The 135,084-nt window shown below is 35.4% G+C and overlaps 4 protein-coding genes across 4 annotated transcripts; all 4 read left to right on the top strand.

Annotated features, from left to right (window-relative positions):
• The first annotated feature begins 13,929 nt into the window (after nucleotides 1–13,929).
• Nucleotides 13,930–61,465, top strand: LOC113111416 (dedicator of cytokinesis protein 1-like). The gene is made up of 23 exons (XM_026276083.1): nucleotides 13,930–14,075; nucleotides 15,297–15,397; nucleotides 18,214–18,272; nucleotides 19,610–19,758; nucleotides 22,085–22,170; nucleotides 23,434–23,590; nucleotides 24,203–24,243; nucleotides 25,243–25,333; nucleotides 29,788–29,907; nucleotides 33,674–33,763; nucleotides 34,698–34,802; nucleotides 37,917–38,058; nucleotides 38,173–38,254; nucleotides 40,449–40,533; nucleotides 40,962–41,048; nucleotides 42,129–42,305; nucleotides 42,954–43,037; nucleotides 49,978–50,115; nucleotides 52,385–52,530; nucleotides 55,376–55,574; nucleotides 57,585–57,750; nucleotides 59,256–59,407; nucleotides 60,621–61,465. The coding sequence occupies exons 1-23, from the start codon at nucleotides 13,947–13,949 to the stop codon at nucleotides 60,714–60,716; spliced, it is 2,682 nt and encodes an 893-aa protein (XP_026131868.1). The 5' UTR covers nucleotides 13,930–13,946; the 3' UTR covers nucleotides 60,717–61,465.
• A 12,463-nt stretch (nucleotides 61,466–73,928) lies between these two features.
• On the top strand, nucleotides 73,929–90,114 carry LOC113112140 (uncharacterized). The gene is made up of 16 exons (XM_026277595.1): nucleotides 73,929–73,986; nucleotides 74,163–74,231; nucleotides 80,074–80,442; nucleotides 80,724–80,857; nucleotides 80,962–81,240; nucleotides 81,488–81,583; nucleotides 81,682–81,838; nucleotides 81,958–82,040; nucleotides 82,133–82,147; nucleotides 86,689–86,977; nucleotides 88,239–88,366; nucleotides 88,479–88,757; nucleotides 89,373–89,468; nucleotides 89,583–89,739; nucleotides 89,859–89,941; nucleotides 90,034–90,114. The coding sequence occupies exons 1-16, from the start codon at nucleotides 73,929–73,931 to the stop codon at nucleotides 90,112–90,114; spliced, it is 2,373 nt and encodes a 790-aa protein (XP_026133380.1).
• Nucleotides 90,115–110,932: 20,818 nt separating this feature from the next.
• Nucleotides 110,933–115,151, top strand: LOC113112139 (uncharacterized). The gene is made up of 14 exons (XM_026277594.1): nucleotides 110,933–111,125; nucleotides 111,228–111,322; nucleotides 111,409–111,469; nucleotides 111,923–111,985; nucleotides 112,099–112,143; nucleotides 112,547–112,582; nucleotides 112,696–112,740; nucleotides 113,105–113,131; nucleotides 113,259–113,392; nucleotides 113,469–113,765; nucleotides 113,853–113,948; nucleotides 114,027–114,168; nucleotides 114,256–114,338; nucleotides 114,580–115,151. The coding sequence occupies exons 1-14, from the start codon at nucleotides 110,933–110,935 to the stop codon at nucleotides 114,652–114,654; spliced, it is 1,392 nt and encodes a 463-aa protein (XP_026133379.1). The 3' UTR covers nucleotides 114,655–115,151.
• Nucleotides 115,152–120,349: 5,198 nt separating this feature from the next.
• LOC113111394 (forkhead box protein I2-B-like) lies at nucleotides 120,350–121,963 on the top strand. The gene is made up of 2 exons (XM_026276055.1): nucleotides 120,350–121,023; nucleotides 121,130–121,963. The coding sequence occupies exons 1-2, from the start codon at nucleotides 120,393–120,395 to the stop codon at nucleotides 121,642–121,644; spliced, it is 1,146 nt and encodes a 381-aa protein (XP_026131840.1). The 5' UTR covers nucleotides 120,350–120,392; the 3' UTR covers nucleotides 121,645–121,963.
• Nucleotides 121,964–135,084: the final 13,121 nt, after the last annotated feature.

Here is a 135,084-nt window from a genome sequence, read left to right as displayed (position 1 = left end):
ATCGGAGCACCTCTAACAGAAATATATATATACACACACACACACACACACACCACAGATATATATATATATATAAAGCATGCAGTGCACACAGTGGTAGTTGCTCTAAAATGAGAAGTGTTTATTAATGAGCTAAAAAGCATAAGAGGAGTATTTCTTTGACCTTGTGATCCTGATAATCAAGTTTCTCTCAGTCCCATTAATGTTTACAGGCACATCACTGAAACTGCAATGACCTCAGTGTCATTGTTTTGCTCTTTCTCTCTCTCTGTGCCCTGAACGAGCAGTGAAAACCCTGCACAAATCCCAACAGACAATGTAGAGATTATTTCATTTTCACACCCAATTACAACAGAGTCAGATGAACAGGCCAAAGCTGATGCATTTCTGAGTGCATTGATGCATGAAATCGATCTTGTGTAGCTAGAAGCGTCTGCATTCAATACACAGCATGTGTTTACAGCGCTCTCTCTCATGCTTGAGTAAGTGTTGCTTTTATTTTGTTGTGTCGTTTATCTTCTGTGTGGTCAGGTGTTATTCACTTGTAGTGATTGAGGTGCAATGTTTGAGATACCATCTTATTATGAGACGGAGAGCTCGGGGAGTGTGAAGTGCTTCTCCATCAGCCGGGGCCAAACACCTCCAAACCAAGCTCACACCTTTGACATCTCCAGCTGTGGATCACATTAACCCTTCAGGTCTCTCAGATTGTCTCCAGGCTCACTTAACCTAACATTGGCGTATCAAAAAGGCCCTCTAATCTCAGCGGTCGGTGTTTTATTTTCAAAGCTCTGATGGTTATCAGCCACAATCTTTGTTCCTCCTCTGTGTGATTCTTAATCTTTCCTGAAACACCTCCATCAGCTCTTTTTGCGGAACTACCCACTTTTGGGTGTTTTCGCACATCCAGAATTAGGTGCGGTTTTAGCACTGGACTGCCTTTTTTGAGAATCAGATTAGTGTAACGTACTGTAAAAATGTCTTGCGTCCTCCATCCTCCTGTTGTTAACATTGTTGAAGACATGGCTGTCGACCGGCTTATTATGTCACTTACTAGTCCACATTGTCTTTGTGAATGCTATCCAGTTATTGGGTTTTGTTTGCGAGTTTCTGTGCATTTGCTAAGGTGCTTTAAGAGTGTTGCTATGCAGTTAACAGGGTTTTGAGTGTTTTTACAGTTGCTATAGAGTTTCTAGAGTGTTGCTAGGGTGTGTAGTTTTAAAAATATGCTTCAGGCCTCAAGCCTTATGTTGTGTTCTTCTGCACTTTTCCAATCTGTTCACTTGTAGGGGTCTCAAAATGTTAACATCGCACACATGCTAGCGTCAAACTCTGTTGAAGTCAGTTGCTGTATGTCTCTTCTGAGTCTGTAAGCATGCTCCCTATGTAGGTATTTGACATCAGGGCAGCTCAGTATGTTGAAGTGCAGTCTGTGAATCTGTGGACAGTAGTGTGTGTAGACTGTAGTATGCCAGCGATAGTAAACCAACAGCTGGACAGATCAGTTCCTCTCACAGCAGTGCTCAGTCTCTCTCTGCAATGCAGCATCTGAGCTACAACATCACTTACAGTATGCTCTTTTCTCTCAACCAATGGATTGCTGATCTACTTTGCAGTGCTATAAGAGATCACTAGACATATGCATGAATAAGCTACATTTATACAGAAATATTCTCAGCAGGTGTGTGTTTTTTTTTTTTTTTTTTTTAAGTAAAGGCTAAATGAAGAATGAAGAAATGACATTTTCTTCAGCTTTAGATGCCTAGTAATGACTGGAATGGTTGTAATTAATTGCATTTATGAACGCATGGAGTCACATGGAACTGATTAGTTTAATTGATCAATTTAGAATTTATTGAGCTCTGATAATTATGTAGGGTATATATGAATGAGCATGTTAAAATTATTCAGCCTGTAATCCTATAATGCACTCGTGAATTGAAAAAGCAGATAATTCATTAATTTTATTTGCCCTTATTCTCATTTTTTTAGTTCTGGGAAAACGGTTCCAAATAGCTGCAGTTCACTCCAAACACACAATTATGTGCTTGAGTACTTTTCTAATTTTCCCAACCAGAAGAGAACACCATAATTTTTAATTAACATGGATATAATATCAAATGTCATATGCATTAAAGAGCAATATATGAAATTAATTTTAAAAGCTTTTCTCTCTAGTTTAACAACTCGAACTGTGTTAGAACCCCCCCCCCTCCAATAATGCACCCATAATGACTGAATACAAGCACTTGAGAGTAATACATTTCATATTATCCTGAAGCTCAAATGCAACAGTAAACATTAGCTCTGTTTTTTTCTGTGTTCTCTACATTTTCAATCTAGATAGTTTTCAAAGTCTTTTCTGCTGCATTTATTTAATCAAAAATACTTCAGTGTCACATGATCCTTCAGAAATCATTCTAATACACTGATTTGCTGCTCAATATTCTTATTAGAATATTGCTTTGTTTGCTTAGCCGCATGCAAATATTTTTTTACGGTGTCATGTGTTGGGTTTGTTGGGTTTGACTCCACGTATGTGCAGATTTAGCTGGAACTCCTGGGTAAATTAAAAGGTGCTGCATATTTAATTATGAGCTGTACTTCAATTTTCAGGATAATTACATGGCGACGTTGTCTTGATGACAAGTTGGGATGTGTGATGCAGTCTCCGTGCTCATTCCTTTGAGCCCAATTACCCATAATTCTCCAGAGACATTGTGTAAGGTCTCAGTCAGAGAAGTTCAGCACAGTATCAAACACATGCAGTCATGTTTGCAGAAAAAAAAGCTATAATTACGCATTTTAAGCAGATTATATTTTTGACCCTAAGAACCACCTATAGTTCAAGCCAGGGTTGCCAGATCTCTGGTTTTCCCTCCAGCTAGCATCATTTGTAGTGCATTTCCTATCCAATAATCACAAAGCTCTTCTTACTTCTGATAAGAAAAAAAAAATAAGAAAAAAAATACCAGTGTTTATTTTTTTGCTTTTATTATTTTTATAATTATGTGTATTTTGGATACACAATTAATTGTATTTAATTTAATTTCCCTTTCATTCATATTATAGTAAACTATTGTAGTTTCTGGCTGTGATTCTTGCCTGTAGGAAGAAAATACATTATTTGACATATATTCAATATGTATTTTACTAGTATTAGTAAAATCTGTGTCCCATTCACTGAAAAAGGCACTATATAACAAAATAAAGAGACCAAACTCTACCATTTAAATGCTGTAATTTTGCATAATTTACAATGCATATAATAATACATAATATTAGTATTACATTTTAATAGATACATATAAATATTGTCAAAAATCACACACTATTTGCTTATTATCCAGTGCATTGGTTGTTTACTGATCTGAATGAAAATTTAGTTAATAGTAAATGTAATGCTTTGCAGTGTCTGGTGGTGTTTAGTTTTACTCACTTTCACCGCTAGTCACATTTTGCCCTTCTGTTCTGCTGTATTTGCTCAGCTGCTTTCAGATACATCCAGTGATGCTATCAAAGTTCAAGTTTGTAGCGTTTTTATGAGTGTTGGACCTCTATCTGGGCTTGGTGACCTCAGAAATGCATATGATGGCTCTGTCGTTCAGGTAAAGGTCGAGTTATTTCCATCTGCGCCGTGCCGTCTCTGTTGTCATTTAGTGCTTTATTTTATGTGGTATTTGAGAGTGAGAGGGAGCACGTCGGGTCTCGGGCCTTGAAACCAGACTTTGGGAATTCATTTAGAGAGCTTTTTCAGCTGAGTCACTAAAGGTTAAAGAAGGAAGTCAAGCTTAAAGAAAGCTGGAAATACTCTGTGCTGCTGTGTGATTCTCAGCGGTCAGTTTAATTATAGCAGCTGGTTTGATATGAAGAGCTGGCACTATATCAGATGAGTGTGGGATGCTGATTATTTCATGTTTGCTCTTACTTATTTAACGCTTCTCTGAAGTAGTGCAGATTCCAGTTTAATTATTTCCCAGGGCTGCATTTCTAGATGGCATTTGACTTTCTGCGCGTGACTTTCTCTGATTTTTTTATTTATTATTATACATTTTTTTATTTTTTTGGATTTACATCAAAGTTGAGTTTTCTCTATTTTGAGCTTAAAGAAATAGACCCTTGAAAATGAAAATGAAATTCAGTCACTATATACTATACTACATGCAAGTATCCCAAAAGCTCAATTGCAGTGGTATTATTTGATGCATAGTGGATGTTTGACTTTGCTTTATCTTTAAACATAAAAATGAGCCGGAGTCTATTTCTGCTAGCATGCTAATGAATGCTGATGGCTATCGGGACTGCTTTCTGAACTCAATTAGCTGTGTGATAAACTCTCATTAGCATTAAAGCTAGATGAGCGTGCAGATCATCCGGCACGAGTGTGAAGATTTCCAGATAGCGTCATGCTACGCATAAATGAAGGCTGAGAAATGCATAATTTTAGTCGTTAATCAGACAGAACGAGCTTATTCGTATGATGATGATAAATTCGTCATGATTGACTTAGAATACTGTGGTGTGATGAGGTTTCCAAAAGCTTAAATTGAGCAGAAGTTCAGAATGATCTGTTAGCGCTATTTAGGATCCAATCGCACAGGCAGCTCGGATTATTGGCATTCTTCCATCGCTCAAATCTGAAAGTCTTTGTGTGCTGTTTTCACTTCAGGACTGAGAACGAGAGAAAATGGCTCCCTATGTAGTGTGCAAGGTGCTGTGGATTAGTGTGGATGTGTGCGGGGAACAGCGCTGTGCTCTGGCTCTATAATGGGTTTACTGTAATCACTTTAGGACGGGTTTTATCCCATGTGTCGTTCTGACCCATCCATCCCACACACCCACTCCACCGCTGACACCACACCACACGCTCAATTAACACTGATTAGGGACCATTTAGCAAGTGTTTTTTTTTATTTTTACACTTTTTTTTGAAGCTTTAGAGAGCTGGCTAGAAACCAGCAGTGTAGGACCTAGTGCGACACTGTATTAAACTTATCCGTCTTCACTAGTAAATATTATTTATTAATGATGCAGTTGCATAGTACATAGTGTAGTGTTAGTGTTACAGTAAACACTGTATTTGTCTGTAATATTCCTTCTGGAGAACGTCTTTCCTCAGCAGCGAGCGAATGGTCTAAAAGCCCAGAGAAGCCGGTGCTCTGTTTCCTGCAGGCCATCAGGTAGACCTGGTGTGTCTCTGAGCACAGTCTTCAGCATCAGCAGCTCTTCAGTGGATCATCGTGACACGTGTGCACTGCAGCAGAAAATTGCCTGAGATGAGGAGAGTGAAAACCGGGAATTTAAGAAACTGAGAATTTGCTCTCCCGAGAGGGATGAGGAGCAGCAGGTGAAACGCTGATGTTAAACGTAAAGAAACACTCCCCGTTCTGTCTGAATCCACCATTTCCAGTTAGTGATGTTTGCTAATGCTTTTAATTTAATTTAATTTAATTTAATTTAATTTAATTTAATTTAATTTAATTTAATTTAATTTAATTTAATTTAATTTAATTTGCAATTTATTTATTTATTATTTTTATTAGGGTTTATTTTGTTTTGGTTTATCTGGATATTTATTTTATTTTTTTATTTTATATTGTTTTCTTTAGAAATATGAATATTTTATTTTCTGTTTATTTATTTTTTTTAAGTTATTTATTTATTTAACTTAAGCATGTAACTTAGTGTATGCTTATTCAGCATTCATTTTTTTATTATTTTTTATTTATTTATAAATGGATGCATATTTATTTATTTAATTACCCAGACAAAGGATTATTTTTTTAATGTAATTACATTTTTAGTACTTTTTTACAGGCAAAATCTGTAATGCGTTTAAAAAGCATGGAATCCCTGAAGTCATAACACCTTAACAAAACCATTTTTTTTTTTTATATATGGCCAAGCAACACTCGCGCTTCCTTCTAGAATATGCAAAAATCTAGTTTAGCATCATTATTACTCACTACCACATATTTGAGTCGGTTCCATTTTGGCGGCCGTGATGTTTTGTCTGTTGTGTTTTCCCTGCGGATGTTTGAATGCCGTTAACATTAGTAATCAGTTTGCATATTCATAGCTGTGCTGCGAGCTTCTTTACGCGGCTCTTCTGACGGAAAGCTTGACTCAGGGATGTTGTAAACCTGATGTAAATCCGAGCAGAAATGTGAAGCAGTGATGTAGAGAGTCTCTGTGGGAAGACGGCGGTGACTCTCTGTCCTTTGTGTCGTCTGCAAATGCAGCATCAGCGCAGGCCAAATCTCTGTAAGTGGCAATCAAGCTGCTCGCTAAAAGCCTCCCAACGCTCTTAATTATTAATATTCATTTCCTGTTCAGACAGGACTACCTCATCTTCTCCGTCTCTCTCGTTCTCTCATCAGTTCTGTTCAATGACACACCGTTTGCAGGAGACAGGAGTAGACACAGCTACTTCTTTCTTTCTTTCTTTTTTTTATTTTTCTTTATTTATTTTTTTATTTTTAATTCACTGGGAATGTGTGAAAATGGAATTGGTCAAAAAGTGTATTTATGTTTTTTTTTTAATGCTTTTATTTGTGCTTAATTTATTTGTTTATGGTTTTATTTATTTGCTTATTTATTTTTCATTCATATCTATTTATTTATAAATGTATTTATTCAGTCATTTAAAAATGTGTGTATTTATGTATGTATCTCTATCCTGAATTCACAAAAGATTGGAAAAGTCTGGAAAATACAGAAATGTTGAACAAACAGCATTTGTTTATTTATTTATTTTCTGATCACAAAAGTCTGGAAACATGACTTTTTCTTTGTATTTATTGATTCATTCATGTATATTTTTATCATTAATTTTATTTATTTATTCATTTATTTCTCTTTATCTCTATTCACAAAAGGGAACCATTTCTGTGGAACAAACAAAAGTGAAAAATGAATGCTTTGATTTATGCATTTATTTTTGTATTGATTAATTCATTTATACATCTGTTGATTCCTTCATTCATACTTTCTTTTAAATGTAGCCTTGATTCACAAAAGACTTAAAGTGTGAAAACTGGAAAGTTTATTGATATATTTAATAGTTTCTTTGTGTGTTCGTTTATTTTCACCCTATTTCTCCTCAGTCGAATGACCTTTGGCTTGTTCGGTGAGTTTGTAAAGCTTTATTCTCTGTAGAGTTGTTTAGGAGTGATTTGTGCTACACAAATACATTTAGATGGAATTGAATTAATAATGTATGAATCTGTACTGCACAAAGCAGCAGTTTTGGAGCAACTGCTTTGACTGTTCAGGATTTATTCATTTATTTTGTCTGCCAACTGCAACTATTTAACTGTTTCTCAAGTGCACATTGCCTATATAATTTACATTTCATAGTCATTGTCCATATTCACTTGTGAAGCAGGGCAAGTTTTGATTGTTCAGAAGGAAGTGTAGAGCTTTGTAAAGTTAATCAGATCCCTCTTATTGAACGGACGGTGTTTCGGCTGCTGCGTGTGCACTGATTTCCAGTTTGGACTGAAGCTGTGAGAAATCATGTGCATAAATATGCAGCGCTGATTAATTCACAAGATGAGGGCCGTATCCTAGAAGAGAACTGAGATTGCACTTCATGATCGCACATACGGAGGCCTGCGGGGGCCAAGAATAATTCCTTTTCTATCTTTATGCAAACTTATTTTATGTACCAATTTTTTTTTCAGTTGCAGAAGGCAGAGAAATGTCTGTACTGTATTATAATAATTTATTAGACAGATAATGGTATAATATCTATTTTTTTATTATTATATATTTAATCATTTTATTTGTTTGTTAGTTTAAAACATCGTATGGACATATATCTTTGATGGTCTATTTTTCATAAAGTTTGAAAGGTTTATTTTTATAATAATAATAATAATAATACATATGTATAATATATAAACAGTGCTGAATAGATTACTGACGAAGCACTTTGTTACCGATTTGTTACAAATTTCATTATAGAAATTGTAGCATTTTATATAATGAATAGTTTTTGATTACTTTGATTACTTTTGACATAACTCAGTATAATATGAATTATATTATTATATACAATTATTTATAATTATGTAACCTATAAAACAACTTTAGTCATATTATAAACATTTTAAAACATGTTTATATGTGTAATATAATTTAGACATACTGTAATAATCTGCATACTGGTACTTGATATTTGGAAGCTGATTACATTATTCAAATTGCATGGAATCAGTTACTTCCCAGCACTATAAGTGTATTATATTTATTATATTTATATAAACCATTCACAGACACAGACACACACACACACACACACACACACACACACACACACATATATATATATATATATATATATATATATATATATATATATATATATATACATACATTTATATATACATATATATACAAAAATATAATGTTTTTGAAAGAAGTTTCTTCGGCTCATCAAGCCTGCATTTATTTGATCAAAAATACAGAAAAAAACAGTAATATTGTGAAATTCTATTACAATTTAAAATAATTGTTTTTAAATGTATTATACTTTTAAATTATAATTTATTTCTGTGATGCAAAGCTGAATTTTTAGGATCATTATCACATGATCCTTTAGAAATCATTCTAATATGATGATTCATTATCAAAGTTGGAAACAGTTCTGATGCTTAATATTTTTTCAGAACATCTGATACTTGTAGGATACTTTTATAAAAAAAAAAAAAAAGAAGCTATGTTTTTTAAATATAAATGTTTTGTAATAACAATATACACTACTGGTCAGTCATTTGGGGTCAGTAATTCTTTCTTCTTTTTAAATAAAATCAATACTTTTATTCAGCAAGGATGTGTTAAATTGATAAAAAGTGATAATAAAGAAAATATATTATTATAATTTTTTATTTTATTTGAAATAAATGCAGTTCTTTTTATCCTTTTATTGATCAAATATATTAGACAGCAGAACTGTTTCCAACACTCATGATAAATCAGAATATTAGGATGATTTCTAAATGATCATGTGATCGACTGATGTTACATGTGACACTGAAGTCTGGAGGAATGATGCTGAAAATTCAGCTTTGCCTCACAGGAATAAATTATTATTTTTAAAGTATATAAAAAAATAGAAAACTATTATTTTAAGTTGTAATAATATTTCACAATATTACTGTTTTTTCTGTATTTTTGATCAAATAAATGCAGGCTTGATGAGCAGAAGAAACTGCTTTCAAAAACATTAAAAATAGTCATGTTTCCAAACTTTTGGTCTGTACTGTATATATAAATGCAGTGTCTTATATATATGATGTCTATGTCTAGAATTATTCATACATGTATCTGTGTTTATATGTTTGAAAGTTCAGTTTGCTGTTAATGTTGCTGTATCATGAGCTCAGTTTGCTAGCACTCTCTTCTAGAAAGAGCTTGTAAATGGATGTTTTTGCAATCCTCTAATGCAGCAGAATTGCTTTTGAGTTTCATGGATCAGCAGACCAGTCCGAGTCATTAGATCTGACTGCAACACAAACACACGCATCTGTCACTGAATCTCCATCAGCAGCGGTGAAATCTGGTGGCGTGTCTGGTGTTTGCCCTGTCGTGCTCCAGCGTGCAGGCTGATTGGTTTTAATTGTGAGGGGATGTCAGGCTCTTGGTGAAAATGAAGCTTGTCTTGCTCCGTTTGCATCCCAGACAGCTTTGTGGAGATCAGAGCCCGGCGTCTGTTTGGCTCACACGTCTGCGTCTGCATGCATTGATTTGCTCTCGTCAGTGACATTAAAGGGAAGAGTTCGAGGGATGTACTGAGGAATCATTAAAGTGGGATTTGTTTGACCTCGCAGCCTTATATTGAGCAGCTGCAGCTTTAGAGGAATCGTCTTTAACCGTCTTACACGGTTGTTGATCTTCTGATGCTCTGATGAACGGATAAACTGTGTTTCTGAGAGCAGGGCATCAGTCACAGAATGTGTTTTTCTCGGCTTGTTGTTCTGGTTTATTTATAGAGGCGAAAGGAATTGATGAAACAGATCAAGTTTGACTGAAATTGATTGGATGAGCCACGTTTGAAGCCATTTTTAAACCTCTCTTTAAATTCCCATGTGAATTTGATTTAAAAATAGCCTAACTTTGTCATTAAGAAAGTGTTTCTTAATCATGTACTATCATTTACAGACACCTGTGATGGAGGTGCCTGAATTTATTAGATTTTTTAAATTTATTTTTATTTTATGATTTTATTTTAGTTTCTTCATTTAGTTTGTTTTTGTTTTTGTTTTATTTTATTCTATTTGTTGTATTTTGTTTTATTGTGATGTTTTACGTTCTGTTTTGTTTTAGTTTGTTTTGTTTTGTCTTTTGTATATTTGTTATTTTCTTTAAGTTTTATGTTTGTTTGTTTGTTTGTTTTATTGAAAGTGTTCCTTCATCAATCACTGACATCTACAATATAATAAATTTTTTCCATTAATTTATCTGATCCTGTTTTATAATTTTTAGTTTTATTTAGTTTCAATTTATTTTGTCGGTTTATTTATTATTGTATTAATCTCTTTTACTTGATTGTTGTGATGGTTTGTTTATTTGTTTTTATTTATTATTGGATTTAATTTTGTTTTGTTTTAATTAAGTAATTTATATTTATTTTGTCATTTTAAGATATTATAATTTTTTTATTTTTTTTTTATTTTATTTTTTTATGTGTAATGTATGTTTGTTTGTTTGCTTGTTACTTGTTTTAAAATGTTTTCCACAAAATACTTCAGTGATATATTTTAATTAATTTATGTAGAACATTTTGCAGTCTATCATTAGGATGATTATTTCTGCATGCTCAAAAACCACCAGGTGTCTGCGAAGTAACCAAAATGGTAAAACATGCAAATGCATGAACTGCTTTAAATATATGTAAATTAGTCCTGTGAGTTAAAGGAATAGTTCAGCCAAGACTAAACCGGGTCATCATTTAGTGACCCTCATGACATTTCTCCAGGTGTTTTTTTTTTTTTTTTTCTCAGATGTGAATGGCACGTCCTCCACTCCTTCTCAGTTCTGTCCCTTTAGTTAGTTTTTTTTGTCCAAAGTGATTGTTCTAGTGAAGATATAGCAGAATTGTATTTTCATGAAAGCGAAACAGCAGCTTTAAAACATGACGTCTGGAGATTTTCGTGCAGTTTGTTTTGAAAGAAATCGATGCTTTTATTCAGCATGGATGCCTTGAATTCATCAAAAGTGACAATAAAGACAAAATATTTCTTTTTCAAACAAATGCTGTTCTTTTGGACTTTCTATTCATCACAGACAAAAATATCCACAGAACGTCTGTTTTCAACATTGACAGTAGCAGCATATCTTCATATCTTCATGATTTCTGAAGATCATGTGACACTGAAGACTGGAGTAATGATGCTGAAAATACAGCTTTGATCACAGGAATAAAATACATTTTACTATGTATTCACATTGAAAACAATTATTTTAAATTGTAATAATATTTCATAATTCTACAGTTTCTCCTTTATTTTTAATCAAGTAAATGCATCCTTGGTGAGAAGAAGAGTCTTCTTTAAAAACAAACCTTACCAACCCCAAACCTTTGAACTTTCAGCAGTTTCTGCATGTTTAACTGAGATGGGAATGATATTTAAAAAACGCACAGTTCATCTCAGGAAACTATAACCTATCTGCCTTCCAGAAGATGATGTTCACCAGTGATTTGTGTTATAATGTCAGACGCGGCAATCTATCATTTTTACACAAAATGTGTTTTTGACTGAAGAATAGAATATTCAATCAATAAAATGCAGTGTAGGTTATGAGATTCTGCTCCATTTTGGTTTTCTTTCCTGTTCTTTACAGATAGTTTGGTACTGCATGTTTGGAAGCTCTAAAACACTCATTTCCGATGCTAAAACTTATTTAAAATGTCACTTTATTTCAGTATTATGATATTTAAAATGTCACTTTATTTCAGTATCATGATCAGATGGCATGACTGGGTTCACACAAATGAAGCCGTTTTTAATGAAAGTCATTGTCCCTCACATTTCCACACAACAACACAGAAATGTATTTATATCACACTAGTGGTTTATGTTATTATACACAGAAATTATTCATAGAAAACTAATTGTGTATAAATAAAACATGCATTAATTGCACCAAAATTTGCACCAAATACTTAACTTAATGCTCAAGGCTGAATTTTATTGTTAAAAAAATACAGTAAAAACACTAGTATTGTGAAATACTATTACCGTTTTAAATAACTGGTTTCTATTTGAATATGTTGTTTTTTCAGGATTCTTTGATGAATAGAAAGTAAAAAATAAACTGAATTTATAAAAATAAAATGCATCTTTTGTAACATTATAAATGTCAGTTTTGCATAATTTCTAAATAAAAGTATTAATGTATACACACACACACACACACACACACACACACACACACACACATATATATATACCAGTTAACTACTTAAATAAAACACCTTTTGTTGTTCAATCCATCCCGCTTCATGCTGCTCAATCTCTCATTGAAATAATAAAAAGCAGTCGTACTCTTTGATAGCTGTGCACTGATGCATTTATCACAGTATCAACAATGGAGTATAATTTCCTTAGGCAACATATTGAAGCGACTGCTGCTTTCATCCACATCCTCATTTTCAGATTAAATCTTCGGTCCGCTGTGACTAAAGTCTGTAGCCTGTCATCAGTCTGTCTGTCCATCTGTTGATTCAGTAAAGCTCACTTGCATTATTAATGTCTGCAGTCACATTAAGCACTCATTTTTCAGCAGCTCATTATAAACAGATAGTATCTGTTGGCCCTGATGAGAAACTCTCCGTCTCTCCGTTACAATGCAGGAGTCAAACGTCTTTATCTTAGTCAATCAGAAATGTATTTGTCTTGTATCGCGCCGCCCCGCTCAAGATTAAAGGATGATTAATAAAGCTTCAGATGCGTTTACACAGCCAGAGCCTTTTAAGACAAGTTACCATTCAGTCGCTGATATCCAGTGGCGCTAATGAGATGTCAAACATCTGACGGACGCTCACACACGAGGGGTCAGACGTTAACATCAGCGCTCACACATTCATGGTGGAAATTAATAATAAGAAACTTGTCTGAACTACTTCAGCTGGTGACTTTTGACACTTGATATTGAAGCATCGGCTGTTGTTTCTCAAGTGTCCTCAAGTTGGACTGAGAACAGCTGAACATGAAATAAAAATGTAACTATTTAATTTCCTAATACATGCTCATTGTCATGTGGGTGTTCATTGAAACTGATTAATTAATGCATTTATTTATTTAACATGTAGCTTTTCATCATTTATATATATAACATGTAGCTTGTCTATTAGTGAAATTGTGTTCTTGGTTTTATGTAATATTTTAAAGGAGTGTCTTTATTTATTTTAATACGAAACAAGCCTTGTTTTTTTTTTTTTTTTTAAGTTAACATGTTTCGCTTGCTGTATTTCCAGCTTATGTGTCTTGAGACTCCTGCTCTCTGTTGGGAAATGATAGGAAAGGCCTACATTATATTCATTTACACGACTGCTACTCAAATGATGTCACGTTACAGATACGCAATGATCTGGTCGTCCCGGGTTTGATTTCTCTCCATTGTCTCTTTCTCCTTTTCTACAACGGTGACGCAGTTAGAGAAGTATATAAAGATTTCTTGTTCTCTCTCAGTTCATTAGAGACAGGCTTTATTGAACTAAGTGGATATAATGTTTTTTAGTCTCTGTGATATCCTCCTAATGTGGTCTCAGTGTGGCGGAGTTAAAGACCCGTGATTAAATTTATCATCTGTAGTTTATGTGCTCTCTCTCTATAGTTCTGTGTCAGGAATGACATTATTCTGTGTTTAACTGGCTGTGTTTATGGTTCATTGTTAAGAACAAATGCGCTCATTTAAATGTGAAAATAAGTGGATGAAGTATGGCTGTGCTAGTTCTCATTGAATTGATTTTTTTTGTCTCTGATTCCAGAGTCTTCCTGCGAGCCATCAATCAGTACGCCGCTGTACTCAGCAAGAAGTTCCTCGATCAAACCAACTTTGAGCTTCAGGTGAGACTTCAACTTCAGTAGAGCTTCTTTTAATATATATTGCTTGAAACAAACAAGGAGATGTTGGTCCCCATCCACTGCCAGTATGTGCTCAAGAAAAAATATCAGTGTGGAATGACATGAGGGCAAGTTTATGTAGTCCTGGTCATGTGCATTCATGTATGTACTGTTATGTATTTATATATTTATTCATTCATTCAAACCTGCTTGGCCTCTAAAACTACTTTCCTTTTCAGCTGAAATTACTTTGAACAGAAAATATGGATGTAATGTAAAACGTTTGTATTGTTTGCTTTATATAATACAGTATTTATTGAATTTATTTGTTTTATAAATGCATGTTATTCATTTATTTTCATTTTTTTTAATAATTTATTTATTTATTTATTTTTTTTTTTTACAATTATTTGATTTGTCATTTGGTTTTATTTATCATTTACAAAGATTTTATTTTGTTTCACATACTTTTAGATAATAATGTTAATTGGCTGTAATGTACATAATCTGTTAATATAAGGTTTTATATTGTAATACATTGTAAAACATTTATTAAATGTACTTATGTTATACAATTCAGTTTCTTAATATTAATAATATTCTAATAATTTACTTTTGTGTTTTGCAGTGCATATAACCTTTAATCTAAAGACGAAATCCAAATTCAAAGTTTGTTTTGTTTTCACTTTCATCTTGGATGAACAATAATGTTTTAAAAATATGTAATGTAAATAATGAGTGTTTACTTCCTCTGTGATGTTAGCATTGTCATTTAATTACATTATTTGTAGATGTGGGAGTTATGCCACCTAAACCGAGTCACGGTTTGTGTTCAATACTAGAATGAAAATACAGGTGAACTGTGTGTTTAATACTGTATCTGTATGATGCTTTAAGACTAGGTGTGCTACCAGAAAACAACAACAAGCAGCATCTAGTCTTATTTATGAAAAGTCTTTTGGCCGGATGAGTTAGAGGAAGTTCCAGCATGGATTATTATATTTCTCTTCAGAATAACTTCAGCTCTTCTCTGAGCTTTGTGCTCATGCTGGTTGTTGGTTGCTATTTGGTGGTTATTCTTATCCCTGCCTTTGTTTTTACCCTTTAAAATGTAAAAAAAAAAATTAATTATTATTTTGAAATAATTGTTGAGTGGCATCAGCTCTTCTGTGCTTTAAATAGCAGCATGCTACTTTAATATCTGATCTCTCCCTTTTCTCTCAGCTGTGGAATAACTACTTCCACCTCGCTGTGGCATACCTTACCCAGGAGTCTTTGCAGCTGGAGAACTTTTCGAGTGATAAACGGGCCAAGATCTTCCACAAGTAAGCTTTTGTATCACAGACACCTACCCACAATGCACTGCGGCATAATACGGATCATTCATTCAGCCTCAGGCCATTCATGATGTAAATGAGTTTTTTTTGTCATCAGATCAGATTTTGGATAAATGTAGTATACCATCATTTGCTCAGCAGCGGATCCTCTGCAGTGTATGGGTGCCGTCAGAATGAGAGTCTAAACAGCTGATAAAAACATGACGATAATCCACAAATAATCCACTCCAGTCCATCAGTTAACATCTTAAGAAACAAATCCAAACATGATGTTTTAAACCATTGTGTCTGGATAAAATACCAGTCCTCCATCCATAATCTCCATCCTGAATCAAGAGAGAAATCTGCACGGATCAAGCACTGTTTACAAGCCAAAACAGATTTAAACACACTTCTCAAAGCTACATTTCTCCAAATCTGTTCAGATGAAGAAACAAACTCATGTGCATCTTAAATGAACATTTTCGGCAAACAAATTTTTTGGGGTGAATTGTACCTTTAAGGAAGCACTAACACGAGAAGAGTCAGCAATTTAAAGTTGTAAGGAATAATTCATGCGTGTGAGTTTCATCTGGAGGGGCAGAGAAAGGTGAAGGAAGTGTGTTTTCATGAAAACCTGCATTGCTGTTCAAGAGTGAGAGAGCAGTGAAGAGCCTGTTATCTGCTCCAGGAGCTTCTGTCTGTCTGCTGTCGGTGTTCGCCCGTGGCATGAGCTCGCTCTCACTGTCTGTCAGGACTCTTCAGCCTTCTTCTCAGGAACATGAACACATGTTTCCTAAACCACCCAGTTTCTCAGGACATGCAGTGCTGGTGTCAGAAACAAAACCTCTTTCTTGAAGGCGTTCTTGAAGGTTTTGGTTGAATTCACAGGAATTGAATAACCAGTGATGTCAGCACCAGGCTTTCTGTTTCTCAGTAGAAAAATATGATAATTACATATACAGTATTTTTCAGATAGATTTGAATTGTGCAGTAGTAGATGGGATGATATCAGCAATCTTTTTCATTTATCTAATTATTGCATATTTAATATTGTTGAATTATTATTATTTGCTTATTTCCCCATCATCTAGCACAAACTTGAAGGGAAATTGAAATATTTAACCCTTAATGAGGGTTAATTTACACATTCTTGCCCCTTAATTGCGATTTGCTAAGAACGTAGTGATGGATTAGATTTATGTATTTATATTTAATAAAACAGCATCTGAATTTAAAGAATTACTTAATTCTGCCAGTAATTCTAATTGGGCGTAATAAGTAATAATTTATAAGTCATTTATCAATAATAGTCCATAACATGAAAATAAATCAACTAGATTTTAATGTCACATTCCTTAAAAAATAGTTCACTGAAAAATATGTTTTGTGGAATGGAAATGTCAAATCTGAATATTCTAATATTCTGCACTTCCTGAAAGGAAAAATGTTCTGTGGATGAGCAGGTGATGTTTTTGGGTGAACGGTTTAATTTTTAAAACCAAACATGCAGAGCTCAACACACTGTCAGCTGTAATGGAGTTTAATTTGTTTATTAACAAATTACACTTCATGTCCTGGAATTCTACAAGAAAAACCCCAAATAAAGCAGCACATGGCTGGCATTTTGAGTGCTTTCATCAGGAAAAAGTGCTGATGTCTTGAGGACACCTCGTCTCTGTTCCGTCTTTGTTCTCCGGTGCTGTTTGCCCCCCGTCGGGCCTCATCTTTCATCAGTACGTTCTCTCTGTGTTCTGCTGGAGGTGTCGTGCTGACCTGAGAGAGGCTGCTTCTGCTGTTGTTTTTCTCCTCATTCTGTCTCTCATCTGTCTCCCATCACAGGCCAAAGCTTTCACCCGCTCAGAAATACACTGATCTCTTACTGGAGAGCCTTTGAGCGGTGGCTTTATGAAACTCAGCAGCAGATGCTTGATGCTGCGGGTTTGCCAGACCATTCTCACACAGCACTTCTAGAATCCCTCGCACTCCTTCATCTGTCGCATCTCATTCAGCGAGCGTCCCGTGTGCTGACAGGTGTGAGTGTTAACAGACTCAGCTTCCTCTTCTGTACGAGTGCAAGGACACGCTGTCTGTCTGCCTCGCTCGCTCTGTCACCGCGGACACTGGAGACATAAATTATAAAGCAGTGCTTAGCAGGAAACAGACAGAGCCATGGAGAGAGACAGGGAGGTGAAGGAGGAGGTGAAGTAATTAAGAGAGCGGGTCAGTGGAGTCAGCATGTGAAGGGAAAGATCAGACAGAGAAAATGAAGTGTCCGAGAGGAGTGTGAGCAGAAACATGCACTGTCTGCATCTGAGATGCATGCTATTACCAGGGTAATTACAGGTTTATAAACATGTACTGTGTGCTTCACCTGAGCTCTAACACGTCTCGTCCTTGTCTTCATAAATTACCACTGGAAGAGAGCGTACTGACAAAGCAATCAATGGTGGCTCAGAATTCAGCCGAGGGCCACAGGCGTCCCAAAATGTCAGCGTGTGATGACAGCACTAATGAATGGATGCCAGGCCCGCGGAGGTAAAGCATAAGGGATCTGTCGTTTACTTCACACTTTCTTTGAACGAGAGCACCGCTTCTGAACGCGTCTGCGCTCTCATCTTCTGTCCACTTCCTAAACTGGTTTGACATTGATTCTGAACAGCTTCTGCTCCTCTTTCTGAATCTGATAGGGAAGTATCGTGAGGGATGTTAACAAACCGTAATCGTTTCCAATTCCAGGAGAATAAATTGAAATGTTCTGGCTGACTTTATGAAGACATCTTGCTAAAGCCTTTTTCTTATAGCTTTATATTTCTCTTTTACAGGTATCAAGACATGAGGCGACAGATTGGCTTCGAGATCCGAGACATGTGGTACAACCTGGGTGAGCCCACCTTTAAGGGAACATTATTGAATCACACAAAACAAGATTATGTCTGTCTGCAAGTTATTTATGCATAAGTGTTCATTCATTATTGCATTTCTTAAATACTTCACAATCTGCTTGTTTTTGTATAATGTTCTATAATATCTTATTTTTGTATAGTTTTTGCATATCGTTCATTATTCTCACATGATTTTCAGCTAAAAATCACGATTTCATGTGTTTAACAGAGCTGTTTTTTTAATATAGTACAAATTAAAGATGCAGCCAAAATAAAAGATTGTCTTTTTTAGACCATGTTTGACAGCTTTCAGCTCATCTATATATAGAAGTCAACTTTCTGTGCAATTAAATCACTGTTCAAGGTTTTTGAACATTTTTGAAATCTCTTCTGCTCACCAAGACATCATCTTGTCAAAAATACAGTAAAAACAGTAAAATTATAAAATAATATTACTAATTAAATCAACAGATTTCTAGGTGAATATATTGTTAAATATAATTGATTCCTGTGATCAAATCTGTATTTTCAGCATCATTCCTCCAGTCTTCAGTGTCACATGATCTTCAGAAATCATTCTAATATTCTGATTGGCTGCTTAAGAAGTATTTCTTCTCATATTTGTATTATATATTATATATTTTGAATAAAAGCATTAAGTTCTTTAAAAAATTATAATAGTAATAAATCAAAACACATGTAAAATATATAGCTTTCTATGAGATGCTTGGTGAAAGGCTCAACCCCCATGTGTCCCGAAAAATCAGGGCGTCTTTAAAAGGTTTCCCAGCTTCGACATACCATCTTCTGTATGGATTATTTTTGGAAGGCTTGCGTCTGGCACATTTGCATTGCTTCCAGTTTTAGCACTGATTCAGGCGGGTTATTTTCCACCGAGAAACACCTCACGGTTATTTAGAGGCATGCAAACAGAAAAGCTCTGAAAGAGAAGGTGCTAATTAGGGGCAGGACAGTTGAGGAAGTACCTCTGTTTAAGTATTTTCAGCTCCCACGTTCCTCTCTTAAGGAGCCTTTGGTTGTTCATTACCTGGCAGTGTTTGAGAGCGGGTTTAGTCACAGACACAGAGCTCAGATGAAAGCTTTGGAAATCGTGCCTCCGAAATAGAAGTTGTACACAGCTCACCAAAATACATAGACGTTGTTGTTAGACACACATAGGCGCTGCGAGGAAGAAGCTGGGAGTTGATATTCTTGTGCTGCTGTATCAGAAACAGATCCTGTGTGTACGAAATAAAACACACACCGAAAAGATCTTTAACACTTATAAACTGAAGGATTCAGGCATGCTAACTGGTTTCTTCTCAACATCCTGTAGGTCCACACAAAATCAAGTTTATCCCGGAGATGGTGGGTCCGATTCTGGAGATGACGCTGGTTCCTGAGATCGAGCTGCGTAAAGCCACCATTCCCATCTTCTTTGACATGATGCAGTGCGAGTTTCACTTCAGACGCTGCTTCCAGACGGTCAGTTCTCACAGACGGTGGGATTGCGGTGATAAATGCCGTTCAAAAGTTTGTTTTTTTTCAATTTTGTGCTAACAAAATCTGCATTTATTTGATCAAAAATACAGTAAAAACTGTAAAATATTATTCTAATTTAAAATGACTGGTTTCTATGTCAACATAAATGAAAATGCAATTTATTTCTTGTGATATAAAGCTGAATTTTTAGCATCATTACTCCAGTCTTCAGTGTCACATAATTCTTTAGAAATCATTTTGATTTTCTGTTTAAGAAACATTTCTTTTCATTATTATAGTTAAGCACAGTTTAGCTCGTTATTTTTTTGGTGTTTTTTTATTTTTATTTTTTATTTTTTTTGATGAATAGAAATATAACATTTGAAGTAGAAATCTTTTGGACCATTATGAATGGCTTTACTTTTATTTATTTGTTTTAAGTTTAATGCATCATTGCTGAGTAAAAGTATACATTTATTGAAAAAAAAGAGAAAAAAAATTACTGACCACAATAATTGATACAGGGTTTATTGGTAGTGCATTTAAAGTCATTTTTAGTGTCATTTCAGTAGAAAAGCTTGTCAAAAAAAAAAAAGATTTTATTAGCACAGCAAAAATAATATGCTACAGAACATATTAAATGTTCTTTTTAAATAATAGAAGCATATACAATTTTTAATCGCAGTGCTCTTCATAGAGCATGTGCAGATGCATGTTTTAATTCAAAAAACAGTTCATTTGCATTCTTCTAACATACTGTAGTTCAAGATCTGCTAGTTCTGTTGTTGCATACTATCTAGTGTTCAAATTAGGATGCAGCCCGCGTTCCACATCCCACAGAGATCTGCATCTACCTCAAAGTTCACTGCTGGAAGGTTATGGATTCCCTGCCTCCTCTGATATGCTTTGCTTTTATGATAATCTACATATGCGAGAGTGTCTTTGGACTGATGATGCTGCAGCTTCAGTTTGATCTGAAATCTCTCACAGGTTCAGCGAGTATTTGACGCCCTGCGTGTCCCATGGTACGCACTATTGATATGAGAGTGTATTGAACATTATTACAAGTGATGACACAGAATATCAGTCACATGTGTTTAGAGATTTTGATGTGGACTTGAGTCTGTATGTTCTGACTGGTTGAGCGGGAAAACTTTCAGACAGGCGTCCCGTGTGTATAAAACAGTCCATTTCTCTCTTGTGCTTTGGTTTTGTTCATTGCGTGTTGACCTATTCTTGTAGTTTGAGCAGATATTTGATAAACATCAGACATTTCATATTATGTGCAATGCAATGAAATTTAGTCTAGTCTAGAACCAATAAAAAGCTAACACTTTAGAATAGGGAACACTTATTCACTATTATCTATGACCTTTCCCTCAATAAATTCCTATTTTTCTGCTTTTTAATAGTTAGTAAGGTAGTTGTTGAGTTTAGGTATTGGGTGGGATTAGGGATGTACAATAAGGCATTAATATGTGCTTAATTAGTACTAATAAATGGCAAAAAAAGTATATAATAATAATAATATTTTTTTTCTTTTTTTGCACATTTACTATAGACATTTGCTTTTCATGTTTGTGTGTGTATCACAAATAAAATAAATTGTAATGCTAATTCCACTGTTTTGAGATTGTAACAAATACAATCCAGTCTTAACGTGGAAGTGAAGCACTATTCATGATGTCTACAGTTTGTGGGGTACAGTATATAGCAGTTTTATTGTCCACCAGGCAACAATTGCATCAAACTTTATGAAGTTAGGGAATTTTAATTCGTAGGTCTGTGAGTTGTCTAACATATGAGGATGGTTTGAGAAATCATAATGTATGTTTGCGTTGTGTTTTTATCTATACTGTATAGTCATCTTGATTTATTCTATAACAGCAGGAAGAGCAGAATCTGAAAGAAAGTCCCTCAGACAGTCTATCTTTGTTTGTGTGTGAGTGTGTGTGTGTGTGTGTGTGTGCATGTGTGTGTCTCTTTATGTGTGTGTGTGTGTGTCTGTCTGTCTGTCTGTCTGTTTGTGTGTGTGTGTGTGTGTGCGTGTGCGTGCGTGCGTGCGTGCGTGCGTGCGTGTGTGTGTGTGCGTGCGTGTGTGTGCGTGTGCGTGTGTGTGCGTGTGTGTTTGTGTGTGTGTGATGAAGCGCAGTGATGGTAATGAGCAGATAAAGTTGCTGTGACTGATAACGGCTGATTGCTCTCTGACACAGCGCAAGAGAGCGAGAAAACACAGGAGGAGGAGAGAGAGGAGGGCTGGAAGGAACGACGCTAATGAAATGAAAAATTAGCCACACTCGTTATTTACGGCAGCTGTGTTTAATTGCAGTTTGAGAACGAGATCATCACCAAGCTGGATCACGAGGTGGAAGGCGGCCGAGGAGATGAACAGTACAAAATCCTCTTCCAGAAGATGTGAGTGAAGATCGCACACACACACACACACACACACACACTGATAGTGATATAATGGTAACACTGTAGAATAGGGAACACTTATTCACTATTAACTATGACTTTTCCCTAATAAATTCCTAATTTGCTGATTATTAATAGTTAGCAAGGTAGGTGTAAAGTTAAGGTATTAAGGCATTAATATGAGCTTAATTTGTAATAATAAATGGCTAATATTCTAGTAATATGCATTCTAATACGCATTTAGTTAAGAGACCCTAAAATAAAGTGTTACCGATATCATTTCTACATGATGCCACATGAGCAGAACAGGTTTGTGTTTTAACCCTCTGGAGTCGATTAACACGTATAAGCAAGTCATTTTCTCCTAATAACCCAGAAAAGAGCTTAAATTACACTTTCAGTTTTGATCGTACAGATAAGAGAAATGCATCAAGCGAATCTGTAAAGGGTCTACTCTGTAGAGCGCCAAAAAAACTAAACTACTGGTAACCCTAAGTAATTAGGATATTTATATATTAAATATTTATATTCAAGCTAATTTATGTAATTTTGATTTATATATAAGGTAAATATATATATATATATATATATATATATATATATATATATATATATATATATATACATACATACATACATACATACATACATACAAACTAATAAAAACAAGTTACAAAAACTTAGTTTTGAAAAGTGAAAACAGAAAATATAAAAATGGCATTTATATGCAAACCACAATAGTGTTAAAAAAAAAAAAAAAAAAAAAAAAATATATATATATATATATATATATATATATATATATATATATATATATATATATTATTATTATTATTATTATTATTATTATTATTATTATTATTATTATTATTATTTTTTATATATATATATATATATATATATATATATATATATATATATATATATATATATATATATATATAATGTTCTTACAACTTTTGGTCCTTAGAAAATTTGTTTAATTTCATTGAACGTAGATTTTTCAGTGAAATATAATATCTATGTATGTATCAATGGCACATGCACAACTGTAAATCAAAATCATAATGCCTAACTCATCACTGTATGATAATTAATGTTGACATTCATGAGAGTTTAGGGACATATAAATTGAGCATCAAAATTGCTTTCATTTTGACTCTACATACATTGCATATGCTTTTGCATGTCTACAGTTACAGCATGACATTTTGGTGTGTATTCCAATTTAATGTGTGTGTGTGTGTGTGTGTGTTACAGTCTGTTGGAGCACTGCAGGAAGCACAAGTATCTGGCTAAGTCAGGCGAAACCTTCGTTACTCTGGTGGTCCGCCTGTTGGAGAGACTTCTGGACTACAGGACCATCATGCACGACGAGAACAAGGAGAACCGCATGAGCTGCACAGTTAACGTGCTGGTGAGGAGAACACGTCATTTCTCAACGGAAATGAGTTTAACAATGCATCTTCACTCATATAAATGCATCTATTTCCTGACGGAGTGCGCTGTAACTGGAGTGTGTAGGCGTCCTGATGGCGTGGAGTAATTGCGTCGGCTCCTTTGTAACTTTATAATTGGCTTAAACTCAATGTACATGCCCACGAGCATTAATGTTACAGCTTTCTTCAAACGTAGCATCAATGAAGAACTTGAAGCTGACAGTACTACAAATAAAGAATGATCTCTCACTGAAACAATGCTATTAACTCCACATCCGGAAGCTTGGTTTGTGTGATGGACTGCACACTCACACATTTAATCAGTTTTACAAGTGAACGGAACTGTACTTAGACACAGATGCACATTAAATCTGAATGTGCCATTAGAGTCCTTGTGTTAAACATGACTCTCACATCGTCTCACTGGTCGGTGTAGAAATCAACAGAAGGACAGAAGACGTCACCGGGATGATGATGGATTCTTCTAGAGCCCATTATCTCTGAAACACAGATTTGTAGGTCTTTGTGAACTGAGGTCAGGATGTGTTTGTATGAATAAGTGACCTTGTATATGTCTGTTTCCCTTGCAGAATTTCTATAAGGAGATAGAGAGGGAAGAGATGTACATCAGGTGAGCGCCTTTGTGTGTGTGTGTGTGTGTGTGTGTGTGTGTGTGTGTGTGTGGAATAACATGGAAAAATGAGAGGGAAAAAACTAACCAATCAGAATTCCAGATGCAGGACAAGTCGTGCTTATGGAAGGGACGAAAGATAAAGACTATCGCGACTATTCAAAATATTTTTTTGAAATAAAACTATGCTTTTGTTTGGCAAGGACAAATACATTGAGCCAAAGTAACAGAAAAGATGTTTATAATATAAAAAATATATATATAGTAAGTCAGATATAGTAAGTGTTGCTCTTTAGCATTTTCTTCATTTATTTCAACTAAAATAAACAGAAAATATAAAAACAAACAAAAAAAGAGTATTGTTTTTTTTACTTAGAATCTCAAAGATACTGAAGTTACACTGGTGTATAGACATATGATGCATATATACATATATTTTAAATTTTGTATATTGTTATTTTAGTTTCATATTTTGTTTTATATATTTAGATAAAAATAAAACATTATTCTATTCAGCAAATGCATTTAGTGCATTGTTCCACTAAGTAACTAGGTGAATAGGTATTTCACATCATATTTACTATAGTGTGTATCTTACCGCCACTGAAACACTCATGCATTATTCTATGCTGTTTTTATTTATTTATTATAAGTAGTGTGATTAGTTTGTTGGATGTCACAATATACTGATCTAATTACTGCAGTAACAGTTAAGTATTTCCTGCATAGAATAAGTGCATAGTGTATCATTTGAGACACAGCTGATGTCTTGACAAATCAAGATAGAAATCCATAATGATCTGTTTTCTATTTGGAATCATTGTCTTGAAGAATCTTAAGAATAGAAAACAAAGGTTTCTCTATCATTCCTTGTGTATGGACTTGTACAATGTGTGAATGTCAAGTTGTGGGCTTTGTGAGTTTGTTGTTAAAGTTTTTTTATGTCAAAGTTTTGATGTCATTTTGTGTGCGTGCCTGCGTGTGTGTGTGTGTGTGTAGGTACCTGTATAAGCTGTGTGACCTGCATAAGGAGTGTGATAACTACACCGAGGCTGGATACACCTTACTGCTGCACGCTAAACTCCTCAAGGTAACTCCACACACGGTTTTCTGACTAGATATGCTCTTTACTAGGGCTGCCCTCGACTAAAGATTTGTCTGGTTGACTAGTAGTCACTTATTTGAAGTTTTAGTCGACTAAATACACGTTTATTAATAAATCATTTAAATCATATGAATGCACCTTTAAAGCTGCAGTCGGTAACTTTTGACACTCTAGCGGTTAATAAACAGAACTGCTTGTGTCTTGCGGAAGAACATTGTAGCCGGAACTACTTCTCTCTGTTTATGTCTATGAAGAATCACAAAGGTACTGGGTTACTCCGCCGCGGTACCCCCGAAGCAATCTAAAGTAGTCCGAATATAAACACTTATTATAGGTGCACCCTAGTGATTCAGGACAAGCCAAAAACACGGTTTGGAAAATGGATTCATGGTGTACTCGCTTATTATATACATTTTTCTACATTTTGAACACAAACAAAGTTACGGACCGCAGCTCTGATTGGTTGTTTCTTACCGGGAGCGGATGGCTTTCTGCAAATGGCAATAGGACACTGGGAGGAGCCAGAGGAGCTTGATTTTTTTTTACAGATTATCTGTCTCATATTCTACTGTCAGGACATAATGACAGGTTTAATAAATATGTAAAAAAATATTTTTTTTTACAAAAGTTCCCTACAGCACCTTTAATTGCCTACATTTTGCGCAAGTGCATGCATAAAACTTACGACCCACGGCACATCGGCAGAGGTAATGATTATGAATGTTTCAGGGAAAATGGTATAGAGGCTGCAGTAACATTTGAATAATTCATTGATAAACTAGTGCTTTTTTGTTTGCGCTTTAAGATATGAACTCGGCGACACTGACTCGTCATCTCCGCAGTAGTGGATGCACCTGTATGCAGGTTTCATGCAGATTGCATAATTTGAGAATATTCGTTTTCTGCTTGAATTTGTTTATTTGAAAGTAGATTTTTCACTCCCTGTATATATATATATATATATATATATATATATATATTTTTTTTTTATGTTGGTAAGGCAAATATAGCCTATACAAGGAGTTTGAAAGACAGAAAGGCAGAAAGCGCATCTTGTTTGCTTTCATTATTTTACAAAAGCGCAATGTTTTTAAGTGACGTGTGGCCTAGTATGGTGTTCCATACTTAAAATGTATGCTCTGCATTTAACCCATCCAAGTGCACACACACCCAGAGCAGTGGGCAGCCAATGCATCAGTTGGGGGTTCAATGCCTTGCTCAAGGGTCTCACCTCAGTCGTGGTATTGAGGGTGGAACAGAGCGCTGGTTATTCACTGAGACTCAAACATGCAAGCTTCGGTTAAAAGACGACTCTCTATCCATTACAGATTAGAAAGGTATGTTACTTTTATCTGTATGAATAAAAACGAGGAGTATTTTAAGAGCATGTGAGTGCATGGTGAACGAGCATTTGCCATTCTCATCTGACATTTAGAAAGTCACCTCAAGAGCAGATTTGAGAACAAAAATATCTTGTATAAAGACACTTAAACTTTGCCAAAGACATGATTGCAGGTCTTACATGGATTTAAGTATTACAATTAATTAGCATTTAGTATAAATCTGATCAAACTTAAAGTATTAAATTGAATACCCTAGCATTAAGACTTCTTTAATTCATCCAGAATTACTTAACGTACAGGGACCCTTTTTGGTTTTCGTATACTTAACTGACAGTCACATTTGCATACTGAATTGCGACTGGATTCATTTCTTCGCATTTATTTGCATAGTGATTTGTTGCTGATCTTTTTTTTTTATATATATATCTGTTTAAGAGAGAAGTTCCCCAAAAATGAAAATCTGCTGAAAATGTATTCACTCTCTGGTCATCCAAGATCTAGATGAGTTTGTTTCTTCATAAGTTTTGGAGGAATGTATAGCCTTACATCACTTGTTCATCGGTCGATCCTCTGCAGTGAATGGGTGCCGTCAGAATGAGGGTCCAAACAGCTGATAAAAACATCACGGTAATCCACACATCACTCCAGTCCGTCAGTTACCATCTCAAGAAGTAAAAAGCTGAAGAAACAAAACAACATTAAACCATTGCTTCCAGTTAAAATATGAATCCATAATCTATATTAACACATCCTCCAGTGATGATGTCCATCCCCTGTTTTCCTCTCACATCTAAATCCACCAACATATTTTTTGGACTATAAACATTCTCATTCTGACGGCACCCATTCACTGCAGAGGATCCTTTGGTGAGCAAAGCTACATTTCTCCAAATCTTTTCTGATGAGGAAACAAACTCTTGGATAGCGTAAGGTTGAGTAGATTTGAATCAAATGTTCATTTTTAGGTCAACTATTATTTTAAGAATACGCGCTGTCAAAGCTGCATTATATTGATTCTTATGCACAGCAAATAGAAAACAATAAACATCTCATGACAAACGCAGAGCTCTGATGCACCATTTAATTTTCAGATTTACCTGACCTAAAGCCTAATCTCACCTAAACCATTAGCATTATATTATGTGCTAGTCTGTCCTTCAGGAAATGCTAATTTGTTCTGGAGAATCTTGGGAGTTAGTCTTGATAAGTGACATTAACTGTTAGTTGAGCAAATGGATTAATATGTAGATTGGCTTGCTGTTTAATCACATCTGCGTTCGGGCTCAGCGTGTGTTCTGTAGTGAATCTCCAATTCGTTTAGGGCTTTACAGGAGTAATTCGATGAGGGAATCGGCTGTCACAGTGAGCGAGGGAACACCACGTTCTCTCGAACCCACGCAGCTTCTCTTCATAAATAACTGCCTTCGTTCTTTGTGCTCCTGCATACAAAAGCACACGCTTGTTCAGGGATAACACCAAAACATGAACCCTGTTGTCAGTCTTCAAACATGCATTCAGACAAATAATGAGTCTGTGTAGGTAAACTGCTTCGTGCTTTTACAAGCTAAGTTAATAAACTGTAAAATATGTGAAAAGGTTGATATGTTTGGCTTAATTAAGCATTACAAGGCTTGCGCTAATGACCGTAAGACTCCAAGGTGTTTATTAGAGAGAGAGAGAGAGCTGTTAAACATCATGGTGAAAGTGTTGACATTTAAAGATGATAAATGTAATAAAACAAGATTTTTACAATAGTTAATTAGTTTTATATAATAGAGCCACTAGTATTTTTGCACATTTTGTTTCGGAATTATAAGTTTGCAGGTTATGTATTATATATTTTATTTAAAAAGAATCAGCATGTATGTTCAAAGGTTCTGGGTCATTTTTATTTTTTATGGTTTTTTTTCATGTTCTTTGGAACCGTTTCAACAAAAATATTAAAAAGCACAACATTTCCAACATTGATAATACGCGGAAATGTTTCTTGAGCAGAAAAACGTTATTATATTTATATGTGCATATAGATGGCACCCGTAGAATGTTTTTTCCATTTCTCCTCCCAACGCTGATGCTCTTTCCTGCGGTGTTTGACCCCCGCTGTTGCACAAAGCTCCATGAAATGTCAATTAAGTTTACACTACAGTGAATCATTCCTGACAGAGCCTTTAGCACAATACAATATCTCAACGTGACAGCCAATAGCTGCAGCCCGCAGGGGAGTCAGCTGACCCACTCCAGCCAATCAGATCTCTTGTTTTCCTGTGTGTGCTCGTTTTATTCCACAGAGGCTTTGAACTGAGCGGTCAGCAAAAAACCAAGAGTCCTTAATCTGCACAGTTTCTCCCTGTAATCACTTGTTTACAGCATCAGGCAGCATCTGTAATGAATATTACAGTGTGGCCACATAAATCAGCGTTATCAGATGGGCTCTCCACGCCGGCACAGGAATACAGCCAAAACCTTTCAGATTCTCAGCACAGCAAAATTAATATCTCCAGCAGCTGCGATCTGAAAGCGACCACACTGTTCTGAGTGTGTGTGTTTGTGCACCTGTATATTGCAGATTTTCCTTTATTTTTCAGCTGGGTTGATCTAGTTTTTTTTTTTGGTTCACTTACAATGCTTCTAATAAAGTTTTTATTTCCACTAAAATAGTCAGTTTTGTCATGACCACTTTCTCTGTTGCTTTGAACATGGGCTTTTTATACTTCATTGCCTGAAACGTGTCGCTCAAATGCTTCCGATCAGACTGAAATCAGCAGGGATCTCATTTTGAAGTAATGATATCTTTATCACCTCACCTTGACTGGGCAATCCAGGTTTCTGAATGCAAAGCGGGGTCATTAATGTGGGCGGTTGTATTAACCAATGAACATATTGTAACTTCGATGGATGTTTTCGCTGCTTTGCATCTCGCTTGTGTGGGAAGTTACATTAGGTTTTCATAAAATGAACTTTATTGTTCTGTTTGTATTTTTTTCTGAGTCTAGATATTGATTCGATCTAATGGTGAACTCAGCGGGACTCTCGTGGGGTCACTGGTGGGTTAATGTGGTGTATTTGAAGAGTGTAATTGTGCTGTTGTTTTGTCAGTGGTCTGAAGAGGCCTGTGCCGCCCACCTGACGCAGAGAGACGGTTACCAGGCGAGCACTCAGTGTCAACTCAAAGACCAGCTGTACCAGGAGATCATCAATTACTTCGACAAGGGCAAGGTAAAGACCACTAACAAGAAGTTACTATCACAACCTCTGCTTTTCTCACATTGACCTGGGACTTACTAGAAGTAATGCATCTGTTCAAAACAGTGCTACTTGTTAGCTGTTTTACTGTATGTTTCACCTAACAGTGACCTTCTGAGCTGCAGTGATTAAAACTTATTCTACTTAATTGTCCCCTCGACACTGTGTTCCTTTGGGAAGTTTTTCATTTTGGAAAGTTAAAATGATCTGATGGTTCATTTCTATCAATTGATTAAAAACAAAAACAATTTAGAGGCTCATTTGAGTCATCACTCATTTATGTTCCCTGAAGTCCCTGTGTGTCATTGTGTCGAAGTTTTTTGTTGTTTTTTTTTGGTCAGTAAATAATAATCTAATTAAATGCAGTTCATCATTGCTGCTGATGCAGTCATATTAAATAGGATGTTTCTTATTATTGTTTTTAATTTATGTGCATATACATTTGATGCTGCCAACCTCCTAATTGTGATCATCACCATTTAATTATTTTTTAAATGTAGTATAGCATATTAAATAAGTGTGTGTGTGTGTGTGTGTGTGTGTGTGTGTGTGTGAGAATCACTTTTATGGTGGCAGCTTCAAATCATAATATATAAATATATATTTTGTTCAAATTTATATACAAAAACTATATAATTATTTTATATAAAAAGCAATGGCAAGGATGGCAGCATCAAATTTATTAAATATTCCAATGCAGAAGTTTCTTAAAAAAAAAAAAAAAAAAAAAAAAACTGTGAGAATCATTATTAACATGGCAGCATTACATTTAAATAATATATATTTTAAAAAAATTATACAAAATATTTGTGAATATTTATGTATGATTTACATATTTTTTAATATCTAATACAATATAAATACACAGAAAAATGTATATATAAACTTGCATTATGTAATATTTTGTATACATTTTAAAATTAGTGGGATCTTTATATTATTACTTATTGAAACAAAAATATATAATGCATTATGCATTGCATATTATTTTGTACATGTTGTAAAACCGCAGTAGATACCATCGAATTTTTTTACTTATTTAAGAATTAACATGACTAGGTGACCTATTATATACTGTCAGGTTTTCTGTGTCTCTGTGCATGTGATTGCATGTCAGAAATGGCCTGCATGTCTTAAAAGGTGTCCTGCAGCAGTCTGTGCATCAGGACAGGTGACACACAGAAGGGAGATTATTGGCTGGCTACATCTCTATTAGTCAGACAGGCTGGAGAGGGGAGCTGGGGGGATTCGAGGGTTACAGGGGCCAGGCGGAGATCTGCTCCCAGCGTAGAGGTCTCTCAGTGGGGGACTCTTATCAAATCTGCTGCCCTGGACTGGACCCCATTACTGGGCTCAGCGGCTCAAAATCTTGACTGAGTGTGTCAAATAGAAAGCACGCAAGAGAATTGAGCTGGAAAGTGTGTGCAGTCAGTCAGTCTTAGAAATCGAGCTGACGAGCAGCTCTGGGCCGTAGTTCTTCTGTTCGACACATTTTATGGGAATTATTCCAGCTTTTCAGAGAGTCTATTTTAAACATGGCTCAGACTGCTGGGACAGACCCACATGTCACAGCTGAACGTCTCCTGAGAGCCGAGACAGGAAGACACAGTCACATAAACTGCTCCTACTCTTTTTCTTCCCTGTTTTCCCTGTATTTTCTCTTAAAGCATTGAAATATTTCTGATAATCTTCGCCTCCAACAAAGCTTGTTTTGTAGCCTTGCTTACAGATTCAAAAATGCTACATCAAGATTGATTTAAAATAAAATAAATCCCATTAACAAAATGTTTTGGTTACTTAAAATATGAATGGCTTTTAATTTCAGCTAGCTGTTTAACTTGATGTAAATTAATAAATACTAATTAAATAAAAACATTAATTAAAACTGTGTGTGTGTGTGCGCGTGTGTGTATATGTATGTATATATCTGTATATATTCATTTTCAGGAAATTATTAATAATGCATGCAAATTACTACTACTCCTCTGGAAAATGCTTAAGATGCTGAAACTTCTCCTTCAGTGCCCTGGGTTGTAGTAAAAGACTGATTGTTTGCAAAACTAGGTTTTAAACTGTAAATGTAGGCTATGGCATCTCTTTTAATATTTAATGTTGTTCCCTGTATAGTATGACTGCAATTTAAATAATAATATCAGACTATTCCTGTGCACAGTCAGTGCCGTAATTGATGCACAAACATGACTTTGGTTGTGATGATTGTAATAACCAAACTTAGATGCTGTTGATTTTTGAAAGCATGGAATATTCTCAGTGCATAACTTAAAATGTAAGACTGTTTCTCACAAAAAATAAAAAGGGTATTGCTTCAGAAGACTTGGAATTCAAGCACATGAAGTCATGTGTGCTAGGTTTATAGTTTTATAGTCCCATTTGGTGTTTTTGAAAGCCTTTTTATGGAAAGAGATGCTTGAAAATATTCTCCTTTGGTTTTCCACAACAGTGTACGCTTTCATTCTGAGGTAAAATCTTTTAGTGCATTGCCGTCTCAACAGGAACATGTAATTGTAAAAGGAAAGTAATTGTAAAGTTGAACATGTGCTCTAATATTACAGTGCAAGTTTGGCTTTATGAACTGCACTTGTTTTATTCTTCCTCCAGTCTGAATAACTAATCCACATCATCTCCTGCAGACTGCAGATGCTATTACTGGCAGCTTTCTTAAAAATGATGCACCACAGATATTGATTTATAATCACAGTTTCTCCCTCTCTGTGCCACCAGGATGCTATCAAAGTTTCAATTATGAATCAGTTATATATCAGATCCTGGGCAGCAGAAGTGTAATGCTAGGTTTTATTTATACTTGACATTTGAAGTTATAAGTCTGATATGAGAGAATGTCAGAGCTGAGGAATATCCGTATTACTGTTTAGATCAGGTCATGGATATTGACTCATTTAAGGCCACCTGCTCCACCCAAAGAAATAATATGTATAGAATGTGTCTGTGTGTGTGTGTGTGTGTGTGTGTGTGTGTGTCTTAAATAGTCTTAAAAAGTCATGAAGTGATGGCATTAAATATTGCATGCACTGAAAAAAAAAAAAAAAAAAAGATACATTTTTTTTTTAATTTTTTTTTAATCTTAGAACAAATATATGTCAGGTATAAAAATGTACAGTAAAAGTTTTTTTTTTTTTCCTTCTCTAGTTAAGCTATTTATTTGTACATGGATTAAAAAGATATTGAGATCAGTTGGAAGTTGTATTTCCATGCATGTTGCTTATTCAACTCATTGTGTTCTCCTTAGACCTCTACATTAAGAAAACATAGATGTTTTGTATTGCTTTTAATTTCTGATCTTTAATGTCTTAAAGTCTTAAATTCACCTTCATGGAACTTGCACCATGCCTGATATAATAATGCACTTTTTTTTCTGTACAAAATGATGCATTTTACAGCCTTCGTTTTCAGCCTCCCATTGGACGTACATTACTGTGCGTGCTATTTTTCTGTTTGATTTTACGGAGGAACGGGTCAGAAAAATATTCTATGCCTGGTGATCCCAGAACATTCCTCTAATGATCTCTTAAATATTTGATATGATCGGGTGGTGCAGCTGGGTAATTTTTGCTTCCGCTTCAACATAAATCTGAGAAAGCACTTTTTGTTTGACAGTCAACTCAAAGCTCATTGTTCACAGATGGTTAGAAGGATATCACAGCAGCATGTTTTGACATAATGAGCTTCAAAGATGACGTGTGATGTGTGTTGTGTTCAGATGTGGGAGGAGGCCATTATTCTGGGGAAGGAGTTAGCCGAACAGTACGAGAACGAGATGTTTGACTTTGAGCAGCTGAGCGCGTTACTGGTACGTACAAGCTTTCTCTCTCAAGGTTTAACAATGAAACAAACAATTGATGAGTCGTTCAGACTGTTAAAGTGCACCAAAGTAGCTAAATTGGTCAAATATAAATGATCAGAGGGCTTTAATGAGTTTCTGCATTTTGTTCATTAGTGGGGTTTTGTCTGATTGGGAAACAAATGACAAATTGATCCATTCAGACACAAACAACGATTGTGGTCTGATTTCATTACAAATTAACTGTTGCCACATTTTGCAAGGTCCTGAACAAAAGTTTGTGAGTAACTTTATTGTAACCCTTCACATTTTGATCTCAACCATTTTTTATTACTTTTTTACTTTTTTTTTTATTTTATTATTTTAAACTATCTTATGTAGTTATGTAAAAACCGGTATGTGTATGTCATTTTATTGTTTTATGTATAAAATATTTTATATAAATGTTATATATATATATATATATATATATATATATATATATATATATATATATATATATATATATATATCTCTTAAAACAGGTACGAAATTAATTTATATTCTTATTCATTAGGTTATCATTTTTATTTAATGTAATATATATATATATATATATATATATATATATATATATATATATATATATATATATATATATATATATATATATATATATATATATATATTACATTAAATGTGTGTGTGTGTTTGTGTAATTTACTATGAAATAAAACATGATATTTTATGTTTGTATTTTTATCTTATTTTATTGTTTAACCTATTTATTATTATTTTTTTATTTTTATATAGTAATATAAGTAAATTGTCAAATTAATTGAGATAATTATATTAATTATGCAACCTAGCAAGGCCCATATCAGCAGCTGTTAAACAGGAATAGTGTTTGTGTTCATTAAAGAGTGTTTTTCGCTCATGATCTGATCGTCTCTGTGTCTCTCAGAGGAAGCAGGCTCAGTTTTATGAGAACATCGTGAAAGTGATCAGACCAAAGCCGGACTACTTCGCTGTGGGGTATTATGGACTGGGCTTCCCCTCGTTCATGCGGGTGAGAATTTCTCTTATAATCCTGAATCTTTCATATGTCACCGTCACCATAGATATATCTCTGCTTCTTTGTGTAAATGCATTCCTTTGTGAATTCGTTTTATATATTTCCAAAGGCCTGGAAATCAGTTACTGGTGTCTTTGTGTCAAACTCACTCCTGCAGGAACCTTCATTCAGACACAGACAAGTTCATGTTCCAGGGGTTGATTTGTATCAAAACTGACAGATATCATTTTCCTTTGGATATATGAAGGTCAATTTTTACCATACCTTTACCATTTTACTCTTCACATTTTTTTGTATTGATTCTTTCGCTCCTCTTTGTCAAAAATGTATAAATTCAATCTTACAATATACAATTTGATTTTTAATCTATCTTAACTTAAACTATGATAATGACTATTATCATGAAATATCAAAACATTATAAAATAAATAAAAACATCTCAATATTTATTAAATAATTAAGTTAATGTTTCTACTTCAAATGTAATATTTCTATTAATCAAAAAAAGTTATTTGTATTGTTATTATCATTATCATCATCACTAGCTTCTTCCCATATATTTCACTTCCACTTTGCTGCTCAAATCCATTGTTATTAAGTTGTCAAAAAATATATATAATAACAAAAAAATTATAAAACATTTTTTTTTAGTAAATATTATTTGATGAATTATTTATTTGTATTTAAGGAATTCAATTATATTATTCAGTTCAATTATTCAATTTTTGTTGTTATTTTTATTTTTAGCTTAGTTTATTACTAAATATATCTAAATTATTTTTTGTCACTGTAATAAATTTTTTATTTATTTATTAAATATTATTTATTAAATTTATACAATCATTTGTTTAAATTATTATAATTGGTATTATTTAGTGTTGGGCAACGATTAAATTTTTTAACCGTGATTAATCACATTATTGTCTGTGATTAATCGCAATTAATCGCATTATGAACAAAACCAAAAATGCATTCAAAAGTAGTGATTTGTGCACTTTTTTCATTTAAAAGTACTGCTATATGAACAAGTGTAATTATAACATTTGGTTTGCAAACTAATGTTTTTGTGTTTCTATTTTCTTTTATCACCAGATCGGTTTCAGTTCCACTTTGCAGCTCAAATCCCGTGTTTCTGTAGTTGATGACGTGACTTTTTAAATGTGCTCTTGACAGACTCATCTAAACTGTCTCATATGTGAAACCAAAACACGGTATTATACAGCAAATCAAATTCTTTCAAAGCTACATACAGTACAGATGATAAGACTTTGATACAGTATGAAGGTCAGAATGTTGACTCAAGTGCATGGTTTTATTCTCTGTATATTTCTATATATCCCCTGCCTGAATCTCTGTCATTCCTGATGAAACAGAATCATTCACCCTCCACATATCACAGTGTGTGTTTAAGCCTGTGGTTGTGGCTCTGAACCGCCTCAGATACATTTGTAATTCTGTTAATACTCTTCAGCCGCTTGCAGTCACACGTCTTGAAAACAGACATCCTGGGAACAAAAAAGAAATGGGCATCTAAAGGCCAGTCGCCTCCTACTAGTGTTGACATGTTGCTCCATGGACAAAAGCTTTTGCCTGTTAAAACACAAAACGTCTCACTATCTCCCCTCTCTCCTTAAAGTGCCACTTTTGTATGCGTGTGGAGTCGTGCTAACGCAGCCGGTTTGTTCCGCCGTGCTTGGAATCACCAGCGCTGTGAAAACACCCATCGAGAGCACAGTGCAATTTGTCACCTTATCGCTCAAAGCAGATTTGAAAATATACCAGCCCTGGGCATATTTCACCTCCGGTTCACATTTCACTAATTGAGCAGCTGAAATATGTTCGTGCATGCGGGGAGTGTGCACGTGTGTGTATCTCCATTTTCATATTGAATCCTATCATGCTGCTTTGTCCTATTTCAAAATATTAAATGCGATCATGCATTGTTCACACTTCAATTCCATGCATATCGGTAATTTAGTATCTCGTTCCGTCACTGTCATATTTCTCAGCGTGTGTGTGGGTGTTTGTGTGCACACAGCAGTCTGTGTGTAGTTGTTCTCACAGACGCTGTGAATGGAAACATATTGACTGTGTTGTAGGTGGGCGCAGATGATTGACGCTGTCTTTATGGGAATGTGCAATAATTGAGCATTTCCACACTGCCAAACACCTCGGAATTACAGCTGCTGTGGCTATCTTGAGATTCAACGTTCAAACTCAAAAAAAAAAAACTTTGGATTCATAGATGATGACTGAATGGTCTAGGTTTTAGGTTTTCAGCTGCACTTATGTATTTCTTCCTTTAATTACTTATTTCTTTTTTGCAGGTTTACTGTTTTAATAAAAACATTTATATTTATCATTATATTAATATACATGCATTTCATTGATATAAACGTGCAATTCTAAGAAAAAAGTGCAAGTTTCCATCTTGCAACCCTGAATTGTGAGTTTATATAAAAACTTAACTGGATTTTTTTTTTTTTTTTACTTTTCTTCTCAAAATCACAGTTTTGCATTTTTAACTTGCAAAAAAAAAAAAAAAAAAAAAAAAAAAGCTTTGAATTGCAAGCTAAAAACCCAGAATTACGAGATTTATATATTGTAATCCAAATTTTATTTATTTTATTTTTTTGGCCAAGAAAAAAACGAGTCTAAATACTAATCAATATCACTTTTTTTTTTTTTTTATAAAGTTAACTGATAAGAGTTCTGTTGGCTGTTTAATGCGTTTTAATAATATTCAAATGTTTTTTGATTATTGAGCTCTTGTTAGATATGCTTCACTGATGAAAACTTATTTAAATGTTTTTATTTTTGTCTTGTTTTTCCACGTAGATGCTGCTGTTTTAAATCATATCTGGATGTGTTAGTAGTCTTCTCTGGCCTTTGTGTATTTGATTATTGCTTTGTTATATTTCTGTGTGTTCATTCAATCTGATGTGTTAATTAAATTGTGCTTTTTTTAGAAAAAGTGATGCTTTGAAATTCATAAAATGCAAATATTATTCAACGTTTTTGGCGGTGAGCACAGAAAAGTTGTCAAAACAAATCAGAAAAGGAAAGGTTGATCTGGAGATGAGATTGTCTATTGCGTGTTTTTTTCAGAATAAGATGTTCATCTTTCGGGGGAAAGAGTATGAGCGGCGGGAGGACTTTGAGGCCAGACTCCTGACTCAGCTTCCCAACGCTGAGAAGATGAAGACCACGACGCCTCCCAGCGAGGACATCAGGAGCTCCTCTGGACAGTGTATCCTCCAGACGCACTCACAGCACATGCATAAAACTGTGTTTAGTTCAGTGTTTAGGCTACTTCAGATCTCCAGATTGTTTCTGTTATTGTTTCTTAGTTTGGTTCCACCAGACATTCAGTGTTTCACAGTGAAGCCCATCCTAGAACTGCCACCAAAGTTCCAGAACAAACCTGTGTCAGAGCAGATCGTCAGGTGAGACACTCATCGATCTATCTTTCTAATTATCCGTCTGTCGATCGTGTGTGTGTGTGTGTGTGTGTGTGTGTGATGGGTCCGTAAACCAGAGGGCAGATCTCAGGGGTTTGTGTGTTTCCAAGCGACTCACCCGACCGATTAAAATAGAAAAGTGCAGTGAGCAAACAGTGTTTGACCTTACTACACTCCTCTGTGCTTTAATAAATCACACACACACAAACACACCTGAAGAGGAAGCATAATTCAGTTTCAGGCTAAATTCTGTGCCACAGGGTAAACCGCACCATTATCACCGATCTTGATAAAGCATTAGAGGCGGCTTACCGCAGCCAATCAGAGCCACCAGTGAGCATAGAAAGCAATTAAAACTCACTATTTACCCACAATTCTGAGTAAATAAGCATCAGAGCCTAAGGTCACATGACAAGATGTGATTTCTATGAGCTTACTTGAGCGTGAACGTGTAAAGAAGCTTAAAGGGTGGCTAACTTCAGTGACTGAACGCTGGCCTGATCCTTCATGTCACAGTTGAGGTTTATTTGTGCGTCTCTCCTCTCATGCCCCGGGCTGCATCTTTCTCCCCTGCAGCTAATACATTTGTAAATATTGTAATTGGTTATCTGTGTCTTTTTCAATCCGATTTGAATCCGTTCAGAGCCCAGTCCAGAGGCACGACTCTAGGCATGTTAGTGTCATCATGCTAATTTAGGTGACAAACCTGACTGCAACTGGACTATTCAGATTTGGATTTTAGTGGATTTGTGAACTGAGAAGATCAACTGGTGTAAATGTTCACCTTAATCCCATCTCTTTCTTTTGTTTTTAATAGCAAACAGTTATTTTCTCGTTCAGGCATAATGCCATCTTCGCTCTAGTTCTGAATGGTTTTTTTTAGCATGTTCTTACCAAGAGACTAAATTGATTGATATGAAAAGCGGCCAAATAGAGTTTACGTTCCATATGTGACCCTGGAGCACAAAAACATATGTTGCACCGGTATATTTGTAGCAATTTCCCACAATACATTGTATGGGTGAAAATTATAGATTTTTATTTTATGCCAAAAATCATTAGGATATTAAGTAAAGTTCATGTTCCATGAAGATATTTAGTAAATTTCCTACCATAAATATATCAAAATTTAATTTCTGATTAGTAATAGTGTTAAGAACTTTGGATAAAAAAGTGCACGAACATTTGTATAACTTTAAAGGTGATTTTCTTAATATAATTTTTTTTGTTTATGTATTTATGTTTTGCACCATCAGATTCCAGATTTTTTTTTAATTGTTCTGTCTTAACAAACCATAAATCAATGTAAAGCTTATTTATTCTGCTTTCAGATGATGTATAAATCTCAATTTCAAAAAATGGACCCTTAGGACCCTATATGGTTTTGTGGTTCAAGGTCACATATAAGAGCGGGTTTATCTAAAATGCTTGACACCAAAAATTCTAGAAGGGCTGTGGAACATGCTTTTTTTTAGACCTCAGCAATTGGCAAAAATAAATTAATTGACTTTTCACTTTCACTGCTGGAAGGATTACTTATCTGTTTTGTTCAATTTGCACAAAACCAAACAGGCTACTCACAATTGGTGTCATGTTATCTATGTGTAGTTATCAGTCATACACACTCGTTCATCCCTCACTCAGCATCTTGTTCAGACTCTCATTTAGTGACAGGCGGATTTGTTCAGGAAGTTTGTCCACTCAATGATAGGCTCGTTCACAGCCAGCACTAAAAACCTGTGTAGTCAGCCTACAGTCAGTTTTTGAATGCCCAAAAATCTGCAAAGCTGTTAGATGCTTTACAAAGAGTAGACTTACAGACACAAACAAATTATGAAGACTTTGCATTGTCTCATTTTAAGTGTTTGGGTAAAATCTACATTTAAAAGAAAAAATCTAATTAGCCCAAAATATCAGTAAACTGTGAATTATCAAGATGCTGAAGAGTCATGGTAGTTAACTTCAATTCAAGAGAACTTGTCCAGTGTTTATATTTCCTCTTTTCAAAGAACATCTTTGATAAAGTGGGATTGTTGTTTCTTTTCTGCAGTTTCAGTGTTTTTAATCATCGTCCAGACAGCTTTTAGAAGCACATGCATCTCCTGCCTCTTGACCCAATGCAACCCTCTTAAAACCACTAAACGCTCTGAGAATGAATCATTCGCACTTTATGTTTCAGCTTTTACACCGTGAATGAAGTCCAAAAATTCCAGTATTCACGGCCGGTCCGGAAAGGAGAGAAAGATCCAGACAATGAGTTCGCTGTGAGTTTCCTTTTGCTTTTCAATGACTATAGCATTCCTCTTTTTGTTATTTCACTCAGTGCTTGTGTAAAGTGCTCTACAGCTCCTCATTTTTAGAAGTACTCAGAACTGTTTTTTAATGCCCGTTTGTAAAAACCTTTTAAGATGGCTTCACGTCGAGTTATTACAGTGGGATGTCAAACCTGAGAACACGGCACCATTATACTAAAATATAAAGTCTGTCCCACCTCCACGGCCTCCACTTACATCTGCTGTTGGTAAACATCCATTAAAAGCCAGTAAATGGAGGCTTAAATTGAAGAAAAAAAGCATGCAGGAATAAATTGTGGCCACTCTTTACTTGAAATGTGGCCCTTTGCTAAAAGCTTTAATTCTGCTAACTGTTCACTTAAAATGTTTTGCTAAATATCTTCCCATTCTTCCAAAAGAACATGTGGATTGAAAGGACAACTTACGTAACCGCCTATAAACTACCCGGCATCCTGCGCTGGTTTGAAGTCGTCTCTGCCTCAGCGGTGAGTATGACAGCTTTAGCATCCACAGTGGTTCATTATATTTCATATTCTCAATGTTTTGAAGGAAAACGAGCAGCCTTCACCTATTTCACTTGACCTCCAATGAGCTCTGATACAGCTGATTTGAGCCATCTCACCCTCGTCTGCAATATATACTGTATATTTAACCCGTCTTACTCGCACCATATTCTGATGACCCAGGGGCATTTATTGAAGGATGAAAAAGCTCCAAAATCTCAGCACTGTAGCACTAACTTGTCCATTAATAAAAATGGTCTGCCCAATTTTTTATGCAAGGACGAATTTGTAAGATGGACCTCAAAAAACATCTTTAACAATCTTTAACAGAATTGTTTGTACAAAATAGCTTGTCTTTTCATCCAAGATAAAATTTAATAAAATGTTTGTTTTTATTAGATTGTATTGTATACTGATTAATCTGTAATGATATGGCAGTACATAAAAAAGCCATTCTTTTGGACTGCATGAATATTAAGTGTGCACTATTTTTGACACCACAGGAGTTTAGTACTCAGTTGCATTTTAATGCATTTTCTACTTTCTACAGATATTTTTAAAGAGCTTGTCTCAATATAGAGTGATATGTTAGTCTTTTTGCGCTCCCTTTAGAGTGAACACAACTTACTGCAGGGTTCGCATGAAATACGTAATTATACAATTAAAATGTGGAGTTGTTACTGATTTTCTGATTCTGCTAAGTCACCTTGATGGTGATCATTGTTATCATGCGTCAGTGGCGTTGGTCTGCATTCCTAGTAAAATGTAGTTGTATACTTTAATTCTTAATATTTAAAACAAACCAAAACATTTATAAAACATTTACCTTTAAGACAAGTTAAAGGGCAGTGCAGTCAGATCAGTAATATGGTCTTGAATATGACACATAGTTTGACTTGAAAACCTGCTCTTGTTGTTTCGCTGCTCATTAGAGGAGTTTGTTTGTTGGATTGCAACTTTGGTTGTTTCGTAACAGTAACGTGTTAGACAGCTGCTTTGCATTGTAAATATTTCCTGCTTGTTTATTTTATTCATAAATTATCTTTTTGCTTCTTTATGCAGGAGGAAATCAGTCCACTGGAAAATGCTATGGAGACAATGCAGCTAACCAATGAGAAAATCAGCAACATGGTCCAGAGCCACTTAAACGACTCCAGCCTTCCCATCAACCCCCTCTCTATGCTCCTCAACGGCATCGTGGACCCAGCTGTCATGGGCGGCTTCACTAATTATGAAAAGGTATGAGATTATTCTGGTAATTATTGCCAAATTGTGTCACGGCATAAAGATTAAACACAGTGAACCAAGAGAAGTTGAAGGCATAAACAATTTTAGCCATTTTATATCATGAAAGTCTTCTCATCAAGGCTGCATTTATGCGATTAAATACAGCAAAATTGTGAAATATTTTTGCAACTCAAAACAACTGTTTTCTATGTGAATATATTTTGAAATGTAATTTATTCTTGTGATCAAAACTGAATTTTCAGCATCATTACTCCAGTCTTCACTATCACATGATTCTTCATAAATCATTTTAATGTATTGAGATGCTGCTCAAAAACGTGTTATCATCATCATCAATTCTGGAAATAGTTTTGCTGCTTCATATTTAGTGGAAACATTTCTTTCGGGATTCTGTAATTTACTGTTCGTCCATCATAACCAATGAAGACCTCAACATCATTTAACCAAAAAATTCAAAAGAACAACACAGAACAAAATAGAAAGCTTTTCTAACATTAGAAGTTAATGCATCATTGCTCAATAAAAGTATTTTTATTTATTTTCTTTTAAATGGTACAGCCCCCAAATCTTTGAATGATAGTGTATATTTAGAGGGTTGTAGGTGTTTATAACTTACATTTGTTGTTTTGTCATCTAAAGGCATTTTTCACTGAGAAATACACCCAGGAACATCCAAATGACCAGGAGAAGATTGAAAAACTAAAGGATCTGATTGCTTGGCAGGTAATGATATAATCAATGCGTGTCTTAACAGCAGTACTGGGTCATATGCTGAATATTCATGTGGTGTTTGCCATGATTTTGCAGGTTATATTACATTAATCAGTCCCTTTTTCAAACAATTGATTCAAAAATAAAACTCTGTGCATAATTTCTCTCATGCACAATGTGAGATCACAGTTTCTTCAGAAGATCTTAAAGCATCTGTCACGCAGTATAAATATCCAGCGTGAGGTTTTATGTAAAGGAAGGTCTCCCGGGTTGTAGATGTTGGTTGAAGCAGCACGTGTTTGGTGCTGTAAACTGACTTTATCATCAAATCTAAAGGCTTTTATCGCTCAGTCAAAAACTGATGATGGTTACAGGGCAGAGCAACACATCAGATGCTCCTGCTGTGTATGTGTGTGAGATAGAGATCTACTAAAGATAGAGATCTACTTAGCACTGATGAAGCTTAATTTATAGCTGTTAGTGGGAAATGTATCCCATGCCAAAGACGAATAAGTTTTTATCTCTCTGAAAAGAACATCTTCCCTCTCTGTTGCTGTACACAATAACACGTCGCTAGCTGATGGCTCTTTTTGATGTTTTTTTCTTTTTTCTTCTTGTGCTATGTTGTAAATTCTTTTTTTTTACTTGCTTGTAAATCTCTCAATATACTGTATTATCACATAATCTTAAAACCACCTTTATTTATAGCTCTTTTAACAATACAGATTCAAGAAGGCAGTTCATTATTGAATTGAGTGATGTCATCATCCAGCTCAGTGATTGGTTGTAGTTCTCATTGATCTGAGATTATGAACCTCACTTTTTAGCAATTAACTGAGATCTGTGAGGCCTACAATCAGCTTTTTTCAAAATAAATACAAAACGTGTGCTGAAACTGAAAGAAGTCAAGTTGAAAAAAAAAAAAAAATGAACCCAATATTTTGAAATATAATAAGAGATTTGCAACCAATGTTTTTGTAATTGGGTCATATTTGACCCGGACACTACAAGTGTAAAGTGTCGTTCACACAGGACACGTTTTTCCATTCCAGCATGATACTTTTCTGTAGTTTTTTGTGTAAATGGTAGATCACTAATCGCTAGATCGCTAATGACCATTGGCAGCATCAAGTAGCGACTGTTTTATTTGATATTATTATCGCAGCGCGTCTCAAAACCCTTGTGTTCAGTTTTGTGCTTAAAAAACAACAACCCTTCCTTAACCACCCCTAACAAGGTCCAAAATCCTAAAAACAACAATTATCCAAAAAAAAAATCATATGAATTGTATCATGTTTTGACCTTTTTGTGCGTGCTCCAAAAGGCTGGAAAAGCCTATAATGGCTATGAACATTTCTAGTAATCACATAAGGCAGTCATGGAAATTCATTGGTTAAAACATGTTGGAACAGATTTCACCAGAGCAGTTTTATGCGTCTCCTGTTTGACTTTGACTTGTTCTCTGTAGTGTGTGTGTGTGTGTGTGTGTGTGTGTGTGTGTGTGTGTGATGAATAGTCATGAGTCTGAGCAGCTGTCCGAGTGTTCAGCCTGTTTGTCTGATCCAGCCACACGTCGTATATAGTTACTCTCGGCACATAAACGCTTCTGTTGCGTAATGGTTATTGAAGGACTCGTTCTCTTCAGGGACGTGGACAGAAATGTAATGACAGAGAGAGGCTGGTGTGTCGATGTGTTTTCAGGCAAGGATAGAAGGCTGCTGATGAGCTTTTCCATCAGCAGAACAGATGTGAGGTTTTGATGTTACTCTTCATAATTTGTACAAAGGATGGAAAACAAGCCTGTCCAACTCTCTCCGCTACAGAAAAGCTGCTGTAGATTCAACACATCTGCTGGTGTGTGTTTGCTGGATAAACATGTCAGGAATGTGTGGAGATTCATGGTTGTATCATCTTGAGGCAACAAGTTAAGATGCTTTCGATTAGTTGTCATCTTCGAATTACAAATGGACCGTTTCACATTCAAAAAGATCAACCTGAAGCATTTGAAATATTGTATGAGGCCAGGCACATTGAGTTTGCCATGTCAAGCTAAATTAATAAAGATTAGGTAATATATTAGGAGCAGTTTGTTAAAGAAAATCTACTAATGACATTATTTTTGACAGCATTCTCAGCATTGCCACAAATTCTTCTGGATTTAGTCTTTCTCAAATATAGATAATTCCTGTTTTCGATATCTGTTTATAAAAAAAAATAACTGAAACTAAAATGAAAACCAAATAAAAAATCATTTTTGTTCCTTGAAATAAAACAAGCATTAACTGAAATGTATTTCAGCTGGTTGCAACATTTGTTAATTTAATTTAGTTTAACTTGATGTACTTAATTAAAACTGAAATAGAAAATAAATATGCATGCATAGCAAACTTCTTAAGATTGTAACTCAAATTATAATGAGAAAAAAAATATACAAATTAAAACTGATTGAAAATATGAATAATAAACTACCGTACTATTTCAGTGATACTAATTTAAATTTTTTAAATTTCATTCGGAGAAATCTGTTTAAAAGCAAAAAGCATTTTTAAAATTCTGTTTAGAAAAATGCTTGCGATGACAAAGTAAAAGTCATTTATTTACACATTAAAGAGAGAGCGTTTTGTAAAACAACCTGAATGTATTTCTGACGTGATAAAGGCTGTTTGATGCCATTTGTTGAATGTATCAGTCATCTTATTTTTGACTGGAGCTTTTTATTTTTCCTCAGGTTTTGATATCAGGTCAGGACATTAGCATGAGATGAGTTACAGCAGTTGTCATCCTGTCACAGAATGAAATACGTCTCATGCTTTGTCTTACCTCGGATGTGTTTTAAAGACGTGTTCCTCAGCAACGAAGACGAGCTCAGTCGCACACATCAATTGTGGAGAAATGCATGAAACGCGCATCAGAAAAGCTCCGTCTTTATTATGTAGACTAGACCATTTCCTCAAACATGCATGCGTTGTTGCCATCTCACCACATTATTTACACTTTAACTTCAATTGTTATAGATTTGACAGTGTTCAGCTCATTTATACGAGCAGATGATGAACATTAATGACTGCTATCGAAGCTCTGTCAGAAGGGCTCAAACAGCGGTGGAAAGGCAGGACAATCCCCCTGCAGATTTCAGCTTTTGATTAAGTTTGCTTTCCCTGTTTGGTCTCAGAGCGCAGCCGGGTCTCGGCTGATCTGTGTGAATGTGCTGCTCTCTCAGGTGCTTTTGTTGGCACCGCTTCATTCATGTTAGCCTTCATCTTTCACACTGAGAAAAGCACTTCACTCAGGAAAGAGCAGGAGCTTCAGCTGGTAATGTAGCATGAGGATCTGGGGAGTTTATTGTGTGTTAACGAGAAGAAATTCATCCAGCGCTGTGTTCATGGACTGTGAGAAAATAAAAATAATGCATGTCTCTCTGCCAGCTTGCATTTTCATAAATGACACAAAAACGTGACGGCACACTCACTTTCAGAGCCTCTATGTGATACTAGATTCGTTTTAGAGCAGATCACAAGAATTTCGACTTGTACATGAAATTGTACATTTTATTGTGACTTAAAATAAAAGTTATTATTGCCACATTTTTCAATTTAATTGAGTTTAACTTGCACAAAAATCAGAAATTAAAATAAATGAAAATTACAGAAAAAACTAAATTACTAAACGTAACTAAAATTAAAATAAAAACACAAAATATAAAAATAACTGATTCAAAAAAAAAAAAGTTAATTATTTAAAATAATAGTAGTATATTATTATTATTATTATTATTATTATTATTATTATTATTATTATTATTATTATTATTATTATTCAAATGATTGAAACTATAAAAATGTATCCATAATATTGAAATAACACTGCAAACATCATTGGAGTTGACTTCCATAGTGTGTACTGGGGTGTGAACCTAAACTGGTCTCACGGTTCAATTCGATTATGATTATCATGTCATCGATTCAGTTCAATCCGATATCTCGATGTACTGCGTCCTCATTTATCTGTTGTACTTCACATGTATAACCTACAGTGAGTCAATAAACACAAGCAGCCAGATATATGAACTGAACCTTTAATTTTACCTGCTCAAAGAAAACATGCTTCTTGAATGTGTCAAAGTATTTGGAGCATTTTTAATTTCTCGCTTGTGTCTCGCCTCCCTCCGCCGTTATATGCTGCCGTGACAAATGACATCAGAAAAGCATCAGTTGGACAACCCTAGTGTGAACACAACAATACATAGATATTTCTCAAAATATCTTATGCATACTTGAGAGTATGAAGAACAAAGAAAGTCATACCATTTTGAAGACACATAAGTTTGAGTAAATGATGCTTTAAAGTAAATTTTTGGATGACACTTAGCAATGCATTAGCAGAGAAGAGCCTCAGGTTTAGAATAAGATTCATGTACGTTTGTGGAGGACCAGTGTGTTGTTGAGTTGAGCTCCAATCCTAATCAAGCTCTGCAGGATTACTAGAAACTTCATCATACTCATGATCGTGGGTGTCTGCACCACATCTTCTATTATTAATAACAAGAAGATATTCAAACTGAAGGAAAGCATTGATTATCTCTGCGTTTGAGCACTGAATTCTTCATTCCGTGTCCACATGTGCTCATCAGTTATATTTTCAGTCAGAGTTCGCTGAGGAGACGGATGTGTAGTTGTGTTGTGTGATTTGGCAGCCTGCTTTTATAGCGGTTTTTATCATGTTATAAAGGCCTGGGTTTGCCTGGAGACACGAGCAGCGCTGCTCTATCCGTCTGTATCTCTGTCTCCTTCACAAATTCCCCGCGGTGCTAACAATCCTTATTAAAGCGGGAATCCTCTCACGACTGTTGAACTGAAGGAGGATCTGAACAAACTCTGCATCGCTTCTGTATTATATAGAATTCAGTGCTCGATTCGGGAAAAATTGTGCTACAGTACATTGCGTATTTAATAAGTGAGCTATAGAATTATTCAGCATAAATTATCCTTATGTACATTTGTTTAATCTGATCATGTTAATTAAACTCTTCACATGTATAGAGCAAGCACAAACATTATTAACATTCCAATATTAACAAATATTCATGCATTTCAAATTAAGCACTACAAAATATAAACTTGACAGATGATTAAATATATAAATATTTAAAAAATTTAATAATTCATATATTTAAACAAATAATTTATATGAGATTTAAATATTTAAACACATTTAAACAAATGTTTAAATTGTATCTTTAAAGAGGTTTTTATGATCTGATATTTTTATATATTTTTAGAGGTTGTTTGAAATTCTGAAGAGAAGCTTGATGTCTTTACTTTCATGGTTGAAGACTATTTTAACGTGCACATGAGAAAGTTCTCCTCTCCATTGCATTGCACTGCATTGCATCAGTTGTACATGAAGCTTGTTGGAGTTTATTTGGTTCAGAAATCTCTTTAGAGCGCTCTGATTTACTCTCATAATATCTGGAGACAGCAGCACCTCTCTTTGCAATTAGCTGAGCAGTTCAGATTCTGTGTATGTGTGTGTGTGTGTGAGTGTGTGTGTGTGTGTGACGCGCCTGCGCATTCAGCGCTACTATATCCTTCTGATGTATTATGCTTTATTCTGTACATTCAGATTAGCAGAAGTCTTTTTGAGTCATATTTGAGAGAGAACGCAGTGCTTTGTGAAATGAATGCTTGTGCACAAAGGTTTGTTTGAAATCCTGTGTAATATGATCCGTCTTTCACTGCAAATAAAGCCAGCGCCGGTGCTTTAGTGGCTGTTTGCCTGTTTTATGTGTCTTGTCAGACCAGAGGTTTTATGTAGAAGATAGAAAATTGAACCTCAGAGTGATATTTCAGGCCGAGGTGAATCACTGCGCCTGATTCACAGACAACCGAGAGGCTTGAGTAAATCAGTTCAGAAGATCTGCAGGTTACGTCTCACTCCGACAGTCCACAGTTGATTAGTGAGGCTGACTTTTGGGGAGAATGCTCAGTGATTTGATTTAATTTACAATATTTATTTATCTTAGTTAATGCAATGGTAATATCATTTATTTATATACAGTTTTTCTTTATGATGTCATTTTGCATGGGATTTTTCCTAAAATTTGTATTTATATGCATTTTAATCTTTTTATAATTATTTGTATTTTATTTTACTATATAGACCAGTGGTTTTCAACCTGTGGTCCGCGGCCCCCTAGTGGGTCGCGGTGGTATTGCAGGTGGGCCGCCAATTACTAATAAAATAAATAATATTGTAAATATATGTAAAAATGTCTAAGTCATAACATAATTTCATATATATATATATATATATATATATATATATATATATATAATTAAATAACAAAAAATAAATATTAAGCTGTTAGTATGTTTCCACTATTTGAGCTGGCTGATTGGTTAAGAATAAACCACCAATTTATCTTAGATATTTTTGCTGCATATGCTACAGAACAACAAATTCAAGCATGCATAAATGGATTTTGTTTGTATTTTGTTTAATTAGTTACCATTGGATTATCATAAACTAACAGAGAACAACAGCTGTTTACAATATTTATTTATCTAGGTTAATGTTAATGGTAGTTTATGAATATACAGTTGTTATTTTTAATAATTTTGGTTGTAATGTTTCCATTCATTTATTTTACTGTAGAGTATCTCTGTGACTAACTTGTAAAATGTATTTTTTATAATGAACACATAACATAATCATACTCTTTCTATACTGTTTTGTAACAAAAATGTGTGTTAATTTGTTAATACAGCGATATACATTTTTATTTGAATTTAATTTGAAAGAGCATTATGGTATTGGCTTTAGATAAACATTTGTTGAGTGTGTCTTTTATAATGATTCTTGTCAGTGTGAATATTTAATCATTTTGTCTTCAGTTTTATGTAAGATTGTGGTTTAATTGCTTAGCTTTTGTTTGTGTGTGCATCTCATTCAGATCCCGAACCTGGCAGAAGGAGTTCGCATCCACGGCGAGAAGGTGACGGAGGCTCTACGTCCGTTTCACGAGCGTCTGGAGGCGTGTTTCAAACAGCTGAAAGAGAAGGTGGAGAAGCAGTACGGCGTCAGAACACTAGTGAGTCCCAACAGACACTCACTTTCCAAATCATGCTGCATCACGCCTTCATTATTCACTCCGCCGTAACATCAGCCTTCACGCATTCATGGATGTTCTCATCACCGATCACATGCATGCATCACATGACCTCAGGATGGACTCTTCCCTCGCTATGAACTCTTACACACATTCTGTGTCTGATTTATGTGTTGCATGTATGTCTGCATCTGTCTGTGCTGGTTTCTTCCTCACTTCTTGCTCACTGGGCATTTTTTAATTTTAAATAAGCTGCTTTAGATTATGTATTGAGGAAAGCACTATAGAAATGTTGTACTGAATGAAGTCATGGCAGCTGTTAGATGATTATTAGGCATTGTACAATTGCAGTTTTAAACGCTGTTACTGCTTTAATAGAGCTGTAAGTCTGGCTATTTTTTCAAAGTGTTCGTCCTCTACGACATTAAAATATGCATGTAAAATATGTGCTTTTTTAAGCTATTTTGTTGTAAAACAGAACTTTGTTTCAAAATTAGTTCTGTAATCATTATTAGTTAATATGAAAAGATGACACCATTTTTGGAAAAAGCATACTGTAGGAAATCTATGGTTTCCATCATATATGTATAATTGCAATTTAACCCTAAATCGGAAAGTCCAAATTGTGAGATATCTCCTCACAGTTTGGACTTTCTGATTTAGAAAATGTCAGAATTGTGAGAGAAAAAAAGTAAAGTATTTCCCAGTTCAGACTTTGATCAAGACTTTTCTTGCTAGATTAAATTTTTTTTATTACATGGTGGAAACAGGCTTCCATAGAAATCTTTAATATGGTTATTTTCTTAAGAGAATACATATATTTTCATATGTAATGCACACACATTTTATATATTTATGTTTAATTTAAATTATTTTTTAATCAGTGCTATTATGTTGTTAATCAAATTATGATATAATAAGCCATATAAGCCTGGTAATTTTTTATAACACATGCCACCAACTTAATCAGATAGTTCATATATGCATATATATCAGATAGTTCATCGCTGCTGTTATTGACTCATTAGCTTTTTTTATTAGGTCTAACTTCACTGACAAAAGATACCAGTCAATGCTACATTTAATTTACTTTAAAAGCTTCATTATTATTGTTATTATTATTATAATATTACACGTTTACTTGAAATGAAAAATAGCATACGTTTCTTAATACAGCATTTTAATATATGATGGATGTCTCATTTTCTAAAACCTTTAGATTAAATTACTTTTGCAGTTGTGTAATGCCATCTTCACCTTCTTCCTTTTACAAAATATTATCCATATTCACATAGAAAATCATGTGTGTAGCAGAAATAAATAAGATTTATAATTGTATTAATGCTGCTGTTGAATTATAATTTATATATTAAATTAGTTTTTAATGATAATATGTCTTTGCTTTTTGGAAATCAGGTTTGATACACTAGACATAAAAAATGCAAGGCTTATTTTTTTTGCTGCATTTCATGTTGTTATACACACACACACACACACTTTTGTCCTTTAGTTTTACTGCATTTGGTGTGGGGAAAACCTTAACGTGCATAAATGAAAGTAGAAAAGTACAGTTAAAGTTTAGTGAGAGTGATTTTGTGTCTCTGTAACTGTGACAAAGACATTCCCAAACACACTGTACAGAATCATGCCTCTCCTCTGGTCCGAACAGACACGCTGAGATCACTGACGAGAGAGAGAGAGAGAGAGAGCTGCTGTAGCTGGCAGTTATTGATCGGCCCGCTCTGCCAAGGCTCTAGAATTAGCAGCAAAGCTTTCTATACAGTGTGTGAAAGACGGGATCTGTGCTACATATATCTGTTTCAAGGACAGGAGGAAGATAAGGAAGGTATGAGCAGTTCATAATCACATATATATGAGATTCAGACAGAGAGAGGCAAAGGCAGAAACACACTCACACCTGGCCTGTTTATATTGCTGTCTGTCGAGTCGGTGTGTGTGCTCTGAAGAGCCCAGGAGAGTTCACCCAAAAATATAAATTACTCGCCTTCATGTCGTTCCAAACCTGTAAGACCTTCGCTGATCTTCAGAACTCAAATTAAGATATTTTTGAGGAACTCCGAGAGCTCTCTGACCCTGCATAGAGGGCAAGGATCCTTCCACGATCGAGGTCCAGAAACGTAGCAAGGACATCGTTAAAATAATCTGAAGGTTTTACAGTTTTTGAACGTCATGAAGGTGAGTAATTAATGGCAGGTTTTCTGAAGAACTGATGAAATGTGGTGTGTTTCAGCCTTCTGCGTCGGACGAGCGGCGGGGCAGTCGACCGCGGTCAATGATTCGCTCCTTCACCATGCCTTCGTCTCAGAGACCGCTGTCTGTCGTGTCTGTGACCTCCATATCATCAGACAACTCTCCCTCCAGACCGGGATCAGACGGGTAAACACACACACACACACACTCCATCCAGACTACTGCTAGAGCAATGTATCTGCAGATATTACACTTTTAGTGCTTTCTTTCATTCTACTGTTTATACATATGTTTTAGAGTACATTAAACTGACAGTAAACACACTTATAACATTTCAAAAGTTTTGTCAATAAATGTTGTTTTTAGTTTTTCTATTCATCAAACATTCCGGAAAATGCACTTTCTACACAAATATAAAGCAGCACAACTGTTTCCCACACTGATAATCAGACATGTTTCTCTAGCAGTAAATCAGCATATTTTCATGATTTCTGAAGATCATGTGACACTGAAGACTGGAGGAATGATCCTGAAAATACAGGGGAGCATCACAGAAATAAATTACATTTTAAATGGGAAACAGTTATTTTATATTGTAATACTATTTCACAATATTACTGTATTTTGATCAAATAAATACAGCCTTTGTGAGCAGAAGAGATGTCTTTTAAAAACATAAAAAATCGTACTTGTCCCTAAACTTTTAGACAGTAGCAGTATTATAGATTTGTTTCAGCACTTGAAATAAAATAAATATTAACGGAAAGTTAAATAATAAAAAATGTAAAAAGTTTAGTGCAAAAAAAACTAAAAAACTAAAACGAAACATAAAACCTAATAAGAACTATAGATATATTTACAAAAACAAATTAAAAAATGCAAAATCAAAAAAAAAGCATAAACTTTAAATAAAATTAATAAAAACCAAGAACATTCAGAATATAAAAAAACTTACAGAATTTATACTAATACTTTGACTAAAATTAAAAAACGAAAACATAAAAAAATAAAAAATCTATTCAAAATACAAACCAAACCGAAAATAAAGGATACTAAAATAGCACTGCAAGCCTATAGTAGACATGCGTAAAACATAAAAAGAGTTTAAAATCTGGGTCAAAACCTTTAAACAACAAAATGTACCATGTTTAATCATTTAAATAATGATCAATCTCTCTCCAGATATCAGCATCAGCCATCGAAAAAGTCACATTAGTGGAGTGATTTATTTCTTCATTCAGCCGTTACAGGAGGACTAGCACCGAACACTTTTTTCAAATTCTGTTCTGTTATTTCTCTTAGCATGAGGTCGGTTCTCATTCACGCTTCACCTGTTGTTTCTCCAAGAAAATCATCTTAGCTGACTTTCAGAGGTTCTGTTGGTTCAGACTGAATCAGATGTGTGTGTGTGTAACATGCCCGTGGTCTGTCAGGAAGGTGGCAGACACACAGATGCCAGCCTTAAGGATTAATGAGTGCGTGTTTGAAGAGAGCGATTCTATCAAGAGCAGCGCTTCACAAGAGCTTTCATTTGATTAGTTAATCCATCTCATTAAAGCGCTTTGATTCGCTTGAGCCAGGCTTTTTCTGTGCTTCCCGCTGTACAGAAGCGTCTGCGAGTCTCATTATTGTCCAGGTCAGCAGATATGAATCAAACACAGTGTAATGCAGAGAATCTCTTTTACAGGAGCACGTTTGCATGGATGATGTACGGTTTCTATCCGGCTTCGCTGCGTTTTTAAGAAACTAGTTTGTTCTGAGCTTTGGACCTGAAATCCAATAGTGATGACACAGTTTTTCTGTGCAGAGGGGAGCTGTCTGGGTTCACTTACACTTGTGTTAACAAATACACTTTCTTTGGTATTAATTTACTTTATGAAACGGCAGATAAGGATGGAGCCGGTATGAGAGCGTTTCGAGTCAGTGCCGCTGCATCTTACACTCATCAGTCATGGGCTTTTGTGCTTTGCAAACTTGAACATTTAGTTTCCTATGGTTTATTAAAGACCGTTATTGCAGGTTTTGTTGATTTAAATGGTATTTGGGTATCATTAGCTCACTGGAATAATGTTTTCTCAAGAATATGAAATTGATGCGTCAGTTAGACTGGGTTAAATCATAAACTGTTATTAAATCAACAAAACCTCTCATAGGGTTACATTACAGCTGGATATCGTTGTATATTATATTCCAGTAATTATTACAAATTAAGAACCTTTAAAAACGTTTAATGGAAAAAAATATATATAAATGTTTTACGAAAAACATAATGAAACATGTTTCTGACCCTTTTTTGGATTTTAATAATTACACTTTTTAATGTATGTTTTTTATGTCCTTATTTTAATATGACTAATTTCAAATTATTATTTTTTTTTTATGTTTAATAGAAACAAAAAATATATAAATGTTAAATTAAAAATATATAAAATATATTTCAGACATTATATTAAAATTAGAATAATTTTAAACTTCCTCTTTTTATTTTGTCATTTTATAATCCTATTGCAAATGAAAAACTTTTATATATTTAGTATGTAAAAAAATTTATTTCTATTTTTTCTTAAACTGTTGAAAACTTATTGAAAACTGTTGATTATTTCAATCTTATATTTATTTTTATTTACAGTTTTTAATTAAGTTTTCACCTTTTATTTATTTATTTGGTGAGGCCTGTAAAAATGAATATGAGCAGCTCAGCTAACCAGGATGGCAGAAAAAGAAAAAAAGTCCCATGTCTGAGCCTTGATCTCTCAGAATAACGTTATAAATCTTTTTTTTTTTTTTCATTTTCAATTAGCTAATATGGTTGGTTGCCATGACCCTTACGACTGAACACCAGAAATGTGCTTTTGAGTTTACATTTGGAGCAAAATGTCAAATGAGTGCTAATATTTGCTCAAGACTTCGTAAGAGGCTTCTCTGTGATATTAAACAGCCCAGAAATCTTCTCCAATAAATCACAGCCGCCGCTCGATTATCTCCTTCCTCCACTCCTCCTCTGATTCCTCTTCTCTCTCTCATCTGATAGATTTGCCTTGGAGCCTCTCTTACCAAAGAAGCTGCACTGTAAGTCTCAGGATAAACTGGATCGAGACGAACCTGAGAAAGACAGGAAGGAGAAAAAGAAAGAGAAGAGGAACAGCAAACACCAGGAGCTGTTTGATAAGGAGCTGAAGACGGCTGAGATCCCGCTGCAGCCCAGCGAGGCGGTCATTCTGTCCGAGACCGTGAGTATCACAAATAAAGACTTACTGTGCACTTCAAGTCACGTCACTGAAAGTAAACCAAATCACAACCAGAAATAAATAGAAACCAATGACAGAAGGTTTGCTTTTGCAGCTGCATACAAATAAATGTTACATTTTAAATACATTTCATTTGTATTTTTTTCTCCAAAACTCCATTTAAGATGCAATTGTGTGTTTTGCTTTTGATCTGTGATATTCTTATTATTTTCACTACAGTAATGCAGTATTTTTTTTTTTTCTGAGGACAAAACACAAGTCCTTCATTTTTTCATGAAAAGGCTTTTTCTTTAAGAAAATATCCACAAATATATATATATATATTTCATGCAAAAACAATAAAAAAGTAATTAAAATGTAATAAAAAAATAAAATAAATAATGCATTGCCAATTAACTAAAATAAAGCAAGTGGAGGTGCTAAGGTTATTAAAACTAAAATAAAACATCAATAAATATTAAAAAAAGCAGAGAGTATTGATTATAAAATAATATTTACTATGTTTAAAACAAAAGCTAATTCAAAATATGAATTAATATTATAATAGTAATAGTAAATGTAATATAATAGTAAAATAATGCTAAAATGACACTGATTGCTGTGTGCTTGACAGGTTTGTGATAATCACTAGTTCATTTGGAGACAGTGTTAACCGAAAGACTTTCATTTGTTTGCTTTCCATTTCAAAGATTGGTTCCTGGAGCAGTTTTTTTCATCTTTTTGTTTCTGTTTTTGGGGCGGTGTGTGAAATGAGGCACGTTTCTCTTCAAGCTCGTTGAATATGAATACCAAATGCGCTCGAGCAGCTCTAGAACAAACAGCACGTAATGAGACTAAACTGACCCATTCAGAGCCTCTCTGACTTCAACCACTAATGTGACAACCTCACATTTCTGAATCAAGAAAAACTAGCGCACATAATTACTCAGCCCTGGACCTTCTGCATAGTTTGTCTTTCATAAATCATCATAATTACCTTTAACCTTTCTATGGGCCGCTGATCTCTGTGATTCACAGTCAGACGCTAAAGCTAGAGCTAACAATCTGATTTACTGCTCGATTAATCTGTCACGCTGATAGCAATCCCATCTTGGTCAGTTTTTACATCTTTAATGATCTCACTTTTTTATTGTTAATGTCCAAAGAATATAAATGTTTATATAAGTGTGTGTGTGTGTGTATGATTTTCTAATATTTGTATTTATTTTATTTTTCTACTGCAAATGAAAAAAACCATTAACAATACAACCTGTTTAATGAGAAAAAAAATAGAAATGTTTAGCAAAAAATATATATACAAAGTATATTTCTGACATAGTAAAAATTCAAATATCTAAACAATTTTTATCATTTATAGATTTTAATTCACTATGCTTTATTCGTTTTATTATTGCATATCAGTAATTGTTGTTGTTGTTATTTTTTAATCTGATGCCAAAATATCTTTCTGTTAAAAATATATATTTGTAAATATTTATCACAATTTATGTGATGATTCTGAGCACTTTACACTGCAGAAGTGTTCATAAAAGTTTCACATTTTTTAAAACATTTTAATGCACGATTCAGCATTTATTACAGTAGCCTAAATGTTACTTCACTCAAATGATGTGCAAATCTAAAATTAAAAGATTTTTTAAAAACATTTTGAATAACAGTTTTGTTTGGACTGGCGTTACCTTCTCTATGGATGTAAGTTTTGCATCATGCCCTATGTATGTAGATGTTGTATGTAAACTGTGTCAGCGAGGTCTGGGTGATACAGAGTGCCTTTGAAGTTTATTCAACTGATGGTCATTTACAATTGGAATAATTCATAAGCATGCTGAATTATGCATTAGATAAACCTGTATGCTCAAGGAAGTGGCTCCCCGTTACCATTATATCCATGCATTTTCATGGCCACATTTTTAACAGTCGTCCTGTTCAGTCTTGATTAATGGAAACCTTTTCCCGTGATAGTGTAAATCTGTCATGTTTTCCTCTCTCCAGATCAGTCCGTTGAGGCCCCAGAGGCCCAAGAGTCAGGTGATCAGCTTGCTGGGTGAGAAAAGGCTCTCGGTGTCTCCAGCAGCTCCTGCCAACCCGTCTGTGCCCGGCGTCCCACCTCCCATCATGCCCCGGGCCAAACTGCACTTCAGCTTACTGTCTGGATCCAGTATGTCATACTTCTGACAGATTCTCCTGCATTTTTATTTCAAAACATGATGAAATTTAGCCAGTTTTACTAAAGCAAACTAAGAGGAAGCACCACCCACCTACAGGAGAAGACTTTATAATAGTTACATCAATTTACAAAAAGGCTATTTTAACCAATTCTGGCATCATTTGAATGAATGAAGCTAAAGAAATTCAGCATGGAGATATCTAATCACACATCTGAACACCTGCGTGCCTAAAGCAATCTGCATATTTGAAATAATATTAAATAAAAGAAAACTGGCTTTGATCTGCTGAAATGCAGCAGAACTAGATTTGGCATCACATATTGTCCTCTGGTGTTGCTTTATCAACATAATTCATCATATTTTAGCTGTTGGAACAAATAGAGCTGTTGATAATTATCCAATTATCCTTCAGTCTGATTCATATGTTCGTTTAAAAGTTTGGGTCAAATATATATATATATATATATTTTTTTTTTTTTTTTTTTTTTTTTAAGTTCATCAACTAAATTAATTAAAAACAAAGTAAAAACAGGAATATTGTGAAATGTTTCAGTTTAAAAGAGATGTTTTCTATTTGTATACATTTTAAAATGTAGTTTATTCCTGTGATCCAATGCTGAATTTGTCCTTTGTGTATAGAAAAATCAAACAGTATTTATATATATATATATATATATATATATATATATATATAAGTATTAATTTCTTTAGAAAAACATCTTACCAACCCCAAAACTTTTGAACGGTAGAGCATGCATTAGTAGTAGTGTCATTTGCATATGAATATCAGTTTCTGCCTTTATCTGAGGGGTTAAAAGCATTCAAACCCTATACAGTGTTTTTCTTTCTATAAATAACCATTTTTTCTTAATTTCTCATTGAAATGAATAAGTTGTAGTAATTTCTTTCTCTGACTATATCAACTAATCTATAAAACATACTTTTGATTCTGCTCGATTTTTATCAGGACAGACTTTTACGGACTTTATCCAGAAAAATGTACAGTTTAAAGAATCTTTTTGGTAGAATTGTCCTCCATCTTTGTTTTGATGATCTTGTATTCATGATCATATGTTTTTGAATGTGGCAGTCCTGTAGCAGCCGGTGAATCTAAATACAAGCAAACGTTCTCCCTCCTTAAACCTTTAGAGAATGAGCCGTTTGCTGACGTCTTGTGCTCCGTCTCATGCTGTAGTGTGATGACACACAAGCGTAACGCTGAGACGTGAAACGCAGGACTCTGGGAGGCTGCAGAGGTGTTAAATAACTCCGATGAAAGCGTGTCTGATCTGGTCTTGTGAAGTGACGTGTAATGGATCCAGGCTCGAGTGCGAGGCGTTTTCTCTCCCATGGGTTCATCCCGCTGTCTGATTCGGAGTTTGCACCGCATGTCGTCATCTGTGCTAGGCCTCCTAAAACAACTGATTTACATTGAGTTCTAGGCACAGGTGAAAATGGCATGCATCATGTTGATCTCTATATTGTTTCAATGCAGATCTAGAGCTGAATGGGATGGGTTATGGAGATAAGGGTGAGACTCCGCCCCCACTTCCTGTCAAGAGCAGCATGGGCGACTATGGAAACTTGATGGACAACTCAGACCTGGCCAGTCCGACCACGCCCCCTCCTCCACTGCCACACCAGCGGGTAAAACGCTCCATCAGTGATCTTCATTTCCATTATTTTCACATGATCATTAGTGGTTACAAATCCATGAAGCCGTGTCTTCCTGTTGCTCAGCTCTGAGGATGCTCAGTGTAGGGATGTATTCAGTGATGTCAGTGTAGACACACCGAGCGCCGTGATTTACACACAGCAGAAGTGTGACTGTGCCCTTGAGTCTCGTTCTCTCTGCAGGATTTTACTTTAAATAATCTCAGACACTGTTTAATTAACCCATAACCTGAACTTCTCTGCAGCTGCTGGAAGTTACGGCACATTACAGTGTTAAAGGTAGAAACGGCTTGAAGTTCTTTGCTGTATGACGGCAGGATATAAAATATTATTTTATGATGCACTTAATCTTCAAAGGCTTGGGGTCGAAAGAAGCCTCTTATGCTCAAGTCTGCATTTACTTGATCAAAAATACTGTAAATTCTGGAATATTGTGAATATTAGTTCAGTTTTAAATAATTGAATATACTTTAAAATATAGTTTATTCCTTTGATGCAAAGTTGAATTTTCAGGAATAATTTAGAAATTATTTTATTAAGCTGATTTGGTGCACAAGTCATTTCTTTAGTATTTTTTTGTGGTGAACCATGAACAACATTTATACCACTATATATGTTTTTACTGTTGATCAATTCACTGCATCCTGGCTGAATTAAAATATTAATAAAAATAAATAAATAAATATCCTTAACCCAAACTTCTGAAAAGTGTTTTTTTTTTTTTTTTTTATTAGTAATAGATTTACTTTATTATTGATTCAATCACTATCACTTCATTATAATTACTCATAGTTACTTAAGCTTAGAGATTTGACTGATTATTTATTTTTAATTCATTTGTTCATTGTTGCTTTCATATTTCACAGAGACTTTATTTTGTTTTAGTTAATCTGTTAGTACTCCTTAAAGATAGAGATTAGACCAATATTTGTTTTACAAATACACCAAAAAAAATCTGATATCAAAAGGAACAAAATTTAAATATGATAAATATATTTTATTTATTTTAAATGTATTCATTCATTCTTTTGCGAAGAGACCAGATCATCAGAGACTTGGAGCAGAAAGGAAGTGCTTTAGTAATGTTGCGTGGACAAGCTGCACCATCTGATCTCTCCAGTGACTCGAGTTAATGCTTCACGCAAGTGTTTTAAAAACTCCATCTCTCTCTTCCTCATTTTTCCAGCACCTTCCGCCTCCGCTACCCATGAAGACCCCTCCTCCTCCTCCTCCGAAGACCACTCGCAAGCAGACCTCCATCGACTCGGGAATCGTCCAGTAAGCCAGCAGACACCATCGTCAGAACGGAGACATCCGCATCGGCCCTCTTCCAACGATTTCCCGTCAACATCCCTGACAGAATGACCTGATGAATCCCTCACCTCACTCCTCCGCTCAACGGCTGATGATCGTCCACATCCGGATCAGACCTCGGAGCATGCACCCCAGTGACAACACCAGCTCTATTCCACATCACTCCAGGCGTCAGACCACAGCAAATATAGACGCAGTGTAGCTGGAGTCAGGGAATTCTGGGTATTTTTGGCAGATGGTGCATGTCTAACTAAAACTCCACTTGAGATGAATCGAGGGTTTTCTCTCTTTAGGTTTTTTCTCGCTTTGTATGCACATTCTCATTGAGACGCGTGACCAATTCAAACCACAATCAAAGTTTCCTCTTTCTCTCATTTTTACATGATATTTTTATCCTCTATATACACATTTATGTACAGAGGTATTTGTATATATGATTTTATTTTATTGTTTTATTTTTTATATTTTTTATCCTTTTTTGTATTTGAAGTTTATAAAAATTGGCATTTTTTTTATCCAAAAAGGGCTTGGTTTTCCAATAAGAGGGAGTGTAAAGGTATTCTTACATATATATTTTTAATTGTATTTTTTATTTGTGTAGTTGTTTAAAGTCATTGTACCAATCCAACATATAAACCACATACAAGCATACTGATAACATTGACTGCTCTAAACCCACTACTGACTTCTGAATAAACTCAGTGTATTTGTAACGTGCCTCTTGTTTGGTGCTAATTAATCCAGTGCATCGTTGACATCTCGCAGATTTCAAGTTTGTTTTGTCAGGATAACGTCATCCTCCGTCCGCTGTGTTTGTGTGATGTTAACGCAGGTCAACCACTGCAAAACCAGTCTGGAAAGGGAGAAAGTGGAGTCTGAGGTGAGGTCATTAACTCATTGCTTGTTGAAAAGCTACGTCTTCCATTCAGCTTTTTAGTACAACGTGGAGCTGAATCCCAACGACAGTGATTGTGAAAACTGGCGGGCTTGTTTGCATCATAAAGCCTGCCAGCTTTCACTTTACTTAAAATTGTTTTGAAAATAGCAAAGCATTGACTCATGCATGCATTATCAACAGAGCATCTTCTGTGAGCTGAGGGAGGAGATATGCTGGAGAGCGTGTTAGTATGTTCAAGGTCACTTTCACAGCACATTCAGTCAGAATTACTGCTCTAGTCTCAGTGAACTGATTCATTGTGTAATACTGATGTTTGGCATGAAGTCATTGGTCTTAAACATGCAGTATTCACCATCTAAAAATGGCAGATTGTGCAAATCACACTGGATTGGGGTTTGGTGTTTAAGTGTCAAGTCATGCACAACATTTTGGATTCGGCAAAGAATGTGTTTTTGACTTTTCTTTAAAATACTGTTACATTTATTTTTAATGAATCACACCAAAATTAAAAGTTAATGGGATTTTCCCCGCTCTCAAGACATCCGAGATGTATATGAGTTTGATTCTTTGTCAGATTTGGAGAAATGTGGCATTATATCATTGGTTAACCAATGGATGCTCTGCAGTGAATGGGTGCCATCAGAATGAGAGTCAAACAGCTGATAAAAACATCACAATAATCCACAAGTAATAAACAGCACTCCAGTCCATCAGTTAATGTCCTGAGAAGCCCAAAATCTACTTTTGTAAGAGGTGTTTTAACGTCAAACCACTGCTTCCAGCTAAAATGCGGGTCCTCTATCTGTAATATTGGTTTCTCCAGTGAAGTCGTTTGGTCTCAATCAGAAATAAAATGTGCACAGATCAAGCACCTTTTATAAGTGAAAACAATCCCGAACACATCTTAACTAATATGTTGACACATATTAGAGGACTCTAGAGGATGAACTTTTTTTATGGATTATTATAGACTCATATTTTGGCCAAAAACATTCTTAATTATGGGTTTGATTTTTACAAACACTCAGCTTTTGGCTTCACAAGACATCAACTGATGGACTGGAGAGAAAGTGATGGATTCATTGGTGAGCAAGTGATGTAATGATGAATTCCCCCAAATCTGAAGAAGAAACTAACTTGGCATTTTCATTTTTGGGTAAACCATTCCCTTTCTTTAAAATTGTTGCAATCCAAATTGTTTGTGTGGTAAGTTGTGTTCACGTATTTGCAGGAACGACCCGTGTACGTTTATGTAAATGTGTGTTTGAGACTGCGCTGCTGGGTCACTGGGAACTGAAGAACGTGTGAAATCATAGAGAAATAGATAAACAGTCCCAGAAACGTCCCACGGCATCAGACACGTCATGACATTAATACCCGACTGAGGCAGTTTCCCACGGTACGCTATCAGCATCTAACCTGATTAATCCAGCTGAAGATCCCCTTTGAAAGGAAAGGTCATATTCAGGCACTTCATGATCAAATTCAGTCAGTCTCCAGGCTGAGTTTCAGTTAAGTAGCTTAGTTTTCTTCAAAATATCCTTTTTTTTAACTTAGTATCACTTTAGTCACACTGCTGTCAGAACTGAAATAGACACAGTTATATTTTACACTTCATTGAGCAGTGAGGCTGCATTCATTTAGCAGAATATGTTTCCATGAGACAAATGACTTTGTTGTTTATTAGAGGATGCTGCATGGGAAAATATTCTGCTGGACTGTCAGTAGTTTTTCCTTCATGTTAATTACAGAATTATTGAGGCCTAATACAACAGCGGCAGCAAATTCAATTCTATTTAAACCAGAAGCAGAAAATGACTTAACTCTGTAAATCCCAAATGAGTGAGAACTAGTGTGTTTTGCTCCTTGGATAGTCCAGTGAAACAAACTGCTTGTTTTTACGAGTTTTTAAGAAGTTAATAATAGAAATACAGAGTATAGTATCTAGAATTTTTTTTTTATTTAGTTCTGGATAAAAGGAAATTATAAACAAAGAATATGGTTTGTTTAATTGAATGAAACAATTGAATATACTATAATGTAACTTTCAATGTAATACTGCAATTTTATAATGTAAACAAATGTTGAGTTATTTTTATTATGGTTATTTAAAACTAAAAAAAGCTAACAGTTTTAAGCTTTCAGTTTATTACATGAAACAATAAATTGAAATATATATATATAAAAAAAAAACAAGGCAACATTTTTCATTCATTCTTAACTTGATGTAAAATAACTAAAACTGAAATAAAACTGCATGTTTAAGAATAAGATTATCAATAATAATGAAAAAAAAACAATTAATAAACAACTAGATTACTAAAACTTCAACTAAAAAGGGAAAATATAAATTATATAAAATTCAAAATATTAATAAAAACACAAATAGCATTTTTTTTACTTGAAATACAATAAAAGATAAACTTAAAATAAACTTAAAAACATTTTATTTCAGCAACATTTATCATTTTTATTTAGTTTAAATTAATGTACAAAAAACTTAAAGATGTATTATATATGTTTAAAAATAAATTACAAAAATGTCAAAAAATAAATAAATTACTAAACCTTAACTAAATGAAAAACAAAATCGAAAAAAAAACATACATTATAAATATGATACTAGTCATACTAAAATAACACCGGGCAGCTTTGATTTCAGTCAGTCAGAGCAATCCTGTTTTCTTGCTCCGATTACGGTGATTGTACAGTATTTGTTATTTTGTTTGTATTATTTTATTAGATGCTCTTTCAGAGGAATTAAACCTCTCTGCTCATATCATTTATAGACAACTCTTATGTAACTCTTTTTACATCCTCAGGCTCAAATGTTGAGCGAATCTTGTGCCTGACATCCATTTCTGTTCATCCTAAGCAATCTGTTGGGCCTCATCTTAAGTGTGTTCGGTATATGTGTCACATCACAGGTGATGAAACCGTCACCTTGCGAGAAAAGATGATTGCATTTGCTTAAGCAATTTACAAACGCAGCGGTGAAATAAAGATGGGGAACAAACCCAGTGTCATTTATGTGCTGAAATAACATCTCTGGTCAGGAAATCAATAACAGGCCGTAAGTCAGTGTGAAATGATGTCCTGTCACGGCAGATTGAGGATGCCAGCGCGTAATGTATTGCCTTCACTTTTGATCGACAAGAAACAATAATTGTAATGCAAAAGCAGAGCTTAGTCCAAAGCTGGACGCTAACGGTCTCAGACTATAGACGTCTTGTTACCAACAGATGCTTTGATTCTCCTTTATTGAAATTCTTTTGCTGTTTTCTGTGAATCACTTTGTGCCGTTCTGATTTTAATATAACTGATATATATTCATACAGGAGGGGCGAAGGCTAAATTGAATCCATATTTCACTGTGATTGTGTTTGTGGTCTATCACAGCCGGCTCTGATTGGAGGCGAACATCCTCCATTGAACCTCATCCGCAGCGTTCCCATAAACCACGTCTGTGTACAAATACAGACACACAAAACAGCCAAATTATGTAATTCTGGGGTGATTTTAGGTGGACTGGCCTGATTTTTTTGCCATCTGACTCAATAAATGACCCAAATTCACGCAAAAGTCTCGCAAAATCTGTACAACTCACTGTAATTATACATTGATTGATTGATTTATGCTTATGCACCCATTCACTGCAGAGGATCTAATGGTGAGCTAATGATATAATGCCACGTTTCTCTAAATCTGATGAAGAAGCGAACTCCTCTACATCTTGGATGGCTTGAGGGTGTGCTTACAGTTTTTGGTTGAACCGTTGCTGTAACTGAAGTGTAACTTCATACATGAGTGATTTATTGTGCTCTGTATTGGCAGCATTAACACTGGCATCAGTAAAGGTGACAACATGGGAAGAATCAATGGTTAAGATGCCTGCATTCACGTCCTAAAAGGCAGCTAGCTAGGTTTTAAAGCAGAGCAATAATTTCAGGTGTTTTTGCTTGACATAGAGGTTTATTTATAGTGTGATTCTGTTTTCAGGGTTATTTATGTTGTTTTTATTTTTGTGGCATTTAAAGGGATTGTGTTTATTTCTATTGCAGTGATTAATAGCTTGAAGCAAACACTCATCCCACAGAATTCAAGGAGAAACTTAATGTTTAATAGATGCAGTAAATATTTCTTCTGCACTGGAGCAGATCTTCACGCTCTTGTACTTCAAGGCAGTTTAATAAACACACGCTTCTCAGGTTCACCTCGGGAAAGTCTTCTGCTCGAGGCTCAGATGTCTGCAGACCTTTGAGTTTGCTATGGATCCATCTGAGTGCTTTTTATTGTGTTTCTGGAGGCCCAAAGCCAGAATGACATCATAAAACGGTCTCATGCCTGGCTTGTGTTGCGGCTATTAAAAAAAAAAAAGCACCAGTTGTCTTTCCGACCATATTGTGCAGGACAACTGGTTTGCTGGTATCATCAGTTTTAGAGCGGCTTTGGACACTTTTCAGTTTGGAAAAACAAGACTTAAACCAGCAAAAACTAACAAACCATCTTGGGCTAATTTAGCCATTTTTTTTTAGCAATGCATTAATATATAATATTATATCACCCTTATCAGTCAGTGGTGTTCTAATGAATCTCCACTGTTTGCTCACATATACTGATAAAAGAGAAGCCTTTTCATGCAACTGATTAACTTTTTTCACAACACTATCATTTCCGCACATTTACTGTCCATAATTTAATAACACCGTATTATCTCTCCTACAATTCTCCATTATCGATTCTGCTGCTGCTACGTCTGAATACGTTGTATATGTGGGAACAGATCGATTTGAATCGATTTGCTGCATTATAGAGTCGTCCAATTAACATTCTGAACTAGGTGTGTGTTTCTGATGGATTTTATGGAAATGCGGTGGGCAAACCTGCCAGTGAGACAAATAAGCAGAGGATAATCGTCCTTGTCCTATTGATCCGGGCTCATATAATCACTAATCTATGGTCAGACTCCAACACATCGATCAGGCCACTCAAGCGACACGGTGAAAAACATGAGCTGGCTGTCCGTCTCTTTTCAGCGGCTCTTCAACATTAGACAGTTTCTTCGGCTCGGATTTATTTCCTATACAGGTACAGAAGTTGGAGCAATTTAAAAATGGCCAGTAGCCTTTATGACACCCATGAATCAAGATTTGCTTCTTGTTGGTAGTCAGTCAGTCAGGTGTTTATTATTTAATGAGATGGCAAAATCTATTTATTTATTGCAGAAGTGCATTACATTGAATAAAAGTGACAATACAGACCAATAAATGCAGTTCTTTTGAGCTTTACATTCATCAAGATTCAGCTGCGCATCACAAGAATAAATTCAATTTTTACAATATTTTCACCTAGAAAACAGTTATTTTAAATAATATAATATTAAGTAATAATATTTAAATAACTCATAATAAATAAATATTTTTTATATTTTAATTTTAATAAATATATTTATTTCGAAAATAGAAAAAAAAAATAATGGATACAATTTTGAATATATTTTATAAAACATGTGATTAAATATTCATAATGAATATTGTAAATGTGTTTGTCTGCAAAAAAAAAAAGTGTCTAACATAAAAACATAGAATAAAACCAATGTTCCTGTTAAAAGTGTCATATTTTAGCCTGAATAAGCTGTAAAGTGCATGGGCCAGACATTATGGTAATAGTCAGACATCTATTTCAGTCAATCTAGGAAGAGATTAGGTGAAATAAGCTCATGTTAGACCCGTCAAATATTGAACTGCTTGAAAAGACTTTTGCTCATGTTTTGTTCTCTTGTCTTTCTACTTGTTCTCTCTCATCCCATTTTAACATGCACAGAAATACTTCACTTTATTAAAACCAAAGAGTTTCTGTAACTCAGAGCCACATTGATATTCTGTTCATATCTCACAGCAGACACCTCACAACTGATTTCAACTGAGTTCAGCATGGGCAAGTTGCTAAAAAAGCATTCAAATGCACTATACAGGTGCATTTTGTGTAAAAAAAAGTCCTTCTTTAATTAGACGTTTATTTGAGTGTTTCTTTCTTTTTCTGAATAAGCAATTCATTCTGGAAATGTTATCTCTGCTATAGATTTAATCTTGACAGGAGTGATTATTGTGATGTTTTTATCAGCTGTTGGACTCTCATTCTGACGGCACCCAATCACTGCACAGGATCCATTGATGATCAAGTGATGCAATGCTACATTTCTGCAAATCTGTTCTGATGAAGAAATACTTATCTACATCTAGGATGGCTTGAGGGTTAGTGTGTTTTCAGGAAATTATCATATTTGGTGAACTATTTCTTTCAAATGCAGCATATGTAGGCTACTCACTGGGTTTTGGAGCGAGCCGTTGTGTCGTGTGAAATGTGTTTGCAGCACGTGATACACCACTTTCATTTATCATGCAGGCTGTGCATTAGTCCCTGTGTGTGTGTGTGTGTGTGTTGACTATCGCTGTATTTTGGCTTGTGTGACTGTGTGAAATGAACAGGGTTTCATCTTTTAACGCCTCTCTTCACGTAAGCACACACACTGACTGACATGAATTATTTGCCAGACATTCAGATTCACTCTCACTGCACAGGCTTTCTTCAGATATGTCACAGTTGAAAAATTTACTAAAGATCTTTTCGTACATAATTCAGCGATACTGGATGTTTCATGGAAAATGCCTGTTTGTACGTACGAGAATGTGAAACTTTTTGGCTTGGTCAGATAGAATGAAAGATACAATACATTTATTTATATACAGTACAGACCAAAAGTTTGGAAACATTACTATTTTTAATGTTAAGTTTCTTCCGTTCTTCAAGCCTGCATTTATTTGAACAAAAATACAGAAAAAACAGTAATATTGTGAAATATTATTACAACTTAAAATAATAGTTTTCTATTTGAATATACTTTAAAAAAAAAAATCATTTATTCCTGTGATGCGCAGCTGAATTTTCAGCATCATTCCTCCAGCCTTCAGTGTCACATGTAACATCAGTCGATCACATGATCCTTTAGAAATCATTCTCATATTCTGATTTATTATGAGTGTTGGAAACAGTTCTGCTGTCTAATATATTTGATCAATAAAAGGTTCAAAAGAACTGCATTTATTCAAAATAAAATAAAACAAATTCTAATAATATATATTCTAATAATATATTTTCTTTACTTTAACTTTTTGTGAATTTAACACATCCTTGCTGAATAAAAGTATTGATTTTATTAAAAAAAAAAGAAAGAAAAAAATTACTAACCCCAAATTACTGACCAGTGTATATTGTTATTACAAAATATTTATATTTTAAAAACATAGCTTCTTTTTTTAATTTTTTTATAATGGTCCTAAAAATCACAGAAATAAATGATAATTTAAAGTACAATACATTTAAAAACTATTATTTTAATTTGTAATAATATATCACAATATTACAGTTTTTTTTTGTATTTTTGATCAAATAAATGCAGGCTTGATGAGCAGAAGAAACTTCTTTCAAAAACATTAAAAATAGTAATGTTTCCGAACTTGTACTGTACTGTATTTTGCTGTATCTGGCAGAAATCACTGGTTGTTTGCAGTCTAAATAGCAAAAAACACATAAAATCTTATAAAACAGCAATAAATATGTACATACATTGCCTAAATAATTAAAATATATTATATTAATAAATCAGATCCAAACAACATTAATAGATTGATTCATTAATTAGCTTTTTCTCAGGATTATGATACACACACTTTCATGGATTGTTAGTTAATATTTTTCATGTACATTTTTGTTCCAATCAAAAATCGAATTTTAAATCTGAATAAAAACCTTATTTTTTCTGATGTTTAATTGGCTAATCAAAGAAAGAAGGATATGTGACAAAAAAAAATATATTTTTTCAAAGTCGTATAAAGATTATTGGAGTACATTTTATTTCAGTCTTTCTACTTCAAAAATTCACAAATAAACTCAGTGTTGTTTGTGAAATTTACTAGCAGTTTCTAAAATAAAATTCTTTCTACACTTTTTTTTTTTTTAAGTGTAAATATTTTTTTATACAGCTAATATAAATCAATGCTTTAATCTTTCCAAATTCGACACATCAAGGCTTTACAAATCTCTCAGCACAGTTTTTGCTTGTACAGTAATTTCCTCTGTTATTTGGCTTCTTGTATCACTCCTGATCTGGAAGCTTTTTTTATTATGTGACTTTATCACACTTTTCATGTTTGTTCGTTTCTCTCTCTCGATATCCAGCGACTGCAGTAACATAATGAAGAAGGTGAAGTCATTTCCAGTCCTTGAGCAGCTCTGAAGAGGTTCTTAAAGAACAAGCAAACAAACAAAAGCCACTTGAGCGATGGTGGGGATGGAGGACGGAGGACGGCCCCTGATAATCTCTCCTCTTCCTCTTCCTTTCTGCCTGAGGTTAACAAAGCAACCATCAGAACATCCGACCCTTTCAGGTTTGTGATTAAGGATGCAGATCAGAATAGGGAGTGTATTTAGTGGTAATTCACTGGGGTTTAATTGCACTCATACGGCTGAAAGGCTGGTGTTCACTGCTGCTGTGTGAATGAACGAGTCTGTTCAAGATCACTCGCCCCTCTGGGATTCAGCTGGAGGCGAGTGCCGAGGTTGCGTTTCTGCCGAAATACCATTGTGTCCTTGAGCGAGAGACTTTCTGCCACAGCGACCCGTGCTTTCAAGTGCTTCAGTGCTTCTCTGCTCAAAGCATCTGCAAAATGAGATGATTTTGAGTAGGCTGCACATGATATTAAAGGAATTTTGAAGATGAAAGTTTTCTCATTTTACACCTCATGCTCCACGGCTCACTGATATGAAGAAACCATCAAATTAAGCATTAATTCTTAATGTTTCTATATTTGTAAAATCATGTTTTGATATTTTTATTTGCATCTAGAGGAATTTTTAAGGAAGAGTTTGAAACACTTCTTATTTTAGATTACTCATATTTCAGAAAGAAATAATGATGTAAAGTATCTTTTGTTTGTGGTTGTGTATTATTTAAGTTAGATTAAAATATAAATCATAATTTTTTTTAATCATTTAATTTAGAATTTACAGAATTTTGCGATGTAAATTTATATTTTACAGTATTTTTTGGAATAATTAAAAATATATAAATTCAATTTAGCTCAAATCTCTGCCGTTTCTCAGCTGGTTGGTCCATCTGGAAAACACAGCTCTAGTCTGACAATAACATTCATCTGTATTTATGAGTGAAACTGGATATTCATCCAGAAATCAGCAATGCATGAACCTAAAGTTGACTGATTGATGTTGAAAAGTGGGTCTTTTATACAAGACTGTCTCAGGTGGTTGAAAAAAAGTCGATGTTGATTAAGGTACATTTATACATTTTGATAAAATAAAATATTTTCTTTGGAGTAACGTGATGAATCATGCATTATAAGGCCAGAAACATGTATTAAAGTTAATAGAGTCAAGTTTGAATTCATCTTCAAAGCACTTTTTTCAAGTTTCTGGTGTGCTTGTAACATCTGTCTCTGCAGCGATGTCTCTGACTGCAGATGCACAGACAGAGATGCTTATTCCTCCACGCTCTGATTAAAGGAATTCCACATTTGCATCAGTGCCGGCATAATTAGAAACCACAGGTGTTTCCAGAGCAATTAACACGCCGTGGAGCATTGCTAGGAGACCGACCATAGACACAAGATGCAACTGCAGCTCAAAATGACTCTCTCTCTCTCCCTGTTCTCCCCAATAGTTAGAGAGCTTAGTTAAAATGTTGATTTTTGTTTCATTCACAGCTCATTAACATGCTAACATTAACAAACGGGAGGAGAGTGGGGTAAACCGATTGAGGAATGAGACTAAAACTAATGCTGACATAAAAATCCTGCTCCCTTACTGCATTTCATTATGTCTGCTATTAAATCAAATGAAAACATCTGCATCATCTGGGCAATGAAGAAAGTGGTTCAAAGTGTGCTCATTTCTAAGTTAAATTCAGGAGCATATGTGTGATTTACTTTTCAAATAAACATAAGCAGACTAATGCACAAACCCTCTCCACAGTTTAATTAGCTGCAGATCATTAATATTGTCACAAACAAGCCATTTTGTTTTAGCATTTGCTCTATATTACATTACATATACACTATTTTGTGTACAAAGCTTCAAATGTGCATTATAGATTTTTAGACTTTGACAAATTTGCTTTGACATTTTTGTTACCCATCCTATAAAAATTATACAGTACTGTTTAAAGTTTAGGAATATATATATATATATATATATTATTATTATTATTATTATTTTATTTTATTTTTTTCAGGATTATTTGATGAATAGAAAGTTCAGAAGCATGTATTTGAAATAGAAAATCTTAAATGTCTTCAGTTGCTCAGCTCGTCTCTACAGAATCCCCCACAGCTTCTCAAGAGCATGAAGATTGAGTGAAATACTGAAGGATTTTCACCTTGGGAGAATGAATATATTCATTGTCATGCTGAAAAACTGCCCAATAATGCAGGGAACGAGGGGAGGGTATTACATCACACAGTAGTGTATGAATTCATGCCAGCGTTGATAAAGCACACCTTTAGCACTCATTCATCCCTATAGAAAAACTTTACTAGGATAGTAAGATATAGCCTAGGATCGTGAACATCACTGTGGTTACCAATCACTCACTGTACCGCTCCTCTAGCAACACCTGATCATTCTGGAAGCTTTTGGATCCGAAATGATTGTCTTGTTCTCTTGAGACCAGAGTATGGATTCCCGGAAATCTCTGTTATGTAAATATGAGCCTCGGAAGAGGTTAAATTATCTACAGTAAGTAATTCTAGCTGTGACAACAAGCATGCATGTCACATCTGCAGGCTGCGTCTTACTCTAATGATAAAGTGTCACTCTTTTTGTAGCTTTTGCCTGCTCTGAGACACTTGCATGTTATTTCACCTGCTCTTTTTCTAGCAAAAATTCACTCATCACTAAATGATAAAACTTAAAGGGAAGACCTTTCAGGAGCCTTATCACAAGTCCATTCTTTTTGAATGATGGTGCAACTTCTGCTTTATTTATTTTCACACTTGTACCATTGTCCTCTTTTATGCTAAGAAATACATCATCTGGCAGTTCTCTCCCAAGTGGTCCCTCTGATGCAAGCATTAAGAGTATGATTCAGTGGGCTATATAACACTTTTAATTGTCAATAAATTACTTGTCTTTAAAAGTTTCAATATTCAAGGTTCAATATACTTACAAAAATAGCCTGAAACTTATACACTTTTTTCAGTTTAGTAACTTTCAGGAGGATGTGCTCATTTTTGCAACACAAAATGTTATCACTTTAATAAGAAAATCTTATTTTGCTAAATAGTATTGGAATTCTTCTTTGCTAATTGATCAAGCAGGCTTATTATGAACAAAGAACCCTAACATGCACTGTATAGTATATAAGGCTTGCCACAAAAATATGAAGCAGCACAACTGTTTTCAACACTGATAATAATCAGAAATGTTCTTGAGCAGCAAATTAGCATATTTTCATGATTTCTGAAGATCATGTGAGACTGAAAACTGGAGTAATGATGCTGAAAATTCAGCTGCGCATCACAGGGATAAATTACGTTTTTAAATATATAAAAAAAGACAACAATGCTTTTCAATTTTAATAATATTTCAAATTTTTTTTTAATATTTTAGATTTTAAAAAATCTTATTAATGCATCCTTGGTGAACACAAGAGACTTCTGTAACAATCTTAGTTATTCAAAACCTTTGACTGGTAGTGTATTTGACACACACACACACACACACACAAATGCTTATCAGGTTGAACTCTCCCTATTTCACAAATGTAGATGATGCACTATTCAGAGCGTCTTGTCACCTTCCAAGTGCATCAGAGACTATTTGTTCTGCGTGTGAGAGAACATAAGGACTCTCCTGACACGAGCGTTTGGACATGTGACATTACACCAATCTGAACTCCGCAGCATCTGATTGACCTTTGAATAGCAGAATACATTTCCTGCCACACATCCGACAGACTGATGCACTTGTTAATCTAACCTTAATTACGGGCCAGAGTTGAACAATAATGAGAAATTTCTTATTCTTATTCTTGGCATGAAAAAGGATGAGAGATAAAAGCTCTTGACAGTGGCTCGCTTATTAGAGCCATTTACAGATAATGCAACATTTCCCATCGCGCTGATGACGCGTTTCTCTAAAATGTGTTGAAGTGTCTCTCTGAATATTGTTCCCAATTAATTAAACGTTTACAGGCTGTATTATAAAGTAATGAAGGTCCCCAGTGGTCCTGAAGTGTTTCTGTTTCATGTCTTCGCCCTTCAGGAGGGTAAGTATCATCAATAACTCTCATCAGTCATTTTAACTCTGTGATCACGGGGCATTTGCTGATAGTCAGACTTCCACTCATCTGAGCTTAAATCAGGGAAGCGGTGAGGGCCTGGATAAATGTTAAAGGAAATCATGAATCATCCTTTGATGTGTTTCTCTCGCCTTTGCCTGCAGAAGTGGCCTACAAAACCCCAGCGCACTGGAGGAGGAGTACCACTGACCCCATCAGGTGGATCACTGCAGGTACATCTAACAAAAGCGGTTATATCTAGCAATGCTTAAAGGAGACCTGCTATGACACATGCACTATGTGTCCCTAGAATGTGTCTGTGAATTTTCAGCTCAAAGTACCCCACAGATTATTTATTATATCATTTTGAATATGCCTGTTTTGAGTAGAAGCAGAAACCCCATTTACAGAATAGGGCTGTGCTTGTACAGATCATTCCTCAGATACCGCAAAAAAAAACATCTGTTTGGTTTAGATTATCATGTCTATCCTGCGGCGGTCTCACGGCATGCGAGCACTAAACTAAATTCTCTTTCATGTCTTATTGCACTGAAACTGTCAAATACACAAAAGTCTGTAAAGAAAAAAACCCACGAGTTACAGAAACAGTCAGTTATGTCTGTGAAGGTAAACCGGTGGGAAAGAAATCACACATTTACCGTATTTTCCGGACTATAAGTCACACTTTTTTTCATAGTTTGACAGGTCCTGCGACTTATAGTCAGGTGCGACTTATCAAAATTAATTTGACATGAACCGAGAGACATGAACCAAGAGAAAACATTACCGTCTCCAGCCGCGAGAGGGCGCTGTAGTCTACACTGAGCAGCATAGAGCGCCCTCTCGTGGCTGGAGATGGTAATGTTTTCCTCTTGGTTCTTGGGTCTAAATAAATGCGACTTATAGTCCATTGCGACTTATAGTCCGAAAAATACGGTATATTATATCTGTGTAGACGCAATTTGATATACAATAAATAAATCAATAAATCCACTGCTCTCTTGTCTTCTCTCTAAAGAGTGTTCTGTGCTCGTTTGGGCACCCAAAGTCAGAAGAGTTAGCATGCTTTCCTTGAATTTATTTAAAGCACCCTTTTCTAGATAATTAGTCATAAAAATGATGACTAATAGGGCATAAACACAGTTACATCTTCTCAACAACTTATCTGTATAATATATTTATTAGCCAATTTGTATTACAATTATGATAAACGGTCAAAAGCACAGTGTTTTTCAGAAGTGCATCTAATCTTGTTGTACGTGCGTCAATAACTTTTCACGTAACTAAATGTGCACAGTAAGAACTCTAAGAAATATAGGCTATTCAATATTTGATGCTTTATGTATACCGCGCCATCCTTACCTGACATTCGTGATCATGTTCAGGGGGTTGATTTCATTTGCATTTGCTGTGATATTATATAGGATTATGGCGATGGTGCTAATGATGATTCTTAAAATGTTTCATCTCAAACATATATTCTTTGGTATGTGTGTATATGTGCATTGACAATATTGTATGAAGTAAAACAATCACACAGATAAAGTACTTTAAATGACTAGCCCCTAAAAAAGGTGTGTCTGTTTTTCTTGTGAGCAGAGAGATAAGCAGAGATAACTGGTTGTTAAAGCAACATTTCAGCTGAAGATACTGATGTGAATCAGCAGGTGAAACCTCCAAGCATGCACAGAATGAGGATACAACAGAAACAAACATCCACCTGCTGAATGATGGTACTTCCACTGAATGATGACACAAAGGTTAAATGTTTTATCATTCTGTGTGAACAATTCCAGATAAAGAGACTGTTGAGTGAATCCAAATAAGTCAAAATTTCCTGTATTAATTAATTCCTGTATTATTCTTAAGTGCTGAGTTGTGCTGTTGATAGCTAGGCCTCACTGACCAACTAGAACTGTAAAAAAGTATCGTCATTTAACTGCAAATGCTGCGGTAAACCTGTTCATTAATTAATGGTAAGTTTCCTTTACTTTATATACAGTGGAAAACTGTAACGTTATGTTAAATTCTAGTAATATTTCACAATATTGCTGTCTTGGTGGCCATTAGAGACTTCTTTAAAAAACATTTGTGACCCTGGAGCACAAAAGCAGTCTTAAGTCTCTGGGGTATATTTGTAGCAATAGCCAATAATACATTGTATAGGTCAAAATAATAGATTTTTATTTTTATATTAAGTAAAGATCATGTTCCATGAAGATATTTTAATTTCTCACTGTGACTAAATTAAAACTTAATTTTTGATTAGTAATATGCATTGCTAAGAACTTCATTTGGACAACTTTAAACATGATTTTCTTAATATTTAGATTTTTTTGCACCCTCAGATTCCAGATTTTCAAATAGTTGTATATCAGCTAAATATCGTCCAATCCTAAAAAAAGAAATGCATCAATGGAAATATTATTTATTTAGCTTTTGGGTGATGTATATTCAAAAACTGTATGATTTGTGGTCCAGTGTCACATTTTTTGTTTCACTTTAGACATATTTATATTTTATATTTATGCATTTAGCAGATGTTTTTATCCAAAGCAACTTACAGTGCATTCAGGCTAACATTTTTCACCTAACGTGTTCCCTGGGAATCAAACCCACAACCTTTTGTGCTGCTTATGCAATGCTCTACCACTGCGCCCTAGGAGCCCTTTCTCATCTTAAGACTTAACAGACAGTAGAAACTTAGAAAATGCCCAAGTGTAGTATTCAGGAGAACATTTATGGTGCTTCTGCATCTTTTTTTTAAAAAAAAAAAGGCAATTCTTTACATTTTGTCTATTACGCACAAGAACATCACAAATGTTTTGTAGGTGAGGTGTGTAAATGATGACAGTGTTTCTGGATGATTTATTCCTTCAATGTTCTGCTGTCAGGTTAAGTAGTGCATATCATGTTGGCATGCAGTGCATATTTGTTTTGTTTTTAACTTTCTTTCTGTTTTGCATACAAATAGACGCAGGCCAAAGGACTGTACAGTAAAAAAAAAATACAAATGATAAAAAGACACATTATGTTTAAAGAATTATAACTATGTGAAGTTATGACAAGCCAACTTTTCGTATGATATGTATCACTGCCAATTCCATGATGTTCATTTAATGATTTTGGTCATATCTCTTAAAACAGGATAGAAATCCTAAAAATGAGTTATCACATCACAGATTAAACTAGTATAATTTCTTAATAACACTTTATTTTACAGGGTCTTTGTTACACGTTACATTCATTTAGTATTACAAGAAATTTTACATAATTACATGGAACTACCCCTAAACCAAATCATAACCATATCATAAGTAGTTGTAAATTAACCTTATTCTGTACTAAAATGTATTATATTTGACTTGATAAGTCTAAAGGAAATTCCTTTTTTTTTTTTTGCATTGAAGTTACTCGTAACATTATTTTATGATGTTGATCTGTCACATTGTCTGAAATGTGAAATGAAGCACTTTTCTATTTTGTAAGTTTTTGGTGGTGTTCCAAGACAAAAAAAAAAAAAAAAAACACCTTCATTCCAGGGTGATGTTCTGTCCTTAAGCAAAGGTGTGGACGATTAAAAACCACTACAAACTTCCTGCTAACTCACAGCAGGTTCAAGAGCATCGTCAAAGCAGCTGTCTGAGGTTTGTGAAATCATTATCTATAGTGCTCCATGAGTGATAGATCGATTCTCTTGTAAATTGAGCATAAACATTACTTAATAATATAACATCTTTTATTTCTGAAGCCAGATATATTAGTTTTTACTCCACCAAATTGTATTCAATTTTAATTATATTAAGAAAAGGTGATTTAATTTTTGTTTTAAAGGGTTAGTATTACTGTAAGCTTGAATTGAGTGCTTGCATGTGGAGAAAGGGAAAATGAGTATAAGTAAACCATGCTGGTATATCATGTGTCCCTAATTATATTGGTATGTGTTAACTATATACATTAAAAAGCAAACTAACATGCATTACATATTTGTAATAAGCGTACAGTGTAAAAATGTATTACGCAACATACTTATAAATATAAAGTAAGGGACTTCTTATTGGAATTTTTTTTCCTCCAGTTTTAGTGGCTTTGAATGACTCCAGTAAGATTTGATTGAGTTTCCCTGAGTTCCAATAAGAGATTTTGGTTTAATGCATTTATGATATTGCATGCTGCTTTAATAATGCTGTCTGATTGCAGAAGAAGGGCTTTTGGTCTTATCTCTGACATCAGTGTCATCATGAGATTGTCTCCAGTTTTCCAACATCTGCGGTTGTTCATATCAGTTCTAATACTGGGTAAAGTTTAGTTTGATTGATTTTCAGACTTAAGCTGATGATACATGGAGCAACTTTTTGAGCAATGTTGCCGTCAAAGGGCAGCCAGGTGAGACACAGGGCCCACGAAATCTGAAAGCCCATTCTCAATGGGAAATTGCCCAAGCAACCTTGCAAAATTTTGCCCCATGTATGGCAAAGGCAATAAAAATATGTGCTGCTGAATTTAATCATCTCTTTTTCTTTTTAACAGCCAGGACACAAATAATAGCAACATCAGGTAATACAGATTTTATGAATTAGAACCAGATCTGTTTTTCCTCACAACCTATAAACGCTGCTTTGGTGCGAATAGAACAAACTGAAGAAAGGAGTGAGCATCTCAATCAAAGTTGTAGCTATGTAGATGGCATCTGATTATAGTTTTGGAGACTTTCTGATCTGCAGGTCTCCAACTGATCCATGTAGACTATTTTTCTTCTAAAAAACATCCTCCTCACGGTGTACTGTATGATTATTATGCGTACAGGAAGTACGCTTGTGTGCCATCTCATAATTATAGCCTAGTTACACTTGAAATTCACTATTTTATTCTTACAGTCAGCATGAGATGTAAATTAATCTGTATTTGTATGTTATAAGTGGGATAATGCATGGCTGTCTGTGCATTAAATTATTTGAATGCACTTTTTTGGAGGCTTCACGTCGGGTGCTTCTTGGCCTCCACGTTGTGCATTAAAATCGTTTAATGCACAGCTAGCCATGCATTATCCCGCTTATACCATGGGAATTTGCCAGCATTGACAAGTTAAAGATGTTGCACAATATGTGACCGCGAGGGTAAAAATGAAGGTAAGTTATTAGTCAAATATGGCTTTTGATGGCATTCTGCCTGCTTCAGATAAGACACAGAGATGGAGTAGTGTGATTTTATTTAAACAGCGATTTTACAACTTGTTGGGGAGTAATATAATCTAGCGATTAAGTATCTAAGCTATTTTATGAATAAACGTTGCAGGGGTATGTTGACAAGTGTGTGCCCAATCCAATCTGCGATCTCTCTTTCTCTTTGTGTGTGTGTGTTTGAGTACGAGTGATGCGTGTGGGTATGTGTGCATCAGTAAAAGCAGAACATTTATATAAAAAGGTGATTAAACTGACTTGGAACTACATGTGCTTTAAATAGTTTTAGCGGGATAAGTCAACGTCTATGTATGCATTAAGCAATTCTAATGCAGGATGCGGAGGCAAAGAACTTTTATTTGAAAGATGATAAACGGATTTACCAAGGGTGCCAGTTACACTTAAAGTCTACCACCAGAGGTCATCAGCATCCCTCAAAAGATTACATCCAGATTTCTCACAGGACATAAACATGAGTGGAAATCAAATGTCACATTTTTAGTATTTTTTGTTTGCTCTCTAGTCACCACCAGCAATATTACACTCATTCAGTTCAACAGCAGGATGCACGATAAATTTTACTGCTGCTGATGGAAGCAATTTATAGTTATGTTATCGATATTTCAATTAATTATCAATAGACAGAAAGAGGCAAAATGTGTTCTGTGTGGGTGTTTAGGGTTAAATACCCGTGACAGTGCATTGTCTCTCTACATTGTCAGTTTTGTGTTAGGGCTAATCAATAAAAGAGATGAAGAGATGCTCCAAAATTGGCTGTGTGCAAGTTAAAAAATGTATGATTCTTAAATCCACTTCTTGGTAGATCTTATGCTAAAAGTGTACTGGTAATTAAAATTATTTCTTTTATGAATTGATTTATTTTATTTTTTCACAGATCCCTGCCATAACTACACTGTGCTGGATGATCCTAGGAGATCCACAGACAATCGATATTCCTACGAATTAATGTGTGACGTTTGGGTCAGCTGGAGCGGCTGGTACCGTCTCTTCATTCATGGTCAGAGCGCTCAGATGCCAGACACATGTGTTGATAAGTATAGCTGTGGCACTAATGTCCCGCTGTGGCTGAACGGAGGACATCCGAATGTTGCGGATGGAGTGGTCACTCGAGGCGTCTGCGGTCACTGGTTCAATAACTGCTGCCATACTCCATCCAATTCCATTAGAGTCAAAGCCTGTCCAGGAGGTTATTATGTCTATGAGTTTGTGGTGCCAGTTACCTGTCATTTGGCATACTGTGCAGGTAAATATATTTTGCATTCACCCATGTATGTGTTTGTGTAATACTTTATAATATTTGTATGAATATTGTATGAGTTTTTGGTTTACTGTGGAGGAAAATACTTTTAATGTTTTGCACAGTAGTGCTAATTTCATTAATAAAAATTATTTGTCGATGAGCTTGTTTATATTAGATGAGACAAACCAATGTCATTAAATGCTTACTGTGTCTCTGTATATCAACATGCAATATTATTGACAAAAAAGTGAGAATAAATCATTTTTTGTTCTTTCTCTTGACAGGACGAGGAATATTCTACCCATTCGGCTGGGCAGTAGGAGACGCAATAAATCCTGTTGTTGATGATGAAAGCTCCTCTGTTATTCAGCTGTCGAGTCCATTTCTGTTCTTTGGTCGCACATACCAGCAGATTTATGTACGGATTTGACTCCATCTTCATTGTAGGTCTAAATGTGAGTGCTGAATGCTTTATAAACTCATCTGAGGTCAGTCATTTTCACAATATGTCTCATGTTCCAGGTGAATAATAATGGACACCTCACATTCAACAAGGCTTCAGCGAAATATGTTCCATATTCATTTCCTGGTTATGAAAGCCAGGATATAATCGCTGGTCTCTGGACAAACCTCGACAACAGTGTGAGAGGTTTTGTATCTTATCAGCAGTACACCAGTGGAAACGTTCTCTCTCAGGCCACTCAGGACATAAACACACATTTCCCAAATCTGACTTTCACTGCTTCTTGGGTGTTTGTTGCAACGTGGAATAAAGACACTTACTCCAACTCAAGCATCACAGTAAGATTGATATTCTTCTCAAATATGACTGTTTTTACTTCAATCGTGAATCAGTTTCGGAAATCTTTATTGGCATGAATGTATTAACACACAAAGAAAGTGACAGAAAATAACACAAATAATAGATTATTAATAATTAACTTTGTGGTCAGTCAGTTATGACCACAGTTTTCTGTAATGTAACTAATTTCGCAAAATACATAAACAATGTAAGTTTAAAGTACTTATTTTTTTTGCATTCTTACAGGAAACATCATTTCAAGTGGTTTTAATTTCAGGCAGTAATTCTTCATTTATTCTGATGAATTATGGTGAGATTGCTGAAACAGGACTTCCAGTGCAGGTAAAACAAACTTGCATTCTGTTCTGGGAACAAAATGTTACTATATACCACTGTACATAAATATTTTGTTTGTTTAAATATGTTTTGCACACTTTCAGGCTGGTTATGACACAATAAACTCCACGCACTACTTCGTGGTTCCTGGGTCAGACAGCGGCAGCTTCATCTCAAACCTCAGGAACTCCAGTAATGTTGATGTTCCCGGCCGATGGGCCTTCAGAGTGGACAGCGGACCAAGAAACAGCCTCTTGAAAAGTAAAACTCTTTTCAATGTTTAGTCGTACATTTCAAATATCCCCATATAATATGTTTGTATGATTAGCGTCAATAAATCCAAATGAGTATTATATGTGTTTGTGTGTTTTTCTGTTCAGACAATGTTGTTAGTTTTCGAGTGAGACTTTCCTCATTTTCAGACCTAACACAGAGTGGAAACACTGAAAGGCTTTTACAGAAAGTAAGTCACGCGCACTATGAATGTTGATACAAAAGTCAACACTAAAAGATGATTGATGGAAAGTTTGATCTGTTTGTCCATCTGTGTTTCAGATGAAACAGGAGCTGGTCAAATACGGTCTGCCAAACAACTGTGAGCTGAAGTTAAGAAAACTGCAAAAGATAAAGCCATAATTACAGTCTCATTCTGGAGTCTGTCTCAGTTTGTTCTGTTTCTTCATGTTATTCCAGACAGACATATGATGATCAGATCAGATCTCTGTGTGGAGCACTGGCTGCGCTCAGACATAAATATGACTGGATTATTACAATTAATGGAAAAAAATAATGGAAATGTAGGCCTAAGACTTTTACACAGTACTGTATATTCTCAGCATTGACAAAATTGTATGCACAGTGAAACAATAATAAAACACTGTGAATGAATAGCCTCATTCTGCTTTACCAAAACTCTGTTGATTTGCAACACCAATGCGTTTTAAATGATCATGTGACACTGAAAACTGGAGTAATGCATAATTAATTATATTGTATAATACTTTACAAAAAAAAGTGTTATTTTTAAATTGGAATAATATTTCCCAATATTGATGGAGAATATTTGTGGTGCTTTCGCTTCTATTTTAAAGGCAATTGTTCAGGTCTTCTCTTTTATGCACATGGGATAAAGGACATCACAATTTGTGATTTGTACTGTGGTTGAGATGTGTAAATAATGACAGTGACCTATTGTTTTAATGTTTTGCTGTCAGGTTAAGAAATGTATCTTATGTTGACATACTTATCTTATACGACATACGTATCTTTTTTTTTTTTTTTTTTCTGGGGGGGGGGGGGGGTTGTTGTTTCTTTGGAAGTAAGTGTACTGTATACTTATTTATGTCAATAAACTGAAAGGGGAACTCCATTTTTGTTTCCCTCTCACACAGACACACACAGAGAGACATAATGTTATAATTAGGCAAAATGTGTTGCAGTCACTTAGCATCTGATATAAATTGGTGCAATAGGAAGAGTTACAGAAGCCAGGGCAATAAATCCATGTGCACTGAATACCAAACTAATATTGTTTGATTAATGAACATGTGACCGTACTGCACTGCCTCTGCTGTTCTTTCTGAGCCCAGTGAAGAAATGCGATAACAGATGATTCTGGGCTTGTGACAGACACTTGACCTGTCACCTAGTCTAAAATCTACCTGTAAGATCATATCTGAAGGGGAAAACTTTTCTATTTTGTAAGTTACTGTCACTGTTCCAATGAAAGATGTTTTCTTTTGGTCAAGGGGGTGTTCTGCTCTTGAACAAATAAAGCAGCGAAAGAAACTGTTAAAAACCACAGCAAACTTCCTGCTAACCCACAGCAGGATCAAGAGCATCATCGAAGCAGCTGTCTGAGGTAAATACAATCTTTATCTTTAGTGTAATGCTCCGTGTGCTAAAGGCATTACATAATAATGGGGTATCTTTTATATCCAATTCTATAAAAACGCTACAGTATATTTCAAAATGAAGAATTTAGGGACATACCCTAAGGTGATCCTGTTGAATGATTTATTCACAAATTGGATTGATCAATTTAAGGTAATTTTTGAGTAAACTAAGTTGTCATATTTGCCTTAAAAAAATATAGTGTAATTTGAGTGAGTTGCAAAAACATTAGTAGTGCTGAATTGTACTATTGATTATTATAAATGAAACCATATTGAGAATGTGCATGACATCATTGTTTGTGAACTCATTTTTAATGAGTAATTTAAGCTTAGGTTCAACAGTGAATTTAAAACAATGCTGGTATATAATGTATCCCTAATTATAATGGTATATGTTGCTATACACCGAAATGCACATTAATTTGCATATTTGCAATATAGCATATACTGTGTTCTTATGTTTTCTTTTGCAAGAGACATTCCAGACATTGCTTTAAACTGTGTTTATGATAATGCATAATGCTTTAATAATCCTGTCTGATTACAGAAGAAGGACTCCTGGTTTTATCTCTGACGCCAGCATCATCATGAGATTGTGTCCTGTTTTCAAACATCTGCTAGTGTTCGTATTAGTCCAGTCATTCAGTAAGGTTTTGTTTCCTGTTTAATTATCAGTCTTAATGTGGCAAAGCCAATAAAAATACACAAATGTGAGTGTTTCTGAATTTAATAATTGCTCTTTCTCTTTAGTAGCCAGAGAACAAACAACAGCAACAGCAGGTAATACACACTTTTTTGAAACCGAATCCAGTTCTGTTTTTCTCACAACCTGTAACTGCTGCTTTGGTGTGAATTTAACAAACCTATAAAATAAAATTTGTGGTTATAGGCTAGATGACATCTCGTTGTAGTTTTAGAGACTTTATGACTTGTAGGTCTCCCACTGATCCTTGGAGCACTCCTGCTCCAAAGAAAAGTAAAATTGAGTCGTCTCTCTGAAATTCAAGAAAACATTGTAAGATGATGCATAAATTATAGAGTCAATAGATTAGGGCAAATTCGGAGAGCACTGAAGAAAACTACAGAATTACAAAGTAAAAACTTTCAAAGATGACATGAAAAATGTGAAAAAGAAAACATGGAGATGATTCATGAGATCAGTGACGCACAGGGTGAGAAAATGTCAGAGACTCAATGTCAGGCTCAATGAGAAAGAACAGTACAAAAGAAGATTGAATCTGAGATTGTACACTCAGGCAGACATGGAGTTCTTCCAGAGCTTACCAGCAAAACACAAGAAGATGTAGATGTAGTACACAAGCTTGAAAAAAAAAAATCTTGAAGGGAATTCCACGAGAGGGTGAACAGTCGTCATCCAGTTTCTTTCCAGATCCTTAAAAGATATGCTATAAAAGCGACAAAATCCAGCTCCTATTTGATCTACTTTTGATTTGAGATCAAAAGAAGTGTGATTTGGAGAGGGGTTAACAATGGCCGAAGCTATGCGTAAACAAATGTGGCCGAAAGCGGAGGCTGCTCGGCAGGTTGGAAAGAAGGCTTACTTTGTCAGCGTATGACCCTTCGTTGATGGAAAGTAAATATCTAAAGACTGAATATGATTATTAGCCTATATATCTATTGATCTTTGAGAACTGAATATGGACACGATTCCCAGGTAGCCAAAATGGTTTGGCCCAATAATGGCCCAGATCCGGCAGGCCGGAAGAAATAACTTGGCCCAGCTGCGGTTGTCAGACTTGGCATGGAAATGGGATGAATGATGCCCCAGAATCGGGCCAGTGTATTTGGCTCCCAAAACTGCCGGCAAGAAATGAAACACTTAGCTGGTTCTGCCCCACGTCTGGAGACTGAAACTGGGCCAACACCACCAGCATTTGGCCACAATCACACCAACCAAAACACTTAGCTGGCACCGGGTACTAGAACTGAGCCGACACTGGGTCACAGTCATGTTGGCACTAGTCTTGTTCACTAAATTAATAAAATATATATACTTCCACCCACTCATACAGAAGTACAATTTCTTAAATATGTGTATTAGAGACTCCTTCCAGTTTTTACATAAAACCAGAGCTTTGAATAATTTGTTTTTCCACAAAATTACACTGTTACTTTCAAAATACTTAAGATGGCATCTCCTTCCAATTAAAATAAATATATATTTTACAGTGTCCTTGTGAAGCCTACATGTACTTACGCATGTCAGGTAAAGTAACCTTTACAAAAATTAAGGGTTTGGCCCTTACACCATTTCTTTCATGGCACCCCCACCCAATACCCCACAAATTACCCCATAACATCCATATGTACTCCTTTCCCCCAAGTATAAGTATTTCATAATAAAAGTGATATTATAACTTATTTGAAGAGAGAGAGAGAGAGAGAAAAAAAAGAATTGTAACTCACGGGTCGTTTTTTTATACCCATAGAAATAAATGGAATTTTCAGAAGAAATATATATATATTTTTTTGTGATATATATAATCTGGCACAATCCAGTAACGATGTATACTCAAATGAAGGGATGAAACTACAGAATTTACTATACACATTTACATTACATGTTCAGGAAACAATTCAGTTACATTCTTTTTTTATGTCGCAGTATAAATTATATACAACCAAACAGCATTCAGATTTCATTCATTTCATTCATTTTCCATGTTTCACTTGTTTTGCTCAGTTAAAAATCTTCTTAGGATCCTATAGGTCCCTCTAGTGGCAGTAACCATAAAACGCAATTTAATATAATTTTCCCTCACCAGATGGCATCATAGACACACTGTAGATGTTTAATTGAAATGGACTGAAAAAGCGTTTTGAAATAATGTACAAAAAAATATTTTTTTGCTCATATTTTCTTAAAAATATTAAGAATGAAAGGTAAATAAAATAAAATCATATATATATATATATATATATATATATATATATATATATATATATATATATATATATATATATATATATATATATGTCATTAGTATATACTCCCCACTAATTTCCCCCTATAAGAAATGAAGATATTCTCTACAATTTGCTGTGTATTTCCTAAAATTATGTAAGGGATTCTGGAGAAGAAAAAAAATCCACTCCTAGATACGTACATCTTATATTACAAGTGCATGATATATATTATTTGTAATTTCACTCATCTATTTATTTTATTAATTGATTTATTTTATGTTTTTACAGATCCCTGCTATAATTACACTGCACTGGATGATTCCTGGAGATCCCCAGACAATCGATATGTGTGACACATGTGTTGATGAGAATAGCTGTGGTACTGATGCCCCAATGTGGCTTAATGGAGCACATCCAACAGTTGCGGATGGAGAGGTCATTCGAGATGTCTGCATTTCCTGGAGGAATAACTGCTGCCATGCCCATTCTAATCCCATCAATGTCAAAGCCTGTCCAGGAGATTATTATGTCTACAAGTTTGTGAGGCCAATTGGCTGCTATTTTACATACTGTGCAGGTAAGAATATTTAGCATTTACTCATGTTTGTGTGATGTACATATGGTAAATAGAATAGCATGCCCTTTGTACTTTACATTTACATTTATTCATTTAGCAGACGTTTTTATCCAAAGTGACTTACAGATGAGGACAGTGGAAGCAATCAAAAACAACAAAAAGAGCAATGATATATGTGCTCAGTTAGCTTAACACAGTACACGTAGCAAGGGCTTTTAAATAATATAATAAATAAAAAGAAAACTGATAGAATAGAAAAACAATAGAGCAATTTATTGTTAAGAGGTTTATATATAGAGAGGTTTATATATATATATATATATATATATATATATATATATATATATATATATATATATATATATATATATATATATATATATACACACACACACACACACACACACAATTGCATAATACATGAAAAGAAAATTGAATAAAAAAAGATTAGAACGATAGTTATATTCTTTTAAAGAATTTAATAGAATTGTGTAGAATATTGAGTGCTAAAGTTAGAGGGTCAAATAAAGATGGAAGAGATGGGTTTTAAGTTGATTCTTGAAGATGGCTAAAGACTCAGCTGCTCGGATTGAGTACTTGTTTGATTTGATACTTATTATGATTTGTACTTATTTAATTCGTTTTTGTATCTGTTTATTAATAATATTCATTGTTTTTGTGCACCAACAATCCTACTGTCCTTTCAGAGCTAACCTTGGCTGTTAATGTAGTCTGCTATGCCCTGTACTGACTGCTGCAGTCATAATTTGTGTCATTATGTTGCGTGTTTTGCACAGTAGTGTTCATTTTGTTAATAAAAACTCTGATGAACAATGTTTTTCTAAGAACTTTTTTATATTAGACGAATAGACACCAATTTCATTAAACGCTAACTTTGTTTGTTTGTGTCAACAAGCAATATTGTTGACAAAAAAGGTGATCTCTCTATCGATACGTTTTGTTTTCCAGACCAGTGTTTTAATAGATTTTATATGAGCCCATTTAATGTGTTTGTGTGATTAGTTTATAAATATATTTAAATGTGTAATTCAAAAAACACAAATTATTATTCTATGTATGTGATTGTGTGGATTTTATTTCATGAACATAAGCTTCTCCAGACCATATAAGTATTTTACTGTCACATGTGTCCACCACCAGAGGTTATTATCGTATTGAATTAGATTTCACCACAAACATTCAACACATAAATAAATGTGAAATGTAAACAAAAGACGTCTTTTGTTCAATCTCTTGGCAGGACGAGGAATATTTTACTCATTCGGCTGGGCAGTAAGAGACACAAACAATCCTGCTGATGGAAACTCCTCTGTTATTCAGCTGTCGAGTCCATTTCTGTTCTTTGGTCGCACATACCAGCAGATTTATGTACATATTTGTATTTGACTCTTCATTCTAAATTTACATGTGAGCTGTGAATGCTTTATAAACTCATCTGTGATCAGTGACTTATCAGCGATCAATATGTCTCATGTTTCAGGTGAATAATAATGGACACCTCACATTCAACAAGGCTTCAGCGGAATATGTTCCATATTCATTTCCTGGTTATGAAAGCCAGGATATAATCGCTGGTCTCTGGACAAACCTCGACAACAGTGTGAGGGGTTTTGTGTCTTATCAGCAGTACACCAGTGGAAACGTTCTCTCTCAGGCCACTCAGGACATAAACACACATTTCCCAAATCTCACCTTCACCGCTTCTTGGGTTTTTGTTGCAACATGGAATAAGGTCACCTACTTCAATTTAACCAGCATAGTAAGATTGATATTCTTCTGGACTACACAGTACACTGTAAAACACATGTGAAATCAACAAAAAATTACTGTTTATGCAGATAAAATGACTGTATACTAGTTTACAGTAGAATACCATAGTCTCAGTCAAAATTCCTGTAGTGTAAAGAGTACTGTAAGTGTCACAGTAACCAATGTTACCAAAACCGTATATCCAGCTTAGTAGTCTTCATTTGACTGTTCCAAGGACATGCTTGAAATCAAAAGGAGATTGTGCCTTTTCAATGGCTGCTCCACAGTTATGGAAGAAGTTGCCCACCCTATGAGAACTGCACCAACATACACTGATCTTAAGTCTCTTCTTAAAACTTATTTATATACTGTTGCTTATGGTCATAAGTAAACACAGTGGCAAAACTAGTGTAATATCTGTCGCCGTGTTTTAAGTTGACTTTTGTATTTTGTTATATGCTTAAATTCTGTACTGCACTTTGGCCAACAGCTGTTGTTTTTAAATGTGCTCTATTAATAAATATGACTGACTGACAATGTTCAATCATGTAACTAATTTTATAAAATACCCTATACATGAACAATGGACACAAAGTTTAGTGATTATCTTTTTTCATTCTTTCAGGAAGCATCGTTTCAAGTGGTTTTAATTTCAGGCAGTAATTCTTCATTTATTCTGATGAATTATGGTGAGATTGCTGAAACAGGACTTCCAGTGCAGGTAAAACAAACTTGCGTTCTGTTCTGGGAACAAAATGTTACTATATACCACTGTACATAAATATTTTGTTTGTTTAAATACTGTTTATATGAATAATTTTTTGCACACTTTCAGGCAGGTTATGACACAATAAACTCCACACACTACTTTGTGGTTCCTGGGTCAGACAGCGGCAGCTTCATCTCAAACCTCAGGAACTCCAGTAATATTGATGTTCCCGGCCGATGGGCCTTCAGAGTGGACAGCGGACCAAGAAACAGCATCTTGAAAAGTAAAACTCTTTTCAATGTTTAGTCGTACATTTCATATATCCCCATATAATATGTTTGTATGATTAGCGTCAATAAATCCAAATGAGTATTATATGTGTTTGTGTGTTTTTCTGTTCAGACAATGTCGTTAGTTTTCGAGTGAGACTTTCCTCATTTTCAGACCTAACACAGAGTGGAAACACTGAAAGGCTTTTACAGAAAGTAAGTCACACGCACTATGAATTTTGATACAAAATCCAGTGCAAATAGACAACATGGGGAACGTTTGATCTGTTTGTCCGTCTGCGTTTCAGATGAAACAGGAGCTGGTCAAATACGGTTTGCCAAACAACTGTGAGCTGAAGTTAAGAAAACTGCAAAAGATAAAAACATAATTACAGTTTCCTTCAGAAAAAGTAAAACTGATGACTCACTCAATCCCTGATGATCCCTGATGACTGATGATGTAAACACCTTATTTAGAACAATATATTATAAGGATACAAAATAAAATGTATCATGTATTAAGAGCTCCATGTTGCTGAGATAATTCATACCCCTTCGTTTGAAGTAGTGATGTGTCGTTCTTTAATGTGACTCGGGAAGAACGAGTCGTCTCGGGGAGTGAGTCTTGAGCCGGAAAGAGAATTGATTAGTTCATAGTTGGGGTCTATCCAGGGGGGCAAGGTTTCATATTTTATTGAAGCAGTCCTGGGTGCCTCCATTGGCTAGCGGACCCCCACCTGCTGTTAGCATTCCATTGACTCCCATTCATTTTGGTGCCACTTTGACAGCGAATAACTTTACATCTGAGGCATTTAAAGACTCCATTTTTCCATTAATTATTTCTAAAGAAACACCAAAATGAAAGGGGAAGGGCTAAGGGGTAGAATTGGGATTGGTCCTAACCCTAAATCTCAGATGATAATTAGAAACTGATCAAGAGAGGAATGTCACTGCACAGGACAGAGAATTTGGTTTGATGCTTCACTCTTCCGCTTTCTGTTTCTCTCATACATATTGCCTACATACATACAAACATATCTGATTATATACAAAATATAATGTGTTTTTCCGTCACATCATGCTTCATTGTCACATCTTTTTAATCCCTTAAGAAATTAAAGTCAAGAAGTTTATTTACTAAAATATATCTTCTACAAGAAGACAAATACTCAACCAAGTTGTAAAATATGTGCTTTGCCTTTTATAGTTTGATTGGTGTCAGTGGTTTCTGTTTTTGTCTGTTTATTGCACACTTTAGCGAGTAAAAAACAAGCTTGCTTCATTTTGATTGGCAAAAATAAATTGAGTATTCAAAATGAGTATTCAAAAATATTTAAATTCTGACATATACAGAGCATTTGATATAAAACTGTCACAGAGAATAGGCTAGAAATTGTCTTTTTTCTTTGTTCACCACGAGAGGGAGACTGCAGCTTAATAGTGTTTGAGTGAGATCCTTTGCTTTAAACGATTGTGTTTATGTTTTTACCCTGAAATACCAGTTTCAAAATCATTCTGAAGGCACACTTAATCACACAAGCTTCTGTTTTGGGACTGCAGAATATAACAGATGATACAGATGAACCTTTAAATTAAATCAGTGTCTGGATCCAAAATCACAACTTTTGTGTTGTTTGCGTTTGTACTTGTACTGCTGTGTAATAATCATTCAATGCTAAGCTAATTGGCAAGCTCCAGTTCTAATAACTTTTTAATGAAATCTATCATAGAATCTAGAGTCTAAACCTTAATCAAACAATTAAAAGTCACTTACATTACATCTGTATGATTTTGCTGTGGACGTCATCTTTTGGAGAGAAGCGGGAATTTACTCTGTGGAGCCCAGTGCATTATGGGTATCTTCTAGCTGCTGAGAGAGTGTCTCGCTTATACAGTCTTTATTGTGGTGTAGCTTGGAATTGAATGAGTACTGCCCATAATATCCACTTTAATAACCTCTACAAATGATGTCCTTTGAATTAGTGTAATTTACAGGAATAAATTGTGTAATTTTGGACAGAGCTTACCAAATATTTTGGTAAATTCAACAAACACAACTAATATTGTAGCCTAAGAACATGCAAAATAAAGTGATTTGAATGCTTTTTCAGCTCATAGTTTAAAGTTCTCTTCATTCCTCACAAAATGTTTTAGCTGACCGTGATAAACTCGACCTTTTCTCTGGAAACCCTAGTAAACTCTGTCACAGACATTCTTGTGTGTAGCATTTTGTGACATTTGATACAGATAATCATCATACAATGACAGAGTTATTCAGTCCCTCTGACTCACAAAGGCAGATAACATGCTTAGAACTGACACACACATTAGCATTAATGATAGTTAGACACTTGCAAAAACTCATGGGTGTGAAGGAAGTACTCTATAGCGCCACCTTTTGACAAAAGTGGGGGTGTTAGTTCTAGCTACAGACACCACACTCGGAACATATATTTGTCTCATCAAGCCAGACAACTTTATAATTTACACTCATCCTCTACGACCAACAGAAAGTCAGCTATTTTGCTTTGAATGTTGATTTATGGAAGCAATCTAAAGATGCAAATGCGTATTTTGCTTTTATTTTTCATAATTATGCATTTTGGAATCTGCACAGAGGCTGGGACCTGGGCATGGCACATGGTATCTATGGCATCCCTTGAAACATAGTCAGAAAACTTGATGTATATCTCACACATACTTGCATATGAAACTAGATAGATCTCATTGAGCATGTCATAGGCTCAGCTCAACAGGAAGTTGGCTGTATTATGGCATGCTCTGGAATTTGATATATTCCTGTGAGGATTTCCAACTGATTGCCACCAAACTCGACGAACATGATCTCAAGACATTAGGGATGCTAAAATGCGAAGGGATATTTGTTATCTCGAATGGTTTGGCCATGGTGAGTGGACGAAAATATGATGAGAAATGAGAAACGGCATGTCTAATAACTGTTGCACACATTGTTTGATTTTGATGGAATGTCAGTGGTTTGTTCACTGTGTGAGGTCGATCACATAGATGTGACTATTAGGAGTCAAAGATTTAGCGCCACCAACTGGCAGCAGGAAGTGTGTCTTTTCAAAATGCTTTTAATTCAGCATCTTGTTTTTACTCCATTTTTTTTTTTTTTTTTACTTTACCAGGATAATTTCAAAACATGACCGATGTGAAACTGTAAAGGGACTTTTAATATCCCGAGAAAGCTTGTCTCCCCAAGTCCAACCATGAGTGGACTTTGGTTCCCATTGGCAGCCCAGGGTGTGGTTTTGGAAGTTCACAAATAACCACCCACCCGCCAGCTCCTTCCTCCTCCCCTGCTGTCATCTCACCATTTTTTCGCTGGGATCAGAAATGGTCTGCCAGTCTCTGCATCATGTCTCCGCCTCCAGGAGTCCAGGACTCCTCCTCGATATGTGAAATTTCATGCCCATGAACTATCTGTGTGTGTTTTTCTTCTCCATGTGCTCCCCGTGACCTAATTTCTCCCTCTTGTTGATTGTCTTATTTGAATCCCCTGTGTCATGTTCATTAGACCTCATTAAGCCCTGTATTTATAGTGTTGCATGCCCTTTGATCGCTTTGCTTTGTTAAACATATCGATGTGCTACCTGTGTCTTAATAGAAACTGTTACTTTTTTTCCTATTGTTGTCTCCACATTCTTTGCTGCTTCACAGCAGCACCATGACAATATGAGACTGCATTGGTGTTTTTCCATAATAAATTGAAGAAATCGATAAGTCTGTTAGATTACTAAGTTTAGATGTTTAAGTGTGTGTTCGCGTGATACAGAGAGCAGAGAATTGTAAACGTGCATCCATGTTAGAGACAGAAATGACATGCTGTCGTGTAAATAAGATAAATAACATAAGGCTATTTAGTTTGTTTAATAAAAGAATATAGACTTGTTCTATAGGAAAGGTAACCTTAACTGACTGTTGTGATCTGGTGCTAGAAAATAAAATTAACTTGACCCTCAACAATATGATGGTAAACACTCAAAGTCACATTCATATACTGTAAATACACTGAAAAACTCCAGTTAGACAATAGAGCACATAGTTATAAATGTTAGATTTTAATTGTATGTGTGATTATTAATTAAATTAAATTCATATAATTATATTCCATATATAATTTTAAATGTTTGTAAATTTTGTGTTTGTGAATCGAGGAAGTATAATGTATTTCTATAGTTGTTATTAATAGTATTTTTAAACTGCATGTCAGGATGATACTGAAAGTGAACTATGGGCCAAATTTATTTCTAAGAAGAGTTGGACAAATATGCAGTTTTAATTTATTATAATTTATACTGCACATGCTTTAATTATCTGTAACTTAAATCATGTACATTGTAATCTAAAGCTAAAAATAGACGAAAGAAAGTACATAATTAAATATTCACTGTCAGCTGATAAATATCCAATGTTGATCAGTATATTTAAATTAAAAATAGAATGCTTATGATATATCATGAACCTCTATTTTTAGCTGCATTTGTTTCTTGTTTCCAAAGTACAGTACTGTAGCATGTAATCACATGTACTGTTTACAACACATAATAGTTAAAGATTCCCAAAACAAAGTGGGACCCGGCTTCAGAGGCAGAAATGTCTGATTACTTTCGCTTAAGTTCTCTTGAATCACTGTAAACAATGACACGTTAACAGAACTCAAAATTAAGGCAACCAATTTTTGAGTTAATAATACATTTTAGTTTTCAAAAGTTCAATATTTCTATTAAATTCAACATGTATTTTTGTAATACAGTTTGTTTAATTCAAATGTTTTCATTAAGTTTGCTCAACTATTTACTCTGCCAATGAGTTGTAGCTGCATCAAGTTCTCGCAAGGTTATGTCTGATTCACAAATTCCTTAAAATACACTATTAATTGATGGGATATCATTTTTATATCATCTGAACAGATTATTAGAATTGCTAGCGGAAAACAATGACGAATACGAGAGTTTAAACACCTCATTAGCTATTGCGTTTTGATCTGAATGTTCTACTTGATTCACAATTAAACAAATTTCTTTACTGACCTCTTTTTTTTCCAAATGAATAAAATATAAACTATTTTCCACTCTTCTTCCAGCCACTCACATTCACCCTTTTGACATTTTAATATATAATTAATCTAAAACGGAATGTATCTTATATATTAGGTTTAAAACAACATTTATTAATCTTTTGAATCAACTGAAATCTTTCTACTTGTTTCTTTTTTATCAGATTTTTGCTAAATGTAATTGAATACTCTCTCAATTTATGTTTTAAGTAACTTAAAAAATACTTTTATAAGTAAGTAGAACTTAAAAAAATTGAAATATTTTCAATGTTTGTTTTTACAGATTAGGATTGGTTTAACTGCATTTTAAAATAATAAATTCAGTTATTATTTTTCTGATCACAGAAAAAGGGTTTTATCTCTGACTTCATAATCACGAGACTGTCTCCGGCTTCACAACATCTTCTGGTGCTCTTATCTGTCCTGTCTCTCAGTAAGGCATTGTTTATCATCTGTTTTAAAGGGTTAGTTCATCAGATTTAGCAGTAAGACAGAAAAACATATTTTATAATATCTCAGAAAGCAGTAGGCCTAATAAAGGAGCAGTCAGTAACTTCAAAGGGATTTTAAAAGACCTGTGTAATTTAAAAAAAGTGAAAATGTCAACTCCAGCCTTTCTGAGCAATCACCAAAACTGTGTGCCACCTGGTAGTGATCTTGCGAATGAATTTCACATGTGACCGGGTTGTATTTATGTGACATAGAGTGCCATTCACTGCGGTTATGACTTATTTTTGTCACAAAATAATTAGTCTAGATGCCATGAGTCAGTTTCGATGACTGCAATAATTATTAAAGTGTTTAAAATATTAACAATGAAAAATGAGTAATTGTTTCCAATGTATGTAAGGAACACAAAAGCCTTGACATGGAGTGGATAAATATAGGCAAGTAAAACAAGAGAGAGAAGATTAACCCTCAGAAAAAGCGCTAAAATATTGACGACTCTATTTATTTTTAAAAGGAAAATATCTTTGATATGTCCCATACCAACTTTCTGTTTTCATGAGAAAATTTTGAATTTATGAGCGCCAGAGTAACTGTAATTACAAGATTCTGAAAACTGCTCACATCTTCATTTGTGAGTTTTTTTTTTTTTTTTTTTGTTAATTTTCCTGTTCATTTATCTGCTAACCCCCAGGGCATCCAAAATGTAGGTGACTCTGTTTCTTCAGTAGAACACAAACTAAGATTTTTTTAACTCAAACCATTGAAGTCTGTCAGTCCTATAATGTCAGTGGATGGGAATAAGGGCTTCGAGAATCATAAAACACACACAAACAAAACTAAATTAAACCTTGCAGCTTGTGATGATACACTGATGTGTAAAGACACACAACGATCGTTCTGTGCAAGAAACTGAACTGTATTTATATCGTTTTCTCCTCTCATTTTCACCGCAATGTCTGAATTGTCCTAAGTGCGTTCGCGTCTTCTTCTTCTTGCTTTACGGTCACAGCAGTACGAACAACTCACTTTTTAAAATGAGAATGTCCCTTCACTAATAGGTCCTGCATCTGACTCGCTAAATAGCAAGTCTGCATGCATGCTTGAAATGGCTATTGGCTTATTTTCTGTTATCTTTGATACGATTTCTGTTTTAATGATACTTCATTAAAAACATTTAAAAATCACAATGTTTCCAAACTTTTGACAGGTAAAGTTACTATAAGAAAATCTGTAGAGTATCATATTTGAACTGATGTCATTGTTGTCTACAACAGTGAGGGAGGATGCAAGCAGAAGGCACTATAATCAGGAATTAAATCAAATTGTATTTACACTGTCAAATCATACAGGTGCCTATACCCTGAAAGAAAAGAAAATGCCAAAGTTTAAAATATTAACAATAATACGAACACAAAAGCCCCGACCTGGAGTGGATAAATATAGGCAAGTAAAACAAAAGAGAAAGAGAGAGAGAAGATTAACCTCTCATCCACAACCACCACAGAGCTATCAGGTAATAATGTTGTTAATGATGTTGTGTACAATAGTTTTATATACATCATAGAAGTGTTTTATTTAGTGTTGTTTTTAAACAGTCAGTACAACAACTGCCCAGCCATGGACAGGTAGCCTATTTTTTAATTAATGCGGTGTTCTGACTTGTAAAACTGCTCACATCTTCATTTGTGTATTTTTGTGTTCATTCTCCTGGCAGCACCAGAGATATTCTATCTATTCGGCTCAGCAGCAGGAGACACCGAATATTCTCTTATTTCTGATGAAGGCCATATATTCGTTCCCTTCTCCATTCCATATACATTCTTTGGCCACACATACAACAGCTTATATGTGAGAATTCAGTTCCATTGCCAGTCTACAGTTAATATAAAAGCAAATGTTGCAATCATTTTCTGCTGGATTTGAACGGATTTCTTGCATTACAGGTTCATTATAACGGACTCATTACATTCAACCAACCAAAACCAGCATCTAGACCACACTACTATGCCACGAGAGGAGCTGAAGATTTCATTGCTCCACTCTGGAGTGACCTTGATGACATGGGTTGGATGGTATCAGCAGTACACCAGTGGAAGTGTTCTCACTCGCGCCACTCAACCAGTATATCAACCAGTATTTCCATCAGATGGACTTCTTGGGTCTTTGTTGCAACGTCAGCTATGGATTCATTTATTCATCACTCAGCCCAGGTAAAAAATAAAAATAAGAAAACAAAAATAAATAGGAAATCCTGGCTCAAGGTCAAAAAACTGTTTCTACTATGATTCATGTGTTTTCTTTTCAGGCAATCACGTTTCAAGTGGTTTTAATTTCAGGTGGCAATCTTTCTTTCTGATAAATTATGGTGACTGACTGCGCTATAATTTCTGATCAAGTGGAGGTAAAGCAATCATGACATGGTTTAAATAATATCATATATTCAGTACCAGCTCTGTATGCATAAATAACATTTGTTTCTTGTGTTTTAATAGGCTGGATACGACACAATAAAGTCCATAAACCACTTTGTAATTCCTGGCTCAACTGATGGCTACTCCACCCCAAACCTGAAGTACATGAGTAATGTAAATGTTCCTGGTCGTTGGGTCTTCATGGGTCGATAAGGAGTTTCATCAGTTAAGTCTTTTTGTTGATGTTGTGTGGTACTGTCTCATATTTTTGAGTATGGCTCTAGAAAATGTTTTTGGACTTCAAGTGAGACTTCAGTCATTTTCAGACCAAAAACAGAATGAAGACATTGAGACTGTTTTTCAGCAAGTAAGTCACCAGAGCATTTTATGTTTTATGGAACAGAAATATCATATTTTGATCTGTCTATTCATTTTTTTGCTTCAGATAAAACAAATGCTATTTTGATCGTGGACTGCCAAGTAGTGTTGTGATGAAGATAAGAAAAGTCGAGAAGACAAAGCCGTAGCATCAGCCTCATGGAAGTGAATTAAAACACAGAACATCGCTGCTGTTGAGGATGTTGTTACCATTGATAAAGAGGAATGTCACTTCACAAGAAGCAACCCTCATATTTTTTCACTCTTCGTCTTTCTTATGATGTACAATGATGTACACACAACAATTACATGAACTATATATGTTCCAGCTCTTTTCTATGTTGATTCAGTTTGAATAATCATTGGTCCAATCTTTTGTTTAAGTCTAATCTAACTGATCTGTAGTATGCAAACAATGAAATTCAACATGATCTTCCACTATTTATGTAAGATGATTAATACTTGACCCAGTTGTGAATTACTTCCTTTCACATTTAAACCCCCTGAATAATCCCTTTTAAATAACAAAACATAAATGTAAATTGTTTTTAAACAACTTTGTAATAGAGGTTCTCTTTAACAATAAATGAGACTTGACACCACATAAGCTGATTAACAGAGAGAAGAGCGTGTTTTCTTGTTTCTTTTGCTCACCACAAGCGAGAGAAGCAGCTGAGTGAATGAAACACTAAACTAAATCAGTAATATCTTCAGCACTCTGAACACGTATAACGAAGTTGAAAGTGATGTTTTCATTGTGAAAGTAAAAAATTACTTCAGATAATGATCTATGACCTTTTAACAGTGCGTTCCATCTCATATTTCATACTTTAATTCCGCATCTGAATTAATACATTCATAATCAGTGATGGGCAAAGTTATTTTTAAAGTAATGAATTACAATATTGCGTTACTAACTAAAAAAGTCACTAACTGCGTTATTTAGTTACTTTTATAACTTTTACAATAGATTTTTAGCGGTCATTTTTGATATTGTGGCTGGCTGGCACAAATAAATCATTGTATGGGAAACAATGAAACTTACTTGCTTGAACTCTTTTTTTATTCGATCTGTGTGTCTGTATTTAAAGTTTTTTTTTTTGTGTGTGTTATTTTGGTGTGTTTCCTCCTTTTGATGTCACCATCTCTCATTGCTTTTATGAAGAGTGTGAATCTGCACACCTTTCAGAGAGCGCATCAAGAACGGTACTTAAAGAAAAAAATAACTGGTACTGTAACATTTACATCTTTTTAGTACTGACTTGGTACTGCAGTACCGGGTCTTTTGACAACTCTAGTCCAGAAATTTATAAAAGACATCATAAGATCGAAGCTTTCACGGGTTTGGAATGACATCGGGGTAAGTGATTAATGACTACATTTTCATTTTGGCGTGGAGTCTCCCTTTAATACAATAACTAATGTAGGCATTCTAGGTCGTTGGGCCTTTCTTGTGAACAATGGAATGGGTAGGAATCAAAATTATGTGTTACTATTGTCAGTTGATTTATGTCATATCAAGGTGTCTTATTATCTCCTTAGTGTGTCCTTTTAGGAACCGTCATAGAACTTCAAATAAAACTTCAGTCATTTTCAGACCGAACACTGAGTGATAACACTGAGGTTGTTTTGCATCAAGTAAGTCACCAGAACATTTTATGTTTTATGGAGCTATATAATCAGTTGAATAGAATAGAAATAAAATGCTCTGATCTGTCTGTTTATCTTTGTTTCAGATAAAACAAGAGCAGGTCAGTTGTTTACTGTCAAGTAGAGTCGAGAGGAAGTTAAGAAAATTCAATAAGACACAGCCATAACATCAGCTTCATGGAAAGGAATGAAAACGCTGAACACCGCCACTGTTGAAGATCCCTTCCATTGATAATCGCCATTGAGAGGAATGCCACTTCACAGGAAGGAAAGCTTTACTTATTTTTTCACCATTCAATACATTCATGCATATGTAACACACAATGTACAAAAATAATTACATAGTGTTCAGCTGTGGTTGATGTAGCTTGAATAATTGTTGATTCATCTTTTTTCTGATTATGCTTTTGTATAGTCAGATCTCTTTAACAGTTGCAAATCTAATCAAACTGATCTATCATATGTGAACAATGAAATGAAACACGTTCTTCCACTACATTAACTGAAAGCGTAACTTACATAAGATGACAAATACTTGACCCAACTGTGAATTACTTGCTTTAACTCCTAAACACCTGGAATAGTCTCTTTTAGATTACAAAACATAAATGTCAAATTATATAAACATCTTTGTATTTGTCTATAAGAATAAATGAGACTTGACGCCAGTCACGCCACATAACCTGATCAACATTGACATCATATATCAAAATCTTTCTCTGAAATATTTAGACATAGTCATCTATCAATATGTTATATTAATATTAATATGTGGCTTAACAAGTGGACAGAAATAATGAATATAGAATAGGTTAATAACACGATTAATGCTATATTTCAATATATTGCAATACATTACATACATTAAAAACACAGGAAGAGCTGGTACTGGCAACTAAACAATATGAAAATTCTGACATATTTTATAGACTGAAATAAATATATTTAAGTATATATGATATATATATATATATATATATATATATATATATATATATATATATATATATATATATATATATATATATATAATACTGTATTATAATATAGTATTAAATATTATATAGATTACAATTTATTTTAAGGTGTCCTTCCTACAATGCAATTATACATTAAAGATGCTGTATGTATGATTGACTCCGAGTGGTTGAACAAGGTATTGCAGTCCAAATTCTAAATATTGAAAAAGTTTTTTTTCACCTGGACCCTCCTTCTAGGACTTAATGCACACGCAGGTTGACATATTGGCGACACAAACGTGAATGAGCACAGTCGATGATTAATGATTTTAAATACGCTGGGTTTTCTACCAACTGGCAACCCGTGTGCCGAAATACAATTGGATAAACTGACAGTGGGCAGGTTTCACAAACCAGAACAGAGACAACATTCCGGCCCGGAATGCACATTTTCAAAGGAGAATAACTGACAGTACCATTGTTTTTTCAGATAAACAAGTATGTTAACGGAGCATGTTTCTTAAATAACTGCAAATATATTATGGTATTTTTATGCTTTAGTAGAGTCAAAACTTACATACAGCATCTTTAGTGTTCCAAAATCACATTATTTTTCAATTACTGTACATTATTGTAGGTTCTCTGTGCCCCGCCTCTCACAAACATGCAGTTTTCTACAAAATCCCGTCTTCCAACAAGCGCAGTTTTTTTTTGATTGGCCAACTCAGACAGTGCATTGTGATTGGCCGAACACCTCAAGCACTCATCGGAAATGAAACACCCCTTTACATTATTGCAAGCTTCTTTCAAAATAAATGGGAAGACAGTTAATGGTGTTATAAATTTTACCATCAGTTTAAGCCCAAAAGAGGAACAGAGTGGCGTGACAGACACAGTGATGAAGCTCGTATGTGTTTACAGTACACAAGCCACGGACAGTTATGACATCTGACTCTCTCTCTCTCTCTCTCTCATGCATGTGCACACCCACACACACACAGACACATGTGATGCACAAAACTCCACATCTGAACATTCAATAGAAAATACTTAAACTAATAACAAAACATACTTACAGTAATTGATTCAGAAGCGTCATTTTGTCATAGCAAAGTCAGAATGACCTCTTCTCCTAGGTTCACAAAACAGTCGTCTATAAAATGCATTTAAGTTCTGTTGTTAGTAATCTTAAAGATTCCTAAATGGATCTACTTTTGAAAGACCAAATAAAGTGCTCTTGCCTTCGTCTATATACACACACATCTCCCTGATATGACTGTTTTAACACTAACTGTGTTACTGAAACTACGTCTAATTGCTTTGCGTGAACATTTGGGCAGCATTACGCAAATATTTCCATATAGTGATGTAGACATGTGGGGGCGTGTTTAAATGAGCCATTTTAAGGAGGTGTGGCAGAGTCTTAACTGTGATATAGAATATGTCTTTGGATTTGAGATTTTAGTCTTTGCAACTCTACAGATCTTCATGCACCAAGAGCTTGTAACACTCCAATGAGAAAGGAAAAATTTTAATTCCATCATATGACTCCTTTAAGATTTTCTGGCAGTGTTCCATCAAAACTTTTTTCTCTTCCATTCCAGGAAATCCAGGAGTATCTGTAAACAGTACCTGGACATGCTTAAAAATCGATGCAACTTCCTGCTTACTCATAGCAGGTGCAAGAGCTGCTCAGAAGAAGCCGTATGAGGTGAGACAGAGCTTTGTAATGTAATATTTCATGCGCCATTAGCTATATTATTTTACAGTTAATCCTTAATTGCATAATGGAATATGGATTATTAAATTCAACATTACACAATAATTGATATATTTTCCTATTAAATGTTAAAACAGCAAAAATAGAACAATAAGCCAATTTAGCTGCTTATAGTATTTAAGGTTTTATAAAACAATTCAATAGTTGATAATATAATGATATAAGACAATAGAAGATATCAGTGTTTAAAAAAATATTTACCTTTATATATTAATAATATTTAGAAATAAATAGTTAGCAGGTACGCTTTAATATGTATTTTGGTCAATATATATATATATATATATTATTTGTTGCATAATTCCAATCAGGGTACAGTCTGATTGAAAATTTTATTTGAAATAATTTTCACTCAAAAGTTGCAAGTAAATGAGGAATGGCAAGTAAGACATCAAATTAACCAAAAAAAAAAAAAAAAAATTGAATTACAAAGACTGAAAAACATACTATTTATTTAGAAAGAAAATATATAGTATTAGTATTCTAGTACTAAAATATGTTTCCTTGTAAAACTTTTAAAAGCTAAACAAACTAAATTCATAAGATTAAATATTAATTCATTAAATAATTTGTATTTAAAATAGTCTTATGTAAAGTGCAACCTTTTGAATATTGTCAGTTTTTTCAACAGCTTCAAAAGGAACTCCTACAGTCAAAACTATAAATATCTCATTTCTAATAAAATATTATTATTACAGATATGCTGTAATAACATTGGTTTATTGACAATAAATTTCTGATTACATCTACATTGCAGTTTTATCTCTGACTTCATCATGAGATTGTCTCTGGTTTCACAATGTCTGCTGGTGTTCATATCAGTCCTGTCACTGAGTAAGGCTTACTGTTTGATTATCACTATTCGTGTGAAAAAGACAATAAAATGTGTTTCTTAATTTAATAATCTTTCTTTTTCTTTAACAGCAAGAGCACAAACAACATCTCCTTTAACAACAGCTGCATCAACAACAGGTACTCATGAGTTAGAACCAGAAGTGTTCTCTCAACCTAAAGAACTCTATTGGACCTTCTACTGTAACTCTAGCACTCTTTATTCTAATCATATTCTAAAAAAAGAAAAAACTTCCACGTCTTCTTTCTTTGCATAAGAAGTGTGTGAGACTTTAGTCTTTGTAACTTTGCAGATGTTCAGCTTGTAACACTCCAATGAGAAAGGACAATTTTAAATTGCATCATGTGACCCCTTTAAGATTTTCTGGCAGTGTTCCAACAAAACATTTTTCTCTTCAGTGCGAGGACATGCTTAAAAATCTATGAAACTTCCTGCTAACTACCAGCCTTCATGTGAAAACAAAATAAAATGTTTCTTAATTTAATAATCTTTATTTTTTTTATATTCAAATAATAATAATAATAATTTTCCCTGTCAGACTGGCACTCTTTTCATTTACAAACTGCTTTTTTTTCATTTAAAACAATGCACTAGTTTCTTTTTGTATTCCATCTGCTTTCTTTCGATTTTTTTCATAAAAAAAAAAAAAAGAAAAACACAAAAAATGCCTCTATCATATAGCTTGCTCTGCCAGTAAAGACCAATGTTTTCAATGGAAACCTTCAACTTGAATAAAGTAGAACAAAGGGCATGAGTATTTTTATGTATGTAAAGATTTTTTATTAAAATATCTAGACATTTTCCTGAGCTAAAATGTGTCTGGACACCTGTAGAGTGAAAATGAGCCAACTAGGCCTTCTGTAGACGGTTTCATCGAGCGCACGTGCCTGGCCCAAAGTTAACTTCCGGTCTGTGTTATGTATATCGATCTGGCTGCGGTGCCTTCTACAAACACAGTTAAAGTCAAAGTGATGAGTCTGAAGTTGGCCTCAGGAGGTTGTGCTGTGGGATGTGTTTCCCATACTTTTATTTATTTTTTGGAAACTCGCCATGATTTTAAAACTGATCGATTTTCAAAAAGGCTTCGATGAATAAACATGAGTTATGTTACGTACTGCATGTTTAATAATAATAATTCCTTGCATTTATATGTTTAAATATCAAAACGAGGCACGGGTGCTTTTATATGCTGTTTTATAACAAAGTTCGGGAGGAACAGTCGCAGTTCATTAACCTGATTAACACAAGTGGAGACCAATCAGTAATCAACTCATGACAAGGTATAAATAACAGCAGAACCTATCTCTGTTCATTGACAGTTTTCAGCATCCCTCCTCCACCCCATTTCTCCTCACTTATAGATCCATCTACTCTTACCACAACCGGGGGGAGTACTCTGGGTTCGGGCCACATCCCGAGCTCGGAGCCCTCCACCCGGACAGCACGCCAAATACGCATAAACTTACGGTATTAATATACGTAGATGTGAACTCGTGAAATCACTATAGGAAGACATTGTGTGTTCATTCTTACAGAAAGCACTACGGTGGCAACAACATCAGTCATAGCAGACAATAAAGCTGTGATTGATGAAAGAATCATCATACAGCTATGCAACGTTTATGTTTTCCTAGTCTGCTGATGATTGTTGTAATTTTATTTTTTCTTTAGCAGAAACTACAACGACTGCACCACCACAAACAGCAGACACAGCATGTAGTTATAGAACTGTTTTTAACTAGGTATAAATAGGTAGTTTTCTCCTTTTAAGAGAATACTTCACTCGTACTTTCACTTCACTTTCCCATAAGCTTGCATCGGCAGGGCAAGCAGCCACATCGCTCCACTCCATGGAAGTGCTACAAGTCTTCCAGGCCAAACGTCTCGTGATGAGTCTGGCCCGGATGTCGTCACGCTCAGGGAGTGCAACAGACTTGGCACTGCATGCTACCAAGAGCACTGCCCAGGCCATAGGGCGCTCGATGGCTAACCTGGTCATCCTGGAGTGCCACTTGTGGCTTAACCTCACAGAGATCAAGGATGCTGACAGAGCCCAGTTCCTGGATGCGCCGATCTCCCCCAGCGGCCTATTCTGTCCAGCAATTGAAGGGTTCGCTGAACGCTTCACAGAGGCACGGGAGTCTTCCCAGGCATTGCGACACTTCCTGCCAAAACGTGTTTCATCTGCCGCTGCCAGTCACCCCAGACAGGTGCCGACCCGTCAGCCTCCCAAGCAAGCACCCGCTGATACCACCGCTGCCCAGCTTGTGAAATCCAAGCCTCGACACCGTTCTCACTCGGCCACCAGATGGTTTCAGTTCCCTAAATGCATGGGACCCTGGCCCAAGGTAGTGCCGGACCCTGCGCCGCAGCCGTCATCCTGATCTACAGGAAAGAAAGAGGAGGTGGCTAAGTCTCGCTGCGCCTGGACCACCCCCCAAATTGCTCCGTGTGTTTTGCCGTCCATATCCAGGTGTCGATAAAGTTGTTTTTGTTGCAAACAATGGGCCCTTTTTAGCGCCCATACAAAAAAACGCTGTTATAGCGCACAAAATAAAAAAACACACTCCTTCACAAAAAGAGCAGTTTTCCTCTCATAACACTCACGAGTGCTATGTCCCCCTGCGGCAGACAAACACTCGAGTTAATCCAAAGTCTGTCCATCCGGGCCTCACAATGACAAGCCATTCCTGGGGTATCAGATTGGGTCATGGGAATAATAAAACACGGCTATTCCCTTCAGTCTGCATGATGACCACCACGCTTTCGCAGGGTGGTCACCACTTCGGTGCACAACGAGAATGCTCACATTCTTCGTGGCGAAGTAAAAAATCTGCAGGTGAAGGGAGCTATAGAAATCGTTCCACCAGCACACCGCGACTCAGGGTTTTACAGCCGTTACTTTCTAGTTCCCAAGATGGATGGCGGGCTGCGCCCCATCCTCGATTTAAGACATCTGAACCGTGCCCTCATGAGATTGCATTTCAGAATGATCACGTTGAAACAAATTCTTTCACAAATACGCTCAGGGGATTGGTTCTTTTCACTGGATCTGAAAGACGATAAATTTCACATCCAGACAGCCCCCCATCACAGGCCGTTCTTGAGATTTGCCTTCGAGTGTGTGGCTTACCAATACAAGGTCCTCCCCTTTGGGCTGTCTCTGGCACCTCACACATTTACAAATGCATGGATGCGGCTCTCTCCCCTTTCAGGCAGAAGGGAATCCGCATTCTCAATTACCTCGACGACTGGCTAGTTCTAGCTCAGTCTGAAGGGGGGGCATTGGGTTACAGAACATTGCTCCTCAGCCATCTGGAATGCCTGGGGATCAGGGTAAATTTTGCCAAGAATTCGCTGTCCCCCAGCCAACGGATATCATTTCTTGGAATAGTGTTAGACTCAGTTATGATGAGGGCAACAATGGTGAAAGGAGCGTGCCGTGGCTCTACAGTGAATCGCGGACTCTTTAAAAATAGGTGCTTCTCGCCCCTAAAAACATTCCAGAAGTTGCTGGGTCTTATGCCAGCAGCATCGCCGGTGCTGGAGCTCGGGCCGCTAAGTATGTGCCCCCTCCAATATTGGCTGAAACCGTGTGTTCCACCTCATGCGTGGTGTCATGGATGCCTGAATATCAAGGTGAGTCAGGACTGAATTTCGGCCCTGACCCCTTTGAGGAACATGCAATGGATGGAACGGGGTGCCCCGCTTGGTATGGTTTGCAGAAGAAAAGTGATCTCCACAGACGTGTCCAACAAAGGTTGAGGCGCACTTTGCGAAGGGAAACCTGCTTTCGGCCGATGGTCGAAAGAGGGAGAGCAGGCTTCACATTAACTGCCTCGAGATGATTGCAGTTCAACGAGCCTGCCAGAGCTTCCTGTCAGACCTAAAGAGCCACCACGTGCTGGTCAGATCAGACAGCATGACCGTGGTCTCTTACATAAATCACCAAGGTGGGCTGTCATCGACGCATCTCTTCAGACTAACTTCGCAACTGCTGGAATGGACCCAGAGCAACTTGGGGTCCCTGAGAGCAGTGCATCTACCGAGCAAACTGAACAAGCGCACGGATATGCTGTCAAGAAGCGGAGTCTCCTCAGAAGACTCACCCGCAGACAGTTCAGAAGATTTGGGACGTTATTGGCAAAGCGGAAATAGACCTCTTCGCCTCAAAAGACAACTCTTATTGCCCAACATATTTTTCCAAGATCGAGGACGTGTTTGTCCCAGGACTGGCCCAACCGTCTTCTTTACTATTTTCCTCCGGTTCCTCTGATTCCCCAAGTAATCAGGCGGGTCAAGGACCAGAGATGCAGGGTTCTTCTTGTAGCCCCACTCTGGGAAAATCAGCACTGAATAGACGACTTATCACAGATGCTGACTGCGGCCCCATGGCCCGTTCCTCTGAGACGGGACCTCCTTTCTCAGGCGGATGGAACGATTTGGCATCTGCACCCAGAGCTGTGGTCTCTGCACCTTTGGTGGCTCGACGGGAACCCACGGGACTCCCTGAGCATGTGCTAAACACAATTTCACAGGCTAGAGCTCTGTCTACACGACGCCTCTATGCCTCCAAATGGTCTGTGTTCTCTACATGGTGCTCACACCATGGTAAAAACCCGACCCCCTGTGACGTATCAGTGATAATGTCATTTCTACAAGAGCACTTGGAGAAAGAGACGATCCCCCTCCACGCTCAAGGTCTATGTAGCAACTATAGCGGCGTCACACGCCTTTATAGCAGGCCAGTCGGTGGGCATAAACGACTTAGTTGTCTGATTTATGAGAGGTGCCAGAAGGCTTCATCCGCCTTGCCCTCCCACTGTCCCTTCATGGGACCTGCCCACGGTAATGAGAGCCTTAAGCCCTCATATATTGGTATCACAGATCAAGTATGATTGCATTGGTCATCCCCCCTTCTTAGCATGGCGTGATTGAACTGGGTTCCCATAAGCGTGTTCGATGCAATACGAGTGAAGTATTGAAAGGGAACGTATTCGGTTACTGATGTAACCTCAGTTCCCTGAAATACAGGAATGAGTACTGAATTCCTTGCTAAAAGGCTGCACGTTTGTTTTAATAACACTGCACGAACCAATGGCTGTGCAGTTTCACTGCATGATTGAATAAGGCTTCAGTTCAGGAGAAAAAATGAGTTTTTCCCCATAAGCGTCTTCGACACAGTACTCGTTCCCGTATTTCAGGGAACCGAGGTTACGTTAGTAACAGAGTATGTTATCATAGTTAGCTGAAAATATCAAAAACCACACTTCTCAAGTGAGTTCACATGGTATTTAATAGTGTTTGTATGTGTGTTCATTCTTTTAGAAAGCACTACAATAGCAACAACATCAGTCACACCAGGTAATAAAGCTGTGGTTGATGAAAGAATCATCATACAGCTATGCAACATTTTTGTTTTCAATTTTCCCTAGTCTGCTGATGATTGTTGTAATTTTATGTTATTTTTTCTTTAGCAGAAACTACAACGACTGCACCAACACCAACAGCAGACACAGCAGGTAGTTATAGACCTGTTTTTAACTAGGTATAAATAAGTAGTTTTCTCCATTTAAGAGATTCAGTGCTGCCACAAAAACTCTGTGTGCCACTGCAAAACACCAAAAAAATCAATGTTTAATGCCTGTTGTACCAGTTTTATCATAGTTAACTGAAAATAGCAAAAACCTTTTCATAAATGTTAACTGAAATAAGATAAAAACTATGTAGACATTAAAAAAAAAACGTTTACAAAACTCATCATATGAAACATAATTATTTGTTAATATTATCAGTTTTTTCATGTTAGAGTGTTTAACTATGTGTGTACAATGTGAGCATTTTTACTATGAAAGAAAACCACACTTCTCCAGTGAGTTCACATGGTATTTAATAGTGTTTGTATGTGTGTTCATTCTTTTAGAAAGCACTACAATAGCAACAACATCAGTCACACCAGGTAATAAAGCTGTGGTTGATGAAATAATCATCATACAGCTATGCAACGTTTTTGTTTTCACTTTTCCCTGGGTATCAGATTGGGTCATGGGAATAATAAAACACGGCTATTCCCTTCAGTCTGCACGACGACCACCATGCTTTCGCAGGTTGGTCACCACTTCGGTGCACAACGAGAATGCTCACGTTCTTCGTGGCGAAGTAAAAAATCTGCTGGTGAAGGGAGCTATAGAAATCGTTCCACCAGCACACCGCGACTCAGGGTTTTACAGCCGTTACTTTCTAGTTCCCAAGATGGATGGCGGGCTGCGCCCCATCCTCGATTTAAGACATCTGAACCGTGCCTCATGAGATGGCATTTCAGAATGATCACGTTGAAACAAATTCTTTCACAAATACGCTCAGGGGATTGGTTCTTTTCACTGGATCTGAAAGATGCTTTATTTCACATCCAGACAGCCCCCCATCACAGGCCGTTCTTGAGATTTGCCTTCGAGTGTGTGGCTTACCAATACAAGGTCCTCCCCTTTGGGCTGTCTCTGGCACCTCACACATTTACAAATGCATGGATGCGGCTCTCTCCCCTTTCAGGCAGAAGGGAATCCGCATTCTCAATTACCTCGATGACTGGCTAGTTCTAGCTCAGTCAGAGGGGAGGCATTGGGTTACAGAACATTGCTCCTCAGCCATCTGGAATGCCTGGGGATCAGGGTAAATTTTGCCAAGAATTCGCTGTCCCCCAGCCAACGGATATCATTTCTTGGAATAGTGTTAGACTCAGTTATGATGAGGGCAACAATGGTGAAAGGAGCGTGCCGTGGCTCTACAGTGAATCGCGGACTCTTTTAAAATAGGTGCTTTCTCGCCCCTAAAAACATTCCAGAAGTTGCTGGGTCTTATGGCAGCAGCATCGCCGGTGCTGGAGCTCGGGCCGCTAAGTATGTGCCCCCTCCAATATTGGCTGAAACCGTGTGTTCCACCTCATGCGTGGTGTCATGGATGCCTGAATATCAAGGTGAGTCAGGACTGAATTTCGGCCCTGACCCTTTTGAGGAACATGCAATGGATGGAACGGGGTGCCCCGCTTGGTATGGTTTGCAGAAGAAAAGTGATCTCCACAGACGCGTCCAACAAAGGTTGGGGCGCACTTTGCGAAGGGAACCTGCTTTCGGCCGATGGTCGAAAGAGGGAGAGCAGGCTTCACATTAACTGCCTCGAGATGATTGCAGTTCAACGAGCCTGCCAGAGCTTCCTGTCAGACCTAAAGAGCCACCACGTGCTGGTCAGATCAGACAGCATGACCGTGGTCTCTTACATAAATCACCAAGGTGGGCTGTCATCAACGCGTCTCTTCAGACTAACTTCGCGGCTGCTGGAATGGACCCAGAGCAACTTGGGGTCCCTGAGAGCAGTGCATCTACCGAGCAAACTGAACAAGCGCACGGATATGCTGTCAAGAAGCGGAGTCTCCTCAGAAGACTCACCCGCAGACAGTTCAGAAGATTTGGGACGTTATTGGCAAAGCGGAAATAGACCTCTTCGCCTCAAAAGACAACTCTTATTGCCCAACATATTTTTCCAAGATCGAGGACGTGTTTGTCCCAGGACTGGCCCAACCGTCGTCTTTACTATTTTCCTCCGGTTCCTCTGATTCCCCAAGTAATCAGGCGGGTCAGGGACCAGAGATGCAGGGTTCTTCTTGTAGCCCCACTCTGGGAAAATCAGCACTGAATAGACGACTTATCACAGATGCTGACTGCGGCCCCATGGCCCGTTCCTCTGAGACGGGACCTCCTTTCTCAGGCGGATGGAACGATTTGGCATCCGCACCCAGAGCTGTGGTCTCTGCACCTTTGGTGGCTCGACGGGAACCCACGGGTATCCCTGAGCATGTGCTAAACACAATTTCACAGGCTAGAGCTCTGTCTACACGACGCCTCTATGCCTCCAAATGGTCTGTGTTCTCTACATGGTGCTCAGACCATGGTGAAAACCCGACCCCCTGTGACGTATCAGTGATAATGTCATTTCTACAAGAGCACTTGGAGAAGAGACGATCCCCCTCCACGCTCAAGGTCTATGTAGCAACTATAGCGGCGTCACACGCCCTTATAGCAGGCCAGTCGGTGGGCATAAACGACTTAGTTGTCTGATTTATGAGAGGTGCCAGAAGGCTTCATCCGCCTTGCCCTCCCACTGTCCCTTCATGGGACCTGCCCACGGTAATGAGAGCCTTAAGCCCTCATATATTGGTATCAAGATCAAGTATGATTGCATTGGTCATCCCCCCTTCTTAGCATGGCGTGATTGAACTGGGTTCCCATAAGCGTGTTCGATGCAATACGAGTGAAGTATTGAAAGGGAACGTATTCGGTTACTGATGTAACCTCAGTTCCCTGAAATACAGGAATGAGTACTGAATTCCTTGCTAAAAGGCTGCACGTTTGTTTTAATAACACTGCCCGAACCAATGGCTGTGCAGTTTCACTGCATGATTGAATAAGGCTTCAGTTCAGGAGAAAAAATGAGTTTTTCCCCATAAGCGTCTTCGACACAGTACTCGTTCCCGGTATTTCAGGGAACCGAGGTTACGTTAGTAACCGAGTATGTTATCATAGTTAGCTGAAAATATCAAAAAACACACTTCTCAAGTGAGTTCACATGGTATTTAATAGTGTTTGTATGTGTGTTCATTCTTTTAGAAAGCACTACAATAGCAACAACATCAGTCACACCAGGTAATAAAGCTGTGGTTGATGAAAGAATCATCATACAGCTATGCAACGTTTTTGTTTTCAATTTTCCCTAGTCTGCTGATGATTGTTGTAATTTTATGTTATTTTTTCTTTAGCAGAAACTACAACGACTGCACCAACACCAACAGCAGACACAGCAGGTAGTTATAGACCTGTTTTTAACTAGGTACAAATAAGTAGTTTTCTCCATTTAAGAGATTCAGTGCTGCCACAAAAACTCTGTGTGCCACTGCAAAACACCAAAAAAAATCAATGTTTAATGCCTGTTGTACCAGGGTTATCATAGTTAACTGAAAATAGCAAAAACCTTTTCATAAATGTTAACTGAAATAAGATAAAAACTATGTAGACATTAAAAAAAAAAACGTTTACCAAAAACTCATCATATGAAACAGAATTATTTGTTAATATTATCAGTTTTTTCATGTTAAGTGTCTAACTATGTGTGTACAATGTGAGCATTTTTACTATGAAAGAAAACCACACCTCTCAATGAGTTCACATGGTATTTAATAGTGTTTGTATGTGTGTTCATTCTTTTAGAAAGCACTACAATAGCAACAACATCAGTCACACCAGGTAATAAAGCTGTGGTTGATGAAAGAATCATCATACAGCTATGCAACGTTTTTGTTTTCACTTTTTCCTAGTCTGCTGATGATTGTTGTAATTTTATGTTATTTTTTCTTTAGCAGAAACTACAACGACTGAACCACCACAAACAGCAGACACAGCAGGTAGTTATAGACCTGTTTTTAACTAGGTATAATAGGTAGTATAAATATAAAATGGAACAATCAAACTTGTAAAATATTATGATGGAAGTGCATCAGAATTCAGTGGCATCAATTTGTCAAAAAGAACGCAGAACACTTTACGGAATCATTTATACGTGGTAAGGAGCAGGTGCACATTTCTGTCGTAACAACTAACAGTTTGAAAGTACGAACACTTTCATGAATCTGAAAATGTATGTCAGAACAGCTTTACCAGTGAGTTACACACAATTTGTTCTGCTCTTGTTTCATGAATGAGGCCCAATGTGTTTTTTAATATTCTTTACATAAGTGTCTCATAATTGAACACTGTTTTCTTTAACAGCCTCTACAACAACAACTCCATGGTCAGGTATTTATTGACATTCAAATAGTGGTGTATTTGTGTTGGATCATAATAATTATGAGATTTTGAGTTGTAAAAACTGTTCACATCTCAATTTGTATTTTTTATTTTTTTGTGGTTATTCTGTCGTCAGCACCATCGATATTTTATCCATTCGGTGCAGCAGCAGGAGACACTGAAATTCTTGAAAATGGTGGTGATACCTATCGACTTGTTGGCTTCTCTGCTCCATTTACGTACTTTGGCCGCAAATACAACAGCATTTACGTAAGAATTAATTTCTGTTGCAAGTCTAATATAAATGGAAATGGTGTGATACAGCAGCTGATTGCTTTTATTTCAGATTAATAATAATGGACTCCTTACATTCGTCCAACCTTTACCAGAAGCTCACCCTTACGCTTTTCCAACACATGGAGCTGAAGATTACATTGCCGCCCTCTGGACTGAGCTTGATGACCTTGGTATAGGTAGATACACATATCAGGAGTACACCAATGGAAGTATCCTCACTCGTGCCACTCAGGATATAAACCAGTATTTCCCTGGACGGGGCTTCACTGCTTCGTGGGTCTTTGTTGCAACATGGGACTATGTGCTAACAACAGATATTAATGTATTTAATCAACACTCAGCACCGGTAAATAGTTCCTTTCTTTCTTTTTTCAGGGACAAGATTGAAGGTTGTATAAACTATGTATCATGATGTTGTTGTTTTTCTTTTCAGGCAATTACGGTTCAAGCAGTTTTGATTTCAGGTGGTGGTTTTTCTTTCCTACTGATGCATTATGGTGACTGTGCTGGGGAGTATTTTCCAGTGGAGGTAAAACAGTCATCACAGTATTGAAACAACAATTTACCAGCTCTGTTTGCATACATAACATTTGACTGATTTTAATAGGCTGGATACGACACAATCGGCTCCACTGACTACTACGTAATTCATTATAATCCATATGATGGATACTACATCCCAAACCTCAAGACCACGAGTAACGTAGATGTTCCAGGTCGTTGGGCCTTTCTTGTGAACAATGGAACAGGTAAGATTTGAAACATAATTATTTGTTGCTATTATCAGTTTTTTTTAATATCATCTCGGAGTGTCTTACATGTGTCTGTACTTTTAGAAATCGTCATAGGACTTCAAATGAAACTTCAGTCATTTTTAGACCTAAAACAGAGCGGAAACATGGAGGTTGTTCTGCATCAAGTAAGTCACACTTTTCATAACAAAAGTTGATGTTTGGAAGTCCTTTATTGTCTCGGGGGGACTTTGTCTCTTATTATTTATCTTTGACTTTACATCTGATAAGCTGTGAATTTTCTATCTTGCAAGGACCTTTTCTAATTTTTTACTCTGGGAATTTTAACCAGTAACCATAACCAGTAGATTACAATTGAAAATAATGCTCTTTTAACCTGTCCATCAATCTTTTGTTTTGTTTTTTCAGATAAAACAAGAGCTAGTCAATCATGGAGTGTCAAGTAACTTTGAGCTGAAGTTAAGAAAAGTCAAAAAGACTTAAAAGTCGTAATGCATGGATAGGAATTAAAACTCGAAATGTTGTTGCCGTAGAAGATGTAGAAACTGATAAAAAGAGGAATGTAACTCCACAAGAAGGAAACGTATAATTCTGTTCGCTTCTACATGTCTCAACAAACATGATTTAGCACAAATAATGAAATAATGTGTACAAATTAATTATATACCATGTTTATTTAGCATGAATAATAATCATTGATTCTCCTGTTTTGTCCCACTTCCTGAAAAGTTTCAGGGGTTTCGAATCAAACTGATCTATATGTGAACTATGAGACTAAACCTGTTCTTCATCTACACCTCCACTTACTTAAAGCATTCATCCATGTCAAAATTCCTTCACGTAGTCTACTTGTTTATGGTGTAAACTATGTTACTTTTGAGAACTTTTAGAACAGCAGGTTTTGCACAGTTGGCAATGACGTGCAAACTCTAATGTAGGTGTGGTCATAATTTAAAAGTTTTGTTTATGATTTTTGAGGATGTTTTGCACGTCAGCATTTTTATGTTGGCACCTGTCTGCCAAAAATCCATTGTGTTTGATTTAATGCTTTTGTAGTTTCTTTTTCAAGTTTATTCAGATCTGCTGTGTACTGTTACAAATAACTTTAATAAAATTTTACAAAAAGAAACTCCATCTCAAATAATCTAGTTATTCAGTAGGCTAAGAGGTGATGAAGTGGGGCATTAATAAGTTTAATAAGGTGCACCAATAATACATTTTTTTTAGTTTGACAGTCCTAGTTTTCAATAACTCATGGGATATTTTATTGAACAGTTCTCATGTAAGAATGAACAGCAAATGTGATGGATTATGCGTCATATAGAATTTTTTTTTCTTCAGTTGATGAGCAACTAAAAGGAATAGTTCACCCAAAAAAAAATTATTTTTGGGATATTATTATTGGGGTGTTTTTATCAGCTCTTTGGACTCTCATTCTGACGGCATCCATTCACTGAAGAGCATCTACTGATGAAATTTTTCCAAATCTGGTCTAATGAAAATCTACATCTTGGATGGCTTGATGGTGAGTATATTGAAATTTCATTTTTGGGTGGACTATTCCTGTGATTAATTGAACATACTGTGTGTGTGCATTGATTTTCTTAGAAAATATCATAGTAGTTCAAATAAGAGTTACTTCATTTTCAGACCAAGAGAGTGGAAACACTGGGACCGTTTTGGAGAAATACTACTACAGTAAATAACACCCCCTCTCCCCCAAAATTGTGGTACTAATAGTCAGTTTAAAACACTTTATCTTTATTTCAGCTACAACAGGAGCTGATCAAGTACAATCTGCAAAGCAGCATCAAACTGAACTTAAGAAGAGTCCAAAAGACACCTTTGTGATATTAACCATCATAAAAGGAAAGAAATTCTAACAGAGACCAGTTCATTGAATCTCTTGCATCAAATATATCCCTGCATTTAAAAGATATATTACAGGAAATTAAGGATAATAACAATTAAAAATCAGAAAGTGAAAGGTAAGTAATAGACATTTCAATGAAAACCCGCGTTTGCAGATCAGGAATGTCACTTTACAGGAAGACAAACAGTCATGTGTTCTTACACACAAATGATATGTGGTAGGAGTTTAAGCTACAGTATCTGCAATATGAGAATAATGGACGTAAACCTGTTCTTCCTCTATGGCTCCATTCGCTTGAAAATCATAATATTTATTGCAACATGAACTTTTCATAATGAGATATTTGGGCAAGTACAGTAGCTTCTGGCTAGCTGTTACCATTTGAATGTATGTATACATTTGTAGTAAATTACAAAGCTATAATCTCCTGAATCTCCTGAATGTAAAAGTATTAGCTATGTATATGTTCCTTGACTCACCATGAGGGGAAGACTTTGTGAGAGTTAGTGAGATAAATAAAACAAACATTGCAGTAGCCTATGTTTAATAATAATAATAATAATAATAATTGTCTTTCTACTTCAGAATGTCATCCTTAAATAAATGCATTACTTGCTATTTATTTAAAATAAATAAGTAATAATAATAATAAACAAATTATAAGTAGGCCTAGCTTGTGAGTGATATCTGTTTATACATCAAAGAAAAAAATTGTTTTTGTTTTTTAAGTGTGCAAAAAGTGATTTGGTTAGATTCAGAAAGGATAGTCTTTATCTTGCCCTGAGTTTAATCTTTTACGGATCATATTATTATCTGGTTACACACAGGCCTTTTTAATTCCAAACTGCTGACGTGGAATAGAGTGACATTGACAGAATGTTTCTTAAAAAAGGCCACATTCAACGAAGGCTACTCAATAGTGTAGAATAATTTTATAGGATATATGTGCACATGTCAAAGTGTTGAGATTTAAATTTATTGTATTTTTGAAGTATTTTCTCATACAAAACTACTTTCATTACAGTGTTGGAGAAAGTTTTCATTGTCCATAAAGTATCAAAGATCATGATAAATGCATGTCTCCATCTGCTGGTCAAACTTATAAAGCGTTTTAAAAAGTAGGCATTGACTCACTTAACAGAACTGCGTGCGTCTTGCGGAAGAACATTGTAGCCGGAACTACTTCTCTCTGTTTATGTCTATGACGAATCACGCAGGTACTGGGCTACTCCGCAGCGGTTCCTACCAGAACCAGACTGAAATAGTCCGAATATAAAACCTTTTTCACCACTGTTTACCAGCCATGGGCAGCGTCAAAGCATGCAATGGCTATCCACGTCTCAGAGCTAAACTGCCCTGGTTCCCCAGCATTTTGTCTCATGGTTCCCAACCAAGCCAAAACTTTGTCCCAGAGGTACCTTCTGTTGCCCCAGTCTTGCTGTCTTGATAGCAGAAGTTTCATAAATGGCTGTATTTCATGGCTGTCCCATATATATATATATTGTTTATACATTTTAAAACTTTGCCTCCCTTTTTGCATTATTTTCTTAAAATTTAATTCAATTCGAATTTATTTGTATAGCCCTTTTACGATACAAATCATTACAAAGCAACTTTACAGAAAAACTATGTTTCTACAATTTATAGCTTATAAGTGGTGACTGTCAGTTTATGTGCATATGACAGGATTTTTAAAATTAATTAGTTTAAACCCAAGCTAAAGAATAAGAATGCACATTTGATCCAATGCAACTGCAGTCACAATTTATAAGATGCATTATTCGAATGCTTGGCAAAAGAGATTCATTTTTAATGCAAAGGGGACCCTGAACATTATCAGGAAGGCTATTCCAGAGTTTGGGAGCCAAATGTGAAAAAATTCTACTTCCTTTAGTGGACTTTGCTATCCTAGGAACTACCAAAAGTCCAGCGTTTTGTGACCTTAGGGAGCGTGATGGGTTGTAACGTGGTATAAGGCTAGTTATGTACGCAGGAGCTAAACCATTTAGGGCCTTATAAGTAATGATAATTTGTAACTGGTACGGAATTTTAAAAAGAACTTTAAGAAACAAAATTTACTTTGTTTCTTTTTTCTTTTTCTTTTTTCTTTTCAGATGCTCCCTGTCTCAGCTGCCATGGGTGCAGTGTCCTATCATGGAAAGGATCCAAATAATAATAAATGTATTGTTTATTTAAGGTAAGTTGGTAAGTAGAATAACTTTGGTTGTGGTTGTGATTTGAGTTAAGTACTCAGAAGAGATGTGTGCACCTTGCTTACTATAAAGGGAACATATACATTATTTTAACTAGATTTAAATTAAAATATTCAAAATGTTCCTTTTTTTACCTTAATATTGAAATTTCATCATACCTTAGGTAAATGAAGTGAGCGTGTTTTGGTTTCTTATTTACTTATTTTTATACTACTGTAACGTCTCATGTTCAGTTAGGGTATTAATTAATCTGTTAAATACTTAATGTTTAATTTCCGAAAGGAATGAAAACTGATTGCATTTTAAACTGTATTGATGAAAAGGTGAAAAAAGATGACATGGGTGTTTTAGGCTTTACTTGCCATTGCTTGCCCGTCTTCTGTAATTTCCTGTAATTTGCTACATTTTATGAGTATTTTAATTGTGACTGCATCTGCCCGTCAACTCTTTATAGAGTAGAAATGCTCTCGTACTCCAGAAGGTGGCGATAGAGAAGCATCTCTGTACTACTGTGCACCTCCAGACGACTTTTATCAGCTTTATCACAATGTGAATGCCATGCACATGATGTAAGCCTAAAATTCCATCGCCATTAATTTCCTTAAGTTATTTTATTTTTTTCTTCACATTTTATTAAAGAGGTTATATGGCTAAATGTTTGTTTACTCTTGAACAACGACAAGTTAACAAATGTCCTCGTATGTTTGCATTAATTATTCCCCAGACCATATTTATAGTTATAGCTGGACAAATTTTTCCAGAGCCCATAATAGTTAATAATCACATTTGTATTTATTAGTTTTTTTTTATTTATGTATTTATTAGATCGGATGTATGTCTTGTGCATTTTCAAAAATGTAAACTAAATAGGCTACATAAATAATTCAGAGACCTAACTAGCCTCAATACTCATGCATAATGCTGCATGAATTTCCCAAAACTGCCAGTTCATTTTGATTCCTGTGCCGTATCCATGTGTCAATTCATGCGAAACTTTGCTGAGTTCGCATAAGCTGTAGGACGGCAGTGGGGGAGTTTCGTGCAATTAGAATAACTTCATGTTGAGTGATGATAATGCATCATTAACTTTTGTCCAAACTGAACGTTTCGTTTCATTAACAAAGGCAATTTCCATCCAAATACATTTAGATGTTTATTTCACCTGCCACCAATTGAGATTTTGAGTCAAATGTCTAGTTACACAAACGCATGTTTTCTCCAGCAGTTGCTTTATATGTTGTTTTCAATCGTTGAATTAAATCATCTTAAATTAGAAAATTGTGATCCACTTAAGTTACAGCGCCAATTTAAATTCCCGAATTTGTGTTATGTAATGAACAATAAAACTACACTGTCATAGACTAGCAATAATGAAGGCAGGTTTTACTTAGCCTAGGCTATTTAAATAAAAATCTTAGTGATTTCAGATTAATGCAGTTTATTACGCTTTTTGATTGAAACAATGGTTTTATGCTTTTTTACGTTTTACATTTCTGCTGTTTAGTTATTGTGCGTTTTATAACTGTTTTACTTATATTCTGCAAGCAACACGTTATTCCAATGGCAGATCCTAGCGTAAACAACTGACCCATTACTATGTGACAACATGCCCCGCTATCGTACGACCTGTATAGGCCTCTTTTTTTTCCCTCCGGGGATTAGCGGTAAAAAGGTTCGGTAGGTTTTATTTGATTTTATTTGATTATCAAATTATTAAAATAATTATTAATTATATATTAAAAGTTTGACCATTAGCCACTTATGCATAACTGAATTATTTTAGTATTATGATTATCAATTTATTCTTCTTCTTTTTTTTCTTTTTTTTTTTTTTTTTTTTTTTTTAATAAGTAGGCTTCCCTTGTTTTTAATCTTTAGGTTTTTTGTTTTGTTTTTTTTTTGGTTCAGCATGAAACTCAAATGCTTATCACACGAATGACCTCGACGTCAGATTGATGCATATTGGATGAAGTTAATTGAGGAGAAGTGTGACAGTGGGAGGGGTTGCCAACCAGCAGCTCTTTCACTGCATGCGCCCTGGACATGTTAAATACCCCTCCCCTGACGCGCACTCGGGCACTCTCGAGTAAATCCTCGGAGACGAGCACACCCAGCGGGTCTGTTCGGAGAAACTCATGTTTCTAGAGGGAGAGCGGATTATGAACGCGTTCGGGCAGCAGCCGTCGAGCCAGCAGACCAGTCCTCTCCAGCACCACAACGCGCAGGACATCCTGGACATGACCGTGTACTGCGACACCAACTTCAGCATGTACCAACAGAACCTCCATCACCACCACCATCACGCGCAGAGGCCACCTGCGCATCCTTCCAGCTACGGCCTGGGCGAATACACCTCAGCCACAGCCAACCCTTACCTGTGGATGAACAGCCCGGGTATCACCTCATCCCCCTACCTCTCAAGCCCGAACGGAGGCTCTTACATTCAGCCAGGATTTGGGTCGAACCAGCGGCAGTTTCTTCCTCCTCCCACGGGCTTCGGAAGCGCGGATCTCGGCTGGCTGTCCATTTCAAGTCAGCAAGAACTTTTCAAGATGGTCAGACCGCCTTATTCCTATTCAGCGCTGATTGCGATGGCTATTCAGAACACGCAGGATAAGAAACTGACGCTCAGTCAGATTTATCAGTATGTGGCGGACAACTTTCCTTTTTATAAGAAAAGCAAAGCCGGATGGCAGAACTCCATAAGACACAATCTATCCTTGAACGATTGTTTCAAGAAAGTAGCGCGGGATGAGGACGACCCTGGTAAGTTTGAATGCTCTTTCTTTTTCAAGAATTCGAATTCGAGTTTGGCGCGCGTAATTACGCGCTAGGTTTTAGTGCAATACTAACTTGTTCCCTTTTTTTTAAGGAAAAGGAAATTACTGGACTTTGGACCCCAACTGCGAGAAAATGTTCGATAACGGCAACTTCAGAAGGAAGAGGAAGAGAAGAGCTGACGGAAACGCCAGTAGCCCGTCGGTAAAATCCGAGGACGCGCTCAAATTGTCGGACACGGCGAGTCTAATGAGCGCGTCCCCGCAGAGCCTCCAGAACTCTCCGACCTCAAGCGATCCCAAATCTTCCCCCTCACCGTCCGCAGAGCACACCCCGTGTTTTAACAATTTCATCGGTAACATGAACTCAATAATAACTGGAAACGGCAACGGGATCAGAAGCAGAGACGTCAGTTCTGGACACTTGGGGGATTTTACGCACGGCATGTCTGGACATGAAACTGCCTCTTCATCAGAACCAGCACATCTCAGCACCAACAGACTGAACTACTACTCAGCATCCCATAACAACAGTGGCCTGGTCAACTCGCTCTCCAACCATTTCAGTGTCAATAACCTCATTTACAGCCGGGACGGAACAGAAGTTTAGAGTTTGTGAACCTCTAATGTGCTCTGTGAGTACATGGACAATACTTCATTTCTATACACGCTCACCTCAGTCGCACAGTTCATTTTAATTCAGACTCTCTGGTGTTTTGGGATGCATCAACAAGTGGATTTGCAACATTTATATTTATTCTGCAATGAATAAATGTAACCTTACACCTAACTGTGATACTTAACAAGTCAACATGTCTATTTCCTAGGCCACCATAACAAGTGCCTTCAGTTTTTTGTAGAACAAATGTAGATATATTTTATTTAAATGGAATGTTTTGGATTTGTAAATAAACGTGCATATATCTGAAGTTTCTGTATCATCGATTTCTGTTTATTTGCTGTTTATATGCATGATGATTTCCCATTATCTGCTCAATGGCACAACAAACAAACACATACCTAGTGCATCTCAGTGTGTTCCCACGCGATCAGCGGGTGGCCGCAGAGATGCACATAACTGTAACAGCAATTAAGACGTTTGCATGTTTATGTAGTTTGTTTACAGTAGCTTGCAATTATATATAGTTTGCTTTTGGATGGCTGCAATCAAACAGGCAGTTTACTGACAACTTTTAATTAGCTTTTGCACTAAAGTACAGTTTAGTTTTGAACAGTGGCATTGAAAGATCAGATTACACTTGACATTTTTAGTGCAAATGTGTTGATGTGTTCTTTCTGAAAGCCTAAATTTCAAGGTAATTTAACCAGCGCCCATCTTTTTCCCATAACAGCTCAACTCCAGCAAACATATTGAGTTGACAATTATTTATGAAAAGAATTTCAGGTTTAATCGAGCGTTTGAATTAATCCGTGCCCCTGCTGTGTCCTCTCCTCCTAATTGCTTTCTGCAAAAAGCCAGACACATTTAACTCTTCAGTGTCCTCATTATCTCAGGGAAGTTTTTCAGTCTGTTTATTTACTGTACAAGCTCCGGCATTGAATGGCACAGACTCAACTGGGTGATGGTGTAAATAGCCTTATATGATCAACCAGTTTATCTAGAGATTCAACTTCCCCTTCTACCATTAGCTCATGTCTACTCTGACCTGCATGAAAACAGTAGGTGAGACAGAGACATTTTCCGCTTGTCGCTTTGCATGCAGCTGATTTAGACAAGTCATCACAGCTTCATATCTGGAGAGTTCAAAAGTTCGGCTGTTTGTCTGGGAGACTTTTATTTACTCTCGACTCATTTAAAGGTGTATAAAAATCCCAAAGCTTGGTGAATGTTAACATTAGGTATGAAAACATTATTTCTGAATTTTCTCACTTTTTGTTTAAATGTTTAAAAAATAATTATTGGTTATAAATGTTAGAGGAAACATTATAGGAAAATCCCATTTAATTAGTTTGCAAAAAATTACTTTTTGGTCTGAAACATATCTTTAATGTTTAACAAGAGTTAGATAAACATCCAGAAATGTTTCAGAAAAGCATTCCATAAAGGATGCATAAATGCTGATTCTGAATGCTACCGAAGACACAATAAACGAAGAATGTTTTTATCATAATTTTGAGTGAACCTTGCCAAACATCAACCTTTAAAACAGGATCGAGTGACTCTAAGGTTGTTGAGTTGTTATATTGACCTTTGGAGATTAAAAAAAATGTATTATCGCATCATTTAAAGTTCTTCAGATTAACATTTCTGGGTTCTTTAAAGCACTTTAAATATGTTTTCTAACAAACAGACCAATTTTTGTATTTATAAAGGCTCCAGTGTCACATGAGACTGTAAAACCCCATTGTTTTACTTTTCATCTTGAGGAGTGAAGTTCACAAATTTATATGGTTTTTCAACTTTTTTTTTTTTTTTTTTTTTGGTTCCTGCTCATGGTCTTATTTCAAAGTCAATCTACTCCAGGTCCCATATAAAATAAATGAAATGAAAATAAACACACAGGCCTTACTGCAGTACAACTGAATTGGCTCCGTTGTCTGGGATAAAGCAGAACTGACAGGAGGTTCGTGTCCACGGTGCTGGAACACAAACGGATCTGGCATCACCAGAGACACCCTGCCGCTCTCTAGTGAAAACACAGAACAAATGAAAGCACTCAAAGCACATTTCCCCTCCGTGCGTCTTTGTTCTAACAAAGGACATTGTTGTTCCACTACTGCAGGATAGATTCTCATAGTGACAATATATCTGTGGTGAGAAGAATATGCAATTGAAATGGACATAAATGAGACCAAATGACATGCAATTAGCCTAATTAATTTATAAAACACTATAGGGTCGATTATTAATAAGAATGTCTAAGATGATCAAATATAAAAATGTTACTTTAACAGTCTTAGTTTAGACTATAAGTGCCTTCAATCCTAAGTTAAAAAATGTAGCCTACAATTCATGGGTTGTTATACGTTTTAGGGTCCATGGTTCTGTTTGTTTCAGTTCAGTGGTTCAGTGTTTCAGGAATATAGTATGGGTAGGGTTTGGTTTAGGGATCGGGATTGGGTTAAATCTATATTTTTTATAATAATGTTGTTCCAGGTTTAACAAAAGATGTTGATCCAGGAGCATGTCATTCTTGGCAAAATCTCGGCGACCAGATATATATATATATATATATATATATATATATATATATATATATATAGAGAGAGAGAGAGAGAGAGAGAGAGAGAGAGAGAGAGAGAGAGAGAGAGAGAGAGAGAGAGAGAGAGAGAGAGAGAGAGAGAGAGAGAGAGAGAGAGAGAGAGAGAGAGAGAGAGAGAGATAACGATATTAGCCTAAAGGTTTGTCATCATAGCTAGCTGTCACTTGTTGAAAATGACTTTATACCATTTATTATTTACAATATTGGTTGGCCAATTTATTAATTTATTGATGTTTTTTCATTTTTTATACTATTTTTATAACTTTTTAAAACCTCTGTTGGTGTTACAGGCATTTTGTCAATCATTCATTCATGCATAAATAAAAAAAAAAGATCTAAGTGCATTCAACAAATCTTGCCGATAAATGTCGGAGTATTGTTGGAATTCTTCATCTTCTTCTACTTTTTCTTCTATTTTTATAAATATCAACATAAGTAGTCAGAATTTAGGCCTATGCATAATTCTATTTTCTTGACCTTTACTATCATGTGGTAAATCTTGAATATTTTCGCTCACAGATGAACACTGATTTGCATGCTGAAGGTCCAGACTGACCGCGGGGCCCCTGGGGGCCCTCACCCTTCACCTTTCTCATATCCCAGGTGCCATACTCCCGTTTGTGAGGTGATGATGCCCTGGGGCAGGGATTGGCCAGCATGTCTCTCTGTGGGGGTCTCAATGGGTGCTGATGTTCTTCTGGTCCTCCTCCAGTGAGGAAAAACTATAATCATAGGGTTAAACTCCGCAAACAAAACTAGAGCTTCATCGTAACACGGACTGTTGAGACTTCAGTGCTAAGATTATTCTAATCTAATCCAATCTGATAATCTGATCTAATCTAATCTAATCCCGTTTTCCTTGAGCAGGAAGAGGAAATATCACTTTCTACTGACATCTGACACCTAATCCTTGCCCAAGAATCCCGGGAAAAGGACGTCATGTAAGGTGAGGGGTTTTGAAACCATGCATCGATTCATTCAAATCAATGCATTTGTCTATACAACGCTGGAAGGGTTTGGAAGATATTATTGTTTGTGTGGCTTCATGCTTTTTAATTTCCAAATAGTCCAGAGATCAGGTACTATGTGTGGGTTTGTAAAGATGAACCATGTTTGAGGAGTCATGTTACTGATAAGACTCGGCCTGGAGAAGTGCAGTCACTCAGCGACTCACAGATTGAGACCAAACTGATGAGTAACTGGAGGATAGTGTTGCACTCTGGGACGTGTGAAACACCAAAGCCATTAGTTATTCTGAATTAAACCTATTAACTTGCATTTATGGTAAGGCAATCAATTAAATGTACTAAATGCACTTGCATTCAAATATTTGGGCGCAACTACTCATTCTGACAACTTTAAGATTTTCTATATTTTAGAATAAAAAGGATTAATTTATTTCAGTGGAAAATTGGCCAAAAAGTGTGTGTGTGTGTGTGTGTGTGACATATCAGGACACGACTCTGTATAATGACATGGGTATGACACGGGTATTACAAGGAGAGGGTGACTTATGAGGACATAACCCATGTCCCCATTTTTCAAAACACTTATAAATTTTGAGAAAGTAAAAATGCACAAAGTTTCCTGTAAGGGTTAGGGTTAGGTGTAGGGTTGGTGTAGGGCCATAGAATATACAGTTTGTACAGTATAAAAACCATTACGCCTATGGGATGAACACACTTTTCACAAAAACAAAGGTGTGTGTGTGTGTGTATGTAGTTTTAGATTTTTTTATGCTTATTTAACACTATCGAATGACTTCATAATATTTATAGAGAGAGAGAAATAGCTTTAGATATTTTTGTACTTATTAAACACTTTGAATTACTTATATATAATGATGTTGTTGTAAAATTTATATAAACACTGTAATGCAATGTTTTATATAAACAAGTACAATTCTTAATAATAATTTTAAAAAAGTTTGATGATGAAATTCATACAATCTAAATCAAATAAGTGTATGTCATTAGATATAATACAATACGTCCTTTCTCATGTGTCCAACCTTTGGTACTGTATTTCAGCAGTCTAGAAATGTAGATTAGATGTAAATTAGCAGTTATACTAGACTAAAGTCAATCAATTTGATGTAGATGATAGCGTATTGGTAAAACCTTAATGTAACTATATTTTAATAATGATCTCATTGGAAAGACCTGACTTTTCTGTTTTATCTTGCATTTAAAGCATGAACATGATACCATTACTGCCCCGTCAGCTCTATCAAAACAGACCCATAACTTACAGTAGTGATGGTTCAGTCATCCTACGGTCTGTTCATCACTGTCAAACCCATAATACAGTAAATGTTGTGTCTGGATCCTGTGCAACGTGTCCCTTCTCGTAACCCAGCTTTATCACCAAACGAATGCGCGATATGAAACCGACTCCGTCTGACCTGGAGAACATGATAGTTCAGACACTTATTCTGTCTTCATCCGACCTGACGTTCAACATCTGCTTGTAGCAGTCAGCAGGAATTAGGAGGCTAATATCTCATACCGCTGCGAGATCTCTGGAGGAAGTTTAATGTTTAAGGCCGCAACACGCGACTGGGAACATTGGCTCCTCGCAGCTCTGTCAAAAACATGAAGCATACATTCGATATCTGAGGATAATGGTCATCTAATGGCATGACTCTGGTATGGTTTCATCAGACTCCTTGCTGGGTCCATAAAAGAGGTAATGTATGGGCTGATAATGGCGTGAGATCCAGAGAACGACCCATATGGATGCGTTTATATATCCAAACCTGTATAAGCGCTCTGAGCTGTCAGCACTTGACATGCAATATGATTTAGCCACTGTGTTGGGAATATTGGTGTGATGGGACTGATATATGGCTACTGGGAATTACTGCGTGCATCAGTGACTGGATGAAAAAATGGCTGTGAAAAGAAAGAAAGCAGTTTAATGCAGTTTCAAGGTATTTTCACACCCTCATGCTGAGCTCTGCAGCATTCTGCTGTTGAAAACGTTTTATTTTGTCGGATTGATTGTGCTTTTCTAGTTTTTAGTTGTGAGAGAACTCGTTCATTTGCCATATTTTGTGATGGGAACGTGATGTATTTAGTGAGGCATGATAGCCAAGACTGTTCATTTTCAGTGACACTTTATAATAAGGTCTTATTTGGTAACATCCCTTACGAAAGGAAAATATATTTACCAATATATTTCTTAAAATGTATTGTGATATATTGTAATATATTATTTTTCTTTTTTATTTTCTAATATTTTATATATTTGAATACATTTAATAGTATATTGATGATACATATATTATATAATATATTGCAAAATATACAAATGATTGCATATTATATATAATAAATATATATAAGAATATATGCCTAATATATTACATGATAATTTCCAATATACTGCAATATATTTTTGTTTCATTAGGGATTTGTTAACTAATTAAAGAAGTTCACCTTAAAATAAAAAATAGCGCACAGTTTTCTCTGACCAAGATGTTGATGAGTTTGTTTCTTCATGGGAACAGATCTAGTCCTTCGTGTTCCTTCATGCAAAAATCAGTGTGTTTGTAAAAGTTAATTAAAACTTACAATTTTCAACTTATGCATGATAAAATATGCAGATAAAGGGGTCATGACGTGAAAAACTAAATTTTACTTAGTGCAGACATCATTTATCTGTGGCTTGTGTCAGAATACATTGTGACCATTTATACAGCGCAAAAGATCTAAACTGGTGGTGAGATTAATTAAGGACCTGAGAAGTCAGTTCACTGAGACATCATTGTTCAATTATTGTTTGTGTATATTAGGGCAAATCTCATGCCACCTATCTACTAAACTAAAAATAATTCAGAAATTAAGCCTATATTGTTTTTATGAATATTTGAAAATATATGATGATTAAATTCTAAAGTGTTTCTATCTTGGTAGTATTTATTTAGATTTAATATGCTTTTTTATAATTAAAATAAAAGTTAATGCATTTATTTAAAAATCAGATTTATATAATAAATATGCTGTATTACAATAGTTATCTAATGAGAATGAAGATTTAATATGAGATAATATTTAAAAAGCCATGTAAAAAATGTTGTTACTTCTTAAATATGCTGATTTTATATATATATTAGAGCTAATAAGATAAATAATATATATATATATATATATATATATATATATATATATATATATATATATATATTAATTAAATATTAAATCGTATAACTATTAGTAAATTATAAATTAATAAAATATGATTACATTTAATATATTCAACTATGATTACATTAACTATGACAATTATTACATTTATATTAAATATGACTTTTTAACTGTAAGACTATAAAGACATTTCTGTAGAAATAGCATGTGGCGTTTAAATAAAAATGACAGAATACATACATAAATATGGCCATAATATAGCCTAAATATGTGTCAATGATCATATAGTCAGGAAAATTTGAGACATTTTTCTTTTTAAATATCACACAGATGTTTAGCTTGGCTTATCTAAATGGTGACATTGGATATATTTTCACAGTTTTTATATAAAACTAGCTCTAAATATTGCAGACTAACCCTAAGATATTTATTTATTTATTTTTCCTTATTTTTTTTTTTTTTACAGTTGCTGTATAATGAGCCTTTTTAAAATCTTTATTTTTATACTCATTTTACATATGAGGATGTCTCCCAAAATAGCGGGAGTTTGTCAGGTCCGTCTCACTCTGGGAACAAATTTGTCTCCAAAATATGTTTATGCAGGAATAGAAACACCCATAAATGTCATGTTTTCATTGTCTTAGCTGCATTGCAGTGCTCTTCCATACAGGTAGAAGACGACCTCCACCCCCAAACCATGCATCAGTCTGAGAGTGTTGTATCCTCTGCAGGCCTGGGTAAGCCTCAGATGACCCATTGCTGAGGGGTCTAAGTGACACCCTTTCTAAAGAGGCCAGACATGCCTCTACCACACCACACCCTTTGTGTTCGGGACTAATCCAGCCTGCACTTCAAGGCTGGGCCGGACTTCAGAGGAATCCGCTATCAATCTAAAGAAGAGAAGAAAGAGTGCCCCCCCAAGCCCCCCACTCCGTCAGTGAATTACTGTGATAAGGTGCTCATCCTCATAACACTCATTATTTTATATTTGGTGAAGATCCTCCTGTGGTCGACATCAAAGGGCTCGCTGAATTTCAGGAGGAACAAAAAACTGCTGATGAACAGATTTTGGAAGTGAACATGGTTCAAATTTTAAGAGAGTTTTTACACTGGACTAAAAGAACCAAAAGTGAATCAATTGAAAAAGAAATGGTTTGCATTCACATTGTTCTACTTTAGTTTACATATAAGCGCCTACAAAAAAATTGCATTATTATTTGATCAAAATGCAATAAAAATGTAATATCATTAAATATTAATACAGTATTGCATTTAAAACATTATATATAAATGCATTGTAAAATGCAATTAATTCCTGTGATGAAAAGCTGTATTTTCAGCATCATGATCCTTCAGATTCTTATTTGGTGCACACAAATATTTCTTATTATTGTCATTATTATTATTGATGAACAGAAAGTTCAAAGGATGTTCATTTAAAATAGCATTATAAATATCTTTATAGGCATTTTTACACAAATTGATGTGTCCTTGTTGAATAAAAATATTCATTATAAACAACTTATATATATATATATATATATATATATATCAATTGAATAACAATATGCTTATATAAATAAAATGAACAATTAAATGCAAAATATGGGTTAAATACACAATTTTGTGTGTGCCTATCTGTTGCGTGTTTTAATGGTTGTGAGGTATACACAAAACAACTTAATTTCCTGCAATTCTGGCCAGGATGTTGTCATGTGACCACATTCCATTGCCATGACATCATATCGGGTGAGAGACGGGTGATGCTGACAGCTCATCCCATGAACGTTTTAAATGGGCCATGCTCAGCTTTGATGAGCACCCTGTTTTTAGCAGAAGCGTAATGCGCCGGATGACACTCAGATCACAGACCGCAGTGAAAGACAGCAGACTTGAGTGTGAAGCTTTACCATCCTCGAGGAAGATCAGACACAGAGAGGGATGATGTTTGATGAGGAAGAGTAAGAGACAACTATAGCATTCCCAGCTGTTGTCTCAGAGAACCAGCTGGTGTTTGATTACCAACACGACTCCTCATAAAACGTCTCAAGCCAAACTAAAGAGATCTGGATTTGCAGCTCCTCATAATAGTTTATCAAAGAACCACTTGTTCCTAATAAACTAAGATAAGGTTACACTTTCTTTTCCAAACGGTCGTGCATCTCTACTGATAAAAATATGATGAGTAGGTTAACTGAATTTTTTTATTTGTTTTGTTGGATTGCTATCACATCAGCTACTGCAGTATTCCAAATCATATAGTATTTATATACCATTATAATACTTATCTGAATTTTATGTTTCAATATTTTTCAGTTTTATTTTTAGTCTTCTGACATTTTAATTATAATTTTTTATTTCAGTTTTGGTTCTAATTTATATTTTGGTAATTTTGTCATGTGATTTTCATTTTTATTAATTTAATATTTTTAGCTTTCATATTTACATTTTAGTTTTTAGTACTTATTTCAATTTTTGTCATTTAGTTATGTGCTTTTGTCCATTTATTACTTTATGTAGTTTAATAATTTTTTAGTACTTTAGTTTGTTTTGAACTTATTTATTGCCATGGCACAAATTATATTTCTATTTTTATTTTTTTTTTATGTGATATTTAGATTTATTTTATTTCAATTAATGAAAATTATTTATAATAATTTTAGTTTTAGATAACAATGCAGTCATAGATACAGGATACAATATTATGATATTGTGTGTACATCACATATTAGGTAAAATAGCATTTTTAATGACATTTTATCTATATATTTTTGGAACTGAGTGAAACATTTCTCATGTGTAAATTTTAGTATTTCTCTTAGAAGGCAGCCAAATTATGTTCACTATGTTTTGGCCTAGAACATATTAAGAAGTCAGATGTCTCTGTACATGTGTGTGTGTGTGTGTGTGTGTGTGTGTGTGTGTGTGTGTGTGTGTGTGTGTGTGTGTGTGTGTGTGTGTGTGTGTGTGTGTGTGTGTGTGTGTGTTTATGTCACTGAGGCCCAGCTGTGCTCTCGTTCCTTTGAGGCTGACATGGGAGAGATCTTTTAATGTCTTGTAGTTGTTTTAACCCCTGCTGCCTCTCAGCAGGTTAAGCCTTACCAAACATTCATCCTGCGGGTCAGCGACACCGTTGACAACGCACTTTAGTCTTTCTCTCGGCTCATCCCCACTGTGAGCTACCTGACAGGAACGGCAACGGTCAGAAACCAGCTCACAGACTTCAGCTCCAGCCACAGACCAGTTACACTGCTGCTCATTAAGACTGGTCAACAGGATATTTAATGACAGGTCTGTCCAAAGACAAGTCCAACAAAATGATAGATAGATAGATAGATAGATAGATAGATAGATAGATAGATAGATAGATAGATAGATAGATAGATAGATAGATAGATAGATAGATAGATAGATAGATAGATAGATAGATAGATAGATAGATCTCCTCACTTCTCATTTAAATCTGTATGATTTTTCAAATAATGTTTCACATTCTTTTCACATTCGGATATCGGCTGAATAATTAAATAAATTAAAAATAAAAATAAAAGTAGAGTTATTGAAAGAATTATCCGTTTATTTAAGATAAAATGAATCCACGATAATTTTATTATTTATGCTTTTTCATCAATGAATGCACAAGCAGAACGTTTTGTGAAAAGTTTTGTTGCATGCAAAAAAATAAAAATAAAAAATAATAGTTTTTGATTAAGTAATAGTTAGTAGTTTTTTTTTGTAGTTTTCCATTTTATTTAAAAAAAATAATAACTTAAAGATGTAGTATTTTGTTGTGATTTTATCTTTTGTGTATTTTGTATTTCATTTTATTTTCAAGTAACAAAATGTTTTTTTTTTTTTTTTTTTAGTTTTAGTTAACTATAATAACCCTTGATAGTAATACGTTACAGCATAGTGTAAGGTCATAGGTTCAATTTCCAATAAAAATATCTTCAGGATCTTCATATCTTCATCTGAATTGCTATATCTGCATTCATGTCTTGTAAAAATCAACCTGAACAGTAAAATATGGAATAATCAGCATGTTTTAAACATTAAAGACATTCTTTCACAGCCGATATGGGCTCTTCAGAATAGAATGTAAATTGATTAAAAGTTGCATGTTGACAGATCTAACAGCGCTGTATTCTTAAGCGGTGTCTCTGCCCCTCCTTCACTAAATGGAGTAATTATTAGCCATCATTACCCTGCCCTCTGCCCTGATGCAACTCAAAGAGAGGCGTCACTATCTGATCACTATGTAAATGTGGTTAGCTGCCTGCAGTAATGGATCAATGGAGCGCTGGACGGCCGTATGGGGGTGGCCAGAGACTGCCTGTCTGTCTGTTCCCAGCAGGTCCACTGTCCGCATGTCTCCACGGGCGGTAGGGCCAGGGCATGTCTATCAGCTCGGAGACTCAGGAGGAAAACGCTGGAGGGGTTCAAGCCCGGGCTTGTTTGGAGGGCTTGGATTGCCGGGGCCTCTAGCCCTAGATTTGAATGTAAAATGTATGCAAATCTACGATGATTCAAGCAAATTCAGTGGAATCCACACTCTTTGATACGAGGGTCTACAACCCATATGATTGCATTTCTTTAAAATGTGCTGCTTCTGTAACTAGTGGTTTAACTGAAGCTAAAAATCAATGTTAATGGCATTTCAAGCAAAACTAAGCTGGAGATTGTCCATATAAAACAGAAACAGATTTGTATGAATAATAATAATAATAATAATAATAGTAATAATAGTAATAATAGTAATAATAGTAATAATAATAATAATAATATATATATATATATATATATATATATATATATATATATATATATATATATATATATATATATATATATCTTTATAATATATGTTTAACTTGATTAAAGTTTTAAAATATAAAAAATGTAGGATCTTATTGTATATAATGTAATGTATAAATAAGATAAGATCTTATCTTCTATTTCTTATCTTCTTATGATCTATTTTAATAAAATATAGCAATATTTTTTTTTCATTAGCATATATTAAATCTTTAAAGATTACAATTAAAAAATAATGCCTATAATATTTACAAAGTCTAAGTTAAAATATTTTCAAAATAATATTTTCTATTTTTTAAGCCAAAACCCATGTCAATTAAAGTTGAAGTTTGTCCATATAGAAGAGGAATATATTTGTATGACTAATTTTGAATAATTTTGTGCATTTGGTGAAATGTATATGATTAGTGAGACTGTGCTGGATCCTAAATATATTTCTAAATATATTATATTAAAATGTATTTGTTATATTTTAATTATAATAATAAAAATAACATGTCTTAATTGTAGTATATTAAATAATATATAATATTTTAATTATAACTTTTTATACATTTAAATTATATAATTCTATAATAAAATTAAAAAAAAAACATCAGCTTCTTAAACAGATTTCCCATATTTATCGAGTGAGATTCATGCCAAAACCTCACACACACTCAAAATGTGTTTTACTCACGCCCAACGATTCACAAACAAACTCAGTGTGGTTTGCAAATACAAAACATCACTCACAAACTAATGCATTTTGTTCTGCAAATAAAAAACGTAGCTATCAAACAAATACAGTACGTTTTACATATACAAAGAAACGTATGTCTTCAATGACAAAAATATCCTCCAAGTACAAAACAAAAATCCTTCAAGTACAAAACAAAATCCTTCAAGTACAAAACAAAATTCTACAAGTACGAAAAACTGTCACGTGACTTTTGGCACAAAGTTTTCGCCTTGCTGATCCGCACGCAAATGCCTTCAGATCCACACACATGCTAGTAAACCGTCATGTAATTCGCACTCCACAACAGCAGGTGGCGCTCTTAGCGACTTGCTTGGCGCCGCCACCGACATGGAAACACTAGAGAAGAAGAAACGCTAGCGTGAGGGAGGGATGTTTTGAACACGATGAGCGGCCAGCAGGTGAGTTTCCAGTCATTGCTGGTGAAAAATCAGCCTGAAGGGGTTGTTATTCGCTATAACAACCGCCTCGCTATACACGATCCCACTTATTACATTGCTACCTACAAAATAAATAAATAATTTGACAAAATGTATTGATTTTAAAATCGATTGTATTGCTTCCGCTAAAGAAAATAGTCCGTTCCGCGTCCATATCAAGGGTCTGTTTTTCATGGCAAGGGTGTGTTTAGACCTCCAAATCAACCCTTGTCTTCTCCTGCTAGTGTCTAATAGAATATAGAGGCTTTATTCCATGTCAAATCAGTCAGAATCCAGGAAAGTGGTTGCAGCAACATCTCAGATGAAGAGTTTTTCTATATTATATTTGGGTCCCAAAACCAAGGCCTGTAAAAATATTCATATTTTTTGTCAGTCCTTGAGATTGTAATTTTTATAGCATCAAAAACACTATCAGAGAACCATGTTTGGGCATTAATATCTTAAAGTGTTATTCATAGCCTCACCACATTTTGCAGGATGGAAGACCAACATGTTCTTAGTATAACTGAACCAAAGTTTGTACTGCATGTCTATTGAGATTCTACAAGGCCCTAGATTTGGGTAAATAGCTAAACCTCTGGTACTGAGGGTATTATAAACTCATTTTCTGCATCCGTATGATATCAATCATTACATTTTCGTAATCATAATCATGTGTCATTATTTGAGGTCTCTATCACTAAT

This window comes from Carassius auratus, chromosome 12, assembly GCF_003368295.1.
Source record: "Carassius auratus strain Wakin chromosome 12, ASM336829v1, whole genome shotgun sequence".
Classification (NCBI taxonomy): Eukaryota; Metazoa; Chordata; class Actinopteri; order Cypriniformes; family Cyprinidae; genus Carassius; species Carassius auratus.
This window is presented reverse-complemented; position numbering and strand designations above follow the sequence as displayed.

What these genes read in the sequence shown, in the direction of transcription:
- LOC113111416 (XM_026276083.1), top strand. Translation starts at nt 13,947, where the DNA reads ATGGCTGTGCTAGTTCTCATTGAATTGATTTTTTTTGTCTCTGATTCC. An exon ending in AGCAGCTGAGCGCGTTACTG is followed by an intron (nt 33,764 to 34,697) that starts GTACGTACAAGC and finishes TGTGTCTCTCAG; the next exon opens with AGGAAGCAGGCTCAGTTTTA. An exon ending in AGTACGGCGTCAGAACACTA is followed by an intron (nt 50,116 to 52,384) that starts GTGAGTCCCAAC and finishes GGTGTGTTTCAG; the next exon opens with CCTTCTGCGTCGGACGAGCG.
- LOC113112139 (XM_026277594.1), top strand. Translation starts at nt 110,933, where the DNA reads ATGCAGGGTTCTTCTTGTAGCCCCACTCTGGGAAAATCAGCACTGAAT. An exon ending in ACCAACAGCAGACACAGCAG is followed by an intron (nt 112,144 to 112,546) that starts GTAGTTATAGAC and finishes TCATTCTTTTAG; the next exon opens with AAAGCACTACAATAGCAACA. An exon ending in GCAAATACAACAGCATTTAC is followed by an intron (nt 113,393 to 113,468) that starts GTAAGAATTAAT and finishes CTTTTATTTCAG; the next exon opens with ATTAATAATAATGGACTCCT.
- LOC113111394 (XM_026276055.1), top strand. Translation starts at nt 120,393, where the DNA reads ATGTTTCTAGAGGGAGAGCGGATTATGAACGCGTTCGGGCAGCAGCCG. An exon ending in GCGGGATGAGGACGACCCTG is followed by an intron (nt 121,024 to 121,129) that starts GTAAGTTTGAAT and finishes CTTTTTTTTAAG; the next exon opens with GAAAAGGAAATTACTGGACT.
- LOC113112140 (XM_026277595.1), top strand. Translation starts at nt 73,929, where the DNA reads ATGAAGGTCCCCAGTGGTCCTGAAGTGTTTCTGTTTCATGTCTTCGCC. An exon ending in AAACAGGACTTCCAGTGCAG is followed by an intron (nt 81,584 to 81,681) that starts GTAAAACAAACT and finishes GCACACTTTCAG; the next exon opens with GCTGGTTATGACACAATAAA. An exon ending in CTGAAAGGCTTTTACAGAAA is followed by an intron (nt 89,942 to 90,033) that starts GTAAGTCACACG and finishes TCTGCGTTTCAG; the next exon opens with ATGAAACAGGAGCTGGTCAA.